General features: G+C 32.1%; 3 protein-coding genes across 5 annotated transcripts in view; 1 reads left to right on the forward strand and 2 right to left on the reverse strand.

Moving 5' to 3' along the window:
- LOC124363023 (testis-expressed protein 10 homolog) overlaps positions 1–14,488 on the reverse strand; it is a 28,305-nt gene extending 13,817 nt beyond the window's left edge. The window contains exons 1-6 of the mRNA XM_046818083.1: positions 14,379–14,488; positions 10,388–10,610; positions 6,075–6,281; positions 3,702–4,029; positions 2,454–2,578; positions 1,935–2,019 (exon numbers count right to left, since the gene is read on the reverse strand). Of these exons, the coding sequence (XP_046674039.1) occupies positions 1,935–2,019; positions 2,454–2,578; positions 3,702–4,029; positions 6,075–6,281; positions 10,388–10,582 (940 nt within the window). The 5' untranslated portion in view covers positions 10,583–10,610; positions 14,379–14,488. The remainder of the gene's footprint in view (positions 1–1,934; positions 2,020–2,453; positions 2,579–3,701; positions 4,030–6,074; positions 6,282–10,387; positions 10,611–14,378) is intronic.
- A 24,728-nt stretch (positions 14,489–39,216) lies between these two features.
- LOC124363028 (sorting nexin-17) lies at positions 39,217–72,481 on the reverse strand. The gene is made up of 10 exons (XM_046818087.1): positions 72,273–72,481; positions 66,583–66,775; positions 62,171–62,346; positions 61,926–62,016; positions 55,464–55,548; positions 54,143–54,305; positions 53,205–53,411; positions 46,130–46,324; positions 42,790–42,900; positions 39,217–39,588 (listed from the first exon to the last, which is right to left on the reverse strand). The coding sequence occupies exons 1-10, from the start codon at positions 72,330–72,332 to the stop codon at positions 39,436–39,438; spliced, it is 1,434 nt and encodes a 477-aa protein (XP_046674043.1). The 5' UTR covers positions 72,333–72,481; the 3' UTR covers positions 39,217–39,435.
- A 328-nt stretch (positions 72,482–72,809) lies between these two features.
- On the forward strand, positions 72,810–121,241 carry LOC124363024 (ATP-binding cassette sub-family B member 6). Of its 3 annotated transcripts, none has more exons than XM_046818085.1 (15): positions 72,810–73,022; positions 73,196–73,244; positions 82,873–83,169; positions 88,595–88,794; positions 92,166–92,316; positions 98,263–98,437; positions 100,483–100,649; positions 107,783–108,020; positions 111,209–111,384; positions 113,262–113,467; positions 114,478–114,685; positions 116,405–116,583; positions 117,770–117,884; positions 120,346–120,608; positions 121,057–121,241. In XM_046818085.1, exons 3-15 carry the CDS (start codon positions 82,873–82,875, stop codon positions 121,178–121,180), a joined length of 2,499 nt encoding a protein of 832 aa, XP_046674041.1. In that variant the 5' UTR covers positions 72,810–73,022; positions 73,196–73,244; the 3' UTR covers positions 121,181–121,241. The 3 variants fall into 3 exon arrangements, with proteins under 3 accessions (XP_046674041.1, XP_046674040.1, XP_046674042.1); XM_046818086.1 differs by having other exon boundaries at positions 72,811–72,964; XM_046818084.1 differs by having other exon boundaries at positions 72,810–73,244.
- The last annotated feature ends 655 nt before the right edge of the window (positions 121,242–121,896 follow it).

Below are 121,896 nucleotides of genomic sequence, written 5' to 3' on the forward strand. Positions count from 1 at the left end.
TGGGGAGGAACATCAGCTGCTAATGTCAACCGAATACTTATCCTTCAAAAAAAAGCAATAAGGGCCCTTGCAGACCTTGGGCCGCGGGAGTCCTGCCGAAAAGCATTCGAAACACTAGGAATAATGACTGTGGTGGCTCTCTACATACAGGAAGCCATACTGCACGTCGACAGAACAAATGTCCCTACAGGAAGAGACCTCCACTCCTATGATACCCGGCATGCGTCACAATGCATCCTGCCAATACATCGCACATCCCTTGGAGAAAACACCAACATATGCTGGCCAAAGACTGAAAAACCTGCTCCCGCCAACCCTGGGAAGCCTGACAGGACTGGAGCTGAAGAAGGAACTTAAGAGGTGGCTGCTTGAGAGACCTGTCTACACTCTTCAAGAATTTATAGAAAACACCAACTGCATCAGGACAACATGAACATTTGAAGCAGAATATTAAGCCTTTAGTTTAAATCGCTAATTTTGTACCTTGACTCTATCACATGTCTTGATGATATTGTAATAAAGAATGATTGATTGATTGATTGAATATTTTTGGAACTGTGAGAAAAGATGTATCACAGCATTAAGCAGTTTTTAGAAACGTCAAAGACAGGCTAGTAGCAAGTAGCATGTTTAGTTTTGGTTTACAACCAAACAAAACTTTATTACTTAGTTTCATATGTTCCTACAAAAATGTGATTTTGCAGTCAACTCTACACGACAATGACCCAAACAGGTGATCCTTGCAAACCGGAGGTTATCACTTTTAATAACCTAACCAAAGGAGGCGTAGATGTAGTTGACAGGAAGAAAAAGGAATGCAGTGTTAAAAGAATAACAGATGGGTGGCCTTTAACAATTTTTAATGGTTTCCTGAATTTGACAACCATAAACAGCCAAATTATCTATACAATAAATACAAACATAAAAATGGAGAGACGTCATTTTATCGTTCATATAGCTAAAGGAACAAGTAAATATTCCAGTTCTTGCTCTTAGGTAACGAGAATACCAAAGGATCTTTGAAAAGATGCCACTCTTCCCTACCCGCCTAACAGTCGGCAGACCGGACCACGCTCGCTGATCCCTAGGCCCATCTGTAATGTTTTGGGTTAACCCCCTTCAAGTGCAAAACACCAGCAGGTATAGTTTTATTTTTAAAGAAAACAACTACAAATGGTAAAACTATAAACGGTTTATTCAGTATTATTTAGAAATATAACAAAATATTGTAATCTCTAGATTTTCATTAAAATTTTAGAGTTGAAATGAAACATTGGTACTGAATTCTATATATACCAATTTTCCTTACAAAAAGCTTAGAGCCAATTTTAAAATTGCAGCCAAATATCTTTTAATATGTGTAAAAATGGTAGGTTAAAATAGCTTGCATAGCGAAAGGTTCTAATATAAATAATTTGTTAGCTGATGGGGGACATCAACCATGGTGTAGCTTTTATCCAACATGGAAAATCAAGTTCACCCCTGTTATGTGCAGTGTTTGTTAGCGAAGGATTTGCAAAGAGCACATAAGTGTAACAAAGAATTCCTGCCAAGATTGTCGAGCAGCAGAGGAAAATGTGTTACATTGAGATAAACATGTAGAGACTTATTGTTTATACCATTTACTATTAAAATATGTAATAACTAAATTAACATATAATTCTTAATTAATTAATGACACAAAAGTGTTGTTTTGTCATTTCATTCCAAAATGTCAACCATTATTTTTGAGTAAATATATTTTTATTTTTAATTTGCTTGCATCAATAAAGTAAATTTAGTTGTTCTTATCATGTGTTTAGCAACACTTAAGTGCAATTTGACATTGTATTAGATGCTAGCTATACGGGTGACCATTCATGCAAATCTGACAAAGTGACCTGCCCCGGGAAATCTGCTTGGTTAATTATTAATTTTAGATGTTGTAAACTTACCAGTTTGAGAATCTTCCTGATCACGTTTAGGCACTGCTTCAATGAATGTATCCAACAAAAGTGGCATCAACGTGTTAGCATATTCCTGCACAGTAATTATTAGTTACTTCAGTGCTTGCTGATTCCAAAAAGACAAAGCAATAATACAGAATACTCAAAACATTTACTTTTGATTGTCTGATATTAGAATGGGTCATTCAACAAGGGCCAGCCACTCTTGGAATAACTATCGTTTGGAATATAATTTTTCCATAGCTATCTCAATGTTCGCAGGGGCCACATTTACAAACCATTAAAAACCAAACTTAATTGTTTTCTAAAACAAATGAACACATTCTGTTTTTTTACATATTGTACTTAAGTTTAATATTTATAAATAAAAACTTGGATCCATGGTGTTACTATTACCTAGGAAAACACTCTTTAGTTATTCAGCACTATACTAACTATTGATAAATGTACAATAACTAATGTTTTGTGTCAATGAAGACTTCACTTAATTTCATTGCAGTGAATTACCTGTATTGGTAGGTTAGTAAGATCAACTGCAGTGTTGCGTTTGGTGAAAATCGGGTAGTAGAGATTTAGGTAAATGCGTTTGTTTGGGTCCCATTCAACAGCGCGAGGAGGAGTTGGAGCCATTACTGAAAAAGTAATTTATCATTATGACAATAACTAATTCGTTGGAAATTATACACCATTTTGTACTTTTAGACCACACAAAAAGTTGCTTGAATAAAATAACAGAAAACTTATTGTATTACAATATATTATAGACAAGTGTTACCATTTCTCAAATCTTGGTTATAAGCTAGCTGCACAAATAACCAGATACAATAAAGGCCTTAGAACCATAGTAGATGTGTCAGTCAAATCAACTCAATGTACTAAAATCACTGTAAATGAAAGTGAAATATTAAAATTGGTGTGAATTTCAGTAATATTCTGGAGACCAGATAGCCGATCGTTCTATGAGGTTGGACCTTGCGTCTGAGTCAGAGATAGTCCAGGTTCAGATCCTGTCTGTGACAATTGCACTTTTTATCAGTATCACCGACCTCTAGTGTACTGAATCTCCCCCTTATTCAGTTTGATAAGATCCTCGCACATTCAGTGGTCCATGCCATGAAGAATATAGATTGAAAAGGGTTTGGCATCTCCCTTAAAAAGAATCAGGTAAAAATTATCTAATGCATACGGTATAATATATTTATTTATGGGTAGACGGCACACTCAATAGCAAAAGTGATACAGATTGGGAAGTAATTGGTGTACAAATTTCACAAACAAATCAGTAACCAAACATTTTTACAAAAATTATATTCATAATAGGAACATCTAACCTGGATTGTTCGATAACTGTTATAATTCTTACTTTAAACATAAATAATTTTAAACATTGGAATTGACAAAAGAAATTGCAGTGATTGACCAATTTGGAAACTTTTCACTAATTGGTCTCAAATATACACAACTGCAGATTCGAAAACTGTAGCAATTTCTATGAGTGTTCGTCATGACTTTTTTTTTTCGATTCAAGTCAATAAAAAAATGTATTAAATTTTAGTAAAAAATGGCAGAATGTATAGATTTTGCTTGTATGTTTTAAAGTATAGAAAAACTTGTGATTCCTAGTAAAATTTATAAGAATAATTCCTTAGGTTAAATACTCTTACAAAATAATCATTGAGGTTATGACACTTGGATAATTTATCTTAGTACTATGAAGAAATTGGGGCATAAAAGAAGTAATATCCTCTAAACTACCTTTCCTAACATGTTCCAGAATAGCAGCAAACAGTCTATTGAGCCGTCCAATAACTCTGCCGCGCCACTTCTCGGAGGTGATTTGCCCATCAAGGTGGAGAGAAAGAGCGCGCCCCCAACCATCACCGTCACCCCTCCGAGAGATTAGATTCAGGAAGTGAGGCATCAGGGCGGCTGTGTACACTGCTGTGAGGGACGGCTCCGCTTCTAACATCACATCTATGAGTCGTAGAGAGTCAGCTCGTACACTGGGATCTATGTGAGTCATTGCACATGTCAGGTGCAGGACTATGGTACGGAACAGGGGAGTGAGTTGCTCTTCTGTCATCTGCAGTCAAAACATGCTTGATGCAAGGATATTGTGCACGTATGAATTTTAACAAAGGATGATTGTTACACAAATAGCCAATTTAAAATCGAAATTATACGAACAAAATATTGTGTACATGACCACACACATACCAAAAAGAACTATTAGAAGTAACACTATATTTTTATTCAACTTCACTCATACAGGAGCATCACCAACAGACAAAATTTGCTCGAATTATAACGGATCCTAGGGGTTGAAAAACACAAAGCAGGTTCTCTGGCTTAGCTTAATTTTCTACAACCATTCTAAGGTTTAGTAGGCAATTCGGTTCAATACTCATGGATTAAAAACAGAATTCATACTTTGATAGCCACCTATGTTATTATCCTTGTGCATTCATGCTAAACTCATTATTGTATACAAAGACTACTTTTTTATTTTATTGAATTTAACAAACTAAGGACTAATGAACTGATTTTGTCCTAGTTCATTGTTTTAATGCCAATATTCTGAACACTGTTGTTTGTTTTTTGACAAATGGTATTTGCCTACTACTACTACTGTAGGTATCCCAAATTGAATAAATTTAATTCTTTCAGACTTGACAATTCAATAAACTTTTTTCATATATAGCTGTATGCTTTTCTCTCAAGTCACTTGAAAAAGCAGTATTTCGTTAAATTAAAATAGTTTTGTTGCTTTACACAGGTTCAAATTTATTACAAATTCATTGGTTGAAAACCAAACAAATTTTACAACTTTAACTTCGGTTATAAAAAGTTATGACAATTCACTTCAACTAAATCCTTAAAACATTGCTTATGTTAATTAATTGATGCCAATGAAAAAATTGTATGACCAAAAATCATTGCTACTTCACTAATACCACCAACATATGAGCTAAATAGATCACACTATGGTTGTTTTACTAATCACAATTCATAGTAATTTAGTTAAAGTTAAAAGAAAAATAGTTTAATTCTGTTTTAGCAATGTTTATTATATTTATATATTTTTTCGTATAATGACCAACAGTCTAAATGAATATTCGTTTTTAAGCAATTCATTTAATGTAAATTCCCTCCCCCACCCCACTACAATTTTTCAACTAAACATTAAACAGTATTCCGTATCTTGTGTTTATAATATTAATCTAACTAATTGAAAGATTTATTTTTATGCTCCTCTTATACAATAAAAAAAAATGAAGAAACGCTTTCTTAAATTGAAACATAAGCTAAATTGAAACATATATTTAAGTTAAATATATTTATAATGACATAAAATACCTATTTATACCATAGAAAATGCTTTGAAAGTCATTTGACTATAATTCCCTTACAGTGAACATTGACAAAACTAAGTATCTGTCAATAATTCCTAAAAACTTGATTGATCCAGGTATGAGAAATTTAAAGCTCCATTTCCGTGATTGTGGTTGTGACAATAGTGAGTGTTTGGACCGGTATAAGTACTTAGGAATCGTAATTGACCATAAAATGCTCTCTTTTTGATCATCTGAAGACACTTGTGACAAGAATTACTCAAATTTCAAATCAATAGATTTTATCAACACTCCTTCTACACTGTGAAAGAGTTCTAGAGCTGCAGAAATAACACTCTTCACACAAATTAACAAGTCAAATATAGACACATAAATAAAAAAATATATAAAAAATCTAAATAATAACTGGATGAGACAGAACTAACAGCCTGACAACGGATCTTAAGGGATAAAAACACCAAGTGAGAAAAACGGCCAAACGAATTAAGAATGCTCTACATGGATATCACCATTCCTCAAACTGTATTTCAGCTGTTCATGAAATATCCAAAGAGAAGCTTTTTTACAGGAAGAATGAATTATCTAATCTAATTCATGGCATTTTGTTTGTAATTGACACCTCTTGTTATACATATGCCACAAAAACCCACATTTACTGTCTTTTACCTTATATTAGTCCATTTCTAAATTTTAAAAATAATTCGTTTGTCTTGTAAAAAAAGCTGAACAACATACCAGAGAGAAATTTTGTAAAGACATGCTACTAGGTACTAACCCTTTCAAATATGACAGAGAGTAATTTGATGACATCTTTCCGCACATCAGACTCCAGATCAAGAGAGAGTGGCATGGCTGCTTGCAGCAGAGATGTGAAATTCGATTGGATGGATTGCGGTCCGTGGGTGATAATCAGCTCCCGTAGACCAGACAATGCTTCCTGCCGCATTTTCATGTTATGGTGACTCAGTCGAGAGATCAGCTCCTACAACAAAGGTTACCAATGAACACAGACCATTCTTAATATCTGCAACTTACAAGTTAAAAAAAGGTGGTGCAGAATAAAGTAGTGTCAATTTCTTCAATTGTACATTTATTTTACTTTTTTTACTACAATTTCAATTACGATCTTGTTGTAATCAATTAACTATTATCCGTTGAGATAATTGTGTGCTAATTGAAGACCAGAATGTATTCATCTGAATACTCAGTTGCTTAATGAAATTGACATACTTAAGATTAATATTAAATGTTCTGATAGGTAAATTTTTCTGATAAGAAAAGAGATAATACGCAATCATATGACAGGCAATAGAACTGGATACAATTTTATTGACTTCTAGCACTTTAATTTTATACCAATAATTTACCTAATTTTTAATCAAAAAAAAAATGGAATTATAATACTGTATGTCTAAATTTTCCAATGGTGGCAATATTAATACAAAACATTGTGAACTCTGATACTATGAAGTCAAATTCATTCACCAGAGTACAAGTTCCTTCCTTACCCTCCAAAATTCTTATAAGATTCTTTGGACAAGCTTAGAAAAAGACACAAATATGTGCTATTTCAACCAGCGAGATTCAAATAAAATATTACTTTGTGGATATAGTAAGGGGCAACATCAACAAAGCACAAAATTCCTATAAAGCTGTAGGGTTTTTTAAGCCAGGAGAATGTCCTAAACAAGTTTTATATAGTAACATTTTAGTGGGGGAAAATCTTGAAAAAATTATCTTTTGGTGATTATGTATGCTTCAAACGATGTTGCAAGAAATGAAGCTATTGAAAATATAGAACTAACTTTGGGCATTATTACACTGCCAAACATTATTCTTCCAAATATGTTGAGAAAAAATTACTTTGAAGACTGGTCGTGTGTTAGTCAGAAATAAAGAAGACCAACATACAACTGAAAACCTTATATGAGAAATATTCCAATGTTACTTTAGTAGAGACCAGGTAGGTAAGCCAAAAGAAATCTCTTTACATATCATGGACAACATTTTAGTAGAGCAGGATAGAGGTGGGTTGCAAAAATTATTTTGGAAGTATCTACATCAGGAAAGGTGCAATCGCATCACCGGAGTAAGAGGGATGATCAAACCCAACTGTGGCTTTGAAACTCCATCGGCAAACTCCAGCCATATATCTCTATGTAAAAAATTATGAGAGAACTTTCAGCAGAACATTTTAGTTAGTGTTATTTTATATTTAAATAACAATTGATTTAAAAATCAACTAATTAGAAAAAAGTTTAATTAATTAAATGTATTAGTAAATAATATATAGATATTGCTATTTTAACACTTAATGAGCACTGGTTAAACGAACAAGAAATTTCATTTTATGTTCTATCTGATTTTAGTTTGGGTAGTAGATTTAAGAAAAGATTTGCCAGGGTATGGAGTTTAGAATTATAGACAGAAGAATTATTGTGACATGTAGTGAGATTTATTGTGAATTTTGTAATAAAGTTGTTAAGAAAATTGTCAATGAAATTAGTAGAGACATTATCGTTTCTGTTTAGAATGATGATGGAGATAGGTGTATTTCCTAATGTACTTAAGGTTACAAAGGCAACACCAGTATACAAAAAGGATTCAAAAAAATTCGTCAGTCAAGATTTCTTTGTTAAGACTCCTACCTAATCGTATTTTTAGTAAAATCTTTGAGGTATGCATAAAACAGCAAACAAATATCTTTATTTAAGAATAGTCCCTTTTGTCATGAACAGTTTGGATTCATTAAAAATATAAATACGATTAATGTTGTATAAAATATTGTAAAAAAAATTTTTATAAATTTTGAGAGAAGAATACCGAATTTTTATGAATTTTGTTTGGGAGTGCCGATGGCCAAGCTGTCTAAGTCGTTGGACTTTGAGCCTGAGTTAGAGATAGCGCAGGTTCAAATCCTCTCTGCGACCGTTGCACTTTTTATCAGTACAATCAACCTCCTCGTACTGTATCGACTCTCGACTCTCTCCTTTATTCTGTTTGATAAGATCCTCGCACAGGCCAGTGGCCCATGAGGACGGACAGAATAAGGCTTAAAAGGGGATCAGCCTCTCCTTTAAAAAAAAAAGGTTTATCATCTGCTACATTAATTGACCTGACATTGCTCCCTGCAACTTCTGGCTATATTTCCTAAGTTGAAAATGCCCCTGAAAGGATGTAGATTTCAAGAAAGAGAAGACGTTAAACAGAATATGACAGCCAAGCTTAACAGCATTCCAAAACATAACTTCCAGAAATGTTTTGAACAGTAGCAGAAGCGCTGGGAGAAGTGTGTGCATCACCAAGGAGACTACTTTGAAGGGAATTAGAAGTTTGTAGCTCTAGTTCAATAAATAAAGTATTAATTAACAAAAGTCCGATACGTTTTGAACAGCCCTCGTATATCAAAAACCGATGCTCTTTTTCAACCACCCAGACATAAATGAAAAACATTTGCATTATATATCTAAATTTGTATTGCAAACAAAAATTCCCTGAATTCTTATTTTTCTAACATATTTTCCCTGACATTTCACATCTTTTAAGAGTTACCTGACTTTCCAGTCTGTGTGAACCCTATTATATTATACACAGCTGCAATATCGTAGTATGTGGTATATCATTTTTGTGATAGCCAATACACTGTGCAATTTATTAGGTGTTATTTAAAATACTTGGAGATCTATTAATCTAGTTGGGACTACTACGTACAATATGTGTAAACCTTTTACTATATGAGTAAGTTTCAAAGACTTTATATAAACAAGGACATGTTTCAATAAATTCTGAATGTCGAATAACAGCTCAGACGTCTTGATTTTCACCAATTATTACTCATGAAACTTCAATAACTATGAAGGAGGAGGAGCTCTTCTTATTGGAATATCAATTTTCTACTATTTTACAAAAGAAAACTCACAATTCTTCAATAATTTGTGTATTTTACCACGAGGCCTTTCGACATCGAAGATGCCATCATCAGGTGTGAATCAACAATTTAAAAACAAATATCAGCTGAGTAAAACTAACAAGATTTATATGGTTAAAAGTAAAATAAAACTTTACATTATTAAAACAAGTCCATAAACAAGAAGAACTCGACGCATATATGAAACATTATACATAACAAAACATAAAGATAAAATATTAAACAATGATTTTGGACCGATTCAAAATTCACCATTCCTTTAAAATATAACTAAATTCTTTTTTTTACCAAAACTTTTATAGATATACTAATATTTATTTTATTTTATTTTACTTGTAACCATATAAATCTTGTTAGTTTTACTCAGCTGATATTTGTTTTTAAATTGTCGATTCACACCTGATGATGGCATCTTCGATGTCGAAAGGCCTCGTGGGAAAATACACAAATTATTGGAGAATTGTGAGTTTTCTTTTGTAAAATAATAGAAAATTCAATAACTATGTTCCATTTTCTATTCCATGTTCTTTCCATTCTACATTTAATTATCAAAACTAAACTTGTATTTATATGTCCAGTTACTTCAATTTTATCTCTAATATTAGTGAACAACTTACAAGAAGGGGAGTCACTCTCAATTCCAATATATAGATAAACATTATTACTAGGTCGTTTACTGTTCAGGCTTACTGTCTTTGGAACGCTCTCCATGACAATATTAGAAGTATTGAGGGTCAAGCGTGCTTCAGGGTGAGTGACAGGGACTCGTTACTGGGGGACTGTGGGGGTGACTGCGGTGGTGTTTGAGGTCAGACAGATTCTTAGAGTGGTTGAATGTGTTTTTGTTCTTTTTAATTTCTCTTTCACACTGTTAGAATTTTTTTCTTTATATTTCATTAAGAACTATATTATAAAGTTCATGAGTTATTTTAGTAAGTTTTAAGTAGTTTATTTAGGTAAATTAAGCAATTTTGCTCACATTTTACTGTAGAGCTTTTTTAATTATGTTAAAATTTTACAGTTTCTGTATTCAAATATTGTTAATTTACTGTATATGATATGAGGTTGAGTGGCAGATAAAGCCTGACAGCCCTAACTCTGCCTCTTTAATAACATTTGTTTTATTTCATTTCAATTAAAGATCAATTTTATCAACTTACCTTGATGTTGAGATGTTTTTTAGAGAGTAATTCATGTTCGCCGTGATCTTTCAACTGCTCTTTAACAATAATTTTCTTCACTTTAAAGGTTGTATTTGTCACATTCTGACCTTTAGGGAGCAATGTTTTCTTTCCTTTCAGCTTCACCTTTGCCTTTTCTTGCTTCTTAAATCTCTTATAGCCTGATTTCCCCATTTCAAAAACTGGAAATAGTCTACTTTACCTGAAAGCAAAAAGTAGGTCATAAAACGATTAAAAGAACAAGTAATGATTATTATAAGATAATTTATCAAATATTCGCCTTTGGAATAATGTTTACATTAATTCCAGAACAGTAAGCTTTATAAAAATCAAACCATAAGTTACAAGCATTCGTACATTTTACACAGATTATATTTCATTTTATTTTTTTAGTAATGGTTTTGTAAAAAAATGTGGCCACCACTACTACAATTAAATCAGGGAACCAAATTATTGATTAGATATATCTTAACTATTAGCTTAATTAACTTAAAAATTATTAAGTTAACTTAAAGCTTAATTATTATTATCTTAACTTAAAAATAAAAAAAAAATAATCATCAAATTCCTAATGATTCTAATTATATTTATAAAATTTTAATTATTGCCAGCTCTTTTTAATCTAGTTAAAAAGGGCTGCTGTATAGTAAGCGGCCACCACCATAATCGAATTAAGGTATCAAACTATTGATAAGTATACCTAAGCTATCAAATACAAAAACATTCTAATTATAGCAATTTACAATTAATTATTACCAGCTCTTTTTAATGTATTGAATACTAAGTAATATTGTTCCAAAATAATTCAAACTAAGTGCAGTAAAATAATTTGTATAGTATTTGTGTAATGACTGCAAGTACAATGATTTGAAATGTGTGGGGAGATTTTAATAAGCGGCCTACACTCGTTATTCCATTGCTATCATCGAACAATTTGATATATTATCCTACTTAAAAATCGTACACAATAAGAGTTATAATAAATTACCGTAACAAGAATCTCGTACATAACAATTTTAAAAATATAAATTTTACAATAACATTACAAAACAACATAACCAACTATGGCATAGACTTAGATATCAAAGAAACCTTACAATATTTATAAATTGCCCAGCTTGATATCAATAAGTAACCGCTTTTGTGAAATGGAGGAAAGAATTCTCCCCATGTGTTACCAGAATCCAAACCCACATGTTGAAGCTACTTAAACAAATCTTTGTCACTTGAGAGAAATATCTTACATATTTTTTTCCCATATTCATCACCAGTTACTATAGCTAATAAGTTGAAATCATATGCTAAGTTAAATAAATTGTAATATCGAATTACCTTACGTATAAAAACAATCGAACCATTCAATAATAGCAATTGAATAACGTGTGTACACCGCTTATTCAAGTCTACCCAAATATACATGTGTTATTTGTGTCACAAGCTGTCAGACAAGTCCTAGGTGCAAGATCTCTGACGTGATGCTATTGAAGAAGGTTATTACTGCTTCAGTGGACTCAACTGAATTATTAAGAAAACTGAGTTCCGGTGCCTTCAGCTGTCCAAAATTACTTATCATTTTGAAAGAGGATACTACACAACCCAACACTCATACCAAAGTCACAGTCCCACGCCTGCATCGCTTGGCTAGTTTACCTGATCACTTTGACGTTATTGCTATCTCTGAGATGGTTTTTAAGATAAATCTTATCAAACTCTTTTCATAGTAGAACTTGCTTGTGTTACTGAATGAATGTATTGTGGAGTAAAACACCTACAAGCACGCATTCACCTGCACACAAACTCACACACTTCAATAAAACACACAAAAACTTTGACATACCTATTACTTCAATTGCTATTCTTGGCCATAATTATTGTTTTTTATCTTACTTCTAGATTTTATAGTTGCTATTTATTTTTACTACTTGTGGGTAGGGTACGATAAGCGGACCCGGTTTTTTATATCGAAGAATGTAGTCTTCGATACCTAATATTCGCATTCCAAATCCTAGACTATCAATCGATATAAAAGTATCTATAGTCCTCAATAACAACCATATGTTTTTAAATTAAAATATGAATTTAATATTTAATTTAATATTTACAGTGATCAAACAAATTATTATAACAAAAATTAGGAAAGCTGAAGACGACCATATTTGCTCATCTCACAGTTACAGTTGTTTCTTTCCCACAAATTTCACATAATGGGGTTTTCGGTACGAGTCCAACACGTTGAAGCCACAGAAACAATATATTTTATTTATGTCTTATCATCTTTCAAAGCAATGTCTTGTAGTTTTCTAAAATTGACTGCCATTTTTAATAATTAAAATTACTTATGTAAAATTGAAATATTACCCTAAGTGTATTATTTTTAAGTGCTTACAGCTGTTGATATAGACTATTTACGTTAATAATTCAAAATAATTAATCAGTATCGATGGATTATATCGATGGTTATGATTAAGTAATATCGTTTGCTAATTTTGAAAAAACCGGGTCCGCTTATCGTACTCTACCCCTACTTGTTATATTGTTTGTTTCAAAGTTATTTATAATTTCACGTGTTGAGTTTATTATTATACTGTTTCGGTCAATGCTTGTAAAACAGTGTTTACTGTGGAATGAAATAAATAGTAAAAAATAATGGTAATTGTGAGCTTAATGGCTGGAGTGGCAAAAGACAAATTTCATGTTATTAACCTTGTATGTATTGCTAACTTTCTCCTATATAAAACTTTAATGTTCCAAGGGCTCAAATGACAAGTAACAAAGATTGAACATTAAAAGTGGGACTACTTTTCTCATGCATAGTAATATTCCATTGGTCTAGTTGAGTGAATAGTTGTTATTTGATAGGTACTTTGGGATTATACCGACCACAGCCAGACATGAATCGTTATTTGACATTTTGCTTCTAAGTTACTGATTACTAGATTAGCGTAAAACAATATTTCGGCAATATGAAACAGGAATTGTCTTATCGCAAACCCCTCCCCATCCTCAGACAGAGGTCAAAGTCGAGCGGTCTAGTAGATAACGTGATTGCAGAGTCGCGTCGCTTTGTTGTACTTCCGTGTTTTACCTCTACATTACTCCAAACACAAAAATTCAACAAAAACAAACATTACCAAACTAAAACTAAACTCTTTATTGAAAAAACACGCAAAACTTGTTTTTATTCTTGATCACATTCTGCCACCCAAAATGCGAGTGCCTCTGGCCATGCTGCCGAAGCCCGCGCTGATGTCAACAAAAGAAAAACATCCCTCGAGATATTACCTATCAGTAAAATATCAAATTCTAGAGGGGCTGATCAGAAATATAAATTGAATTGTAATGGAAAGGCAATTATGTACCGTGCAAACCATGTGATGCCGTGCGGCCTGCCGTAATCGGGATTCTCGAGAAAGATAAGATAACAGCGACAACAATACTGATCACAATACCTGGAAATGCTTGTAAGTTTGTAATTTTGTAAATACAGAGTTGTTTTTTCGTTCTATCATGTTTGTTTCTAAAAATTTATATTTTTGTGTTCTTCATACTGGTGTGGTCGGTATAATCCCAAAGTACCATTTGATATATAAAGTATCGATGAATGTAATAATCTATATAAAAACCGGATCCGCTTATCACACTCTCCCCAAGGATTCTTCACAAACAAGCACATTTCTCTGCGGTAAAAAAAAAATCACAAAGTTGGTCTGTTAGGCAGTATTCTACTCCTCAACCTCTCTAAAACAATATTATATTTCTCACTATTTTTGAAAATTCCAGAAATTAGTTAGGCTACTTTTTGTTTTCATTAAATATTGTTATAAGTAATAATAAGTTTAAGTCATAGGCTAGGCTATTTGAAGTGAAATAATTTAAATATCAAATTATTCATTTTATAAAAACAATTAAAACATTATATAAGACAACCTAATAGGCGTTTATTAATGTCCAGCCCTATACGAATACGTACCAATTTTTTCTGCAACAGTATATACAGAAAAGAGGAACTACATAACCTAAAACGAACACCCATAACCTACTGGTACGTCTATATACTTATAACTAAATGACCCATATTTCATCGCCTAAAAAGATTAAAGATCAGAGTATATCAGACCAAGGCAAGGACTATCAATAACAATAACATTACCTTTGACATAAAATGTAAAGCCGCACCACAAAAAACTTAGCAGTGTGAAACTGGCCATAGATTCCATCCATAAAAAGAACTAATCCGCTGACTTGAATCCTAACCTGGTTCATGAACTACTCCTGACCTAGTTCCTGAACTACAACTAACCTAGTTCCTGAACCAGTTCAATCACTTCAGGATTAAATTATATTATTAAAAATTAAAATTTTATAATTTAAAAAAAGAACAAATACAAAAATAATCTATAGATTATACTTAATACATTACTTTGAATACATGGTCTACTGTATTATATTACTACCCTCATTTTAGACCTCTTCTATTTTTGGACAAATACCAATCTATGGACGGCCATATCTCAAAAACGTACGAGCCAATTTTGATAAACTTTCTGTACACATTCACTACATGGTCTAGTATACTAAAATATAAGCCTCATTCTTAGGCCACGCCTATTTCCGGAGCTACATCGATTTTACAGGCAAAGTGCTGACAAAAACCAATCTATGGACAGCCATATCTCAAAAACGTACGAGCCAATTTTGATAAAACTTTCTGTACACATTCACTACATGGTCTAGTATACTAAAATACAAGCCTCATTCTTAGGGCCACGCCTATTTCCGGAGCTACATCAATTTTTACAGGCAAAGTGCTGACAAAAACCAATCTATGGACGGCCATATCTCAAAAATGTACGAGCCAATTTTGATAAAACTTTCTGTACACATTCACTACATGGTCTATAGTATACTAAAATATAAGCCTCATTCTTAGGCCACGCCTATTTCCGGAGCCACAATAACTTTATAGGCCAAGTGCTGACAAAAACCAATCTATGGAACGGCCATATCTCAAAAATGTACGAGCCAATTTTGATAAAACTTTCTGTACACATTCACTACATAGTCTAGTATACGAAAATATAAGCCTCATTCTTAGGCCACGCCTATTTCCGGAGCTACATCTCGATTTTACAGGCAAAGTGCTGACAAAAACCAATCTGATGGACAGCCATATCTCAAAAACGTACGAGCCAATTTTGATAAAACTTTCTGTACACATTCACTACATGGTCTAGTATACTAAAATACAAGCCTCATTCTTAGGCCACGCCTATTTCCGGAGCCACAATAACTTTATAGGCCAAGTGCTGACCAAAACCAATATATGGACGGCCATATCTCAAAAATGTACGAGCCAATTTGATAAAACTTTCTGTACACATTCACTACATGGTCTAGTATACTAAAATATAAGCCTCATTCTTAGGCCACGCCTATTTCCGGAGCCACAATAACTTTATAGGCCAAGTGCTGACAAAAACCAATCTATGGACGGCCATATCTCAAAAATGTACGAGCCAATTTTGATAAAACTTTCTGTACACATTCACTACATGGTCTAGGTATACTAAAAATATAAGCTTCATTCTTAGGCCACGCCTATTTCCGGAGCTACATCGATTTTACGGGCCAAGTGCTGACAAAAACCAATCTATGGACGGCCATATCTCAAAAATGTACGAGCAATTTTGATAAAACTTTCTGTACACATTCACTACATGGTTTAGTATACTAAAATATAAGCCTCATTCTTAGGCCACGCCTATTTCCGGAGCCACAATAAACTTTATAGGCCAAGTGCTGACAAAAACCAATCTATGGACGGCCATATCTCAAAAACGTACGAGCCAATTTTGATAAAAACTTTCTGTACACATTCACTACATGGTCTAGTATACTAAAATACAAGCCTCATTCTTAGGCCACGCCTATTTCCGGAGCTACATTGATTTTATAGGCCAAGTGCTGACAAAAACCAATCTATGGACAGCCATATCTAAAAAAATGTACAAAGCCAATTTTGATAAAACTTTCTGTACACATTCACTACATGGTCTAGTATACTAAAATACAAGCCTCATTCTTAGGCCACGCCTATTTCCGGAGCTACATCGATTTTACGGGCCAAGTGCTGACAAAAACCAATCTATGGACGGCCATATCTCAAAAACGTACGAGCCAATTTTGATAAAACTTTCTGTACACATTTCACTACATCGGTCTAGTAAACTAAAATATAAGCCTCATTCTTAGGCCACGCCTATTTCCGGAGCTACATCGATTTTACAGGCAAAGTGCTGACAAAAACCAACCTATGGACAGCCATATCTCAAAAACGTACGAGCCAATTTGATAAAACTTTCTGTACACATTCACTACATGGTCTAGTATACTAAAATACAAGCCTCATTCTTAGGCCACGCCTATTTCCGGAGCTACATTGATTTTACAGGCCAAGTGCTGACCAAAAAACCAATCTATGGACAGCCATATCTCAAAAACGTACGAGCCAATTTTGATAAAACTTTCTGTACACATTCACTACATGGTCTACTATAATGAAATACAAGCCTCATCTTTAGGCCACGCCTATTTCCGGAGCCACACCTATTTTACAGGCCAAGTGGTGACAAAAACCAATCTATCTAGGTTATGTGCTAAAAAAATCTAATCTATTAAATCAACTCACCTGGAAAATCGTAGAGTAGAGCATATTTAGGTTAATCCTCGCATACATATTGTAGCCACTTTATACATTCTTACATTCATACTTTACATGTATTTGAAGTAACTGTAAGATAAACTTACTTGTAGGTAAACACTTTTTAACACTACTTTAACACACTAACTTTTACTTTTACTTTAACACACTACTTTTACACTTTTTAAACACTACACTAAACAACTAATAACAACTATTCCATACGGTTTCTTCTGCCAGTTTTCATTATAATATATTGAATGTGCAGAATAAATTGCATTTAACCTACGCCAGGGACTGTTCACTGCTAAATGCCGGAGCTACCGAACCACTGTCCACTAGCGGTGAGACGGTATTTCAGTAATCAGTACATTGTAACGGTTACTTTTCTACAGTATCTGTAACGGTTACTGAGAACTAAAAATACAGACAACAGGTACTTTGTATCTAGTACTCTGTTACAAGGTACAAATATTTTCTCGTACGGATTACTTTACTAGTCCTGAAGTATAGAATAGAATTTATTTTTGAAAATATTACAATAACACGTTATATGCATTGGTATACACAATGTACAAACCTAATGAGCAAACTTAAATAAAAATGTAACATTCTTGTAAATAAAATTAAAACAAAAACACTCGTAAATTAAAAGAAATATTTTCAAAAATAACTAGGGCCTCTAGAGGCAAGTGCCTGTGGAGAGGTTCCTTTTATTACAAAAATATTTTTTAGCTCAAAGAAAATTTCAATAAAACTTTGATTTTTTTATAAGCTCCTAAAAAATTTATTAAAAGTGTGCTGCTGCAGTTACAAAGCAAATGAAAATCCACTTAAATAAATTCAAACTAAAATTTACTGTTACTTTCTTTAATTAACTAGGAATCTATGCAGAGAAGAAAATCTAATTTATCAAAACCCAATAACCACTTCTTTAATGTTTTTGAAAATAACTTTATATTCTCACAACTAATAATTGAAGAAATTATACTAAACATTTTAGGTCCCAAAAAACAATAACTATTTGAAAAAAATGCTAAGTTAGGCTTTGGAACTGGTATTGGTTCTTGCTTTCTTAATTTGTTTTTGTAACTATTTTTTAATTTTGGTAAATTGCCACTTATGACATAAAATATTTTTAAAACTTTATAAACAAACATATATTTAAGGGGAAGAATATTTAAATCAACAAAAAGAGGAAAAGATTTCTCCATTCTTCGTTTTCGTTTAATCAACCTTATGAATTTCTTTTGTTGAGTTAGAAGTGGCTTTAGATTTGTTTCATAGGCTCCACCCCAACAAAATATTCCATAGTCAAGCCTACTATTGACCAAAGAGAAGTACAGCATTCTTAACACTTCTTCAGTGCAAATGTATTGTAAAAAATAAAAAAAATCTTAAAATATTGTTTAGTTTGCGTTTTAAAATTTCAATATGTGTCTTCCAGTTGATTTCTCTATCTAGCATGACTCCTAAATATTTTAAATTTTCGCACTGGGATACTACAGCACAGTTCTGTTGGTACTGAATGTTACTACACAAACAATTGACACATCGATACAAAATTGAATTACTAAAAATTTGCTGATCTGTTTTTAAACTAAAATTGATGTACTTAGTTTTCTCTGGGCTTAATAACATGTTATTTTTTGAAAACCACCACTGCAGTGCTTTAAGGTCTGAATTCATCTCTTGCTCTATATCATCCCAATTATTTTTCACATACGATAAAGCTGTATCGTCTGCAAAAGATGTAATATTTCCATTTAAATTTGAATCACAAAGATCATTTATGTAGATTATAAAAAGTACTGGGCCTAAAACTGACCCTTGAGGTACGCCACATTGTATAAACCCGAAGTCACTAAAAGAATTATTAATTTTGACACATTGTTTTCTCTTTGTTAAATAGCTAACAAACCAATAATAAATATTCCCCCGAATACCACATCCGTATAACTTTTGTAAAAGAATTGTGTGATCTACAGTATCAAACGCTTTTTTAATATCTAAAAATAAACCACTAACTTTCTGCCCTGAATTTATTCCTGTATACACATTATCTATGAAGCTTCTTAATGCTGCTTCAGTATTTAAACCTTTCCTAAAACCAAATTGATTGTTGCTGAAAAAATTAGTTTTTTCTAGAAATTTAATTAGCTTTTTCTTCATTAACTTTTCAAACACTTTAGCAAAGGTAGAAAGTAAAGAGATTGGTCTGTAGTTATTACAGTCGGTAATTAGGCCACTCTTATGTAAAGGAATCACTACAGCTGTTTACAGAAGTACTCATAAACTGTGTTTAATTAAATAAACAGTGTTTATTAGGGAATATACTCAGTATTTTCAGCGTTAAAAATACTGATTTAAAGTATTCTAGTATTTAAAACGTTACAAATATGAAATACTGATTTAGAGTTCTAGTATTTAAAACGTGAACAGTAAGGAAATAATGCTGGTTTCAAGTATCCAGTGTTTGTACTCAGTATCGCCGAGTAACTTGATTTGTTATGTAATACATTAAATGATAAATTCAAGAATATTATCATAGCCGGAGATTTTAACATCAATGTTTTGAACAAAGACAGTACATATAGGAATTGTTTTAGTATTTTAAATTCTTATAACTTAGTTTATAAAGTAAATTTTCCTACTAGAGTTACCTCCGAGTCAGAAACCAGCATAGATAACTTCCTCACTAATATTACAACTGAGAAATTAAAAACATCTGGCCTTATAACATGTATATCAGACCATGATGGGCAATTATTTGAAATTCTTGGTGTACAAAATACTCTTTATTATGTGAATTTAAGGTATTGTAGAAAGTTTTCAAAAACTAACACAGATTTATTTTTAAGGCTATTGGCTAGTGAAAATTGGTTAGAAGTTTACCAGGCTAGCGTAGAAACCAAGTATGATTTTTTTACTCAATATTTGTTCATGTTTTTTAAATTAGCGTTCCTAAATTAATATCTGTTGAAAAAGAGAAAAACCTAAATAGTTTGATTTCAGATTATGTAAAAATTAAAAAGGAAAAAATTGCACAATTGGAGAAAACATATAGGGTTTGGAAAACTAATGATTTAAAACAATTAATTAAGCAACTGAAAATTGAAAAATAAAATTCAAATAAACAACGACAAAAAAAAAAGGTTTTTTTGACAGTAAAATTAAGAAATCTACAAATAAGTCAAAATCAACTTGGAAAGTTATAAAATCTGAAATCAACAATGGCACCAAGATCACTCATAACATACAATTACTCCGGGATGGCACATCCATATCAGACCAAATTCTTGTTGGAAATATATTTAATGATTTTTTTATGATATTTTTAAGTGTTGTTGATAGAGTTGTGCTTCCAAATATTCAGAAAGATTTTGTTAATCAATCGGGTCATGAAAAACCGCCTCAAGCCTCATTTTTTTCAAATTTAAAGAGGTCGATGAAAGAATTTTAAAACGATTGTAATGGCTTTTGAAAACAAATTCTCAACAGGAATTGATGATATACCAATTACCCTCATTAAACAGTCTTTTCCGCTAATCTCCAAACCATTATTACCGCTTACCAACAGCATTTTTCTAAATTAAGAATCCTTACCGTATATGGTCTATATATTTTTCAAACTATCATGCTTGTGAAATCAAATGAAGATAGTATACATCACTTAGAACTTTTTAATAAACAAACCCACAGCTATAGGATCCAAATTCTTGTTATTTCTTAATTTTCACAAATTTGCATATTTAACAAAGTTAAAATCATTTTTAATTGAAAAATCAGTATACCCATTTAAAGAATATTTTGAGGTAACTTAACTCATCCAACAATATATTAATTAATATGACATATTATAAATAGTAGCAAAATTGTAAAATCAGTGTTGTCATTTACATAACATTTTGAGGCAAACTTCTTTATTTAATTATTTATGTAGTCACTAAATGGATATTGTAATGTAATAGTTGACGCTATTCTGTATTTATACTATATATAAAATTCCTATATGTACTGTCTATGTTCAAAACATTGATGTTAAAATCTCCGGCTATGATAATATTCTTGAATTTATCATTTAATGTATTACATAACAAATCAAGTTACTCGGCGATACTGAGTAAAAACACTGGATACTTGAAACCAGCATTATTTCCTTACTGTTCACGTTTTAAATACTAGAACTCTAAATCAGTATTTCATATTTGTAACGTTTTAAATACTAGAAGACTTTTAATCAGTATTTTTAACGCTGAAAATACTGAGTATATTCCCTAATAAACACTGTTTATTTAATTAAACACAGTTTATGAGTACTTCAGGACTAGTAAAGTAATCCGTACGAGAACATATTTGTACCTTGTAACAGAGTACTAGATACAAAGTACCTGTTGTCTGTATTTTTAGTTCTCAGTAACCGTTACAGATACTGTAGAAAAGTAACCGTTACAAAGTACTGATTACTGAAATACCGTCTCTCCGCTAGTGGACAGTGGTTCGGTAGCTCCGGCATTTAGCAGTGAACCGTCCCTGGCGTAGGTTAAATGCAATTTATTCTGCACATTCAATATATTATAATGAAAACTGGCAGAAGAAACCGTATGGAATAGTTGTTATTAGTTGTTTAGTGTAGTGTTTAAAAAGTGTAAAAGTGGTGTGTTAAAGTAAAAGGAAAAGTTAGTGTGTTAAAATAGTGTTAAAAAGTGTTTACCTACAAGTAAGTTTATCTTACAGTTACTTCAAATGAATGTAAAGTATGAATGTAAGAATGTATAAAATGGCTACAATATGTATGCGAGGATTAACCTAAATATGCTCTACGATTTTCCAGGTGTGTTGATTTAATAGATTAGATTTTTTAGCACATAACTAGATAGATTGGTTTATGTCAGCACTTGGCCTGTAAAATCAATGTGTCTCCGGAAATAGGCGTGGCCTAAGAATGAGGCTTGTATTTTAGTATAGTAGACCATGTAGTGAATGTGTACAGAAAGTTTTATCAAAATTGGCTGATACGTTTTTGAGATATGGCTGTCCATAGATTGGTTTTTGTTAGCACTTGGCCTATAAAGTTATTGTGGCTCCGGAAATAGGCGTGGCCTAAGAATGAGGCTTGTATTTTAGTATACTAGACCATGTAGTGAATGTGTACAGAAAGTTTTATCAAAATTGGCTCGTACGTTTTTGAGATATGGCTGTCCATAGACTGGTTTTTGTCAGCACTAGGCTTGTAAAATCGATGTGGCTCCGGAAATAGGCGTGGCCTAAGAATGAGGCTTGTCTTTTAGTATACTAGACCATGTAGTGAATGTGTACAGAAAGTTTTATCAAAATTGGCTCGTACGTTTTTGAGATATGGCAGTCCATAGATTGGTTTTTGTTAGCACTTGGCCTATAAAGTTATTGTGGCTCCGGAAATAAGCGTAGCCTAAGAATGAGGCTTGTATTTTAGTATAGTAGACCATGTAGTGAATTTGTACAGAAAGTTTAATCAAAATTGGCTCGTACATTTTTGAGATATGGCTGTCCATAGATTGGTTTTTGTCAGCACTTGGCCTGTAAAATCGATGTGGCTCCGGAAATAGGCGTGGCATAAGAATGAGGCTTGTCTTTTAGTATACTAGACCATGTAGTGAATTTGTACAGAAAGTTTAATCAAAATTGGCTCGTACATTTTTGAGATATGGCTGTCCATAGATTGGTTTTTGTCAGCACTTGGCCTGTAAAGTTATTGTGGCTCCGGAAATAAGCGTAGCCTAAGAATGAGGCTTGTATTTTAGTATAGTAGACCATGTAGTGAATGTGTACAGAAAGTTTTATCAAAATTGGCTGATACGTTTTTGAGATATGGCTGTCCATAGATTGGTTTTTGTTAGCACTTGGCCTATAAAGTTATTGTGGCTCCGGAAATAGGCGTGGCCTAAGAATGAGGCTTGTATTTTAGTATACTAGACCATGTAGTGAATGTGTACAGAAAGTTTTATCAAAATTGGCTCGTACGTTTTTGAGATATGGCTGTCCATAGATTGGTTTTTGTGAGCACTTGGCCTGTAAAATCGATGTGTCTCCGGAAATAGGCGCGGCCTAAGAATGAGGCTTGTATTTTAGTATAGTAGACCATGTAGTGAATGTGTACAGAAAGTTTTATCAAAATTGGCTCTCGTAAGTTTTTGAGATATGGCTGTCCATAGATTGGTTTTTGCCAGCACTAGGCTTGTAAAATCGATGTGGCTCCGGAAATAGGCGTGGCCTAAGAATGAGGCTTGTCTTTTAGTATACTAGACCATGTAGTGAATGTGTACAGAAAGTTTTATCAAAATTGGCTCGTACGTTTTTGAGATATGGCAGTCCATAGATTGGTTTTGTTTAGCACTTGGCCTATAAAAGTTATTGTGGCTCCGGAAATAAGCGTAGCCTAAGAATGAGGCTTGTCTTTTTAGTATACTAGACCATGTAGTGAATGTGTACAGAAAGTTTTTATCAAAATTGGCTCGTACGTTTTTGAGATATGGCGTGTCCATAGATTGGTTTTTGTCAGCACTAGGCTTGTAAAATCGATATGGCTCCGGAAATAGGCAGTGGCCTAAGAATGAGGCTTGTCTTTTAGTATACTAGACCATGTAGTGAATTTTGTACAGAAAGTTTAATCAAAATTGGCTCGTACATTTTTGAGATATGGCTGTCCATAGATTGGTTTTTGTCAGTACTTGGCCTGTAAAATCGATGTGTCTCCGGAAATAGGCGCGGCCTAAGAATGAGGCTTGTATTTTAGTATAGTAGACCATGTAGTGAATGTGTGTACAGAAAAGTTTTATCAAAATTGGCTCGTACGTTTTTGAGATATGGCTTGTCCATAGATTGGTTTTTGTTAGCACTTGGCCTATAAAGTTATTGTAGCTCCGGAAATAGGCTTGGCCTAAGAATGAGGCTTGTATTTTAGTATACTAGACCATGTAGTGAATGTGTACAGAAAGTTTTATCAAAATTGGCTCGTACGTTTTGAGATATGGCTGTCCATAGATTGGTTTTTGTTAGCACTTGGCCTATAAAGTTATTGTGGCTCCGGAAATAGGGCGTGGCCTAAGAATGAGGCTTGTATTTTAGTATACTAGACCATGTAGTGAATGTGTACAGAAAGTTTTATCAAAATTGGCTCGTACGTTTTTGAGATATGGCTGTCCATAGACTGGTTTTTGTCAGCACTAGGCTTGTAAAATCGATGTGGCTCCGGAAATAGGCGTGGCCTAAGAATGAGGCTTGTCTTTTAGTATACTAGACCATGTAGTGAATGTGTACAGAAAGTTTTATCAAAATTGGCTCGTACGTTTTTGAGATATGGCAAGTCCATAGATTGGTTTTTGTTAGCACTTGGCCTATAAAGTTATTGTGGCTCCGGAAATAAGCGTAGCCTAAGAATGAGGCTTGTATTTTAGTATAGTAGACCATGTAGTGAATTTGTACAGAAAGTTTAATCAAAATTGGCTCGTACATTTTTGAGATATGGCTGTCCATAGATTGGTTTTTGTCAGCACTTGGCCTGTAAAATCGATGTGGCTCCGGAAATAGGCGTGGCATAAGAATGAGGCTTGTCTTTTAGTATACTAGACCATGTAGTGAATTTGTACAGAAAGTTTAATCAAAATTGGCTCGTACATTTTTGAGATATGGCTGTCCATAGATTGGTTTTTGTCAGCACTTGGCCTGTAAAATCGATGTGTCTCCGAAAAATAGGCGCGGCCTAAGAATGAGGCTTGTATTTTAGTATAGTAGACCATGTAGTGAATGTGTACAGAAAGTTTTATCAAAATTGGCTCGTACGTTTTTGAGATATGGCTGTCCATAGATTGGTTTTTGTTAGCACTTGGCCTATAAAGTTATTGTGGCTCCGGAAATAGGCGTGGCCTAAGAATGAGGCTTGTATTTTAGTATACTAGACCATGTAGTGAATGTGTACAGAAAGTTTTATCAAAAATTGGCTCGTACGTTTTTGAGATATTGCTGTCCATAGATTGGTTTTTGTCAGCACTAGGCTTGTAAAATCGATGTGGCTCCGGAAATAGGCTTGGCCTAAGAATGAGGTTTGTATTTTGTATACTAGACCATGTAGTGAATTTGTACAGAAAGTTTTATCAAAATTGGCTCGTACGTTTTTGAGATATGGCTGTCCATAGATTGGTTTTTGTTAGCACTAGGCCTGTAAAATCGATGTGGCTCCGGAAATAGGCGTGGCCTAAGAATGAGGCTTGTATTTTAGTATACTAGGACCTTGTAGTGAATGTGTACAGAAAGTTTTATCAAAATTGGTTCGTACGTTTTTAAGGTATGGACCCTTTTATAGGGTTTCTCAAAACTTGCCTTTTAATTGAGTATAGTCTTGAAAATTGCTGCTATAAAAGGGGATTATTATCATAAAAGTACTGTTTGTTCATTTAAAAATCTTTATTTGTAGTATTTATCTTCACGTTATTAATTAAATATATATTTTGTATGGTTTGAGTTGATGAAACTAGGTTAGGATTCATTTAGGAACTAGTTCCCCGTACTCGTTCTTTTTATGGATGGAATCTATGGCCAGTTTCACGTCGGTAAAAACTTTTGAAAACTCAGCTGAGTCGTACCACTCGTACCCTTAGTAGAGCACCATGCGCCGAGCAGAAGGAAGGTTGTAAACATTTCAAATATAACCTATTTTTTCTGATTTGCCACAGGTCTGGCTTTAAATGATATCTATAAGGTTTTAAGTTACACTGTATATTAATATACAGTGTACACTTTGTAGCTACAATATATTTAGAATTTCCTAATAAAAATTCTACGTCGATGGCTAAGTTCTAACAACGTGTATCTCAAATGTTAATGTTTTGATTTATTTATTGTAGTTGGCAGATTCTTCACTTTTTTCGGACCAGTAACATAGGATTATAAGATTTGTTGTAATAGTTTAGGTTGATTATGTTTCAAGTCCAAAAGATGTTTGAGGAAGAACTTTTCTGAGTAATGTTATAATTTCAACTGTTGCAACAGTCATGGATGACCCAAAAGGTGAAGATAGCGACTTCATTGAAGATTGAGGTTGTTCTAAGGGTTCTTGAATACCAATATTTTATAATTTTCTAGATTAATATCAGATTCTACGATTGTCAGTCGTAGTTTCACTTCATAAGCTGTTTGTAATTTTTCTGTTTAATTATCAAAATTGTTCTTACAAGGAACAGATGAAATTGGGTTTAAACACTAAGTGGGAGGAAAATAGAAAATTCTAAAATATGCTCAAATAAAACTATATTTGTCCATTTAACAAAAAACCTGGCACCAAGGCGTATTATTTTTAAGGTAACACATTGAACAGTTATGGGTTAAGCATTGACTTACTGACACTAATTAATGCTATGTTTCAGAAGTACTTCATGAATCTACTCGTACATTATGGACTAAGTATTTATTTACTAACACTAATTAATGTTATTTTTCAGAAGTACATCATGAAGGTTCAGATGGTTCTACTCGTAAATTATGAGTGCTTGGCTAAATTATTCAACTCTCCTGTACGAAAAATTAATAAATAATTTGATGAAACGTTGGTGTTACTTTTTACTTCAGGAATTGAACTATGTAATTTAAAGGACATGAAAATAAAAGAAGAAAATGAACATTCAACTGTTACGTAAGATAATAGTACAGTAACACAATTGCCTTGTCAATTTTGAGCAATTAATAAATTAAGTACAAGTAATCCTGAAAGATGCGTTAACTGTCGCTGATGTTCTGAACGAGGAACTAGTTACTATGCATGAATTTGAATTTAATGTAGTTGATTCACGTTTTATTTATTTACTTATTTCAACGGGAAAAAACCCAATACATCAAAAAATGTACAATGAAAAATTTACAAGTGGTAGCTAACATACATAAACTGATGAATGACTAGGAGCTACGTACGAGGGTCAGTCAAATATAAACAGGACTTTTATTACTATACCCAACGTCCAGGTTGTAGCAGGTAGCCATGTTGCAGTAGTGGTAGGGGGCAGCCTGGGGGAGGGGGAAAGCTGCAACAATGCGTTCTCAGTGCTGTTTTGTTTGTCATTGTAGCCATGTCTGAACAAGAGGTTGTACCTGCAGTTGCGCAACGAATTATTATTAAGTTCTTGACAAACGAAGGTGTTAAACCAAGTGAAATTTTTGTTAGACTGACAAACTCAGTTTGGGGATAAGACTTTATCACGTTCTCAAGTGTACGATTGGGTTAAAAAGTTCAAAGGCGGACGTGAAACAGTTGAAAATGAAAGTCACAATAGGCGTCCAAGGACCAGTTTGACTAATGAGAACATTTGTGCTGTTCGTGAACTTCTTGAAAATGATCGACGCTTAACGATAAATGAAATTGCCAGTGAAGTGGAAATTAGTCATGGTAGTGTGCATTTCATCGTCACAGAGCATCTGGGTTTTCGGAAAATTTGTGCAAGATGGGTCCCTTGGCTTCTGACTCTCGATCAAAAACAAACCCGGAGAGACATTTGCCAAAGGCTTTTGAATCGGCTTGAGAGAGAGGGGAATGGTTTTTTAAATCGCATAATAACCTGTGATGAAACGTGGGTCCATCACTACACTCCTGAATCCAAAATGGCGTCAATGGAGTGGCGAAGGAAAGACGAAACTCGCCCTGTGAAAGCCAAAACACGGTTGTCTGCTGGGAAAGTTCTTGCCACCATCTTTTTTTGACTGCAAAGGCGTTTTGCTTATTGACTTTTTACACGAACGTCGTACTGTGAACGCTGCTTATTACTGTCAACTTCTTGAGCAAGCAAAAGCAGCCTTTCGGAACAAAAGGCGTAATCAGCCAATCAGAGATGTCATTTTGCTTCATGACAATGCTAGGCCTCACACAGCTGTCTTGACCCAAGAGAAATTACGCCAAATTCATTGGGAAACATTGGAACATCCTCCCTACAGCCCAGATTTGTCTCCATGTGACTTTCACCTCTTTGGTCCTCTCAAAGAAGCACTTGGTGGAAACAGTTTTGAAAGTGATTAGGAAGTACAGGAATTTGTGTGCAATTGGTTCAAGACACAACCTCAAATCTTTTATGAAGAAGGGATCCATAAGCTATCCTCACGCTGGGAAAAGTGTGTGAGAATTGAGGGAGACTATGTAGAAAAGCAGTAACATGTAATCATTGTATTGTTTAGCTTTAATAAACGTATAAGTTAAAAGTCTTGTTTATATTTGACTGACCCTCGTATCACTTACAAACAAGCACATAATTAATTGATATCAAAACAAACATCAGTAAGTTACCAGTCAACAACAAAGAAAAATAAAATATTTAGAAGAAAAAAAGATAACAGAATTAATATCTATGAAAGGATAACAATTTATATAAATATCTGAAAAGTTAGAAAACGAATAATAAATACATTTCCAAAGAATCAAAGCAGTGCACACACACACACACACACACACACACACACACACACACACACACACACACACACACACACACACACACACACACACACACACACACACACACACACACACACAACACATATATAATAAATAATAAAGACAATAATAATATTTATAACAAATGTCGCTAATAATACATAATTAAAACAAAAATTAATAACCATAAATGACGCTTGCAATTTGTATAATACCAAGGCATTTACAGTTTTCTTCTTGACCACAGTGACACTATCAGCGAAGAAGTCCACGTGAGGAGATACTATGTTTCCTAGACGTTGGTTACGTATGAGGGTACTATTGGCTTCATAGTTCGAACCAACGTGACGTCTGCCGAATAGTTCTGAAGATCTCGTACCCATTGGACAGCGAAAGAAAACTCCTCCTAAGATCTCTGGACAAACAATGCCGCCAGTGATAAGTTTGTGCAGAAACGTAACGTTGTCAGGTCAATCCAATGGAAAAAATGAAGAATCAACGAATGGTTTACTGAGAAAGATAAAGGTATAGTTGGTAAAAACATCAATAATTCCATAGATGAACCTAACACTTTTGAAGATAGATGATCTCAATGATCTGGAATTTTTGCTGTCAGATAGTAATATACTTGATGCATAAAGAATGGTCATAACCAATCATATACGCCTATCGAACTTGTAAATATAGCTTATAATGATAGTACGATTGGAGATAACAATAATAAAGATAATCTCCGTAAACTTTGAGCAACTAATGATAACATCGTTAAAAATCAGAGGAACAAGCGCGCAAATGAATCTATGCAGAATGTTGTTAAGCATAAAAACAAAAAATACTGGCAAGAAGTATTTCGGATATAAAAGAGTAAAAATACTTGGCAAGGTTACAGTGAAAAGAATTGAACACGAATATGAAGAGAGAAAAATGGGTGCTGCCTGCAGTTCAAAATATCCAATCAAATTGAACAAAAGAAATGCTCAGAAGTAACAAAAGAAGACAGAAAAACTCTGTTAAAGTATTTTGGTCATTGAAAGAAAAGACAGGAATTGTAAAAATTTAACAGGAATGTAGTCAGCATATTAAGGTATAATAATACCTTAATATGCACAATATAAAGATATATATATTATGCTTGTGTTGATTATGAAAATTCTGTATTGTATTGTCAGGGTTAAATTTCTGCAATTACTTACCAAATGAAATGGGTGATTGTTTATATTTAACTAGGGGGTTTTAATATAACGAATGAGCAAACATTCGTGAGAGCATCTTTTTAGATTATTGTTTTTCACGAAATAACTTCAAGATAGTTGTCTTCAACTTGCTCAACAACTTCACCATCATCGTCCTCTTCTAGTATTTCTTCTTTATTTCAATTTTGGTTTTCCCCCACTTGGTAGTAAAATTGGATACAGCTGCTTTGAAGCAAATCATTAGTTAAATTCATTTTAAGTTTTGAAACCCGCCACATACTTAAATGAGTATCAAAACTTGCCACATTGAAATGTCCAAAACCCCAAATATTAAACCCCCCCCCCTCATAATAAACTGATTTGTTGTTATATTTTCATAATTTGTCACTAATCAGTGTTAAAATTTAGGTATCTTTTGGTAAAAAAAGTATGTTTGTACTGTGACGGATCTATATGTTAAAGTTTTTGCCACTTTGCCACAAAAAGTATCCAAGTGGATGTGGCGGGGTTTGATTTTAGGCGACTTATGTATAGAAATAAAATAACCTACTCCACAACTTTTTAAAAGTAAAAGTAGAGTATTGAAATTCAAATTTAATTAAATTTTAGGAAAGTGATTGTAAAATTAATGTAAAATGTTGTAATGCTGCACAAGCTGGAAGCGCCAAACGTGTCACAGTTGAAAGGGAACAGTGTTGTTTGTTGCTCCTGGCTTGTTGTGCAAGCGTATCTCTAAGGTGGTCGTGCTCAATTATGCGTTGAGGGATTTCGTTGCAAAAGTACCGTTGGAATTGTTATGAAAATTTCAAAATAGTTGGCATCTTGTAAAATTGTTATAACCTATGCAAAACAGCTGATGCCTACCAAAATACAAGATGACTGCTGTTTCCGCCTTGTACAAGCGTGTAATAAAGTGGTCGTGCTTGCCTATACATTGGCGAATTTAGTTGAAACAAGTACCGTTGGATTTGTAATAAAATTGCTCAAATAGTTGGTGTCATGTAAAGTTTTTATAACTATACTGGTTGTTTTTATTTTACTTTAAAATTTTTAACAGACATCATTTTATTAATATTAACGAAAATAACACAATTATTTTTAAAAATTTTGCAATTATGATCTATTCAAACCTATGTGCCAAATTTGGTTTCTTTAGCTTAACAAGTTCTATAGATATTATTTCAAAAAAATACAAAATGGCGGCTAGCGGCTAAGCAATACATTTCTCTACTTATATTCATAGGACACGTTTTGATTGAAATGATGAATACTATCATCCACAGACGTTTGTGACACCCTGTATATATCTCTAACTTTTCCATACAGATGTAATATAGATTATTACAAGCAATAAAAAAAACAAAGAATAGCCAACTCAGACTAGCCATTTTCAAGAGATGTGATAACTAACAAACCCCATTTTATTTTTATTTGTATGGATAGGTTAAATTTGATAATGATTGTAAGGAATTGATCATGATTTTTTATTAAAAAGAAATGTTCATAAAAGTATCCAAAGTTCAGATGTGTATTTAAAATTTAACATTCAAATAAAACGTTTCCCTTCATATTATCTTATTCATTCAAAGTGATTACCCTTTCTAAAATGAAAGTATTTAATGTGGCAGGGAATATTATTGGTCAAGCAAATGTTGGTTAAAACTTGCTATCCATTTTTGGCATGTTCTGACTCATAGCTCCTTCTTAAACCAATGTTCATTTGATTGCATGTTAGTATTTGTTTTTTCCAAAATACCTGTTACAGTAGAAACAGACTAATACAAATTCTGTACATATTATAAAATAAAAAAAAAACTTATTAATTAAACATATTACTTATTATAGTCAGACATGAAAGAACAGGTTGTCATTGACGAAAAATTGTGTATAGCTTTTAAAGTGTCAAGAAGTTTAGGATAAAAATATCAGATAATTTTTAGTATGTAAGTAATGTTTCACTATAAATTTATTTTTTTATCAAGACTAAATAAAATGAACCAATTACCAACCCATTTAAAATTGTACAATATGCTTTCAAAAAAATTATGATGAATAAAATATTTTTTTCTATTTCACCCTTTTGAGTATACAATTATTTTGAAGAATATAACTGATTTGCTGATGTCTTATTCATGTAGTAAATATAAATTAGTAGAAAAAAAACCAAAATAAATAAAATATTGTAAAATATAAAAAAAGTTACAGGCAGTTTAATACAACAGTTGTTTTAAAGGGATCTGACACTTCTGGGCAATGAACTGAAATGATGGTATGGCACTAAAAGTGCTAATTTTCATTTGATATAATGCAATTGATGTCTTTGAGCTATATTTTAAAAGTGTGCACAAAATCTTAACTTTCAATGTGTCAAAATGCATAAGTTTTTGGAATTTTTTCAATAACAAGAAGAAAACAAAATAAAGATTTATGTTTAAGTGACAAAAACATTGAAGTATCATTATTTTACAATATACTAATACATTGTAATAATATTCTACACTTAAAATCACTCAGTGGCATTTTATTTTACGACTGAGATCAGTTTGTTACATTTTCAAGATCAGTATCAGCATTATTTGGTCACGTACTTGAAACCAGGGCTTAATTTCAGTCTTGATACTATAGAAGAGTAATATATTATATCAAGTGCGCTCAGGGCATTACTATAATTAAGTCAGTACACCAAGACTCCATGACCACTCACTGGATCGCCTCTTTCAGATTAGAAAAATTTTAAACTTTACAACTTTTGTGGAACTAATCCATATAACCAGCGATTCTTAACCTTTTTGGTTGTGTGGACCACCTGTAATGTAACTGTATAACAATATCATGAGGTCCACCAACAAATTATATTTCTAACTTACAACTTAAGTTACGTATATCTAATACTTACCACAAAACACATACATTCACGTGAGTGCACACATACATACTTTATGTGTGTGAAGGGAACAGGATTTTTTGGGACATTTGCCATCGTTCAGTGATACAAAAATTCACAGTAACACTATATAAGTGTGTGCATTCAAGTATGTATGGTGTTTATAAATATAAACCAATTAATTGTTGTATTTAGTAGTAAAATTGTAAAAGTTTCTGGAAACATAACAAAAATACTTTTCTAATGACACAAACTGTTTTTATTTAAACTTGTCTTGTAAAATACACTTTGTAAAATATACAAACAATAGAAAAAACACAGAAATGCGTTTTAATCAATTTGATTTTTGACATAGTTTCTTTAAAGAGAGTCAATATCTGGATGGAAACTACAGTTTCAGTTTCAAGTCACTTGAAACGTCCAGATTGTACCTGCACTTATTTTTCAAAATACTGAAGTTGAAAAAGCATATTCACACAAGTGGAAGAAAACCCAATCAAATATCTCAATACAAGATTGGCAACTGCTGGATAGTATTGTCATTCAATTATCCGGAATAGTATCAATGAAATTTGTTTGAAGATGAATTTAAGAGTCTGGTCACATCAGTTCAATCAGTGGTCTTCTTCATCCGATGAAAATTTTACTTTCTTTAAGAACTTTTCATTAAAAAAGTTTCTGATCCACTTGATTACATCTCCAATCTTCGGAGAATAGCACTTAAAACAAATATAAAAATGGATACTAACTGCTTAAGAGTGAATAGTGGCAACAATTTACAACTCACACTAAGTAAATAATAAAATAAATTTGGTTATTCCATTTTAATTTTGTATTATTAAAATTTCATATGTAATAATAAGATTAATGTAGCATGTTAAATTACCTTAGATGTGATCTAAGAATGAAGTTGATCTGTTATAATCGTTGCTAATGCCTCATCAATTTTGACTTCATTGGTTTCTAGAAAGGAGTGGAAATGTTCAAAGCAGTTTTGTTCCACCTATGAAATTTCAATATCATTACTTTTATCTTGTTTTATAGAAAGAACTTGTGTATGTCTTTTCCCTGCATGGTTAGGTTCAGAACATTTAGGCCACTAATATCTGCCACACATGCCAACCTTTTAAACCAGTTTTCATCGGTCACATAGTCGAAGTAGACACTTGAAGTTTTTTAATCACAATCTCAATTTATAAGGAAACCCAAAGTTCATGTCACAGTTCAAACAATCTTGACAACACTTTACCTCGTGATAACCAATGAGTTTCACATTGAAGTAAAAGTTGTTGTAGTCACTGCCCACCTTCATCGCATAAAAGACCAAAGAGTCTGGAATTTTTAGGCCTTACCTTTATAAAGTTGACAACTTTCACTGCCATGTCAACAAGTTCAGAGACTGATCCAAACATTTAAATACAAAAGCTTCGCAAGTATGCTACAATTAGACCATTGAACCAAAAGTTCAACTGACTTCACTTTTGCGACTAAACCAATATGAATTCTAGACAATTTGGACACCATCAGTTGTCAGGTCTACACAAGTAGTCCCGTCTACTTCATTTTCGGTTATAAATTTTTCAAAACATTTGTAAATCTCATCACCAGTCATTGTTGTGGAAAAAGGCTTACAAAACATTTCTTGCTCAATAATTATCATTGAACTCAAACAACCAAAATTTAATAACTTGACCTAACCAACCAGGTCCATGTTTTCATCAATCTGCAGAGAAAAATATGCCTTTGTTTCAAAACAATAATGAAAGCCTCTTTCACACTTTCTGAAAATTCATCAATTCTCCGCTTTACAGTTGTGTTTGATAAAGGAATCTCGTTAATTTTGTTTGAACATTTTTCGTCAATTAAACCATTACTTATTATTTTCACTATATGGAAACCACTGCACTAAGCCCTTAAAAACCTTGAAACTTGTTACTTGTAGTTTGAAAATACACACTTGAATAATGGTACCATTCTCTTAATAAATACAAAGGTTTGGGGAATACATAATATAATACACAAATTATAAACAATAATTTTTTATACACTTTAATGATTTTTCTTTATATAAAAGATAGACTCGCTCCACTATAATCATCCCAGTACATATTATCAGAGTTTGGCACAGTTACTGACAATACTTAGAACAGTGTTTTGCACCTTTTAAGTGAAAAATTTAAACTTTCAGCACCATTGTACAATGTTTTAGTTGTATAGATAAACTAATATACATAGACTTTACATAACATAATCAACAACAAATTGTATATTAAACAATACATAGCGCACATTACATTTTTAAAATGTCACACTCTTATCATATAATTATTTTTTTAATACTGTAGGCCAAACAGAAATATTGTCACCTTCAAATCTAGTTATGCTCAGCACAATTTTGATGATAATTTATTAATCAAAGAATACTTAATAGATTAGAATTAATTAAATTAAAATTCTATTCATCTGTTTATTGACAGAATATCTAATTTCAAGAGGATGCCAATTTTGAACAATTTATACAACAGGTAAGCACAACTACCATAAAACATTAAGTTAAATAATGCAGATGAAAATGAATTATTATCTTGCTCGTTCTGAATGTTTGTGAACTGGGCATGTTTAGTGTTGCGCAGTAAAATTTTGCTATTTCTTGGAGCAAATTAGGAGAAAGATTGGCTCTAACCCTAAAAATAGTAATAGTAAATATAATAATATTGTTGAGTATTGTTTGGAATATTTCCTTAACCCTAGACTTGTGGGGAAGGTGTCTGAGACATTTTTAGACTAATTATTTAATTACATTGTTATTTTATACAATATCACAATGATATTGGTACACATTTATTTTCAGGAAATTCTAATGTATATATTTTAATATATTTTGTGTCTGTAGATGCTTTATAATGACCATAGTCTTAGCTTCCCAAATTTATTTTAAAAGCCATGATTTTCTTTTTATTACTTTTCTAATTATTTTATTTTTTAGTATTATTACAAAAATAAATTTGTTTCAAAGGCGGAACCCACAAAATATGTCATTTCATCAATCACAGCTATTCCCCCATTTGAAGTTAAAGAGGTTGGTGTAATGTATAATTTGCAGTAGGAAATAATCTTTCTTTCAGTATGTATGCCATTATAATTGGTGATCTGGCTTGTTTACAATGAATGTTTGTGTAAACCCTTACAAGCAGTAATTTAGAAAGTGGTGTAAAGGTATGACACGTCTTTGAAAAACATTTATTTTAGCAGTTGTTTATTGCAAAAATTAGAAAGAAAAAATATTTTGTTGTAGCGGAATAAACGTTCTATCAGTTAGAATAAGATTTCATACTACAGATTGTCACTTCTAAGTGATTTCCTAAACGGATAAATGTCTCTCTCTCTCTCTCTCTCTCTCTCTCACACAAATTACAGAGTTTGTTTAGGCCATTTTTACATTATAGCCTAGTTGAGATTGTGCCGAGTGTTGTGTGAGTTTTTTGTTCTCTTAGGACAAGAAGCTTATAAATTGCACTTAGTTCTATAAGAACCTCTTCCGGAGTGGCAGGATATTCTGGATGGGTAAGGTTAGGAGGTAGGGGTTGCCTCCTATCGAGATCCATGAGAAAGAGTTAGGGCACTAATCTCAAAGTCATGTCTCCCCGGAAGAAGAGGAGGCCAGCTCTGAACCAGCCTCTCCAGTCAAAGTAGGCAGGGGGTGGCAACCCTTGTTGAGGGCAGCAAGAACCTCTGAGGTTAGGGAATAAACCCCACCAACTCCCAACAGTCATCTCCCGCAGTAGACTAGACCTATCAAATTGCCCTTAAACCTCAGAATCTCGACATTTGCGGTTAGTGATGTGCCCAGATTTAATTGACACATCGGTTTTTTCTGTGCCCAGTGGTAGGTTCAGCCAGAAGTGATCCCTGCTGGGTGTTGTATGAGTTATTATAATAATCTTGTGTAAGTGTATGTTATAAATAACAATAATAAAGTGTTATGGTAATGACTTTAGTTTGTGTAGATAGTCTACAAATAAAGCTATTTGTTATAAATAGATTTATTGTCTGGAAAACCAATGTTCTGTTGAAACAATTGTTAACCCTAGTTTGTCTGAAACTTCAACATTCATTTAGCTTCAGAATAATCACGATAATTCATTGTTTGCAATTCATAATTATTTATATTCACAGTGTAATGTATTTCCATAAATAGTATTTACTAATCTGATATTCTGTAGGCTTAGGGCTACTTCAAAACTTTACCAATAAAGTGGTATAATATTTTGTAGTAAATCATGAACCATAATTATAATTTATCATGCTTCATAGTGATTCATAAATTATAAATAACTTTTATAAAAACTACCGCATTTGCCAATAAAATATTTTGTAGACTACTTCAAAATTTTATCAAAATGTAGGTCTTAGACTTGGAATCAGATATCAGTTGGGATATTATATTTTATGGCACATGTGCAACATTATCTCATGAGATTTATGAGATAATGATTGATTTCCTAAAATGGTATGGAAATAATAACATTTTATTAATTATAATATTAGAAATAAACAATCTTAAAATGTTTTCATATTGAGTAAACACTTATAAGGGATATTTTTATATAAAAAATGGATTGTGAAACGGTTTGCATTAACTCTTTATATGTATTTTTTAAACTCAATATCAATGAATATTAAATGTACTCCTTCATAACTTACGGTCTAACATAATATTAGACCTAAAAATATTATTATAATTTATTTTTATGTTACAAGTTAGATGTATTTTCAAGCAAGATTTATTGAATTATCGGGGTTACTAAAGTTACTTTTTGAAGTATTACATTTATTGCATTTTTTCTAGCCAAAGTGTTGTAGATAGAAAATAAGTATTGAAAAATACTATAAAATAAAGAGTAAGAACACATTTTAGATTAATTTTTAAAGATTGTAACATTTTATAGCAACATTTTTTGTCTATACAAATTTTTTTCCATGTTTTGGAGTGGAAAAATAATATTTCCTGACAGTGTACTCTTTTTTACTTGAATGAAAGCCTACAACAAGAAAGCAGCTGCCTCATCTTGGGGATATTTGTTAATTATAATTGGCTTTCTCTTGGGAATCAGCTTCAAATATGTAACTAAAATGTTATATTTACCATATTTTATGTCATAAATCGTAAATTACTTGATGCCATACACTTTAGAAATAGCCATGAGAGTTTCACTATGGCCATTCTTCTTAATAATTTCCCATTTTCCAGGAACAGTTATCATTTAATGCCTACGTTTATTGGTGTCATTTGTGCTCACCATTGTAGAACATTTTATTTTGCCTGTATTTAGTTTAGATGGACTAGATTTGAAGTAGTTACAAACAGGTATAAATAAAACATACAATAAATATTCATTATTTTAAAAATATAAAATGTTTTTAATAACAAAAAATACGATATCCTATATCTACTAATTAAAGCTAGATTTGAGATAGAGCATATTATGAATAAAAAATTAATTTTATAATAAATTGTTGCCCAAGGCCATATACTTAAGTTTAGCACATGACACTTGATCCAATTAGTAATCTTATTTCTTTAATTAACTCGTAATTAATATTACAACTAATTTAATACAGTACTTACTTTTTTAAAGGAAATAGTAATTTGTATATCACATAATTTTAAGAGTATTTGTTTTTACAAAATATTAGAGTATACAATTCCTTCTCTGTATTTCAGGAGTTACAGCAAACACATGCAATTAATTATATAATTATAAAGGCTACACAAATAAACTAAATTTGTACTAATTTTAAAATAGCTTAAATGTTTCAAGAAGTAAAATATACATGCAATTGAACACAATTCTCATTCTAAACCAACAAATGAAGTTAAAAGAGATCAAGTATATAAAACATAAAAAAATGTTGTAAAACACGGTTTAAATATTGAAAAATATTTTTATTGATGCATATTATTTATTATAGGTAGAGTAATATTAATTACTTCTTGCTTTTAGTAACACAAGCAAAACACTGGTTTGTAAAAATTAACTTTTTAAATTAAAATATACATTTTGAAATTATAAAGTTTTATTGCATAAAAGGGCAGTGAAAAATTTGTGAGTATTTTACACTTGAATATTATAACAAATTTGTATTTCAATGATTCTAATAAATTATTATTTTGAATAGGCCTTACTTCTTTCTTTAACAGGGTATAATTTAATATATTAAATTCAGCCTTTGTGGAATTTAGCATCTCTAACATCCACCCTACCATCTCAAACAATTTCATCCATCTTACCATCACAATTAAAAATAAGAGATCTACTTGGGTTTATTATTCTCTTTGAAGTCAATATTGTGTCAAATATACCACAAATTGTAAAAAATGTGACTGATATGTCTGTAGCTACAATTATTACGTATTGATGAGCGAGTGATAAAATTATTGTTACAGTTTATTATTCTTATATTGTAGAGTTGTTTTTTTTTAAGATTTATCACTTTTCATAATAATTCACAAGCAGTACAGTTATAATTGATTATTTGTTTCATATAAATAATAAGGATGTTTAAATCAATAATTATAAATAGACGTGTAACAAAAATATAGTCTCATCATAAGTTTAAAAGATTGAAGGAAGATATTATGTACAATAAAATTGACCCTGTAAACAGTCAAATTACAAACTAAAAAGAAGTCTTCATGGAATATCAATAGTGTCACAGTCAGAAGATTTGAATAACATGTGCTTCCCTAAAGAGTGAAGTAAATGCAACAAAATGAGCAAAAGTATGGCATCGGAAAGTTTACAAGTCATCGTCTCCGATCCCCTCGAAAGCATCGTTCTCCACCAGAGGTTGGGTTTTATTTTTCAGACTGACAGCAGACAGTTTTTCCGACAGCTTTTTCATTGAAAGAGTAGGTTCACTGTTTTTGGTAGGAGAATTCGCATGACCATTCTGAAAAAGAGTAAAATAACTAATGAAAAACTGTTTAAAGTTTTTAAACTCATTGTTACTTTCAATGATTATTATACAAGGCGTTAACTTTATTAAGGAAAATATCAAAAGTGCCAAGAATATAAAAAGCTTTAAAATTACTTATTCTATATATATATATATATATATAAAACAGTCTTCCATAAGAAAACAACCTTGACCGCCCATATTAGAAAATCAATCAGGTAAAAATTTAACAAAGTGTAAAAGACAATGCAGATAGTGCTAATGGCAATGAATTGGTGACTAAGTTGAAAGAATCATTCTAAAATGGATTTTAGTTCAGAGACGAGCCAATACAAATTCTTTATACACATTTATTTTGAAATTATGACGGTGTATCAAATATAAACAATACCGATTAAAAAAAAATATTAACACTTTATTTGACTAAACTTACAAATATACATTTTCTCCCACCCTCGAAATACATTTTCCCTACTGGATTGGAAGCTTTTTTATTCAATCATTGTCAAAACTCCTTGGATGTTCTCTTAGCCATTAGAGCACTTCTTAAATGGGCCCAACAAGATGAAAGGGCAAGGTGACAAGTCTACCCTATAGAGTGGATGTTCCAGAGTTTCCAAACCTAATGCAAGCAATTTTTGTCTCATGGCATTAGCTGCATGTGGCCTGGGTGTTGTTGTGCAGAAGAATGGCACTTGATATATTGTAGCATCCAGTACTTCACAATAATATTGTGCACTGATCATGGAGAAAATCAATATGAAAAGTATTTTGCCGATAAAAACAATTGATGTAGTTATTTTTCCACCAGATAACCGCGTCTTTGCTTTCACCACTGTTCTCTAGCCACTCATCTCCACTCCATACTCCCATTTTTTTACTCACAGTGTGTGATGGTGCAGCCAAGTTTCATTACAGGCAACAATGACATTCAAACAGGCCTCACCTTCTTGCTGGAACCAATTGAAGAGCTGCTGCTCTTTTGCTAAACCTTCAATCGATATCACATGTGAGCCTCCAATAACAGATATGAAACCGATCTAGCGCTATTGATTGAGTTCTCAACAATTTCAATGAGAGTTATGTACCGATTTTCTTCAATAAGTTTTGGACTACCTTAATGTGATGCTGATCTTGGTTACACTCGTCTTTGAGCAAAGATCATAGCTCTCGTTCTCAACATTTACACGTCCTTCAGAAAACTCTTTGTGCTAAGCAAACACCCAGGTTCTTGAGAGGGTATTGTCCTCGATCTATGGCCATAATCGTCGCAAAATTTCAGTTAGGGTCACCCCTTCTTCATTAGGACAAAAACATTGATCATAATCTGCTGCTCTGCAATGACAGGCACTTCTTGTTCCTGTTTTGATAGTAAAGGGTTCTGATAGAGTTATGGTAAGTCCTCACTCCCCGTAACAGTACTGGCTACCTGTGCATCAATCGATTATAGGTCAATGAATCCTTCGGAATTTTTTAGATTACCAGTCCAGTTTATATTTTATACACCCTCATATTTACTTGTCTTTTTTTCCTTGTATCATTTTAAATTTGTATCATATATAATTCAATTGTCGTAATCTGCTAAAAACTATCATTTGTATTTTCTCTATGTATTTGGTTGTCTTCTATCCACCAATCCCCTATGACATTTTAAAATTTCGTGCAACACAACTTACTTGCCAAAGATTGGTAATTTAAGTGGCAACACTTACAGTAATAATGTCTAGCCAGGTGAGAGTCTGGTGACTCCTGCTTCCACTACTAACACTAGATGTGGCACTGAACGGGTTTTACAACATGAGTTTAAATGAAAATACACTTCAAGGGTTCATCTGTCTGTGCGATAATTCCTAATAGAAAGATCCTACATACTTGGGACTTGGCACATGAGTTCCTTTTGGTACAAGGAAGAATGCTATTTGATTTTGGGGTCAGGAGGTCAAAGGCAGTCCGTCTGACTGTCTGTCTGCCTGTATTATAGCTCATGATAGAGAGATAGATTTGAAACTTAGGATATAGGTTTCTTATGGTCCCTACAGTTTTTGTTGTAAAAAAGTAAAAGTTCAGCACAACTGTCTGTATGCTACTTCTTTCATTAATTTCTATCTGATCCTCTGTTTTATTGGTTTATTTTTTATTTTCAACCCATAAATTTAATATACCTTATTATGATAACTTCCCTGAGGGCAGAAAAAGTAGAAAATGAGTATTTCATCACTCCATGAGGAGGAGTTATAGAGCAATGTTGTAAAAGGGCTCAAGGAAATATGGCTGAAGATATGGACATGTATCTTTCACAGTACGGTATGTATATAAACTATGAATTTATGAAAAGCCATATTTTTTAATGACATAAAACTTAAGGAAAAACAGTTTTGAACAAAATATACATGAACAATTTTGTTGATCTTGAGTTTAGCTTCCTCTTAGTAGAGCGACTGGAATCTGACGCTATCACAGACTTACCTCCTGAAATCTGGAGGATGATGCACTAAGAGGAAGGTGAACTGGAGCTAAACTCATTAAGTCAACCCTTCCCATCATAGCAACGTTACGTATAGAAAACCCGGTTGCTCCACTGTGTTGAAAACATCATAGTGTATTCAATTTGTCCCCCCGATGAGGCAATGAGAATGCCTCTTTACCTAGATTAGACTATATTTTGTAGTCTAGGTATCTCTGATGTTGAAACAATGTAAAGAGTGTTTGACCTTCTTCAGCTGCAAATTTTTTTGGATCTCTTCAGATGAACATGACTCCAGATTCCAGGAGTCGAGTCTGTGATTCTAAATGCTGCACTAAGACAACGGTGAACTGGAGCTGAACCCACCATTCGCATTGAATAAACCCTTCACATCATAGCCCACAGCTATGTTATGTGAAGGTAATTTATAATTTTAACAAATCTATTTATTCCCATGTTGTGTTTTATACTAAATACATACCTTCAGCTGTTTTCCATGGGCCAGATTTCAAGATAGCCATACAACTTAAAATGTCTATTATTATCCTTGGAACTATAAAAAACATACTGTTTTCAGGGAACATATCTTAAAGGGTTGTGACTGAAGTATTAAACATTATCTAACTGATAATATAAAACCACATTCAATGCTATAAAGATTTAGCCAATCCTAACTTCTGTTTATATCATATTACTTAACCACTTAATATAAACATCAGTAAAGAACTTACAGTAGAACCGGTCAAACAGTCGAAGGAGCTGGACTGGCTGACTGTGATCTGGTGATTGCTCCCGTCTCGCTTCATGTAGTTGTAGCACCCATTCTTCACTGAGTCACTTGGCTGAAATAGTACATCATAGTGTTACCAAAGGCTTCTTTTTTGTGCTCTTCAAGTATCTTTCTCAAAGGAGAACACACTAAAGTCTCAGGAACGGTAGTACACTAGGTGAAACTTGCATGATGTGCATTTCTCTAAGTAGTTAACTAATTTCGAGTTCTATGCAGTTAGTGGCGTCACCTGGAAAGTTTGTGGCTGGCCACGATAAATATGTTTCTGAAACTAGCATTACTTTATCCTTGTTTTCGTGGAGTAACAAAATTGTTTACCTCTTCTGCATCAAAAAGTACTTTGTAATATAACCAAACTCATTCATTAAAAAGTTTCTTATTATTAGTTTAATATAATCCACTAAATATCTCTAACCTCAACATTTGTCTAACTGTCAAAACTATGTACATATTTACTAGATGTTACACTCCCCAGGTAACAACTAGTCCACCTTATTTATTAGGCCACATGTTTGAAATTACTTTTCTAAATTAACCATACATTGGTGTGCCCATTTTAGATAGTTTGCAGCCCTTTACAGTATAAAATAATAAAGATGAATGAACTATATTATTATATGTATCATTTTTTCAGTAACAAATGCTCTTTGATGAGTAGTACTTATCACTAAGATATTTTTCTGAAAGATTTATTTTTTTATGTTAAAAATGGAAAACAGCATAAAGTTTTTGAGAAACATTCTAACTTTGGACACTTATAAGAAGTAAAAAAAGATTTGTAATAAAATCCAAAATAGCACAATTTTAGATGGATGAAAAAGATTATGATGTACCTGGTCATTTTTTCTTACGATTACAATTCTTAAGAAGCCAAGTATTGTTGGAATGATTTATGTAATTATAACATCAGCCACATTATCTTTCCGCTTACATGTGCAAGTGTAAGATTATCCCTCACCTTGAGATGCTTACTGTTCCTAAACAGATTATTTAAGAGTGTTAAAGTAATGTAACACAGGAAGCATAGTCAGTGTTAATTTTTTTTTTTTTTTTTTAAAAAAAAAAGGAGAGACTGATCCCCTTTTAAACCTTATTCTGTCCATCCTCATGGGCCACTGGACTGTGCGAGGATCTTATCAAACAGAATAAGGGGGAGAGTCGATACAGTACGAGGTTGATGGTACTGATAAAAAGTGCAACGGTCACAGACAGGATTTGAACCTGCGCTATCTCCAACTCAGATCCAAAGTCCAACGACTTAGACCGCTCGGCCATCGCACTCTCTGGCCTAATGTAACATATTTAGTAATTCATTTAATATATAGCTTATCAAGTTTAAGATCATCCCTCACAGGTTATAACCTTGTGATGCTTACTGTCCCGTAACAGATTATTTAAGAGTTTTAAATTAATCTAACACAAGAAGCTTACTCAGCGTTAATGTAACATATTCAGTAATACATTTAATATATAGTTTATCGAGCATAAGATCATCCCTCACAGGTTATAACCTTGGGATGCTTACTGTTCCTTAACAAATTATTTAAGAGTGTTAAAGTAATCTAACACAGGAAGCTATTTTTTTGTTGTTGTTCTCTTAAGACAAGAAGCTTATAAATTGCACTTAGTCCTGTAAGAACCTTTGCGCTGCTTCCTGAGTGATAGGATATTCAGGATGGGTAAGGTTAGGGAGTAGGGGCCGCCTCCTATCGAGATCCATGAGGAAGAATTAGGGCACTACATCTTAAAGTCATCCCGGAAGAAGGGGAGGCCAGCTCTGAACCAGCCTCTCCAGTCAAAGCAGGCAGGGGGTGGCACACCCTTGTTGAGGTTAACAAGAACCTCTGAGGTAAGGGAACAAACCCCACCAACTCCCACAGTCATCTTCCACAGTAGACTAGACCTATCGAATTGCCCATGAACCCCAGAATCTCAACATTTGCGGTTAGTGATGTGCCGCTACTGGACATCCATAAGGTTGCCCAGATTGAAGTGGCACATCAGTTTTTGCTGTGCCCAGTGGTGGGTTCAACAGGTAGGTATAAACCAGCCAGAAGTGATCCCTGCTGGGTACACAGGAAGCTTACTCAGCGTTTAGTTAATAATACATTTAATATATAGTACCTTGGGATGCGTACTGTTCCTAAACAGGTGATAAAGTAATTTAATACACAAAGCTTACTCAGCGTTAATGTAACATAGTAATACATTTAATATATAGTATACAGGGTGATTCGGTTAGTGTTAACGGCACTTTCTGAGCTGATTGTACTATAAAAAATAAAGAAAAAAGTTCATATAAACATGGGTCCGGAAATGCTTCCTTACTGGGTTATGGCCAATTGAAGATTTCACCAAAAATTGTGTGCAGGAGGTCAAATGATGATTTGCCGCGTGTTTATGAAGAGATATTTATAGGTGAATGCAACTTTTTCTAACGGATTTTTAGATGAGAAATTGAATAAAGTTCATCTCATAGCTGTATCTCATTTAGTTTTTTTGTTATACTACAAAAAACAGAAATAAAATAATTTTGAAAACACTTTTTTAAGGTTTAACGAAACTAATACTTCGCTGTTAATAGCCGTGTGGCACATAATTTTATTCAGAATTAAATTTTCTGCAAGTTTCTTTGTAAAAATGTGGGTCTTCAATGCCTATTTAACAAAATAATTGTCCGTTAAACCTTAAAAAAGTGTTTTCAAAATTATTTTATTTCTGTTTTTTGTAGTATAACAAAAAAACTAAATGAGATACAGCTATGAGATGAACTTTTATTCAATTTCTCATCTAAAAATCCGTTAGAAAAAGTTGCATTCACCTATAAATATCTCTTCATAAACACGCGGCAAATCATCATTTGACCTCCTGCACACAATTTTTGGTGAAATCTTCAATTGGCCATAACCCAGTAAGGAAGCATTTCCGGACCCATGTTTATATGAACTTTTTTCTTTATTTTTTATAGTACAATCAGCTCAGAAAGTGCCGTTAACACTAACCGAATCACCCTGTATAAATCAATACATTTAATATAAAGTATATAAATCTTTAAAGTTAAATTTATAACTGTTATTTTTTGAATGTACAGAAATTTTTGCTTGAGTTGACTTAAGTAAACTATTTACTTCAAATTTTAAATAATCTACACATATTTATAATTTGAATATCATATAAAAAATGTATAATGTATGAGAAATAACGGAGTAATACGGATTCATTTAATAATTTGGGGATTTTCACCTACTAAACCAACAGACAGAAATCACACTTGGACTCACCTGTTTGATCTTCGCACCCACTTTCTTCAGCAGCAGCTCATCAACCATTGCCTGCAGACACACAGACATTAGGATCGCCTGATCACTGAAGATGCTGATCCACTGCAGCCTGTCCCTGGCCATCAGGTACTCGAAGGACAGCTCCAGGCTCGGCTCACCCTTGTGTCTCTCACCTTCCGTCTGATCTCCTGTGTCCTGGCCAACACGAGAAACAATGACACGGTAAGTTCATGTTGTAAACACATTTTTGTTTTGAAACGGTCCTGACAAAATTATAATTCCGTTCATGTTAATGGTAGATATTCAGAGGTTTTTATCTGTATTTAAATCAAAATATCGTCTAGACTTACCAAAAATATATGCAATACAATTTAAGTACGATGCTTAGTTGAAAAATTGAGGTATTTACAAAATTGGATGGAAGGTATAGTTGGAACAATTGATTTATTAATAAAGAAAACTCAATGTATGGTTGACAATGTACAGGATTCACATGAACTTGGATTTGATTCAAACATGGAGAATTCCAAATCAGCGTACTAACAATAATGCAATAATGAATGTATATTCGAGTATGTTATAAATAAAAACTTTTATGTTAATAGTTGAAGACCATTAAATTAACCCTCAGAGTGTCAGTTGGTGATACAGTGTATGAGGTGTACAGCATGCATACTGTACAATTAGCATCTGAATTTTGTTTAAGTAATTCTATTTTAATATTGTAGAACTTCAAAAATATTTTACTTCCAACCAATCAAGTAGATTTGTACAATCAAACAATACTAATAAGTAAATATATAATAATATATAACATAAACATGAGATGGCCAACCTTTATACTATATTTATCAGTACTTTACGAATAGTAAGGCACAAACTCAATTACTTTCTGGTGGTTGAATAATATTTTTGGATTAGAGTAGTTCAACTGGTTTTTAGTTGGGCAAATTAAAAAAAAATCACACCCCTTTTATATTTTCTGCAGACAGAAAAATTCTTTCTGTTCCTTTACATGTGATCTTTAAATTTAATTGATGAAATGTTGAACAGTGATTACTGACTGTGTTTGAATGCATCTGGTGTGATTGAATAATAAGCGAGTGAAATCAGTTCTATGAAATTCAACTGGTATAATGGAATAAATCTACTTTTATTAAACAGAATATTTACATAAGGGGCCATTTTTTAGTGTTTTGTAGTTTTTAAGCTCTGTGGTTTTAATGAAAATTTATTAAGTTAAAGTATAAGTTGTTATAGTGTAGTGATTTAATTTTAAAAAAGTACAGTATTTTACTAGTGAAAAAAATTCCATAAGTTTATGTCTTTAACAAATCTTTTCAGTGATTATTTACAATTAAAAGTGTACTTACATTCAGGCTCCTGTAACATATGTTTGTCTGAGCACATATATTGAACTTGCTGAGAGTAGATGTTTTGTATAGAGCAACTGTTATTAAGCGTTATTCCTTTTGAGAACTGTTTACTCACTATAAATAAATTAAATAAGTACAATTGAATAAATAAAATAGAAAACTACTTTTATTCAGCTTTTTTTAAATAACTGGTTATTTCTGCCAACATCAAGCTAAAACTTGCCAAAACAGCTGATTGCCAATGTTATTCAGTTAGTGATTTAATCCATTTGACAACTATCACTCTGACTCATCTGGCCATTAAGACTGGTGACAAACAATTAAAACCCTATATGACATTGACTTTGAACATATAAACAGGTTCATTCTTTAAACTACTATTCTGACAAGATTATCACAGTTACATTTTTACTAATTGACATTTTACTGATTAACTTTGCTTTGTACATATATTTTATAAATTTGTAATTTGTATATAATATTCCTGTCTATATATTTAGTTTATAATTTTATTGTTTGTAACTTGGCACAAATTAAACACTGGGTAAAGTATATATTAAAAAAAAACGTGGGGGGATATAGAGATACAAAGCAAAATTAGCTAATGCAAAATAGGTGACTTGGGGCGTGTACAGAAACTCTTTACGTCAAGGATTGTTGTCACAATGCTCCAAAATAAGAATTTATAAAACAATCATTCAACCAGTCCTAATGTGATGGAAGTTGAAACATGGACATTAACGAAGAAAAATGAAGGGGCCGGTTGATTGTTTTTGAGAATAAAGTTCTCCGAAAAATATTTGGACCAATATGTTGATGAAGGGGTGTGAGTGAATAAGAAAAAATAGAGAATTACGCAACGTATTACCCAAGATCTTGATATTGTGGCTTTGGTGAAGGCAAAGAGAATTAGCTGGCTAGGACATGTACATCGGAGACAGGAGGGCACAAGGTTTATAAAAGAGGTCTACCAGGCCGTGGTGGGGGTACCCCAGGCAGGAAGGCGCCCTTTGGGTAGGCCAAAGATAAGATGGTGTGATCAAGTGGGTCGAAGATGTGGACCGGTGTGGAGGGTCTGTGGATCTGGCGGGGAAGACAGGGTGGCGTGGAAGGAAGAGGCTCCATTAGACGATGGCAAAGAATCGACTGAGATTTGTTACTCCCCGGCAGTAAGATAAAGTAGCTAAAGTATATATTAATTGACTTTAACTGTGAAATTTAACTTCTACAATGGCTACTCCAATGAGAAATATGTCTAAAACTGATATTAAAAATCAATGACTTAGTATTTGCAAAGTGAAAGGTTTCCCCCATTGGCCTGCAAAAGTAACTGGCCATTGATGATGAAAACTTACAAAAAATATAACCAAGTATGAAATTACCTTTTTTCAACAAATGAAACTGTGATTTCGTTATATAAAACTGATATTGTTAATTATGACGAATGTAAAATGAAATATACTCTCGACTCTGTAGCAAGAAAAAACTATTAAAGAAAGTTACAAACTATAAACTGGCTCTGTCTCAGATAGAAAAAATTGGAGGATAAAACACAAAGTGTCAATCGTCCTCGTCTCTACTTCATCAGAAAACCCCCTCAAATAAACTAAAAAAAGAATGTTCCAGGAATTAATAAAAAACAACCCCCCCCCCCCCCCCCCCCCCCCCCCCCCCCCCCCCCCCCCCCCCCCCCCCCCCCCCCCCCCCCCCTCCCCCCCCCCCCTCCCCCCCCCCCCCCCCCCCCCCCCCCCTCTTCAAGTGCCTCATTACTCTATCAAAAACCCATTAAATAAAACTCCAAATACTGAATCAAGGTGCAGACAGAGACTAATACAAGTTAATTTTGATGTGGACAAAAGTAAAAAAACCTCAAAGTACAAAGAGCATCAATACGAATGAGAAAAGTTCTATTAGTCTCTCTTTATTAGAAAATAAGTGGGGTAACTGATGATACTATCCAGTTGTATTATGATACGCGACCATCCTTAATCACAAAGTCGGATAAAACAATCTTACTTATGAATACTGGTAGTAACCCATGCTAACAAATGCCTTCAAGACTATGACCTTTTTACTTGAGCCTTTACAATTATTTAATAAAAAAACTATGTTATCTTCCCAATTCATGACTTGAAGCAAGATGTGCAAGGACAATTATCCAGAGAAACACACGCAATGCTCATACAAAAACAGAAAGGATCTCATTGGAGGATCTTCTTTAATCTTATCTAGTTAAAAACGCAAAACTTAATCACAACACCAATTATATTAAAACAAGCAACAATATAAAAATAAAGCTGCATGGGAAATAATTAAAAAGCAAGAGTAAAAGTACACCCCCATAGGCTTCAAACTGATATTACTTCAGAAGATTTTAGTAATTTTTTTTTTATTGACTCAATAAAAAAAATTAAAGTGAAAAACCGGGTACAGTTATTAATAGTAGTTTAAATTCATTAAAAAAGCTAATTGTATTAATCCAGCATTTTTATCATTTAAAAATCAATCAAGCCATGTGACTACAATTGATGCAGAATTAAAGACTAAAAAATTCAGATAGTAATGACATCTACAATATATCTAATAATTGTTAAAGAGATTGATTTATACTTTTGTTGAGCCACTACCAGCTTTGCTTCAATATGTGTATGAGTCAGGGTATTTTTTCCGGAGCAACTGAGGGTGTCCAGAATTTGTCCAGGTCTTTAAAAAAAGGTCCCCTATAATGATCCAAGGTAGCTACCCGCCCAATTTCGGTCATCCCAGTCTTGTCTAAAATTACTAGAACTACTGGTCTATGACCAAATAAGTGACTATTTAGAAGAAAAAAAAAATTTTAAGTCCATCACAATTTGGGTTTCAGAAGAGGTACGTTAAATCCACTATTGATGTCATTGACAAACTAATACGAAATAATACTGTCAACTTTTGAAAAAATAAGGGCCTTTGCTCAGGCCACTTTATGTGACCTGAGTAAGGCCTTTGATTGTGTAGAACACAGTACTCTTTTAGCCAAATTAAAGCATTATGGGAATTCATGGAAGTGCCTCTTGATTTTATAAAATTCATACCTCATCAATAGAACACAAAAAGTATATATCAAAGGAAATTGGTCACAGGAAGTCAAATAGAGTACGGTGTCCCTCAGGGATCTGTACTTGGACGTTTACTTTATTTATCCTTTATATAAATGATATAACATTGGCTGTTGATGCTTCGATACGCTCCTCTACGCTGTTGACACAACTGTTTTTTTCAATAGTAGTAATAACCTGAATGAAACTAAAGAAATTAACCGACACCACAATAAACGAGGCATTCAATATGGTTTAAAGAAAACGGTTTTTTAATGAATGAAACTAAAACTCAAAATATATTTGTTTACTTTAAAATCATTTCCTGAAAATAGTTTTTAATTTTGAATCAAGTAGTGTAATCAAAATTTTAGGAATTCATATTGATAATAATCTTTCATGGGGACCTCACACCCTTGATTTTTCTGTCTACTAAAATTATCTAGAATTATTTTTTTATTGAGACGTCTATCTTGCTGCATAAGTGGAAAATTATGTTCGGACTGCAATATTTTGGCCCCCCCCCCCCCCCATATACTTTCAGTCAATTTTGAGATACGGATTAATACTGTGTGGGGTAAATAGTGCTAGAGTTTTTCAGGAAATTCTGGTGCTTCAAAAGAAAGCTATTAGGAAAAAAAAAATTGTTGGGTAAAGCTGAATATCTTGATCATTGTAAAACCTGTTTTCATTAACCAAGGAATACTTACAATAGTTAATTTATATTTGTAGGTTGTTTGACTTATCTGTTTACAATTTAAATAATAAGGACTTAATAAACCATACACAAACACATAATTATTAACACACGAAAACAAAAATAACAATTTTAATTGAATATTGTCGACTGAGCAAATCTTTGAATAGTCATGTTATAATTGGCCTTTGTGGGGGAATAGGTGTATAAACAAATTAAAACATTTGATAGAAAAAATACCCTCTCTTAAAAATGTATAAAAATAAACTTTATGAATGGCTGTTAAAAAACCCTTTATATAATATTGATGAGTTTTTTTTCTATTAACAAAATAGACTTTTAATGATTGTTTTAAGATAAACTCATGATATAACTAGTATAATTTTCACTAGAACAATTAATGTCTTATATTGTTTATATAGTTATATATATAATATTTTATGTATTATACTTATTAACATATTATTTAGAGACAATGCTATTTAGTCTGTAGCTGAATTAGACTTTGTCAATGCAATGTAAACATGTTTTTACGACAAATAAACGAATTTATTATTATTATTATTATTATTATTACAAGAGTTGAAAACTACAGAATCCACACTGATCTATCACATAATGACGCAACAACAAGGGGCAATTAACAAAGAATTAGAAACGGATTTTCTACAAGCACTTTACTAAACACACTCAAATTTCAATCCAAAATATACAAAATAAAGACAAATTTAGTAGCGTATACACACACACACACACACACACACACACACAACATGCACTTATACTTTTTAGAAAAAAAAAACCATAGAAACAAAAAGTGTGTTGTTTTTGAGCACTGAAAAGTTCTAAAAAACTGGCAAATTCAAAACAGTTTCTTCACAGATGAGCTTTAACCCTTCAACGCGTTTTGCCGTACTAGGTAAGTCATGACACTTTTTACTTGAGATCGCGTTTTGCCGTACTGAGTACGTCATGGAGTAGTCGGTTATTTTTGTAGCTGTAACAGACGACTATCGAATGTTTTCAATGAAAAATGTATACCAATCGAAAGGAGAAGATTCAAACTTTCGATTAATTGAGTCGATATCTCGAAAAATCGATCTTTAGAAAAAATATCTGAGAAATCAGCTGCATTCAAGACGACGTCATTGCCGTGCAGCGATCGTTTGTCAGCTTACGTTTGTTGTTGTTTACAGTCATTGTTAGTGTGATGGTTATGTTCAACTGACATATTTTTGTGTGTTTTACGTTCCTTTGTTTAGTTATTATTATTAGTTTTACAAGCTAACTATATTGTTTTGAAGAAGGAAATCCCGTTTTGACAGGAACAATTTGTTGTGTTTTATAAACATGAGTTGGGGATGGTTTGTAGGTTAGCTAGCTTTTAGGGAAATTAACCTAAAGTAGGTTAATTTTGTTTAATTTGGCTAATTTTAAACACTAACAACATAGAAGTATAATAAAATAATTATAAACTTGGGTAATTTGCTTATATTATTTATAAAACACAAAATCTCTAAAAAAACCGCCAGAAAAATCAACGCAGGAGGGAGTATGACCATGAAAAAAAAAATAACGCGTTGAAGGGTTAAGACAGAAAAAAATAAAGTCGGGATCTGGATAAATTAATAATGTTATTTTTCTAGTTTATTGCTCTATACATAGAGAAGATTTTCTAACTTCCTGCAGACCATCCTAATGTGGTATATTAAATAAAAAGCGATACTGAAAATTGATACATTTTCTTAGATTACTGTACACAATTTTTTGACAGTGTATTATAATTTTTTAATGATATATTTTTTGTAAAACAATAAAATGTTTTGTTTTGAAATCTAATTTGGGTACACTCGGAATATAGACAGAAAAACGAGTTAAGAAATAAAAGGAAGAATGCTTCATTGTATGATGAATATTTTTCAACTCACATTGTGCGTTGTGATGCGCCAACAACGCATGCGTGTGACCTTGAAGGAGCCCTCACGTATGTCCCCGCCGGCCAGTGTCACTCGAAGATTGAGCTCCTTGAACCCTGCGCTGACTACACACCGAGTGTCTGGTACTGGATAGTCACAGGTGCATGTTTTAAACTGTGTGTATCCGTAATACTTGAGTGTTCGTGCTACCTCCAAGTACTGGAAATAATACATTTACAATGAATCCAGCAACTAAAACTATCAACTAAACTAAAATAAACTATCTAGATATTATACAATCCACTAAATGATAGGAATTATAGCAAAATGCAGTTCTTTTAACAGATTTACACAACTACTAAACTGACAGGAATTTCAGAAGAAATATGTGAAAATAACTTACATGACTATTACATAAACTTTGTGTTCAAAATTAAATACATTTGTTAATAGTATTTTCCAAATTTAAAATCTGATGTATATATTCTTTGGAAAGATTTTACGTTACTGTTTGAAAACAAAGAAACTTCAGTTAATTCATATAGAGAACATTACATTTCACGATTTTTTAGTAAACATATCTATTCTGAGGTAATCTTGAAACAAATATACAAAGTTGTTATGGACTCATTTTTTGAATATGTTTTCCTAACTCTTTTAGTGTAATGCACAAAATTTTAAGTGCTTTCAGTTTAACTTCGTATCTTAGTAAACACAAGTTATTTGGTCTGGTAATGAAGAAACACCCATGGTACATGTTCGGAAGAGATAAACATGAAAATATTCTATAGGGAGAGAAACAGGTAAAGACTAATAAGCAATGTAAATAACAACTATGTCTAACAGGCTGCTGTCAAGGCCATGGGATTTTTTAATTTTTAATTTTTTAACACAGTGAATTTTCCAACATCTTTCCTTTACTGTACGACAAATATTGCAAATTACAGTACCTCTTTCTTGGCCCCTCTTGCCTGCAGTGATGCCAGCTGCGCTTGGGTCTCTTGGTTGCACAATATCCAGCCACGCTCCAAGTCCGACACAGTCTGCAGATACATAAGGTTCAGTGCAACTCTGTCCCCGGCCAGCTCATCATCGTACGCTGGGTCCCAATAACTGTACACCAGAAACATTAGCAGATCGTAATAAAAGTTTGCTAAGTGCTTTTAAATCCACACAAAAAAGTTCATGTTCCCTAACTCCATTAAGGAACTATAATTTCAGATTTTTTAAGGTTTCTGAGGACAAAGGATAAAAGGCAAAGTTAAAAGCAGGAAGTATTTTCATAGATTATTAATGAAGGAAGGAACTCTTCAATATGCGTCACCCCATGAAAGAAGAATAAAGGCATCTGATGATCTCTTTCAGCATGATTTGGTGTCATCTACACGTAGAGATTGGAACTGAAAGCACATTCAATTTAACCTACTTTCTGCCCATTTTGGGTCCAATTGCAAAAAGAGTTTGGTGGTGTTGGGATAACACATACAACAAAAAAGTTCAATTAGCTATTCTGAATCACTTAAAACTTAATGATCACTTAAAAAGTTGTGACATAGAATTTTTACACTCATTTTATTGTCATCCTTTGAGCAAAACATACGATTAAAAAAAAGAAGAATATTGCAAGTTGTGTGAAACTCAATCTAAGAACAGTTAAGACCAGTGGATTGTTACTTTCATTAATTTTTATTTGGCAGGATATTCTTTCTATACAAAAGAGATTGGTTATAAAACAAGGTCTAATAATAACGACTAAGAACTAAGAACTTCTCTAAATTTTTTATATTTATGTTGGTTGTAGAATAATAGTTTTTACTTCCAGTATATATTGCTTTGTATTTTTTATTCAATTTATTTGGATCAATTGGATTTGATATATTTTCTTGGCAACAATAAATAATTAGCAATGTACATTATTCATTTATAATTTAGTGTTAGGCTAGTATATAGTATAATGGATAGTACATCATGATATCATCCTTCAAAGTTCTGGTTACTCCTACTCAAGGAGGGTTAATCTAATTAATTTGATTTATTATTAACAAAGCTATACCTGTATTGAGAGTATGAACCACGAAATATCATCTTCACTTACATTTTACACGTGTCTATGTCACGTAATTCATTCAACTACCCTAAAAAACTACCTACTTATAAAAACTTTAACCCAAAGCTATCGTTTTTCAAAATCTTTATATAGAATTTATTAGTATTTCTTTTTATATTTGCATTTCATTCTGCCGTCATATTGAACTAAATCACAATATTTACCTTTTCCTTAATACAAGCCTATTGGAACCTTGGATGGATTTTTGTGATATGTATGGTGATTCAAAGTCTTGAAGTTTTCGAACAACTGAAACAAAAACAATTTGTATTAAAACAACCTAAAGATTGTTTTCTAATTTATTTAATTAATTCCTACACTACATTTTTTCATTTTTTATAAGCACTATGGTTAGGATTTTTTATATTTTATTGATTGAACATGTTTTTACTAAAAAAATGTGAACTACAAATCAAAACATTTTAAGCACTAAATTCAAGTATACCAGGCTGAAGCACAAAATCAAGCACTAAATGTAAATCTACATACCTTGTACTTGTTAACTATTTAACAATGTCTTGTTTACATTAATCAATTCTACTATACAGTATGAGTTATAAATCCAACTCAAATAATCACCAGTATGGCTGTTAAGTATTTTCTATAATTTCATTATCAAGTGAGAATTTATAAATGCCTTTAAAACTTCCTTAACCCTTTGAGGTCTCAATAAAAATTGCTTCGACTGTCCTCAGGTCGTATTTAATTTCTGTTAGTTTACAGTTCTTTGACAATACACAAATGCAAGTTTTAAATCCCTTTTTCTGCAACTTTTTTATTTTTTCTCTTTATATATCAATGTAAATAACCTAAAAAGAATGTTTACATTATTTTATAGTATTTTTTTATAACTTTAAGTAACATTTAAAAAATATAAAAAAGAAGTATATAAATATAAAAACATAATTTTTATTTTTTTATACATATGTAATAAACCAAAATGACATGAATACAGGTGAAAAGGCACTAGGATCTCATCAGATACATGTTATTCATTATATAATATTATATATAATACATTATATATATTATAATTTTGCCTTAGTCCAGCCCTAGGCCTACTTTGGGTAACATGTCTAGCTCTTCCTCTTAGTCTACTAGTTTGTAGCCTAGGCCTAACTCTATTGTTTGCATCTCATTGTCCTACTTCTATCACATTATCCACGAATTGATCAAATTCTTCCCCATCATTACCTAAAGTTTCCAATCTAAACACATCACTTTCGTCGTCTAGGTTACCGGCGACTAGGTTACCGTCATTTACCACAATGTTTTCAGAAGAATTTTCACTATGATTCAACTAACAATCACTATCACGGTCTTCTTCAATAATCTATTTTTCATTTTGGATACTAATTTCACTGAAAATACTATCACAATCATCTAATATTTCGTCATCGTCAGTAAAACTTGTACTTGGACCAGCCATATTTGTAAACATGGCGCAAGTGCAGACGTCAGTTGTATTGGTCTTCTATTTTCACTTCCAATGCCTCCTATATCGTGAATAAAGATCGACGTAGCATTCACGTAACCAAAATAGAAGTCCAAAGTACCGAATAACTCAAATACCGAACAGCAATAGGTTAAAAATGGACAAACAAGCAGTGACATTATCCGGTCGACCTATTGTCGACATGCGAGCGTTCAGCGAAACTGCCGCGGTCGACCTATAGTCGACGACCGACGACCGCAAAGGGTTAAAATGGTACCTCATTAATCGGGCATACTATTCACTTGATCAATATTTATTATTGAACTTTTAAACTAAGCTCACTAAGCTTTACGTAATAACTTAATTACTTTTTTGTACGTTTAGTTTAGTTTAAACTATTGATAACTCACATGTTTATATTTATAAAAATGTTATAACCTATGTAAATCTATGACAATAAATAAATAGACCACAGTAAGTTTATTAAGGTAGCTAAATGTTGAAATGTAAAAGTTTATATCAATGTTTACATAATGGTTAGAAGTAAGTTCAATGACATCTACAATGAAGTAACTTCTGCTATAAAGCTACAATTTTACTACTGGATATTAGTATTTTTGAATTTACATAGTGGAGTAAAAATAAAACTTGCATAAAAACTTTTTAATAATGAGTACTAAATACGAGATCCTCATTTCCCATTATTGACAACGTATACGGTGGATAAAGATGATAAAATGTTGCCATCAAACTATTTTACTAAATTAAGTTACACTAAAATGTCTCTAACTTATTGAATCCCGTTTTTTGCAAGGCGAAAGAGGAGAGATTGGTACTTAGCAAAAAGTATGTTTAATGTTCTATTTTAATTTAAAACAGCTGTTAATTATACTAACACCAATTTTTTTAAACAATAAAAAATCAGATTTTTAGCAAAGAGTACCCTTACAACTTGTAAATACCACATCGCTATTATTTACCAAAAACAAAAAAAACTATAAAAAACATAACTGTGCAGCTGTTTTGCACGTTTCATGAATAACAGCTGTCTATTCATGTACACAGATGCAGAGGTGTAGCAGAGATGCATCTCCCGTGAGCACAAAACAAAATACACCATATGAAAGAACAGTTTATTCTGAACAAAATTGTATCAAATACGTAAATCAATTTTTTTCTTCAATAAATTTAGAAAACACTAAAATGTGAATACGCGCCAGTGGGATGCAATAGGTTAATGATTGTCAGAGTAAATTTATTTTGAGAAAGACGAAGGAGTCACACAAATGTTGATTGGGAAACCTGACAACAGGCTAATTGTTTCTGACCCCCCTCACCCTATATTCAATTACCACAAAAAACCTGCAATTAGCTATGAAGGGTTCTTTATTGTTGATAAATCAGACTCCTTGAAGAAGTAATTGTTGAAAGTTAGTTTGACTGCACATGACATACTAGTTTTACATTTAATTGTATTTTATTTGGCTCCTCTCAAATAGTAACACAAGTACAAAATAAGTATATTGATTTTGAATCATATAATAAATCACTATTTACATTTTATGTCAAATTTTTAATATTCATATATTACAAATTAAGCTTATCACCCCTCCTTTCCACGTTGTTCATAAGAGCTGGTCAGTTTGATTCAGATAAGAGTGGTATCTCAACTGTCTAAAATCCTTTACTAAACACCATACCACCATGACCAATAATGAAGTCTAAACAAAGAATCCATAACCTGATCAGTTATACTTTGTACTTCACTGTTTGCTTAATATTTCAACATTTAACGTACCAATTTGTGTGGATATTCTACATAACTGGTTGGCAGGTAAAAACATGATGCAGCCCAGTTTTTGCCTTGATATAACGAGTAGCAGAGATAACCTTATTTTCTTAGTTTATTTCTTACCATAGGATCAATACATTATTATACATGCATAAATAATGAATAGTTCTATTATATGAAGTGTTTTTTTTTACTTTCTAGGATTTGTTATTTACAGATACACTAATAAACAATGATTTAATGATTGTAAACAATCAAATTTATCCCCACAAAAAATTTACAAACTTTCAAACTAAGTTAAAAAAAAACCTAGAAATGTGACAATTAGGCTATGTAGTGAAAATTGAAGTTTATTTCATTGTTTTATATAATATGAGTTTAAGAGTGTGTGTGTGTGCCTACGATAGTCCTTAGGGCAAAAGGTTGGTGAGTATAGACACATTTTCAAATATCCTGACTTTAACACAGTCGAAAGATCAAATTGCAGCAGAGGTGTTCAATCAAACAAGGCATTTGGACCTGGGATGCAGATGATTTTCTGAACGGAGGAACCTGTACTGAAGTGGTTGGCTACATGAATGATATAATTTTCTGAATGTGACTATATTTTATAAAATGGTATTATGATGGTATTAAATGCCGACTTATTTTGGATTTCTTCAGACGAACATGATTCCAGATTCCAGGAGTCAAGTTTCAGATACAGAGTCAGATACCAGATGCTGCTATAAGAGGAAGATGAACTGGAGCTAAACTCAACATTCAAATTGAATCGCCCCTTTCTACATTAGCTACGTTATGTTTAGAATATTTGGTTGCTTCGCCTTGCTTAGAGATTGTGTCAGAAACAGCAGAGTTCACTCAATATTGTGCACCTGATGAGACAATGAGACTGCCACTTCCATCTAGACTACACTATACAGGGTCATCGAAAAATAATGCCTAGATTTTAAATAACTGTCATAAAAAAAACTATTAAAGGTAATTTAAAGGTTGTAGTCTTAAAATGTGCGGAAAGAAATACATTTTTTTTTTCATACCTTAGTATGTTTCAATGTGAGCACCGTTCGTTGCCCTGCAGATATCAAGTCTGTAGTCAACTTCCTGCCACGTGCGTCCAATCATATCTGGCGTAACAGTTAAGATTGCGGAAGAAATTCGCTCCTGAAGATGGTCCAAATCCCGAATCTTTTCTGCGTAAACTTTTTTATGTACCCCCAGAAAGAAAAAGAAATCCAAAGGGGTAAGATCAGGACTTCTAGGAGGCCATGAAATGGGGGCTGCTCTACCAATCCAACCGTTTGGGAAGCGTGCGTTTAGTGCAGTGGTACTATGGTAGTGAGGTGGAGCCCCATCTTGCATAAAAATGATTCGCTGTCCAGTCTGTTGTTCGATATCGTCTAATTGAGGGAAAACACAAACAGTTCAAGCATGTCCAGGTAAACTAGGCCTGTAATGGTTTTTTCTACAAAAAAAGAAAGGTCCAATAACTTTGTCATGAAATAACGCGCACCACACATTGAGTTTGGGAGAATCACGCACATACTCGTGGATTTCGTTTGGCTGTTGCGATCCCCATACACAGCAATTGTGACGATTTACACATCCATTTATGTGAAACTTTTTGTTGCACGGTCAACATCGTACTGAGCGGCGGCGCGTCTGTGGTCGGCTGACCTTGACGATTGCGCAGCTTGTCTGCGCATCACAAAGACAGGAAAACACAATCAGACGAACTAAAAACAAAACTTGCGTTCACCAGTTATCGTCCAGTGAAAGAATTACTCATTTAACATAAGAAGGTTTTGATGTTATAATTTTATTAAATCTAGGCATTATTTTTCGATGACACTGTATTATTGTATTTTGTAGTGTAGGTGTCTCTGATGTGGAAAAAAGTAAAGGTTCCTTTTGAGCTTCTTCATCACAGACTCTTTTTGGTTCTGTTTAACCCTCCATCAGGCGCTTAAAATTAGAAACACCATCAGGCGCTCACGGAGGTTTCCTCCAGGTTAGCGAATAATGGATATCATAGTCGTTTAAACTGTTTTTATTTGTTTAAATATTCATACTGATTTAATTACAATGTCATATATTCATTTTTAGAAATTAAATAAAAATTACTCTCTTATGTAATGAATTTTCCAAATAAGAAATTCAAAATCTTAAAAAATGTTATTGTATAATAACAACATGATTAATTTTAAGATATAATGCAATTAATTGTAAAAATGTTTAACCTACTGTAATAATATATGGAAATTAACTTAGTTTTTAACTTCTTACAAAAACAACTTACTTCAATTCTTGAGATATTATACAATTGTAATGTCAATTATTACTCTGAAATCAAAATTTATTCTTTACTAAAGATTTTTTTACACACTACACAAAGTTTCAAAACATTTTCCTTCTGGTTCTTATAACGACAATGTTCACTCCATAAAGAGTACTGAAATGTTCCCTAGCACACTGGTACTGTACTGACAAGTCTCTCGTCTTCATTCTCATTTCACAAAATTCAAATAAAATATATCGTAAAACTTAAAAAAAAACCATCACAGGTCACACATTTAGGCGCACACAGATTATTACTCCATAAAAACTAAACACAATAAGGCGCTCACGGAGATTTTGTCCAAGAACTACAAACACACCATCGGGCGCTCACGGAGGAATCGTCCAGTCTCGCACGGAAGTAGACCTCACACTGACAGATTTTGAAAGATAAGCGGGAGGCTATTGTTTCGCTTCCTCGAAAGATGCTCGTGAAGTACACTGCGGGAAACGACTGCCAACATCAGAAAAGTAATACTATTTTTAATAATAAAAAATACACGGAGGAAAACTCCGTTTAGCGCCCGATGTAGAGTTAAACATGACTCCAGATTCCAGGAGTCAAATGTGAAACAGTGTCAGATACCAGATGCTGCTATAAGCGGATGGTGAACTGAAGCTTAACTCAACATTCAAATAGAATGACCCCTTCCTACCATAGCTACGTTATGTGGAATATGGACATACCACGGCTTATGGGTTAACTTTGTATAACGCTAATTTGAAAAATGATCTATTGCCCGTGAATTGCTTTTTAAATTCTGTAAATACTTATATTTATAACTAATAAATAATGGTATTTTTATTAAATCTGTATGCTCAATAGCAGTGTAAGACTGCCTAATGGTAAAAAAATCCTGAGACACTGAAGCATTGTGCAAATCTAAAATTACAAGTTTCAGTTTTGAGTTGTTCAAAATGTCGAATAAAAAAAGGTTATTTGTTTGCAAGTTATCAACTTGGCAGTATTGCACCTCACACTATCTTTCTGGGAAGTAGCTATCTTATCCATCAAAGCTATCAACTATCATTCATGCAATAGGAGTTGCACATCAAACTTACTTATTATGTCACCATCATCTTCTCGACCAACTAGGAACAATGCAAAGTAGTACATGTACATCAGGGGCAGGTTTATTTGACGGCACACTTTCTAAAAACAAAAGATTAATTGATTATGATAATTATCTAATTTTTAAACATTATAAGACTTTTGCAACAAAAAAATTGTATAACCAAGGTTTAAAATGAGTCTTTTCTGTTAGTAGTCACCTAACGGTACAAAATTCAACAAATTTTAAGCTCACCTCAAGAACCTGATTGGAACTTTCACTGACATTGCCGGTTATGGAGATTCTGTATCCATTCATCAGAAAAACATCTAAAGGAATCTCTTTATTCTTTTCTCCGCTGGACTCAAGTTGTGCAGAGAGCAGAAATCCGGTAAAGACATCAGTGTTCATCAGGAGAGGAGTCTGGCCAACTGTTGAGGCAGATGCATAAGATTAAAAAGGAAAAGAGCAGTGTTAGTTTTATTTTTACAGCACATTCAATGCAGCATTCACAGAATTCTATAACTTGTTTCAAGCTGGGACTATTCTCAGATTTTCAAACCTGACATTTTTTATGATTTGAATTTGAAAACTCACAAAATAATAACACAAAAATTAATCATCAACAAAACTCAAAATGCAAAAGATATTTATAGTGACAAAATATTTTTGTATAAATGGCATTGCTATACAAGTTAACAAGATACTTGAAATTTAGTACATGTGTTCCTCTCAATTTAAGGAAGAACACTTTTAATTTTAGGGTCAAAAATTAATTATTATTTCAGGGAATTATATGTTTTTAATCATTTATGACATTAGCAAAATATATTTTTGTATTGATATATAATTTAAGAAAATTATGAGTGTTTTAATAAAATATTACTGAAAAAATGTTTTTTAACAAATAATTCCCTAGCTTATAACAAAAATTGTGTTTGTATTTACATCTGTCTTCAGAAAAGATATTTTCAAAGTAAAAATAACGTAGCCAATTGAACATGAACACCGATTTCACTAACTTAATGTATTAAATATTTCCAGGCTTTTCACTGGACAAATATTTAGTAAAACACTCGAAATACTAATACTATACAGAAAAAATTTATAAACAATAATGTCTAATAAAATTTAATGTTGAGAATCATCGTTTACCAAATCAGATAACAGTTTGCAATCTATACTTAAACTATCCTGCTATGTTTATCTTCAGTCAGAATATTTACAATTGCAACAGTAGATCATAGGAAAATGCTGCAGTTAGTCCAAAAACTAGATTAAATAAGCCCACAAATAATCATTTAATATATTTCATTAAGATAAAAAAATCCTATCTATTTCTTTTATAACATGTTTACATTGGTTTAAAATATTCCTTGTTTTCTTAGATTTGTTACTTAGGAAAATATAACTTTTTAGAACATTAAAATGGAGATAATGTATTTTTATTTAAATATAACCTTTGATAATGCTATTAATTAAATACTGATATGTTTTGAAATTTTATTATTTTGTTGATTTATACAGCCTATATTTATTATTATTTTTACAATATAGGCCCATTTGGACAACACAAAGTAAATATTTTTTTGTGATTTAACTTTTCTCTGTGTCCTTACTATACTTATTATTAGTATTGTTAATTAGAATAATAATTTATTCATATGCTATCTGTTGGTAACATAATACACAAGTGCAATATTTGTCAATTGTAAACTATAAATTGTACTGGTATAGTAAATAATGGCTTTAACTACAGTACTTGTAATTTATTTTTAAGTTTTCATTTATTATAATTTAGTTTTAAGTGCCATTCCTCTATGTAAAAGATGTTGAACAGTATCCCTCCCATGTGATGCCTCATTCTTGACAAAAGAAGAAGAATGGTAAAAATCAGAAATTTCTAAGTCAAGGCTATCCAATAGCAGCCCACTGAAATTAGAATTTTACCTTTGATCAAATTGTTATGATTTTGGACAGAGTGATCAGATATTGGTAGTTTTCCTAGCTGCATTCCTTTTATCTTATCAAGATGTTTTACTTAAGGAATCACTTATTATTGGGTCACCCTATTTAAAATTTTGTAGTTAGCCCCCCCCCCCCCAATTATTTAGGAGAGGTGAATTATTATGAAATCCATAAAAGGTCTTCAAATAGGTTTGAAAATTATGGGGCATGAGACTTTTGAGAGACCCAGTAAATACATGTATGGGGAGCTTATGCAGTATAATGCAGGCTTGTGAATATGATAACTGCTGCAAATTTTTAATCAATCAAACTTAAACTTGATAAGATAGCATAAATACCTGTGATAAGTTCATTAGCCAGTAATACCAACTAGTAAAAAGTTTTAAAATATCAGCTGTTTACATTTATGTAAACGTAAATTCAAACTAAAAAGATAGAACCTACATGCTAGGATAAGTGTTTCTTGCCAACATCAATCTAAATAAACAATATAAAATCTGGTAAAGGTATGTCGATGGCGTTTTTTGTGAATGGGAATTAGTTATCATTCAATTTTTAAAACACATTAATACAATTCAATCAATAACATTTACCATTGAAAACAAGATTAATGATTAAATTCCATTTCTTGACACTTTAATTATAAAAATAAAAGAAAACACAATTAAAACCATTTATTTACAAAAGGACTTTCAGTAGATAATATCTTAAAAATTCGTCCTCAATATGTTAAAATTAGTTTTAACATAGTTTTACCAAGAAAGTGATAACTTGGTGTTAGATGACAAAGATACGATTTTAAAAGGAAAATGTATTACATAATTTTTGACTCAAAATAACTATCCTAAACTAATTACTGGGTGAGCTAAAATTAAAAGTTACAGGTAAATGGAAGTTACAGGCAAATTAACAAAGGATACAATCCAAATTCTCTCACTACAATAATATTCCAAATGTAAATGCAACTTTAGGGAATAAAATAAATTATAAATTAAAAATCTGTACTGTTTTTAACCCACTCAATAATATGCAAGTTACTTAACTAAATTCAAACCTAAAAACAAATAATAAGAATGTGATATATAAAAACAACTGAGCATGAAAAACACTTTTATTGGACACACATTAAGTAAAACCTGTACTGACCAGAATAAAAGAACATTTATAATTATGAAAAGGAGAACACTGAAAAATATAAATTAGTGGAAATACTATAAAGGAAAATATCAAATAAATTTTGAATCATCAAGAGTGTAGTTTTTAAAGTATCTTCATTGACTAAAAGAAACCAAATTGAATGTGCATGTATTATAGTTTTAAAAGATGAATGTATTTCTCAACCATTTAATAAATGTTACTAATAATTTTCTACTTTTGGAAAAAGAAGAAATTCTGTCAAAAATTATGAATTACTATACACTATATTTTTTCACATATAATACTTTTATAATATATTAGTTTTCGGTCTTTACCATTTAGTCCTAAAGTTTATTTTAATTGCTTTATCATATGTTTTATTTTCTATTTATGTTTTATAACTGATTATTCCCCTAATGGGCATAAGTGCTTTTAGCTTTTATATTAACATTTTGTGGAAGTATAAAACTTGTCTTCAGTTCTCAAACCATACTACTTCCATCAAAACGGCAATGCAGAAGATGACGGTTTTTTTAAAAATTTTTTTTGTACAGTTATGATAATGACAATTTCACAACAAGTTTTAAAAGTTTCTTTTAAAATTTTGAGCAATTTTAAACATGTTAAAAATTTTGAGAAGAGTTATAGCTTAAATTATGTATCACAGACCAGTTATTTCTTTCCAATTTCTTGATTCTTCATACGGTTCCCATTAAAGTGTGAAATACCATACAATAACATAGCGACACTACGAATGAACAAGATAATTGCCGCAATTTGTTAAATTAAATTTTATAAGGAGACATTACTGACACTTACCTTGGACTACTTAGCCAGAAGCTATCAATAAAAGGTTTTAAGATGGTGGACGTTCAAAGTTTGAAAAAGGAACAGCTATTCCTCAACTATTAAATAATTTAGAGCGAAATGATAAATCACTAATTTTGTTTCAATTAATAAACATATTTCATAAGTTCCCAGATGATTGCTACACAAAGTTTTGAGAATTATAGATAAAAATCATAACAATACTTAGTGAATATGTTTTGTACAAGTGATTGTGACCAACCTAAACCAGTTTAAAAAACTATCAATACGCTTAAAGCTATTAAGGTTTTAACATTGATGAAGTTTATACTTTTTAGACAATATAATATTAACATTTCAACTGGTAAATAACTAGTAATAATTAACCTTCTAAAATAGTATTGTATCTCTAATGTAATATTCCGAGATGAATCTACTTTTCTTTCTACTGTGCCGGAAGGATTATTTTTATTTGGACCTCCTTTTCGATAGACCTAGTACTTTTCACTTATCTCTGGAAAAAGAAAGGTTTCTGTGATGTTCACTAGAGTGAATGTGTTAATGTATTGTTTTTGCAATAAACAAATGTTATTAAGAACAATATTTATATAAAAATCCTTATTTATAACAAACAAAAATAGGTTCTGAATAATACAAATAACATTCTAATTCATTCAGAAATAATAGTTAAGACTAAATTAAAATTCACCATAAACCATTATCACCAATATACCAATATTATTCTGAGAACAAACCTGTTTGGATGTATTTTTCTAAGAGTGACCGCCTTTCCTCCAACTGACCGGAGGAGAGGGGAAGAAACTTCTTGGGAGGGAACGCAGGCACATTGTTACAGCCGTGGATCTTTTTCAGCTGCTCGTTGAGGTTATGTAATTGTTTATACCGGACTGTGCAGTGATAAATGCCATTGATGTGTATATTGTACCCCTGGAAAATGCAGTAAATTTCAATTAAAATTTCTATACCTACAGCGATTATTTCATGCATTGAATATTATGTCTTAGCAACTATACACTTGCATAGTTCTTAAAAGTAAACTAAAAGTAATGTCCATAAGACTCATTAATTTATAATTATTAATATGCATAAAATGATCATCACCAATGTAATAATCAACTACTATTCCTTTAACCCTTAAGTACTGTTGTAGGGTGTTTTCAGACCCCCACTTTGGTAAATAAAGAGACGACTGGAAGGGATTAGCTGCAATGCTTGCGTTTCTCAGTAGTTCCAAGTTGACTCATGTGTGATCTGTTAAAGTGGTTTTCATCAGTTCACGTCACTCTGCTGCAGTGAAAAGAGGGTTTAACATGCCCTGGGGTGTTGTTATGAGTTTTTGTTGCTGTTGGAATTTCTCCATGTAACTAATTATCATTGTAAAGAGATTTTCGTATTATATTTCCTTTTTTCTTTAGACTTTACAGTTTTGATAAAGGAACAGAAGAAAAGGAATTAAGCTAGAATTAGGTAATAGCTCTAAAGATCTAGAATGAATTTGATTAAATCAAATCAAAATTGTGCTTTATTTTACAATGACATCATAATTACATCAATGGGTGCAACAGAGTGCACCAGGCTGAAAAAACACATTTCAGTTTTGGTCGACAAGACAGTGAAACTAGACTGGCAACCCCACAAATTTTATACACTTTTGGGTACAAAACATATGTATAGAACACACACTTATACATTTTGCCTAAATACTAATTACATTGTAAAATAAGTCTATCTTAGTAAATAAATAGATAGAAACTTTAGCAACTTAATATTTTTTTATGTCAAAACAAAAAAACATGCTCGGCAATTGCAAAACTTAAATAAAACCGAATCAAAGTATATAAACTAAGAACTTCAAATTTGTCAAAAAAGAATTAATATCAATCTTATCCCTCGTTAAACAATTGATTAAAATTACCACTAAAGTAGAACATTTCTCAATTGAACGAAACAATGTGCATGTTCTGGGCGTCTCTACATAAACTAAACAAATTAAAAACTGTTAGAAAGCACAAATACAAAATGTTCCTTTCCTTTTAACTGTTATGCTAACAAACATTTATAAATACATATTATGATTCCCAAGACTGATTAAGGATTATAATATTAAATTATATTATTTTCCCTTATATTTGAGTTTATTTCTTGTAATTGTGTCATGTTTCCTATTTTTATATTCTCCAGGTATAGTTCTTGACTTTCCATTGTTTTTTTAAGACAAATCTTGCTTTATTTTTTATCTAATTATTATAAATTTTATTTGTTTATTTTTGTTACACATTTCTTGACTGGCACTTTTTCAAATATTGTTTGTTTAATTGTATTATGAGGTCAGAAATTGTTTCTCAGTTCATTACACAACCACTTTTGCTATTACACAACTATATAAATAACAATTTTGGAAATTTCATATTAAAGTAATAATTCATTAATCCTAGAACCTGTTTATATTTTTCCTCAAGGTGTGCAAATATTACACACTCTCCCACTTTAAAAATGTAAACATATGTAATGATTAATAATTTTAAAGGTTTTAAACTAAATACAGAAACGAGTATTGATTAACTTTTTTTAAATTTTACACTAGTGGTTGAAACACAATTAAAGTAAGGCTACATATCACACCATAATGAATGTAGTTATGAAGATAAAATAATGTTTCCGTATTTATTTTCACAATAACTCTTGAATCATTTTAGTACGCAATGTGATTATTTCTCAAATAATTCTTCTTGTAGTTTAAACCTAAATTTTGAAAAATTCAAATGATCATATTTCAAAAATTTTAAAAGGCACATTGCACATCATATTGTTTATCTTTGTGAACCAAACAACTTTTGTATTTGAACATTTTTTGTAAACTTGGAAAACTATAAATTCATAAGAATAATAACTTTTTTTATAAACCAAAATCAGTACTATCTTTGAACCAAGAGGTCCACTTGTGTTTAGATATATAAATGTCTAGCATTAAACATTTCATTCATATAGAGGAAAATTGTACTCACAATCTTACCATTGCTATCTGTTATGTTAGAATAAATGGAGTAAAATAATTACTAATCAGTGAAGTAAAGCTGATAAACAGCAATAACAGATATAATGTTGTGAAGCAGAAACTGTGTCAACAAATACCAACAATACGGGATCAAAGTGTAGTATTACATCATTTAAAAATTTGTCCATTGCAATATCTAAATGATTACAACGTATAGTATAACAAATACAAGTAAATTATTGCATTAAATGACTGCAAAGTGATTTTAAATAATCAAATTTCACTGATTTAAACAATATTAACAATGAATTCATTATGTAAGACAACCCCTTAATAAATTCATGTCAACATCTTTTCTTGATAAAAACTTTCCATTCTTGCAGACTACAGAAAACACGTGCTATCTCATCTTACCCTTCTTAGCAGCCTAATCTTCGATCATGCACTTCCCACATTACTTAAATATATCAACCCTGAAATTATCAAGTTTAAGACTCTTTATTCTGGTACATTTACATAATCCTTACAAAGCATAACAGAATTATTGTAATTATCCAACCTTCTAAAGTCATCTCAGACATTCATATCGACCAATCAAATTGATAATTATATAAACCACCATTTACGAGTACTATACATGGTTCTGGTGGCGAAGACGTGGTCAATGAATCTTCAAGAGGATGCTATGATGGAAAATCTAGTGGAAAGTTTTTTTAAATATAATATAATATTTTTAAATCGTGAGTCGCATGCGAAAGGGCACTGCCACAACCGTCCAAGCAGTACAATGTAATATAATTCAGGAGTGGATACAAATTTAGGTATTAATCACCTTTAAATTATGTGTTTAAGAACAAAACAATTAATTATTAGTTAATGTTATCCTCTGTTTAAAAAATATGTAATTGACAATTCACATTTTATTCAATTTATCTTTCTTGAAATTAAACTAAACCAGTTACAATTTAGTACTTAATCATGAATATATTTCTAAATTATTAAAATATGGAATGGCAGCTAAGTGATGATTTAAAGCCTTTAATATAATATTGTATAATATTGCTAATTCTTTACTTATTTCTAATTTAGTCTAAATAATTCTTCTAAGCAAAAGTTCTCTAAAGAAATTCACAAATTAAACATTAAATTGTAATACTGTAAAATTAAATTGTGATACATTTTGTCTGGTCTAAACAAGTTTCTTGTTAGTATCAATTAATAAGAAAAACAAATAAAAAGTTTTAATGTCTTATACAACTTAGATTGTGAATCTTTTTATTAAAGGTCTAACAGTATGTTATAACGTAGAAGGAACAAAAATAAATTTGTAATTAAATTAACCCAAGATGAATTCAGTATTATCATTGTAATTAAAATTTCAAAAAGACAAAATTATCAAGTAGAGACCTTTGGCACTGTGTTACACCCTCACCTACTTTAAGGCATTATGTTTAAAATTCAATAGCCCTCATTGTCATATCTTACAGATAGGTCTCAACTTGTGTATTATAAAAATGACTACTCTAGTGTTAGGTTAGTAAATCATGGTGTACCTCAGGGATCTATTCTGGGGCCATAAGTTTTTAACGCATATGTTGATTTACCTTCTACTTTAAAAGACGATATAGTTAAGTGTCACATGCCGATGATCAATGTTAAAGTGTACGATCTAGTCCTTTAATTGATAACGTCATGACAGCTTAAGTTAATTTAGTTAATGATGATCAGAGTTCGTTCCAAGGAGAACAACTGTGAACTCTTGAGTTTTATAAGGGCATACTGCAGCGTTTGCGAAACAACATACGAAGAAAGAGACCAGAAAAATAGGTGCTTGGCTTTCTCCATTATCATGACAATGCGCCATGTCACACCTTGCTTCTAATTTGCAAGCTTTTAGCCTAAAAGTGTTCCTGTCTGTCCATATCCGATAAACTAACCCGAATTTAGCACCAGGCAATTTCTGGCTCTTCCCAAAAATCAAAACTGTGATTAAAAGAAAACGTTTTGACACCATTCTTGACATTGAGAGGGCCACAACCAAGCAGCTAAAAGCCCTTCCAAAAGAAGCCATTTTCTTTTTTTGCCAGAATTGCAGGGTGTGAAGCCTGCACTGATAGCCACAGACATTTTTGATCGGTACTTTCCTGACCTCAGATCACATTGCCGATCGTCGAATGTGATGACATAGGAAAATATGGAAGATATGGGAGCATATTTTAATTCTGTATATTAAAAACAGCTGGCTATTATTAATCATGAATATCTACAGGTCAAAAATATTTGAATTCAATAGTTTGGATATTTGTAATCAATAGGTGATTCAATTGTAGTGGCCGCTTATTATACTGCAGCTGATTGTTTTTATAAAGTAATTTAAAAAATTTGTACTGAAATATTAGACAATGTACCAGATTATACTATTTACATTATAGCATCAACAATTAGAAGAATACAACCATTTGTTCATAAAAAATGCTTTTAAAATCAGACAACAATTAGATTCCTGGAGAAGCCTATGAAAAACTGAGATGCAGACGTGGTAAGACCTTGTACCATGACCAGTGACAGCTATGTTATTCTTCTGCCTCGTGCCATAGTGATTGTATAAATCACTTGTAATAAACTGTTGTTTGTATTGTTCCTCATGTACAGACATGCCTCATACCCCACTATCATGATTTCATACACGCAAAACAGGAGTAAACACAACCAGCATTTTGCCTACAAGCCCAAAGTCATGATTTTATTTATTTAAATAAAAAAGTTATGAATTGTTTACTTGTATCAATTGATATTTGTATCAATTGTATTACAAAATTGATAAAAAAGGCCTTGGAGTAGGCTATTTCATTATTACTTGCAATACGTGCTGGAGTTTTTGGCAGTGGCAAAAACTTTGGTAAATCTTAAGATCAGCGACTACCGCTCCGATCGCTGTAATTTTTTGCATACTAACACAGGTTAACGTAATTTCACAAAAAAAAATAGTCCCGATTATCGCCGTAGCCGTTTACTCCCCCCCCCCAAATATTTTTAGATGGTTATGTATATTGATAATCATGATTCCAATGTGTTGGTGGCCACTTATTATACTGCAGCCAAAACCAATTTACTCTTCATTGGAATTTGTTTAATTTAAAATTATTGTTTTTATTTTCTATAGATATTATTTGCAAATCAGTAGCAATCTGAGTGTAAGGTGCTGCTTTTAAGGACAAGATTACTTGTCATCCCAGTTTAGCCTTTCTAGGCTATACCCAGAAAGTATATTATGGGAATAATAATAGAGTGTTATTGTATTTATACTAGAAAGTAAATATTGCGTTAATCAGTGAACAATTTTTCATTGGGTAACTAAGACCTCGGCTAATTCAATTTTTCATACAACTTTTGCTACACGAAGTAGATTGGTTACTATTTGACACTCACCATGTATGATGAACCATTCTCATCATTGAATTCTTGCGTATCCGGAATAGAAAAATGCATTTTGTTTTAAACTATTAAAAATTTAATTCTAGGAACGAGTCAAACACAAGAGATATGTTAAACTATTGCCAACAGACTACACTAAACTACAAAGAAATGTGCATGTTTACAAAGTTCATTGCTTCCATCCAAAGTGACAAGTTGCAGGTACACCAACATCTACATTACAGTCACGATACAGTACGGTACAGTAACACGAACTTAATTAATTAGTGATGTGGGACTATGTCGTCGCTTTGTCATAGATGTATTTTCATTGATATTTTATCATCTCCATTTTAAACCTGAAAACAAATCCATCCCTGCTTGAGTTAATTAGAGCTATTTTCACTTAAAGCAACAAAAGACTTATTTAATTTGGTTTGGCAACACTGATCAATCTCAGCATCAGCTGTTAGTGGTTTTGTTCGTCAATAACCAGCTGATACTATTAAAAAATCAACATCAGCATGGGGACTGGGATTGGAATAGGAATACAGGAATTGAATCGTGTGAGTGTTTGAGTTATCGTCTGAGAGTCTGCTGTGAACAAGTGAAGTAAATAATACTGCCTCTTCCTGTAGTGGTGTGTAACCTTGTTATTGTGTTTCGTTTCTATCCATTCGGCGTTTTGCGCAGTCATGCTGTTAACAGTAAGATATATTTTTAATCGTGATGATTAAATAGAAGAAACAACCCGAATTATAAAAGGTCAATGTCAAGGCTATTAAACATTATTACCAGTGAAAGTAAATTTGATTTGAAAAAATAATAACAAAAACAACTTGCTAATACATGAAAATGTAACTGATAGGTCTAGTTAAAATTCTAGAAATGTGGTAAAACTATATTATTTATAATTTAATTGTCATTCACCTCTGTAGGACCGAGGCCAAGTGTTCTGAGAAAAGAGTATCCTCTGTAACAGCCAAGGTATGGTTTTATCAATTATTACTGTTTAACACTAACTTAGTTTATTTAATTAGTTAATAATGTGCTGAATATATGTACGGTACCAATAAATTATCATTCGTAATTGTAATTTGGTGTAAAAACAAACCATAAAGCAGTGTACAATTTACACTTGTTAGTGCAATAATACCAAAATTGTATGTTGTCATTATTTGATAGTAGGCTATTAGGCTAGATATATTTAATTGATTATTGTTATTTTTTAACTTTAACCCTTAAGTTATGGTGTTTATTTTTTTAAATGTCGTCTTTGCGTTTCTGTAGTGTTAACCAACATAATATTGTCAGTAAAACATTCCCTCACGTAATCACTTCTTATAAAATACTACAGTAACATATCAATTTGATTCATGCACCATTGGATTCAGGAAGAAAAATGCTAACGAAAACTAAAGTTTTATTCTTTTTAGTATTATGGTTGTGACGTAACAAGTTGATTAGCCTATTCCAAACGTAAATGAAAAAGTCAGCTGTTTCTTGTGAATGCCGTTTTGCCGGCGTTGTTTACTTTTACGTTAGCAATTTTATTCGTGTTTAGTGTTGTATTAAATAGTATGTAGTGTGTTGTTGGATATTGTAATAATCCAAATAAATATATTTTAGAATAAAGAAATATCTTTTTACTGAAATATGATAAATTATCGGCTCTGAGCAGGATATTGGAATTTGTTTGACTAAAATTTATTTCACATAGTAGTTTTTTTATTGTTTTTACTATTATAATATCCATGATTATGTTATTATTCATTCTAACTTAATTCAGCAATATTCAGTCTGATGTTATTAAAGATTAGCTAATTTAGTAGCACAGTGTATGGTGTGGATTTGAATTTTTTATAACAGGTGCGCATTATTGCATTTTTCATTTGTAAATTTGGTAATATTTCATATTTAGATATAGTTTAGAGTTTTCTAAAACTATAAAACATTAGTTATAAACCATAAATTTTGATATAGTTCAAACTTTCTAAAATATGCTTTGCCATATGTACATTTTTTGTACAATTTATAAATGCTGAAAAAGAGTAACATTTTTATACTTTTCAAAAAATGACTAATGGAACTTATTTTATTGTTTCTGTATAGTTCATCTTATATTGAGTAAGAAAATAAGCATATGGCATATATTCATGTAGAATTGTATTAGCAAAACTTGTATTACCAAACTCTTACATATAGACTCGATTTTCATAATTAATACACATAACCACTTTTTGTTTTATAGCTTTACAACGGTTTCATATATGTGTATAAAGTTTAAATGTTTTCTGAAACTAGATGAAGTTGCCACAAAATGGCTATTTCACATTTACATTTTTCTCACAATAACATGATTTGATTGGCATGTTTTCCCCCAAATTAAAAAAATTCTTTTTGCAAAATGTACATTTCATTAAAAAAAGGGTTTAAATAAAATATTTGTATGGGCAAATTTAAATGCAAATATTATTCTTTGTTTAATTCAGAAACAAACAAAAAATATATATTAATTTATATTTACCATACATTAAAAAAAGAAACCTTACGTGAAGCTCTAAAACAGCCTGACACTACAGGAAGAAATGACCACCAGTTGTAGGGTTAATAAACTTTATTGATTTCATCCTGTTTTCCAAGCACTTGAAATTTGATAGAATTGCTTTTTGTAGTAATGTTTTATAAATTTTTTCATGTTTTTTTTTTATTCAGACAAAACTTTTTATGCATGGAATTTCTGTAGAATTTCGTGGCCTTTTACATAGATTAGCTAAAACAAAATATATAAGGACAATTTTGATAAAAACTCAAGTTTATATAAAAAGTAAAAATAAATTACTAACAGAGTACTAATTTAAACTACTAATTAATAAGGTAGGCCTTATTAATTGTTATTGGATTACCATTACTCATGATTAACGGATACAACATTTAACTTATAAATACTCATAATTAATCATTGCCAGCTGTTTTTATTTCATTTATGTAGTGAATAGACTAATGACGCCGGCAAGAACAATCGTTATGAACATGCAGTTATTGTCTGGACAATGTTTGAAATGGTTGTAAGATAATTGACTTTACTCTTTTAAATCACATAAATACAGTACAAGTACAAGTACACATAATATTGCGATCGTTCTGTGAAAGCAGTAATATTTCATTTACAGTTTCAGATTGATGGCAGTTGAGAATTGCGTTTTTACCAATACATATTTAATGAATAAAACATGCCATAATTATAATAAATCAGCCAAAGATTGAGAGAATTATTACAATTTTTATAAATATTCTTATTACTGTATTGAAATGTAATCAAACAACTTTCAAATTTTGACAGCAATCTAATACAATGGCACTATCGTGTGATATGATGGGTTATTTTATATGATTGTATTATTATTATTTTTAATTGAAAAGTAAACAATATGAATGTTTTATTTCACAAGAGAATTCAAGCAATGTTGTTTAAACCAAAATACATCATAATTTACTGATCATATTACAGCATACTGTCATATTGCAGGATTTACTGCATTACATAATTGCTACCTAACATTTTAGAGATATTTAAATCTGAGGATATTTCAATACAGTGATAAGATTATTTCTAAAAAAGGTAATAACTCAATCAATCCTTGACATGTTTGTGTCATAGTTTTTGTGATTACATTCCACATCTTTCTTTAATTTACTATTTCTTGGTGAAAACATTCCATTTCTATTAAATAATGGTATTGATAGTTGTAGACTTTCACAAATATGAAACTGTAAACAGCATAATATTATTTTTCACTATAATTTGTCGAGCGTCAGCAAAGCCTATCACTTGAGGAACTGAAAAAATTTCATTTTTGTCTGTCTGTCCTTCTGCGTGTCCACACAATATCTTGAAATCAAACTGACCTAATGATTTGGAATATTGTATGAAGCTTCATTTCTATATAGGCAACACTGATTTCAATGATGGTGCATGTCATTCCATGGGATTTGGCTGAGTGTTAGCCGTTATTTTTTACATAAGTCTTATGGGTAACCATTATGGCAATGAGATATAGCAGAATAAATAAATTTATAAACAAACTGAGTATAATCATTAGAGATTTTAACATGTGACATTTTTATTCGTTGATTAAAAATAAAAAATAATAGAGTGGAAAGTCATTGTTAAAAGTTATTGACAAGATCTGATTTTAGTGTATTCTTGCATTTTAATACCCTTCCTATTAACCGAAACTTTTATTATTTGAATATTGCTTTAAAATCCAACTTAATGCACAAACCTGAATGTATAATGTAGCAAGATATTTTGAGAAAGATTTCATCTGTACACTTTCAATTCTGCATGAAACTTCATTTCTACAAAGACAAGATTGAGTCTTGGATGGTGCATGTCCAACCATGGAAATTGGCTTAGCAGCATTGAAGCTTATTAGGCTAACACAATTCCCTGTGTCTGCTTGGGGGATGTAAAAAAGTATTTTCTGTAAAACATTTAAAGACGAACAGAACAAAAATGTTATTTTCAAACATATATTCCATTTCTTTTTTTGATGCCTTGAAACAATATCTTCAATACTGATCTTCCATTATGCGATATCCAATTAAAATAATTGGTTTCACTTAAAAATGTAATGATGTACACCACAGTTCCATAATATTCACCCCTTGTTAGAATAAAAAAAAAGGAATAATTTAGAGAAAAAACATACAATTAAAAACTGAGTAAATTGTAGAATTACCTTTTTATATACCATGCTCTGTCTTGGATGAACATGCACTCTTAAGTTGAGAACCCTTTTTTTATATCATATTAATCAAAGACAAAATCAGTCACAGAAGTCTTACAAAAGCAAATTGTTCACAGCACGATCCTACTGCTAGATCTAGTAATTTCATTGACAGGACCTAGCGAAACACTAGCGAATTCTGTAGGCTGGTCCTAGTTACAACCTCAGTGAGACATTGGGGTTTGGATTGTCTGTGGTATTAAGATTTTAATTTGATTGAAACATTTGTAACAGATTTGTATGGGATAGGCAAAAATCGTAGAGAAAAAAAATGTTTTTTTTTCAGTGGTAGTATGTTTCACCACTTTAAGAAATGTTGTATGACTTTATCCTTGAGTAACTCAATGTTGTGATGTATGGCTCTTACGTCAGTTTTTATAAGCTACTCCTCATATTTGTTGCATTAGATTCTTTGAATGAATTAAAAATTTTTAAAAATAACAATGGTATTCTAAGTTTTGTCCTATTTTTCAACTTCTTTAAAATATTTGAAAAGGCTAGCCTGTGTTTATTGTAGTAATAGTTACTGTATGAGAATTCATACATAATGGTCCAATTTAAGCTTTTTTAAATAAATGTTTTAAATTCCTCTGGCATTGATAGAAAAGAAGTAGAATAATATTGTAAATCTCCATGTCTTGTAGTAGAACAAATTTCTGTAATGTTCCTATTTTATTTATCTGCTATCTGAAATGTTGAAAGGTGTTTGTTATTGGCCAATCAACCTCATTGGCTCAAATCTCATCATGAGTGGGGAAACTGTACAAGAGATAGCCTATTACTATCTCACTTGCCAGTAATCCAAAATCTTTCAATAGAAAAGATAAAATTGTTGATTGAACATAGAAAAAATACTCCAGTTTCTCCAGTTTTTTGTAAAAGACAAAATACACAACCATTGCCAGGTTGTTGACTAGCAATTGATGGGGTTTTATAATCATGGGTATACTGTGAATGGACAAGTCATTTGAATTCTTCTTAACATAAACAAGACAGGTGTATATATAAAGATTTATTACTGTAAGAATGGATTCTTGTATAAATAAAGGTCTACAACTAGCACTTCTGTCTGAGTTTGTTAAAATCCTAATTGTTCTTTTGTATTAGAAGAACTCTATCAATTCCAACTCCGTTTTCCCCAAAAAAGTAAGCCGTATAAGAGTATGCTGTTAAAAAAGGCAAAATAAGAGTTTTTTTAAGTATTCTTTAGGTACAAAGTGTTTCAGCTGTCTTAACAAAAATACAACTCTAGATAATCTATGTAACAAAATTGTATCAAAGGCAAGGGAACAATATGGCATGTATAACTCCTGCATGCTTAGTATTCTATTTCTACAAATCAGGCAACAAGGACTTAGTTTAAAATTAAATAAGTAAAGGAAAACAGGTTTATCAAGGCTAAGAATATTCTTGTTAAATGGTCAATTTATAATTTCAAAACTTGGTATGAGGCTCGCTCATTTTTAATTATTTTGTAATTGAACTGAGATACTCATTGGCCTTGAGACATGAGGATGGCTCACTACAATTACGCAAGGCTGAATTAGCATAGTATTGAAACCTCTTCCTTTGGAGAATCAGGCTTTGAGGTTGATCAGCATGGCCGGATATCGAAAGTGGCATGGTTTCTAGAAAGAAGTTCTAGTTTGCTAGTGTAAGTCATATGTAAGTATGGCTAAGTTCACTTACTGCAATCTCACCTATCCTATCAGTCTGCCTCAGGTGGTGACAAATGGTTTACTAGTGTAAACACTTTCACTGCAATACAAAACATGTATCGACTTTAGCATAACCGGAATATTAGTAAGCTGCATCCACCGCAGTCAATATGTTAAACTTTAATACATCTATAACTACAGAATATATTGTTAATATCTTCACTGTGACATGAAACTGCCCGACTTTAAGACGGCCAGGATAGTAATAAGATGAGTCCAGGGCTGCCAAGAGGCGGCGGCCTGCCTCAGACTCCCAACTTCTTGGGAGTCCCAAAAACATTAAAAAAGTCTTCTCAAGTGTGTTTGTTCACCCCATGAGTTTTCTCAACATAACAATAGTACTAATAGACTGTTAGTGATATTGTAGTATTGATATGTTAACAGGATTTCAGACATTTGATATCGTTATATGTTACAAAGGTATTACACAATGTTTCATGGATTGGAATCTATCCTCTTCGTCAGGTAGGGGAGGTAATTAATATGTACAAAAATAAAGAACAGAAATAAGATAAGGAGAGAAAGAAAAGGGTTCTTATATACCCAAAAGCTGCTTGGAGTCCAGTCCAGGCGTTGTCACTGCACAGGATGCAAGTCCTGAGCACAGTTCACGAGTACGAGAATCACAATCACACATACCACCAGCACAGACTACAGTGGGATACTAACAATAATGTCAATGTCAGCTCTTTCATCGGTACCACATAGTGTCATCTGAAACAATGAGGCAGGAAGGCGATGGTTAGTAGAGGGAAAGGGGTAAAAGCAAGCCGCTTCCGGTCCTATGTTTTGGTCCTAGACCTAGTGTCATGGGTGTATATGAATTTTGTTGGTTGAGGATTGTTTAATAGGTATAATCTTTTTAAGTTTCCTAGTTAGTTCTTTTTGTAATATTGTACCCCAAGTGGTATAACCTCAACCGAAGGTTGACAGCGGTTGACCTGCTAATTTCATGTATGAAGCTTCAATAAGTTTTAAAAAAATTCTCCTTGCGATGTATTATGTTGGCTTTATCATCCCATTTGATGTCTTTATATATTTTTCCACTAGTCCTTTTTATATATTTTCTTTATGTTCTTTAATTCTCACATTTAGTGGTCTTTTTGTCTCACCTATGTATTCCCTATTACAAGAACATGTTATACTGTAAACACAGATTTTTGAATCCTGTGTACCATTTTTTGGTTTGGTTTTTACAAGATTTTGTCTAAGAGTGTTTTGTGTTCTGAAAGCGGTCCTAATATTATATTTTCTGCCTTCTCTTCTAATTTTTTCTGATAATCCCAGCACATAAGGGATCAACATGTATATACATTTTTCTCTGTTTTCATTTATTTATTTATTCTTCCTACGGAATTACACCAATAGTGCACATAAATAAGTTAAAAATAGTATAAAAATCATTCTCTGACTCTTGGATTTTTCTGTTTCTTTTGCACTTATTTATGACAGACTGAGGGTATCCGTGTTTTAAAAGACCCAATTCAATATTTTTGATTTCTTCTATTAACCCATCTTTGCTCTGTCAAACAATGAGTATGCTACTCTTTCTTTGAGATACTTTTGATGGTTTGATTGATAATTTACATATTGGCCAGTGTGTGTTTTCTTATGACAAACTGTTATCTTTTAAGGACGTCCCTATCTGTTACAACACACACACATTCAAAAAGGAGAGTTTGTTTTGGGTCTCCATGGTAAGAAGAATGGAGGGAGAAATGCTGTTAATATGGGATAAAAACTTTCAAGTTCAGTGCAAGTGGGACTTGCATCCTGTGCAGTGAAGCGGCAAATAAAGAAATTAAATTCCTTTAATGTTCTCTTTAATGATCAATAGAGATATCGCTGTAATTCAATTTTATGTTTGTTATGTTAAAATTTTTCAAGTTTTTTACTGAATATAAAACACTTGAACAATAGGTTATCAATACCAGATAGCTTTAAAGCCTTGAAAATAAAATCACCAAGTAAATTGCAGTTATTTACATTCCTCAGTATTCTTCAATTGAATGATGTTCTCTTTCATAATGGCATTCCAAAATTAAATTCTGATCTAATTGTTCCAAATTTTAATATATATTTTAGTCCCAATATAATAGTGTAAGGGAAAATTCAACAATTTCTTGTAAATATTATAGATGTATGTATAATTATATTATGAAATTCTTGTACTGTTGTTGTGGGTTATATTGCCTGCTCTTAATTAAAATTTTCAATTTTAGATCTGGTTCCACAGTTCAGTTCCAAATTATAGTACTGTATGATATGAGAGTTTTGATTTCCTTGCACAACGTGTGTGGTGAGAGTGAGACCTATGCAAACATTCTGAATTTTAAGTTTTTTTACTTCAGTTTTCACAATGCAAAGATGTCATAATATAAGACTAAATCAAAATAAATATAATGAACAATTTATTTTGTTTTATAAACAACTTTTTAAGTGTAACCAGTTGTAAGTACAAATTACTTTGTAATTTTAATCCATAAATTAGTTTTTATAAGTTCCTATTACAATAATAATTAATATGATTTACCCAGTAAATATATTTTTCCTTGTCAAGTTAGATTTTATTTCCTAGTAAAATTAATAATACATAGTAATACTATTTTTATAATAATAATAATATTATTATTATAACATAATATCATAATGAACTATCATAATAATAGTTTATTAATAATGCTATTTTGACGAACATTTTTTTAAAAACTTGTTATACATATGAAAAACACAATAGATTGAAAGTGAGATACATCCGGCTTTGATTAAAACACTGATATATAACAAGGTTTGTTCCAGAAAAATCACAAAGTTCTGATACAAAACCAGAAAGATTACAAGATTCTGCTGCAAAACCAGAAAAATTACAAAGTTATGTTGCTAAACAAGAAAGATCACAAAGTTCTGTTGCTAAACCAGAAAGGTAAAAGGTTCTGTTGCAAAACAAGAGAGATCACAAAGTGTTTTTCCAAATCAAGATAGATCCAAAATTAAAAAAATCATTTTCTTTAAAAGTTTTACACATATAGAGTTGAAACTTAGCCTAATCATGTACCTACCCTATTTAAGCTTACATAAAAAATTTTATGTTAACAACAAATAATAATTTATTTTGTATTGAAAATTTTATAAAAATTTAACTATCTGATTTGGAAACTAGATGACTGTATTTACTGGCCATGTTGGACCAAGTATAACAAAAACTTGTCTTATGACTGAATGAAGCAATCACATTGGTTACCTCCAGTCACATTACTTTCAGCTGTCCTTCCCACCTTTTCTTCTAATCATTGTCCTGATCTTCCCCCTGCTCCTGATCAACTCCCATAATTTGGGGAACCATTATACTATTAAATCATTTGTGATTTAGTGCTTTAATCCTTAGATATTTCAGCTAGATAACAAGAAAAACTGCACTTACGGTGCAAACTAAAAATGTAATAAAACCCAGATCAGGGAAACTTTAATTAGCAACACAAAAGATGAAAACACTTACAAGTATTATGGGTTCATGAAGTATTGTAGTAAAATTCTCAGTATTTTTATTCACCTTCTGACTGCCCAGATTGTTACTAAGATCCCACTTTTTCTTCTGTCTCACCAACTTAAACTCTTACTGTATAACAGCATTACGTTATGATAACAGTGTTGATACATACTCTTATCATTTGGTACAAAAACGAGATGTGGCAATTTCACTAGTACAATATTATCTCACCTAACATGTTCGTCATAACTAACATGATCTTATGAGAAATGCTGTAATTGTTTCTAAATATATTATAACAAAACTATTATTGCGGGAGGGACTGTGCTGTTGTAAATTAATAAGCAACTAATACTCATCAATATTTTGAATTTAAATAAAGATTTTCCTCAACCATATTAAATGCCTTAAAGGCTTACATAAAATTCTTAATTAAGGTTTATTATTGAGAGTTTTGATTAAAATAATTATAGGAATGCAGATATTTACCTTTTATTTGTATATGTTAAAAACCTCTGTAACATTTCAAATTGTTGTTTCAGTTTGTAATAAATACGAACCTGTATGGAAAATATCCGTAATCTAGTTACCCCTAGATGTTTCTTTTTCTGTTTCAGATGTTGTACTGTCCCCCAAACATTACAATCTCCACAATATGGCTGGATCATGGCATCTCCGAGTGTTTCATGGCCACCATATCCTCCGTTTTTACAGGAGTATTTATCCTCGTATTTGGAACCATACAGTTGTGGATGTACCGCAAGTATGGTACACCTGTGTCCCGTGACTTGCTGCCCACCTCGCCTCTCTACTACCTTCAGATATTCATTACGTTTCTGATCTGTGCTGTCGCCTTGCTCAGGTTCCTTCTCCAAGTCATAGTTCTCGATCCTGGCATCATATATGGCTACATGGTAATTGTTTTTTTGGCTAATTTCAATAGACAATATCTTTTAAGTACATATGTGTGGTGTGCATGCAGGCATGTTAGTATGTTCAGTCTACAGGTCCAATTTTTTATCAATTTAAACCCAGTTTGTGGCACAAACCTTTAGTGTCAGATTAGATTATGAACTGATTAAGGTTACATGGTTTTAAGGATTTTTACTAACAAATGTTACAGCTTTACAGATTTTTGTCGTCCAAAAAAAAATTTAATTTTAAAGAACTTTTATGAGTTGAAGCAAAATGTTTCTTGCAAATTAAAAGAAATAATGTTTAATCCATCAAACGTTTATTAAGTAAAACTACTATTAAACATTTTATCTTACACTGGAAAACAATTTGGTTGACTATTACAAAATAAAACTTACAAAAATAAATGACTGTTGTAGAGGTTGAAGTTTCATTGTTTTAGTCTCAAACAACTCATCTTGATTCTGCATAAACTGAGAATGAACAAGAAATCCAATATTTTTTTATACCTATTAGTTATGTTTAGATATTCACTCTAATCACAAAACACTCCGCTTTATCCAAACAATATTACAATCATATTCCCACTGTTCAAGATAAATAATAAAGCTTAATTGAATCAATAAAATATACTGTTCATATTATTTTTGAATGTTTATATTTGTTATAGCTGATTTGTCATTATTACTGTAGTTTATATTTGTAGCTGTATTATTAAATAGTAGTTTATAAATTTTATAAATAATAGTAACCGGTTTATACATAATTATCAATGATGATCTTGGAAATCAATAGTGTTGCACGCAAAGAAAAACATTTGACCTTGTGAGTGAATGAACTATAAGTAATATTAATTTTCATTTTTATTATGTTTAAAGAAAATTAACGTAAGCAAAATAGAGAATGCAAATGTTGAGAAGTTATGTGTTGAATTAAAATGATTCAATGTTTTGATGATGAAAGTTTTATTATATCAGTGACTCCCTCAGTCTGATTCTGATTAGGCATATGGCAGACGGCCCAAAGGAGGTATTGTGCAAGAGTCGGGTCAGAACGCCAGTAATCCACTGTGATGATAAGTGCAGTGTCATTCTTAACGCCTTAAAATTCACGTTAAGGCAATTTTTCTATGGATAGAGAGAAAGATGTAAATAAATTTGAGTCACCAAAATATTTACTAAGACTTATTTAAAAATGTATTGTAATTCTTGTACATATTGATTTATATTTCTGTATACACATATGTCAAACAACAAGTATGGAGGTATCTTTAAAGATGATCTCATTGGCATTGGTAGAGATCATGTATATAGTGTGCATTTCCCAAAAGTGATCTTAAAAATTTATTTCTTATCAACATCCAATGGCTCAACTACCTTCCCATACTACAATTTCAAGATCATGTGAAAGAAAAATAATTTAATTTAATTTTTGTTTAATTTGGTAAAAATCCATTATGTGTCTGAAAGCAAATATGAATTTCACAATCGTGATATTTTTAAGAATACACTTTCTCAATACTTTCATATGCACATTTGGTGCTTTTAAAATTATTTCAAATGTGCGTTGATGTTTATTTCAACATTACTATTCTAGATTGGCAATAATTCAATTTTCAAAATATTTAAAGAAACATTATTTTGATCAAACCATTTCTGTACCACCATAAGATTGTACAAATTTTTTCTCTTATTTCTATCCAAGCCTTTCCTTACAGGAATATAAGTGTATTTTCGTAAAAAAACTGTTTTAATATTCAACCTAAATATAATATTTAAATTACTGCCTTGATATAATATAATAAAATTAATGCCTTTGACCATCCCATAGTCCATCAGCATAACATCACTGCTTTACCACAAGTAAACACAGACTGGGATCTGTTAGAAAGATAAATATTTATCTCTGGTTTGTTTATTATTATTATTATTATATATATATATATATATATATATATATATATATATATATATATATATATAAAACAATGGGTATGTACATCCAAATATTAATTGCCATAATAAAGTGACAGAAGCCAAAACTTGATTTGTCCATGCTTTTATCTCAATGTTCTGTCAGTATTTAAATTTGTGATGTCAGCGTTCTAAGTAGACTGACAAACCTGGATGTAGTTGAATTTTAGAACAGCGAAAAAGTCTAATAAACTCAAAAATAATAGACAAAATTATTACTGAAACATCAGAATGTTTGAGTAATATCAACTGTAAGTCAAATTGATGATCAAGCACAAGGATGAACAAATCTTATAGAATCTTCAAATTCAACTAAATAAGGCATTTGTTTTATTTTAGTTTTGTCAATAAATTAGGAACAATATGTTCTGTTTAACATTGCAGTTCATTTTACTGTAAATAGTCGCAGGAAATGTTTACTACATTTTCCATATATTAGTGTTATATTCCAAAATAATTTTTATAATGGTTGTGTAGTGTTTCCCCTGAGTTGGTTGACATTAAACTGACCTTTAAGTGTCACTGCCCGCATTCTTAAAAATCAGCTAATTTATTCACAGTATCAGGCATATTGTTACGCATAGTTTGATAAACTTTGCACTTAGACTTTGATGAAATTACCGCTTTAAACAGAGTCTTTCATCATCCATTAAATAAAAAAAAAAAAAATAGTATGTAGTGAAAGATAATTTCTTTAAACGTTAAAGATTTGTATACTACATATTAAAAAACAAACAGAAAATTTAGGATTATATCCGCTTTATTAAGGTTTTATTGGTGGGTTCTATCATTGATGGGGAACTAAACATTCCATTGAAAGACTACTAATATAATTTTATGTAGTTACTGATGTCTTTATGGTGTTTATAGCCTTATTTATTTTTTATTGGTTTTTACTTTAATTATTATGCTTTTGTAAATATTACTGAAAATTGAGGAAATATTAAGCTATGTAATAATAATACATCAAAACATTGATTTTGATTTTACATAAAACCCAGCATTTTCTACAAATTAAAAAATTAAACATTGAAACCAGAAAATTCTTAATCTATAATAAATTTCCTTTAAAACAGAACATTTATGGCCATTTTATCACATTTAGAACATTTATCACATGAACATTTGTGGCCAAACCCCAAAAAATAAATATTTTTACGAAGTTAAATGTGAATAACTTCGAAAATTAAATAGAAGGATACCTCATTTTAAATTTCTTTGATAATTAAATGCTTTTCACATCTATACCATGTGTCTATCTCTTTACAGTTTTGAGTCAGCACTAAAAATTGTTTTATTAATGTTGAAAATCAAAATATATCCAGTATTATTTCTATGAATTAAAATTATCTCATTAATATGATTGTTATTCTTGAAAGGCTAGATTTTTAAAACTAATTTTAAGTTCCAAAAAACAATTCAAGTTCAGCTTGATTTGTTTTTTTTTTTTAATTCTATTTTGTGTAAAAACTTTAGGATGAAGTCATTGATAATATTAGACTTCACAGTCACAGTTATCTATTGCTCTGGGAATAGGAGTATGAGAGTGGTGAGATACATCAGATGAAAACAAATGATTCATTCGGTTATAGAATACCAACCGATCCATTGATGTGTTGTTTCTGCTGTCATTTAGATAAAGCATCCGAAGAAAAAAACTACCTATATCTATATTTTAAGAGTTAAACACAATTAATGGATTGTTTTGATTTCACAGAGTAAATTTCTTATTCTTCCAGTAGTTGTTTCCAATATTTTACAATGCCTTTTAAACTTTCTTTTGTATGAAAATTTAAAAACTAATAAAACTGTGATATGTATGTTTTGTGGAAAGAGATACATTTTTACAGATCCACTGAAAATATAATAGACTATTTAAATGGAAACATGAACAATATCTAAAAATGTACAACATGATAGTTGTTTTAGAAGCGTACGCCCACCACAGCTAACTTTACCCACTTGTCAACTATCAACGTCAACCAGCAAAACTCCTCTTCCCTTGATTTTATCACTAAAGTCTCCTCTTTGTCTTGTATGTTATGAAGCTGATGTTTCAAATTCATAACTTTGTAATTTAATGACAAAATAATATGGGAAAGTTCAAGTTCAAAACTCTTTATTCAAGTCAACATTTTTAGTACATAAATCTCACAAATCCCAATGCGCCTCACAGGGCGCGTGCGGGAAAAGTAGTTGACAGTTAACATGTTACAAGCTTTGAAACATTTTGCAGTCGTCCATTTTTATCTCCCACCACCATTAACTTTTAATCCAATAGAAAATAGAGACAATTAAAAAATTACACTTTTTTTAGCTTAATCATTATATCAAAAAAATTTTGAGCAGAAAGCGACAATAAATAACAAACTGCTAACAAATAAAAACCTGTTTGCCATGGTAAGTAAAAACAATTCTGGAACTATGCACTAGGATGATCTATAGATTTTTAAGCGGAAACAATAATATGAACTATAAATAATTAACAGTAAAAACAACAATAACATTGAAATAATAATAACAATTTCATTAACTGTATAAACTATGAAGTAGAAAAGGCCTATAACAAGAAATAAACTATAAAGTAGAAAAGACCTATAACAATAAATAAACTATGAAGAATTAACAATAAAATAATATAACTAAGCAATGTAACAAATAAACCTTATAATCTAAAAAACAGTATAAATTTAAATATTAAACCATAGACAATGACAATGACTTCCCATCAGTTATATCAATATCAAAGTATATGTTCTCATAACATATTTAAAATTTAAAAACCTTAGGAGGAGTTGGGAAGGGATTAAGGAGATGAGGACTTTTGAAATTTTTCCTTGCTTTGGGTAAATAAAATCTTAGTTCAAATTCTGTATAAAAAGATCATTCAAATAAGTGCCAATGTAATTTAAGGGGTTTTCCCCCAATTTGGCGGCAAATCAGAGAACTATGTGTACCTATTTATTGCAATTTTACCAATACTTGACCTACTGTTCAAGTGTTGCATAATGTGCATACCTCACCCTATAGTTATATAAGTTTGTATAGGCAAACATCTTCATACTGTATTATTACGGACATGACAAGTCCTTACAACCTTGGTTGGGTGTCCGTCCATCTGTCTGTCTGTCTGTAAAATAACTCTTGATATAAAGGTTCTAGATGCTTGAAACTTCAAACATGGGTTCCTTTTGATCCAAGGTCCAAGGAAGAATTTTGATTTTGGGGTCAAAAGGTTAAATGGCAAAATCTGTCCATTCGTGCTGGAATTCTTTCGCTATGTTATATGGAGTCCTTTTGATACTGTTTTATCAGTTTAGTAGTTAATACAATTTATATTATGCCATTACAATTCTAATGTAATACGTAAATATCTGTTCATATTATTATTTTAAAACCTGTTTCAGAACCTATTGCTTCTAGAATTTTACCTTTGTGAATTTTTTCACAGCTGGTATGGACGTCTTTGAGCATGGTATCGTTCATGTTCTCTGCCCTCCTTGTGTGGGTGGAGAGACACTTCCAGCTGCCCACTGTACCGGCACGGGGACACGGTCTTGTGTTGCTGCTCTTCTGGACTTTTCTCTTCTCCTCGGAAAACCTCACATTTGTCAACCTGGGTCGTAACGACTGGTGGTTCCATCCCACTACGTGAGTCAGTGTATATAATTACACAATAATTTGTAACTTGTAATCTGTAATGAAAATGTTCAAGAATTAGTAAAAGTCATGATTTACATAATTATAACAGTAATGAAATCAGATTTAATGATGATAGTGCAAGTTTATATAAATACACTACATTATTTTAATTGAATTGTTGAATATCAAAAATCAATTTACTAAAAACTCTTCCTCTCTCTTAATGGCAAGCATAAATTACCAACATTCTCTGCTAAAACTGTTAGGAGTGTATATATCTCAGTGACCTAACAAAAACATTTTTTTGAGATTATTCAATTAATCAATATATGGTGATAAACTCGGCAAAGTTAGCAACAGAATAAGTGTACAAAAAAAACTCAAGCATGTATCTGGGGGTGTAGAGTGATTAGAACAAGTACCAACCATGTCACTGTACAAAACAGGCACCTGAACAACACATCCAGACACACCAGAGAAGGTGAGTAACTAAGGAAAAATCAGTATGGGCACTTCCTGTGGCAATGCAGCATGTCCTCTTAAACAGGAACACTGAACAACACATCCAGACACACCAGAGAAGGTGAGAGACTAAGGAAAAATCAGTATGTGTACTTCCTGTGGCAATGCAGCATGTCCTCTGAAACAGGCACACCGAACAACACATCCAGACACACCAGAGAAGGTGAGAGACTAAGGAAAATCAGTATGGGCACTTCCTGTGCCAATTGCGGCATGTCCTCCTTTTAAACAGGCACACCGAACAACACATCCAGACACACCAGAGAAGGTGAGAGACTAAGGAAAATCAGTATGTGTACTTCCTGTGGCAATGCGGCATGTCCTCTTGAAACAGGCACACTGAACATCACATCCAGACACACCAGAGAAGGTGAGAGACAAAGGAAAATCAGTATGGGCACTTCCTGTGCCAATTCGGCATGTCCTCTGAAACAGGAACACTGAACAACACATCCAGACACACCAGACACACACCAGAGAAGGTGAGAGACTAAGGAAAAATCAGTATGGGCACTTCCTGTGCAATGCGGCATGTCCTCTTAAACAGGAACACTGAACAACACATCCAGACACACCAGAGAAGGTGAGAGACAAAGGAAAATCAGTATGGGCACTTCCTGTGCCAATTCGGCATGTCCTCTTAAACAGGAACACTGAACAACACATCCAGACACACCAGAGAAGGTGAGAGACAAAGGAAAATCAGTATGGGCACTTCCTGTGCCAATTCGGCATGTCCTCTTAAACAGGAACACTGAACAACACATCCAGACACACCAGAGAAGGTGAGAGACTAAGGAAAAATCAGTATGTGGCACTTCCTGTGCCAATTCGGCATGTCCTCTGAAACAGGCACACCGAACAACACATCCAGACACACCAGAGAAGGTGAGAGACTAAGGAAAAATCAGTATGGGCACTTCCTGTGCCAATTCGGCATGTCCTCTGAAACAGGAACACTGAACAACACATCCAGACACACCAGAGAAGGTGAGAGACTAAGGAAAATCAGTATGGGCACTTCTTGTGCCAATTTGGCATGTCCTCTGAAACAGGCACACCGAACAACACATCCAGACACACCAGAGAAGGTGAGAGACAAAAGGAAAATCAACACATGTCCTTTTAAACAGGAACACTGAACAACACATCCAGACACACCAGAGAAGGTGAGAGACTAAGGAAAAATCAGTATGTGTACTTCCTGTGGCAATGCGGCATGTCCTCTGAAACAGGCACACCGAACATCACATCCAGACACACCAGAGAAGGTGAGAGACAAAGGAAAATCAGTATGGGCACTTCCTGTGCCAATTCGGCATGTCCTCTGAAACAGGACAGGCACACCGAACAACACATCCAGACACACCAGAGAAGGTGAGAGACAAAGGAAAATCAGTATGGGCACTTCCTGTGCCAATTCGGCATGTCCTCTTAAACAGGAACACTGAACAACACATCCAGACACACCAGAGAAGGTGAGAGACAAAGGAAAATCAGTATGCGTACTTCCTGTGGCAATGCAGCATGTCCTCTTAAACAAATAGGATGGTGATGTTTGGGAGAGGAGCTAGAAGCAGCCACCTCCAGCGTTACGTTTTAGTTTATAATTTCAAAGAATTTTATTGGATGAGGTTTATTTGAATGTCACAATTTGTTTAGGTTTCCTAAATAATTATTTTTTATATTCATGTCTAAAGTGGTCTAACTTTTAACCAAAAGGTAATTAGCGGTTGATTTATATTACATAAAGCATAAAGCCTCAATTAGTTGACGTTTGAAAAAAAAAAAAACCTTTCACAGTAAATTATTTCCACTTCATCTCATTTCATGTGATGATTTTTGAAACAATCAGTGTTAAGCAATTTTAGACTTTACCACAAGCCCTTTTGTTGTACTGTCTTTTTGGTTTTTAACTCTCAAATGTTGTAGTCTTTTTGTTATTCCTATTTATTCTGTATCACAAGAACATCATATACTGTAAATACAGTTTTTGAGTCCTGTGTCGCAATTTTTGATTTTACTAGAATTGATCTAAAATTGTTTTTGGTTCAGCAGTTCTTCTGTTGTATTTTCTATATACTCTTCTAATTTTCTCTCTGATTATCCCAGCATATGAGGGATTGACAAGAACACAAATTTTTCATGTCTTCATTTTCTAACTCAGGATGTCTCCTATTATTTCTTTTGCACTTATTCATGACTGGCGGTATTCATTTTGTATAAGACCCGATTCAAATTTTCTGATTTCTCTTTTTATTTTTTAGTTATTTAATGTAAAACTTGTTCTGTAGTCACTGCGACTGGGACAGGGTAATCACCATATATTGATTAGTTTTTAATTTCTGTGTTCTAATTTTCTAATGTAGTTTTCCGTTTTAGTAACATATATATCGATGTCAAATGTTTGAAGACTTGTTATACTTTCAAATTATCCTTTGTCAGTTATAAACTTAAATAGAACAAAGGTGTTGTTTTCGATTGTAGCAAGATTTGTAATTCAGTAACCACCACCAGCCAAAACTTTCGTAGACTGTTCAGAGTGTTAGTGGCAAACTCCAAATTCAAGGCAATATATAATCTTAAGATTAAGACATTGGAACAATATTTTTTTATGCCATCCAAATAATTACTGAAGAGTTGATTTAAGATGAGAATGGATTTTTAAATATTGTTAAATCTAATTTGCCATAAAGCTTTCCATCAGTATTTATGTTCCAATCTTTTCTTTCTATGAAAAATAGGAACCATCAAAATCCCATACTGAAGACTCCAGTCAGTATTTCCAGTATTATGTAATCTAAAAAATCTTTTCTTCATTTCACAGCCCAGTCAGTAAAACCAGTTCGTGCTTGCAGGTTCTCAGACAAGGTGGAGATGGGGCTGTTTGTGAGCCGATATGTCTTGTCAATGTTGCTTTTCGGATTGGGACTCAGGGCTCCAGGAGTTGTAACCACACAGGACTACCTGAACCTGAATGACAGCTATCGCGTACCTCTTCGAGATGAGGTCAGTTGGTGCCAGTGGTACTCAAATACCAGTTATTGTTCTCGGAGGATTATTACCAAAAATGGTTTCAAAATGGAATTTTTGTTCAACATCAATATGAAGTCAAATTTAGTTATATTAAATTGTATTTGAGGCATTATTTTGTCGGACATATTTCTCTGGTGTAAGTACTAGGAGAAGATGTTAATTATTACCTGAAAAATTTTAACTACCCTAAATAACACATAATATATAACTGTTCATTTGCTACATTTTGACATTACTACTTCATTTTCTTATGAAGAATAAACAAACAAAAAATCATTTACAAACAACAATCACAATCCGCCTCTTAAATAAAGGCATATTTCATTTAATTTATTTTTCATTTCATTTCATTACAATCATGAGCTAAAATAGTGACAAATGACTTCTTTAATGGGTTTCACTTTTTGTATTCTGAGAAATATAAAATTCATCATACCAAAACTGGTATAGTAGTCTTTATTGGTTTTATTGTCAACACCAATACAACTGTTGTTTTATTATCAATTATTGAATGTTGTCTACATTCATGTGTTAGCTAGGGTTAAAGAAGCAACAAAGAAGGATCAAAATGAAATATAGAAAGGTGACAAATATATTGTTAACTTCACAGACAATTATTGTGAAGGCCAAAATCTACACAATTATTAGCCTACTCATAGTTTTTGCTTTACTTCATCTGTTAGAAAATAGAAGTTGTTATGATAAAAGAAATCCTCTAATCTGAAGTGGCATAAAAGAGAAATAGCAGATTGCTATTCCAGTTAATTTAACAATTGTAATCATTAAAAATAAACTCATAAGTAACTCCTCGCATGACCTTGTATAACCAAATATATTCTACGCCATATTTTGTTTTCTCTTCAGTTAACGTAAGGTAATGACCGACTGTTATCTTACTGTATAAGTGGTAAATTTTATGTTAATTGTTGCAAAGAACATATGCACTTACCTGTTTGGAAGGGAAAAATATGCTGCCATTCTTGGTCCATCTACGTTATTGAATACTTTACCTTTATTAATTGAGTTTGTAATTTTCATAATGGATGATTTATATTCATACTATCTCTCTGTGCTAGTCAGCTCTTGAAAGTTTCTCACCTGTAATAATAAATTTATAATTATTGAATATTTAATTAGTAGTAATGTATATTTTATTCAAGTTACAATTACTTAGCTGAGGTTTAAGAGTATTATTATTACTATTCAATGTTTTCTAATATCTGTTTAGTAAATATAAATATTTTACATGGTCTAATTCATTTTTGCTGTATTTTATTAAATAATATTGCTGCTTTATTAATTATCAGTAAACTACAAATACTAATGGCCAAGAGCTGTAACATAGTCATTTGTTTTAATCATTTGATCTTGGATTTTATCTAGATAAGAATTTGTCATTATCTTATCTTGAACTGGTGATAGTATTACCCACAAGTGTTTTGTGAGATTACTGGATATAATCAGCTTTAAACTCTGGACTAACATCTAATAATTGGTTCACTTCACTTTGATACAATTGGAGGACATGACACATTTCACAATGGTAAGAGGAATATTACACCTTGATCATTTTAAACTGATAAATTTCAAACAACTATAAACTACTAAATTTAAATTAGTACTTGGTTCTTGTGACTAGCCCATTTAAACATTTAACCAATAAATGTATAAGCTACGGGAGTACGCATAACTAAAAATATAAGTTTGTGAAAATAGAAGAATGTATAAACTCGCAAGAGCTTGCAATTTTATTGTTATATTTGCACTACCCACTTATGGATGGAGCAAGACAGAAACAATCACACAGTAATAAAACTCAAGCAATGGTGTGAGACTTGTATAGCATTTTACAACTAAAGTTCAATCTTGGATACAACCATGATCAATAAAACTCACCATTTATTTAACCGTAGGACAAATGTTACCCTGTAAATGTTTTCTTTCACAGATTTTATATTTTGTGATTATTTTCATCATGGAAAGTTTGTGTGTAAAGAAGTAGCAGTCAAATAATCTCAGCTGGTTTTGTGGTGTTATTGTTTGGAGTAACCTTTTGGAACTCAAAATTTTCAAGTCATACCTGATTCGATGCATCGCTCTTCTAAATTAATATGTTTGCCTACTACATAGAAAAACAAATCCCTCCCAAAAAGGTACTGCTTTACACAATTTGTAGTTTGATACAGTTTTTGGAATTATTTATTTACAGTAAATAACAAGAGTAAACACAAAGTTGTTGTTTACTTATGTCCACTGAATTCCATGTTTTGACAGCTGAATCTGGCTGCCTCAATCATTTGGTTGTTGTTGCTGCATGTTTATGAGAATAGACATCAAACTCTCTTTGACTGTGTTCTACACATCTGCAGCTACAATTGTCTGTTTCTCCTTGTCTTGTGGTGCTATCCCTAGACTTGATTAAAATGAGTACAAACTGATTTTATGCAACAAAATTCAGCCTTAAAATTGAAATAGAAAATTAACCTGATAACTAATTTGAAATAATTTGTTCTCCTTTACAAGAAATATGTAAATTAATTATATATTGTACAATATTTTGTTTATACAATTTTTTAACAAACATATCACTGTAATTATTCATGTTGAAAGTTTTTGTGCCGCACTTTTGCATGTAGTGAATTTTTAATGGAAAATTGTTTTAATTATTTTAAAAAATAGTTAAAATTAAAATTATAGGCTCTATTTTCAGTTCTACCCATGATAGACCCTGAAAAAACTTTACAATTAATTGCTATCATACAAGTTCAAATTTTTTTGAAGGAAACAATATATACCCTAAATCGTATAAGTCTCAGATTCTGAGGGCGTAAACTGAAAGTAAGGGAGGCGCAAAGGTTCTTGTAGGACTACTTGCAGAGACTCTTGACAAAAAAAGAAAAAAAAACAAAAAAAAAAAAAGTAAATTGCATATAAAATAGTTTTTTATTTATTTGTTAAAGCTGCTTGAGAAACAAAAAATATTTCACCAATATAGAAGTGTATAACTGCCAGTTCTAAGGTTAAAATTGGAAATGAGAAAACACAGTGAGATTTTACTAGATAATTTCCTAATCATAATGATTTAAATTTATAATAATCTAATATACATTCATCGTTAAATCTATAAATGTATTGTGAATCTGAGTATTACATGACAGTGGCATTCAATCCTATTTTCTGCAATCTTATTTATGTAGGAAATATTATCGAAAAAATGAATTAACCCTTTGGTACTATACGGAGGCCACTCTGTCCATATCTACTTCTTGTTATTATATGATATAAGTAGGTTTAGATTGTGTTATTATAAATATGTTACTAGTAGGACCAAAGTTAAAGTTAACTTTTACAAAGCTTGGGTATGAATTTCTAGAATTACTATAACAATGAAAAAATTGAACTTAAAATAATTGTAGTATTTATTTGTAAATAAATTTTCATATCCAAAGATTAAAACCAAATCGTTATCTACCATGTTATCTCTCAAGTTCTGTTGTTTATATGAACCATTCTTGTTTCTAATCATAATCTATGCTTGAGATAACGAATCTAAAACCTGTTACATCGTCAATTGCCTTTTTAATAAAGGCACACTAATCTGCTGCATACTGACTGCAAAGTTTCTGTGGCAATGATGAAATCCTGATATTCTGAAGTGCTGCAATAATGGCTGTATCTGGTTAAGGGAATGAACTGTGGCTTGGGGTGAAAAGTAAATCACACAAAGAGTTGAAATTAAAGAGAAAGTTTGAACAGTTGTAGGTCTAGGCTGTCCAACTGATTTCCTCTTTGAGGCCCTAATGTCATAAATTGCAGTAGATCTGTATATTATTTATAAACATTAACATTGTGTAAAACATGTTAAAAGCCTGTAGTAAATTTAATGATTTCCATTTAAATAGATTTTGTATACAAAATTGGGGCTTATTGTAGTGTTGCCCTCATGGTAGCATAGCTCTAAAGGAGAACATATATAACTTCATTGAACGTAACCTCTAAAGCCCAAATCCACCCTCCCCCCATATTCTTATAGCCTTGTTACAATATATATATGTTTGTGTGTGTGTGTGTGTGTGTAATTTGTGTATATATATATATATATATATATATATATATATATATATGCATAAATAAGTATTTAATGTATCCTTAGCAATTAATATTTATCTTGCTTGAAATATTATTTACGTAATCAGCCCAGAATTACTGGTTTATTTTCATGTTAACTTGTTCCAGAAACAAAATGAACTGATTACGATTTTTGCTGTGTATATATCTGAAGCAATTCAAAATCTGTTGTATGATACTTGCTATTACCCGCAGCATCACACACAAATTTCTAAATCAGTACTTATTCCACTTAATAAAAGTAGTTATGATGGAAACTTATTAAATTTTTCAATATATCAGGTACCTATTATTTCAGTGTTCCTGGTTAAGAGGATCAGAGTTTAAGAGACTGATTTTTGTATCAGGTTTTGCGTTTGTATGATCATTTCTTGTTGGAATTAATTATACTTCCGACACCACATCTGAGTTTGTGTTGTTGCCCCAATTAAGAAAATGCAAATACATAGGTCTGTAAAACCTACTACAATCAAAAGGCGTTTTCTTCCAGCCCACTTCCAGAATAAGATATTTTAAGTGCCATAGTTGAATTTTCTTCAGTCCCGATAAGAAAGTATATATATATATATATATATATATATACATGTAGGACTTTACTACGATCAAAATTTTGTCTACTACTGGCTGTTAAATTCACTTACGTTGCCACAGTTGTATTCTTGCCATGATCAATAAAATATACATATTTAGGTCTTGGAAACCTACTCCAGCCAAAAGGCGTCGACTTCCAGTTCTAATATATTTTCAGTGCCATAATAGGGTTTGCTTTGTTCTCCCGATGAAGAAAAGATACGTACTGGTACATACGTAGGACTGAGAAACCTTCTCTCAAAAAGTGTCTACTTCTGGCTATTTGAATTCACTTGCAGTGCCAAAGTTGGGTTTGCCTTATTGTCCTATTCAAAATATATATATACGAATGTAGCTCTTAGAAACGTACTTTGGTCAAAAGTTTACTTCCGGCTTTTGTAATGAACTTTCGTTCTAAGATATTTTCAGTGCCGTAGTTCAGTTTGTCTTGTCCCTTTGTAAAAGGTAGATCATTATTGTTCAATTCTGAATGTTAGTTTACTACTTCTTGCATAATTTGTTTACACATCTACAGTCAGGCCAATTTCATTTAAATTTATTGGTAAGTGCCTGTTATGGTTTAAAATGACAAAAACATAGATTCTCAAATATATATGCTAAATCCTAACATGACTAACTAGGTGTTTGACAGGTACATGTTTTGATTTTAACTATAAAATTGAGTCATTTGATGGATTTATTTTTATACTGTAGTCTGACGATGGATTGTCATCTACAAAACATGTAATGGGCATACACCTCCTTGATGGAGATAAGAAAACCTAACTGATTGCCAATTTTATTACTTCCACTTTCAGTCGAAACCGGTTTGCAACCTTACTGAAAGCTCAATTGCTAGAAACGATGTCAGCGATGGGGTAGGTCTTGTAGGACAGACGAGGTGCTAATGAATGTGTCTATGAATGTACTGTATGCATGTATATGTATTTCGAATTCGTATTAAATTCTTAAAGAGACCTTAGTTATGTAATTTTGTTTTATTTAGTAGTTTTATTTGACTTATCAAGTATAATTGTATTAGGGTTAATTGTAAGACAGGGCCTTATGGCCCTACATTCGCCCTTTTGTACATTATGTATACAATACAAATAAAGTAATTTGATTTTCTGCTTTACTTTTTCACTGCACAATGAGTAGTGTTAAATAATTCCCATGTTGTCTAATCTGTGACAGATAACGTAACTTTGCTTGTTCCTCCAGAATGAGAACTCTGGCTCGACATGGCGCACGGCGTGGCGGCGCACCAAGACTCTGATGCCGTTCCTCTGGCCCAAGAAGTCCTTTATGCTGCAGCTGCAAGTGATCATCTGTATTCTGCTGCTGCTCGCCGGTCGAGTTATCAACTTGTTTGTGCCCATCTACAATAAACTCATTGGTGAGTCGATTAGAACACCCACAACCACCGTTTTAGTGGCAGTTAGCGTATTCACTGGGAGGTGGGAGATCTAGGTTTGAGTCCTGATAAAGCTAGTATGTAGTTTTGGTTTAATCTTTAAATTTGGTGCATAATACTAGTTCTTGTATGGTTTATAACAGGTGGAGGAAAGAAGCGAGAATGGGGGAGGAGAACTTTGTCAATAGTCAACTTAACTACCCTCTCATAGTTCTCTGAAACACTGGAATAAGTTGAAGCAGTTTTATGCAAAATCACTCTCTTAAACCAGTGCTCTCAACTATTTTTACAGTTCCCCCTTGTTTAATTAGTCTATTTAAATATTTTGAGTTGCTTACTAATAAATAATTAATTAATTAGTTACGTTTCTCTTTTCTTTTGATTCTTGTAAACAAGTAGTTTATGTGTAAATAAACTCTACAAACCTCTACGGCATTCATGTCAAGGACTAAACTCCTGCACCTGACCCTTGTGAACTCTGTCTTGTTCTGCCAATTATCCATAGCAGCAATGAGCACCTTTTTCAACCTTACAAATGTTCTTATTGAATGACAACAACTGGTGGATAACGCTGCAGCTTGCCCATTTCTGGCCACTTGTATTTATTTGCCTTCATATGTCCTTTCCTATTCATAACTTTACAGTTGTTTAGAATTAAATAAGGGGCTTTGAACTTGCTTCTCTTAAAGTAGTGTCACAAAATGAAAGATTCTGGTTAATCCTTCGAAATGATAATATTTTTATTGAATTTTATGGAATAATACCTAGTATCTCTCCATAATTTGCATGGAGGATGTGTTGACTTCTTACATTTACCAAATTGTGTATCTATCTTTATTCAATATTAAAAATCACCTCTTTTCTTTAAAAACCAAAACAGTTATTGTACAATTTATGCAGACAGCCCGTCATGAAATGTAGTATTTATCTTTAATATATTCAAAATGTTACATGAAAATAAGATTAGTTTCAAGTCTAAAAAATTTTAGTTTTAAACCATTTTAAGTATTAGGAAAGTAATGGTAAAAGTATAAGCTCGAGTAGTGATTATTTAATCTTCATATCACAGTGCTTAATGTTATTTCAACCTCAAAAAAATTTATTGAAAACTTGAATTGAATATATAGGTCTTTTGTAATGATCCTTCAAACTTACAAAAATAACAAGCGAAGCTGTACTGGTCATCAACCATTCTATATAACACTTTTACAATATTTACTTATGATTACAACTGATGCCTTAAAAAGTGTAATAAAACAGTATTTGAAACATCTAAAATTAGAAACTGAATACTTTATTTAGAACTTATTACTTTAAGGGAGACCAAAATTTTACTGTCTCATTCACAAGTATAATAAGTATTGTGGCAGTCCAGAAACAACATTATACAACTTTTAATGGAAATATGTTTTCGTTTTTACCAGAATAAGAAAAAAACTGAATTTTGCAAAAGGATCCATCCACCCATACAAAATGTATTTTATGCAAATATTATTTGTAACCAGATGAATAAACCAATATTGACCAAGTTTGACATGCAGATATAAATATTCAGGTACCTTTTTACAAAACATTTTTATTTTTAAAGGTTAATTACATAAAAACAGCTTTAATTATTTTTTTTTAATTTTAGTCCATTTATATACTTAAAAAATGACACAAACTTCAATTCTATAAAAGTTTTCATTTAAAATGTAACTAATACAATGGAATTTTTCCTCAAATGTACTAGAAACAATGACAGAAACATAAATGGAGTAGATATTATGAGATTTGCCATTTTATATTTTAAAACTTTTTAACCTCATTAAATCATGATTTTTATATGTGATAACCCAAACAAGTTTCCAGCGTAGATTTTTCAAAAGTCTTGGATTTTGAAAACAAAATGTTTAGTGTGTAAAGGGAATACAAACTTTGGACTGTTTGCGTATTGCAATGTTCTTACATTCTCAGAAGCCTTCTAATGTTAGTTTGATCAATAAAATAGACTAATATACCATGACCACTTTATTGTTTATTTGTAGTGGACAGTATGACAACAACACCTCTGTACTTTCGATGGGATCTGATCGTGACTTACGTTGGCTTCAAGTTCCTCCAGGGTGGTGGTACAGGGGGCATGGGTGCCCTCAACAATCTCAGGTCCTTCCTCTGGGTCCGCATCCAGCAGTACACCACACGGGAAGTTGAGGTAGGGCTTTAAAAATTATTAAAACGTGGGTGTGAAAAAAGAAGCCTACCAAACATAGGATATACCGCCATAAATTGATTTCAGGAGTTTGAATTTTTAATAACAAAAACAGTTTTAATGAACCAACTAATACTTATATTTCTTAACACTATTTGCATCACTCATAAGAAACAGACAATTAATTTGATATTCTTACCACCATCAAATCTTAAAACAACAGTGAGGTGATAACATTTAACTTGTGACAACACCTCATGGTTGTTTTTAAATTTAGGGGTGGTAAGAATACGTAATTAATTGTTTGTCAATTTAATCTAAAAGAGGCGTTACCAATTAATTCAAATCACAATAAACAGCTAACAATCTTTGTACGTAATGAATGAATATGGCAGAATAAGTATGATTATCTTGTTAACATCCACAATAAACTTATATTTTTTTGTAGAGCTTTCTTCTCTAACTTATGTGTGCTGTTTTATGAAGCATGTATTATTACGTACTATATTGATTACTGGTATGACTTGTGTTACATTAATTAATTGTCATTGAGATTTAAGAGACTATTCAGTTCAGTTTCATTTCACCTTTCACTTAGTGCAGCATCTGAAATGTGATGCTATCACAGGCTTGACTCCTGGAATCGAGTCCAATTTTTTTCTGAAGAGATCCAAAAATGTTGCATTAACTCGACCCTTCCCAACATAACTGTTTTGTGTGTAGAGTTCTAGGCTTGTTTGATTTGAACAGGCTACAGAGATAAAGAAATTTTGCTAAATTTTGGGCTTAACATAATGATTTCAGTAGGTGTCACACAGTCATGGCTGAATGAATAAACCAGTTTTGATAAAATTTAACACATTTGTGAATACCAAGATTCCTTTTACAATTAAAGATATTTCGTCTTCAAAGATGTTTACAAACAAAAATACTGTAAAGATTTTTGCTGATTTTTATTCACGACTATCTTTAATTCTTGTCTTGTATGTTACCACAGCTTTTTTGTTAATGCCAAAATTTATTCTTTAAACTAAGCTATTTTGTAAATTTTACACATCCTTCTTCAGATAGAACTAAAACATATCTTCAGGGATGCTATAGGTCAGGGAAAATCAGGGAAGTCAGGGAAAAAACATATTCAAACATGTTCTTGTGTTGGTTAATGGTAACTTCAGTCAATGTAATCAGTGCCATCACTATTATTATATTTTTTTACTCTTATCTTCACCAACTACCAAGGTCCTTCAGCAAGCCATTTCATCACCTCAAGCAAAATTCTCTTATTGCCATGTTGTAGAAAATAAATATTCTTTTCTCACATATTGTTTTGTCTCCTTTGATAAGGATTCAGATTGTTGTTTTATTTTTATATTTAAATATTTCTTGCTTTTGAGAAGCATCATTTTATTTTAATTTTATGCATTGTCTTTCTGATTCAAATAATTCATTTCCGTTTTAAAGCTTAGAAGAAAAACTTGATGTTTATTTTGGTGTAACAGAATAATAATTTAATTAGAAAAATTTGTTTGTATTCTTGATTTATATTGTGTCAGACAATGTTTCTTAAATGTAAATGTAGCTGTTACTATATGCACATATTACAATTGCAAGTAAGTAATTTTTTCTGTATATTTATTTGTATGTGTGTATGAAATCATTGTGGTTAAGTTACTAGTGTTTTATGTCTACTGTTGTATAACTGATTATGTTCTTGTGTTTAATGTAAAAAATGTTGTAAATTGTAAATAATGTCTAGTTCAAACACTTTTTAGAGAGCATTAATGATGTAAATCAATTTTATAGTGAGAAAAAGGGTTTATTATTGTGGCACACAAATATTAGGAGTGTAAACAAAAATTTTGATTCATTTATTGCTTATTTAAATTGCTTGCAGGTAAAGCCTCAAGTAATTGTATTGTCTGAGGCTTGGTTGGTAAGTGAGAAAGAAGCTGTTTTATATAATATTAATAGTTTATCAAAATATTTTTCATCTTGCAACTCTGCTGTGAGAAGTAGTGGTGTCATTGTCTATATACATCAGTCTATAACATCGGTTCTGTGTGAATGTGATATACCTGGTTGTGATGTGGTTTTGGTCTCATGTCGTTTAAATAATATTTCTTTTTATGTTCTTGGTTTATATCGTTGGCATATATCATTGGCAAGGGATGTCATTCATGATTTGTCGTGCTCGTTATCAAAAATTAATTGTGATAATATCATATGTTTGGGTGACTTTAATATTAACATTAAGTTGGAAAATAGCCTTAGTGATGAATTTTTGGATTCAATGGCTAGTCTTGGGTTTCAACAACTTGTTGACTTAGATACGAGAGTGCAGGGTATTTCCTCCTCATGTATAGAATTCAACATATGGTTTAGTTCCAAGGTTTATGAAGCTCACAAAGTATCGGTGATTGAAACAAATGTAACTGACCACAGATCAGTGGCGTGCATAGTGGATTTCACTCACTTTGGAATTGCAGAAAGAAGAGTTCATTGTGGATGTTTCATTGATTATAAAGGACTTGGCATGATATTTTGGAGAGTGATTGGTCGGATATTTTGGAGATCACTGATGTTAATTTGGCATTTAATTTGTTTTATGATAAATTGTCTACTTTGATCGATAACAATAATATACTAATACTGCAGAAAAAACTAATGTTAAATTTTAAATGTTAAAACCATGGATGAGTGTTGGATTGTCTAAGGCTTTTTGCTATTAGAGATAAGTTATATAAATCATTTAAAAAAATATCACTGTACAAAAAAATAAGGAAAATTTTGATAAATTTCAATATAAATTATCAACATGGGTGAGACAAGCTAAAGAAAGATATTACATTAATAAGTTCCAAGAATACAGAAACAATTCAAAACAACTGTGGCATCTAGTCAATGGTATTATAAAAGGAAATTCATCAAGTAGTAGTAAAATAACATTACAGAACAATAATAATCTAATGACTGATAGTTGTGAAATTGCTAACTGTTTTAACAATTATTTTGTTAATGTTCCTAATAACCTAGATGGATTCATTTCAATATATCACCGATGATATTAAGCACCTTTGTTTAACAAATTTTAAACCTTTTATTAACGAAAGTTCCTTATTTTTTATTTCCCATTACACTGACAGAACTAAAAATACAAATTAAGTCTCTCTCGCTGAGTAAAAGTACTGGTGATGAATTGTTATCATCAAGGTTAATATTTAAAATGTCAGAAGAATTGTCTCCTGTACTTCTTAATCTATTTAATAAAAGTATTAGTTCAGGATGCTTTCCGGATGTGCTTAAGATTGCTACAGTAATACCTATATTTAAAAAAGGAGACAGGCTTTTCGTAGAAAATTATCGTCCAATTTCTTTACTTCCAGTTTTGTCAAAATTATTAGAAAAATTAGTTAAAGTTAGACTCATAAAGTTTTTAGAAATAAATAAATTTTTTTCTAAAGTTCAATTTGGTTTTAGAGAGGGACTCAGTACAGAGCTGGCTTTGCAGCATTTTTTGAAAGGTATATATAATGGTTTGAATAATATTTCTTGTAACAAAGTGGCTGGTTTATTTTTAGATGTAAGTAAAGCCTTTGATACCGTTAATCATGGGTTGCTGCTAAATAAATTGGAATCTGCTGTTATTCGAGGTGTCCCTTTGAATTGGTTTAAGACATACCTAACTGGTCGACAGCAATTCGTCAAAATAAACAGTAGCACCAGCTGCTTGGAAAGTCTACATTTTGGAGTCCCCCAGGGATCAGTTCTTGGGCCTATTTTGTTTTTTAATCTTTGTTAATGACTTTTACTCTGGAAATTTCAATGGTAAGGTGACAGCATTTGCTGATGACACAGCATTTTCCTATAGTGCGTCAACAGTTGATGAATTATATTCAAGGATGCAGGATGACCTAAATAAAATATCTATATGGTTTGCTTGTAATAAATTATCCTTGAATGTATCAAAAACATTATATATGATTTTTTCTTTGTCCCAATCGGCAACTTTGGCACAGCCTTAAGAATACATTCAATAAATTGCAGCAAGGATCTGTGTGATTGTGGCGTAATTAATAAATGTAGTCAGATTAAGTATCTGGGTTTGACTCTAGATGAAAACTTATCGTGGAAACCTCATATAGGTTCTCTGAAAAAGTCTCTACGGTCATCACTTAGGACATTTTTTCATTTGAAATCAGTTTGTCCTCCCTCAGTTATGAGACTGGCTTATTTTTCATTGATTAATTCTAGGCTGGAGTATGGATTGTCATTGTGGGGTAGTTCATAATGTTTCAAATTTATCTAGTCTAATAGTCCTTCAGAAAAAATTTATAAGATTGATATGTAAATTCTAATATTAGAGAACATTCGTTTCCGCTTTTTGTTAGAAAATTTTTATTTTACCATTAAGATATTTATATGTTTTTAAAGTTTTAGTAATTTTTTTCATACTAAGTGGTTAACAGTGGACCTGTTATTGACAACTCTGGTTATTCTACTAGACTCAGTAATCAACAGTATTTGCGATTGCCTAAACCAAAACTGTTCTTTGTTTCAAAAAATGTTTTGTGTTTTTAAGTTATAAGTTTTTTTAATTTAATTCCAAGTGAAAATTAAAATTAATAGATCTATATTTATTTTTAAAAAGAGGCTGAAGGTTTGGTTATTGAGTAGAAGTGTTAAAGATATTGAAAATTTATATTTAGTTGTTCAGTAAAAATATTTTATTCTTATTTTATAAATTGTAAATGTATGTTTTTATATTGAAGGTGAGTTGGATTTCTCTAATTAATGTGTGTTAATTTGATGGTTAAGAGTAATTTTAGTTTGTTTATTATTATTTGTTGTATTTTCATATTGTTTTTATAGAACTTAAATTAAATTAAGAAGCTGATGATGGCTCCCACCCAAGTGCAAGATTATTTTCTTTTTGGGTTGGTATAATTTTTCTCTGTATATTGTTGTATACTGTATTTACATGTATTTAAAAAAAAAGAGAAAAATAAACGCATTTTATTATTATTATTATTATAAAAAAAACAGGACTGGAAATCAAGGAAAAGTCAGGGAATCTGGTCTCAAGTCAGAAGTCAGGGAATTTTGACGTTGGTCAGGGAAAAATATAAAATCCCTTTACTACCAAATAAACTTACTGCCGCCGCGCCGAGTCCAAGCCTGCAGACGACGCGGCGCATGACAACAAATTGCAGATTTAAAGGCAAAGAGAGCAAAAGTTCTTTCTGAGAAAACTTAGTGAGATTACTAGCGTAGATGACGAAATTACGTCTCTTATGTCCAAACTTAAGTAGCAATTGATGACAATGTTTGACAATAATTTTCATTTTTTATAGTTTTAAAATCGTACTAACAGTTATGCAACTGTGAAAGGTGCTTTTTAGTATGTTAAGTTAATAAAAAGTTCCTGCAATAAAGCAAATACATGCTTTTACTTACCTGACAATTTTTGTGATTTTAAAAGTTGATGTTTAAGTTATGCACTTCTTTAGCTCTGTAATTTCTATGTGCTACTAATTACTTATGGTGGTGCAGTGTTCTAAAGTATTTTACTTCTGTGTTGTAAAAGATCATTTAAGTCAATCTTTTTGTATGTATTAAACTGTGTTCACTTTATTTTTTGCTTTTTATATTTGCCAGCCTGTTAGCCTCAACACACCTTTTTTTCCACCCATTAATTGCCAAAAACCCTGGGGATTGCGTCGAAAAAAAGTCAGGGAAAAATGAAAAAATTTGGTCTGGAAAATCAGGAAAAGTCAGGGAAATTTCATTATTGGACTCCTGTAGCAACCCTGATCTTTCAATCTTGCTTACTTTTCAAGTGGTTTTTTTAACATCGGTAAAGATTGAAATTTCATTGTAAATGGTTTTTGGTAATGTATAATTACTGCATTCTAATATTATAGCAAGACTGCAACAACTGCTCAAAAATGTAATATTCATTATTATATTGAACATCATATAACACTGAACTTCAGACCTTGGCTCAGGACACGTTATTCATTGATATTAATGAGCCATCTGGACAGATTTTTAATCAGTTATGAAGGTCATCAACCGATTTCCTGGTATTGTTGTCTTGATTTCACTCATTTGACTTGATACCTTATGAATATAGGTTGATATTTTAGAATGGGAAGATCTTCTATATAGTATTAAAACTTCAGATTATCCTAAACTGGCTGGTACACTTTATTTAATTTTTTTTTAAATATTTTAACTGTGAAATTATTATGATTACTTCATGAATAAAAATACATGGCTAGTGACTTTAGTTAGTCTTAAAATGTTTTTAATTGTTAATAACTTTTAGTTTTGTGTAGAACTTAGTTTAAAATTATTATTTTAAAAGAAAGGGTTTTTTTAGAATACTCGAACTTGAGTACAATTACCCAGTATGCAAATATCATTAGTTGTATAATAATATAATGTATAATTTCAATTACCAGTAATCAATATCATTTCTGATTTTGAATATTGCTTCAGTATCCTACATCTAGAATTTAACAGATTATTTCAGCTCAAACGGGCATTTAGAAGCAAGTTTTTAAATCTTGTTGATTTTAAATAATTTTTCCCCTTAAACTAAAGACCATGTGAACAAACACTAAGAGAAAGTAAACATTTATTCTTAAACGTCTTTTTATTGTTTTCTTTTTTTACAGAAAAAATATTCATATTTATTAATTTAGTAGAGTGGAACATAGGTAGTTTAAAACCTAATGGGAATTATTAAACAAATTTAAACCATCCTTAAATTTGAATTACACAAGTGTCTTAACATAAGTGTCTTAAGAGCTCTAAACAAGTTATTTAAACTCTGCAGAATGTATAAAACCAAAACCTTTTTGTTAGAAACATATTTTAATACTACATATTTGATGTACTATTAATATAAGACTACAGTATAAGACAATTTATTCTAACATATTCTCATCCATTTTTAGAAATCTCTAGCTCAGAAATAATCTACAATGAACTAAACAACTTCGAAATAACCATGTCTTCTTTGACATTGTATACAATGGTCAAGGGACCGCCAGAGAAGTTGACCATTAACTATGAATTTAAAACTTAGGAATCTTCCACATTCTACCTTGTAAGTTTGCATGTTTGTCCAGGTGACGTTGTTCCGCCACCTCCATGGGCTGAGTCTGCGTTGGCACCTCTCTCGCAAGACTGGAGAGGTGCTGAGGGTCATGGACCGTGGAACAGATAGTATCACCAACCTGCTCAACTATATTCTGTTCAGTATAATGCCCACCCTGGTGGACATTGCCATCGCCGTCATCTACTTCGTCACACTCTTCAATGCCTGGTTCGGCCTCATCGTTTTTACAACCATGGCCCTCTATATTGGTGAGTTGTCTGTAGTCTTCACAACAACTACTAGCAACAGTAAATCGGAAACATGTTTGGGAAATCATATTATTAAATAAATTTAATTAACAATAACAAACAAAGTTTTTGGAAGGAAAATTATATAAAAAGAATTAGAGAGGATTGGTAACTATATTTTTTTTACCATTAAGAAATAAAAATTGCAAAGTATTGCAGATAAAATAGGAAAAGCTCTGGTATCCATAATATTGACTCCTTTTAATTTCACAAACGTGCTCATATGAGATGTGAAGGGATCTCTTGAATCTTCACAGATCTCGCAAGGTTTGTGTTCATCACATTCTGCCATAAGGTTCATATGGCTTTCTCTTAGTTGTAATTCAACAAAGCAGTAAATCCAAAATTAGAGAAATTACACAACGACCAGACTCCATATTGAACAATCATGAACAAGAGGACAATCTACTATCTTCACATTTCACTTTGAAACAAAGATTATTTTAATTGTTGGTGACTTTGGTATTTGGTCACATTTGCCTAAAGTAAATCTGTGACATAGGTATCCACCCTGGGATCATATTTTTTCTAATCAGTACTAAACGATTCTACTGTGCTGTACGTCAAGTCGATGAATCTGTTGTCACCAAGTCTCCTGCAACATCATGATGCCTAATGGATCCACTATGGATTGTGTGGCTGATCTGAATGACATTGATGGTAGACACCAATATGTGAACATTTGTCCAGCTGCCTTCCAATTGTCCTGTATATTCATTTCTTGTTAAGTATGATTACTTATGAATTACGAGGGTCAGTCAAATATAAACAAGACTTTTAACTTATACGTTTATTAAAGCTAAACAATACAATGATTACATGTTACTGCTTTTCTACATAGTCTCCCTCAACTCTCACACACTTTTCCCAGCGTGAGGATAGCTTATGGATCCCTTCTTCATAAAAGATTTGAGGTTGTGTCTTGAACCAATTGCACACAAATTCCTGTACTTCCTCATCACTTTCAAAACGGTTTCCACCAAGTGCTTCTTTGAGAGGACCAAAGAGGTGAAAGTCACATGGAGACAAATCTGGGCTGTAGGGAGGATGTTCCAATGTTTCCCAATGAATTTGGCGTAATTTCTCTTGGGTCAAGGCAGCTGTGTGAGGCCTAGCATTGTCATGAAGCAAAATGACATCTCTGATTGGCTGATTACGCCTTTTGTTCCGAAAGGCTGCTTTTGCTTGCTCAAGAAGTTGACAGTAATAAGCAGCGTTCACAGTACGACGTTCGTGTAAAAAGTCAATAAGCAAAACGCCTTTGCAGTCAAAAAAGATGGTGGCAAGAACTTTCCCAGCAGACAACCGTGTTTTGGCTTTCACAGGGCGAGTTTCGTCTTTCCTTCGCCACTCCATTGACGCCATTTTGGATTCAGGAGTGTAGTGATGGACCCACGTTTCATCACAGGTTATTATGCGATTTAAAAAACCATTCCCCCTCTCTCTCAAGCCGATTCAAAAGCCTTTGGCAAATGTCTCTCCGGGTTTGTTTTTGATCGAGAGTCAGAAGCCGAGGACCCATCTTGCACAAATTTTCCGAAAACCCAGATGCTCTGTGACGATGGAATGCACACTACCATGACTAATTTCCACTTCACTGGCAATTTCATCTATCGTTAAGCGTCAATTATTTTCAAGAAGTTCACGAACAGCACAAATGTTCTCATTAGTCAAACTGGTCCTTGGACGCCTATTGTGACTTTCATTTTCAAACTGTTTCACGTCCGCCTTTGAACTTTTTAACCCAATCGTACACTTGAGAACGTGATAAAGTCTTATCCCCAAACTGAGTTGTCAGTCTAACAAAAATTTCACTTGGTTTAACACCTTCGTTTGTCAAGAACTTAATAATAATTCGTTGCGCAACTGCAGGTACAACCTCTTGTTCAGACATGGCTACAATGACAAACAAAACAGCACTGAGAACGCATTGTTGCAGCTTTCCCCCTGCCCCCTACCACTACTGCAACATGGCTACCTGCTACAACCTGGACGTTGGGTATAGTAATAAAAGTCCTGTTTATATTTGACTGACCCTCGTAGAATGACTTGTCCAAACCAAATCCACGATCCTAAGGAAAGCAGTGACACTCATGTTTTTAAGACAGCATTAAACTTTATCTGAATGCAAAATTCCTGGTGAGAAGTAAAGTAATCACACCACCTCTTCACAGACAAGTACTTAGCTATTAATTATCCTCAATTGCTACAAGATTTGATTAGGTCCTCTGTAAAGACTGTGTGTATTTTGCTCCTAAGAAAGCGCATGCTTTCTTTCTTTCTTTCTTCTTCTTTCTAGAAGTCATGCAATTTAGCAAATTTCTCTCCAAATTACTCAATTGTTTGTGTGCAAATGTTTTTCTTATATCGCTTCTGTATTAATTTTAGTGATTTACAATTTTACCTACAAAATGAATAAATCAATGAAAAAAGCTTAACACATTCATTGCTGCCTGAATATTTGTAGACTTTCCCCTGTGCTACACCTTGATTTACTTCAAATATATTTGTGTAATATAATTTATATATACTACTTATGTCATTCTTACAATATGTATATTTATACATGATGGACACATAGTATAAATGAGTTCATAGCACATGGCTTAGACTTTTCATTGGCATGTGCTGAAAGCGCACTTGTGAGTCCATATTTATTTCACCATTACTACTAAAATACAACACTGGATATTATATTATTAGTCTGTTTAGGCTGCAATTAATTACAACTGATAACATTTTTGCTTAATCACATAATTTTGTTCTTATAAAATTTTTTACGGATTCCCGACACGGAGCGTAATTTGACCTGAATTATCACAACATATATTTTAGGAAATACACGACGTTTGGTTCATGGTAAATTAAGAAAACATTATATTTTACACAAATTTTTAAAATATATGTACAACAAATCCTAAAATCGAAATCTGGTACTTATTTGTGATCCTCTGTGAAACACGCCAAACATAGTTCAGGATAGCTGGGAAGCTAGGCAGAGGTAAATTCTATCCACTCTTTTACCCTTGGATTTGCAGTTTTTGCACTTCTTCCTCATTGTTTTTCTATTATTTCCTGAAATGAAAATAATAGCGAGCCACTAAGGCTCGCTCTGTTGATCCTCTGCTCAACATGTGTATTGTGTACAGCTGCTACCATCATTGTGACGGAGTGGAGGACCAAGTTCCAGCGCAGCATGAATCTCGCAGATAACGCCACCAAGGCTCGCTCTGTCGATTCTCTGCTCAACTTTGAGACTGTCAAGTATTACGGTGCTGAGAGCTATGAAGTGGAAGCATACAGGAATGCTGTCTTGGATTACCAGGTATTGTTGATGTTACATCGTAATACCTAATACCTAAAGCAAAGTGTAACACCAAACATGGGCAAGCACAATCCGTATTGATATAAGTACATAACACAACAACACTACCCAATGATTGAGGGCGATTGTACCTTGTACAAAGATAAGGAATTTTGGCTTTTCCTGTCTTGACTGCCTTGTCAGATTTCTTGAGAGACAGGGTTGTCATTTTGGTGCTGCTATTGGAAAGGTCACTAAGACAACATTAGGATCAACTATTAGGGACTGTGTTAGACCTCCAAAAACCTCAAGGCTGCCCCGATTCGTTGTTCTTTATGGTAATCTATAAGCATTTTTCGCACCCATCTTGCACAAAATTTGTGGCAACCTAGCTCCTGTGAAACAATTTCAAACAATAAAGTCTGTGAAACTTGTGGAAAATACAAAGAAAGCTCAGTTATTGTGAAATAGCGGTTTTCATGAATATTTTCGTCAACTTTGGCGACCAGATCGTCAGTCATAATTCTCGATTTCCCATTTTTAAACTGAATGGACCACTTCCTGACAGAATTTTTAGTCATTAAGTTATTCCCGTACACTTCACACGGTTTGCAGTGAATTGGTTTAAAGTATTTTCTTGCCAACAAAAAACAAATCACAGACTGCACTTCACAACTAACAGGATTTTTTAATGTAGCACACATTTCAAATTTGAATATTAAAATAAACGGACAGCGTGGAGATGTTCCCATTGTCACGTTTGGAATGAGGTTCCAAGCACGAGCACTCCAATATATATGCGATTAGCACTTGTCTGACGGCAGGTGGAAACATTTCTTGCTTCTGAATAGCCATTGTACTTTTTGTATTTAGTACCTCATTTACATTTTTTATTTTACTTTTCTTTGTAAACCAAAGGCATAGTTTTTCATAAGTTACAACCTTTCAATGATTTATAGCTGATATTGTGTGCATGTTTGTTTCTATCAGTGTCAACATATTTAGTCATATTTAGTATTAATATAGTTAGTCTCATCATTTCATGGATTTAGGAGTATTAGTTCACTTTTAAACTGCCAAACTCCATAATGCTGTATTCGTAGTGCCTGCCCTAAACAGCCCACAATAAATTTATAAATTAATATATAATCATACAATAATATTAATGTATGTTTACTATGCAAGTAAATTGACTTATGTATTTAACTCAAATGTTAAAAATGGACTCACGGACAAGTTTTGTTGAACTTGGTGAGGCCAAGACTTTGTAATAACATTCATTGTTTGATTAATAAATTAAATTATATATTCTATTTTTGTGAGAGAGAACTTTTATTAAATAAATTCGTCAACATGGTATAGGCCTGTTAGGTTTGAGAAAGTATTTATAGGTTGTAAAAGTACTTATTATTTGTAAATTAACATATTTTTAAATGTAACTTATGTTTATTCAGTTATTATTCTGTTCAGAAGTTATGTGTTGTAATTTAAAATGTACTTGTATGAAATGTTCTGTTTATCTCAAATTAAAATTAATAGCAAACCTTTTAAGGTTAAGACTTTACGTCATAATTGAAAATTGTTTTGTCATCTGACTAATGAGTTAAATTGTTTGAGCTAGTATGGAAAATAGTTTACCCAGGTGATCATTGAGTTTTGTTGCCAAATCAAGTGTTCAGACAAATATAAAACCGAACAAAATTGTCTCAGAGCTACACTCTTAGCTTGAATATGAGTATAGAAAAAGTTTGAAAGTTGTTGATTATCTTTACCCTCCCTGTCTTATGCATTTGAAATTACCATATTTTTATCTCACAGTTTTGTTTATAATACAACAGAAATTATTTATTCCGTTATTAAGTTCTACTGAAACTAACCTAACATCTGGTCTCCCGCAGAAAGAGGAGATCAAGAGTGTGCTGTCACTGACGTTCCTCAACTCCCTCCAGAACATAATCGTGTGCAGCGGACTCCTGATAGGCTCCCTCCTCTGTGTTAATATGGTGGTCAATGAGCAGACACTGTCCGTCGGTGACTACGTGCTGTTCGCCTCGTACATCATCCAGTTGTACGTTCCACTCAACTGGTTCGGGACGTACTACAGGTGAGTGAGAGAAACCGAGTGGCCACTGACCGAAGTTATTCTCATGTTCTGATTGCCATCGCCACATGAACTTAAGATGAAGATCAAGCTGATACTACAAGCATAGACTTAGAATGAAGACAAGGTCCCAGTTGATGGAAATTAAAGATTAGAACTGGCTGTATTGGTGGCCATCTTGATGTTAGCCCCAAAAGAACAATATTAAACTTCAAACTAACACCTTTCTTTTTAATTATTTAATTGTGGGAATGTCTCTTTTTAAAGATTTGTTTGTGCTAACTTAGAAGAAAAATCTTAGTGTTCTTATAACTGATGTCAGATTCAGTTTGCTTATGGAGTCCAAAAGGTTAATGTAAAGTTGCTAGAGCAACTTGAAATCCATAGCAAATATGCTAGAGCCATGATTAGATTTTACTAGAGTACAATATCAAAACTGTTACAATTTACACCAACAACAGGATATTTACAGGAAGTAATCAAATTACTTGAAATATATTATGTTGCTAAAGGTGTGTTAAAGTAATGTGGGTTTGTAGGAGTAAGTAAATTATATTTTGTACAGTAGCAACATTGTATGACACCTCATTATACACTTAATTAAAAAAATTAACAGCCAGATCTCTGTTTTGGGCTATGAGATACTTCCCACCCGACCTTCATCTCTATTTACATCCTTTTTCATTTGTTTCTGTTTATATTTTTGTTGATAAAAGGTAGGTATATTTTTATTCAGTGCTCTCATTAATGAGAATTCATGTGTTTTAACACATGTAAAACATGTAACATTCAGACAGAATATTCACCACCTACACCTTGTCTACTTAATAAAGTTGTTACTCATCACAACAAATCTTTACCTGAATCACAGAGTCTCTGAATCACATTTGAAGTTCAGGCTGGAAATACTTGTCTATTATAAGAATGAAATGAAAATTAAGAATAGAAGTAACATTAAGAACAGTAGTGTTAGTGACTGATCATTACGTTTACGTATATTTGTGTTACCTCAGAGCCATTCAGAAGAACTTTGTGGACATGGAGAACATGTTTGACCTGTTACAAGCAGAGCCAGAGGTGATTGATGCACCTGGAGCCCCACCACTGGCGGTCAATGGGGGTCAGGTGGAATTCCGCAACGTTGTGTTCTCATATGTGCCCGAGCGTGTCGTGCTACGCAACATTAGCTTCACAGTTCCACCAGGCAAGACTGTGGCTCTGGTAAGACCTTAATTTATATGGATTTTTTAGATGAAAGTAATTGAATCTTAGGCTAAAAATTCTTGTTGTATTTTTATATACGATTGTATAAAATTGTAAAAAAATCTTGTTTAAAAAACAGTAGTAAATGTTAGTTTTTAAATGAATTAATTAAAATAAAATCTTGCGTTGGACATACAGATACGATTTGCACTTAAGAACCTACCAGGTATTTGTAAATGCAATCAGATATCTCTTTAACCAGTTTTCAGGGGTTCAAAATATAATGATTGATAATGTTTTCAAACCATGCCCTTTGCAATCATTTTAGAAACATTTTTATCAGATCTACTCAAACTTTAATAAACATTCATTGTTCAGGGTTACAATGAAATAAGCAATATTTGTCTGATAAGCATTTATCTTTTAATTAAAAATTAATGTTGTGAGTTATGTAACCAAATAAAATAATAATAATGTTTATTTCCAAAATAACACATTGTCTGTACAAAAAAATAACACTGACTTACAAAAGGCAGCAATAAATCTTTAAAAATATACAAAACAAAGCAAGCATGTTTTAAATGTATGTCTTTAAATAAACTGTTGGAAAAATCAATTAGTAATAAAAACTCTGCTTTTTAAATGATTGCTTAAGATAAACCTTATAGGATAATTTTGTAAGTTGTAGCTAGTTATTTTGTTCTTTACTTGGCAGATCAGCCCACACCAAAATAGTTCTATAACATTTGAGGTGTTGTTGCCACATCACTACTGACTAACAACTGTTCCCATTATGTCGTGGCCACTACTATGTTTGATTCCCATGTCTGCAAAACATACGAGTGAAAACAAACAGTATATTTATGTATGGGATTAACTGATGTCTGTTTATTGTAACAGATTATGTGAGTATGAGACTGATCAGTATTTTTCGTGTACGTGGTGACAGTGTTAGATGTGGGTTGTCAAGGGGGGATTCAGACGCACCATCTACCGTTGGACTATTTTGGTGCGGGCTGCTCTAGTACACAAGTTGTAACAAAATACTCTATATAACGTAGCTATGGTGGAAAATTGTTGCTTCAATCTAAATGTTGAATTTAGCTCCAGTTCATGCAGGAATCTTCCTCTTAGTGGAGGAATCTGACGTTTTTACGAACTTGACTCATGGAATCTGGAGTCATGTTCGTATGAAGAGATCCAAAATAATCGGTGACAAAGAACGCCCCAACATGGTGAAATGAGGCAAAAAAATCAAATATAACCAATGGTCTATATCTTTCTGTCCATAGTCTGTCTGTTTTTAGTTTTGAAAACTAGTCAATCAAACTAATTTTAGTAAACTCTTTATTTTGTGAAGATTTATCAGTTAAAAAAAGTTAAGTCAGAATTATAAACTAAAATATCTTACAAAGTAATAATTAATACAAGAAAGTGACAAAAATAACTTATTGGTGGAAATCAGATAACAAATAACTGACTTATTGCAAGTTTAGTCAGACCAGGCATGTTCAGTCTCAAGTTTTTTCACAATACATGGTAGTAAAGGGCTAAAGGAATCGTTCTATGTGTTTGCCCAGACCATAACATTTTGAAGTAAGGAAATAATCCTTTTTAATTTCCCAAATAGCGTATATTGAACATAATAAACTGCAGAACATTTTGACTGGTAACAACAGTTCATAATAAGCTGTTCAGCTTTGGTCAAATCTAACAAAAAGTGGATTTTGTGTGCAGGTTGGACCCTCGGGCAGCGGGAAGAGCACCATTATCCGATTGCTGTTCCGTTTCTACGATACAGAGCAAGGTGCTATCCTCATTGACGGACAGAACGTGAAGACCGTGAGACAGGATTCCCTCCGGCGGGCTATAGGCGTTGTTCCCCAGGACACTGTGCTTTTCAACAACACAATCAAGTCAGTTGAACTGTGACATCTTAGAATGTTATACTGACTTATTCATGATTTCAGTTCAGTAAATTTTAGAAGTGTTAGTTGTTTCCTAGTTTGGCTTTGAGTGGTGTACTTTTTTCTTTTGAAATCAGAAACAAAAGAAAATAAGTCTTTGTATGGATCTTCTTAGCATCTCCTCTTTGTATAGATGAGCTAATATCCCCTTCTAACCTTTTTCTTGACTTTTGTTAACCAGTGTCTCTCTTACTAATGAACTTTAATTCTTTTTATAACTCTAGAAGTGAAGCTTTTTGTATATATATATATATATATATATATATATATATATATATATATATTTGCTTAATTTTGTTGTGAGTTTATTTTTGAATTTATAATTTTTTTGTCTAAAAGTATCTTTTGAATCACATTAATTTTAGAATTTCATAGAGTTAAAATTAATAGCATACCATATAGTGTTTCTTAAGTGTCAATATATAGAATAAACAATGTCAAAGATTATTCAATTCATTACTTGGACTGCAGTGGATTGGATCAGTAGTGTTAATGCAGAAGTTGGACTTTGTGAGTTCTCAGCAAACTTGGCTGCTACTTCACTCCACCCTGATCTTGTGGCTAACTCTCTGAACCTCTATTATGTGGTTATTGTTAAGCTAACTGTTCCTTGGGAGAAACATATCCCAAAACTACACCAAAACTGAATAAGTAAGAGTATCAACTGTTATTTTTATGCTGTGGAAGTGGGCATGAGGTTTTTTCATTTTTTAACTAATAATTTTCGACACATTCAAGAGTAGTGCCTTAAACCACACTGTCATTGTGACTTCATGTCTTGGGTGCAAATAGCTCACTTAGGATTTAGCTACAGCAGTGATTACTCACTTATCGCTTTGGCAGCACTCTAATGCATCACCATCGTGATTTGTAGTGCTTATAGGGTTAAACTGATTTTTTAGCATGGATGGAATCAAGTTTTGATCCATAATAGTTTTTTATCTGACAAAGTGATTACATTGTGGCCTTTTATGTGATTAATTAAGGTTTAAATGAAAAAATCATCCCAGTGTTAAAATTTGGATGGATTATTCAATGCATGGATCTTTTTCAAATTTATTAAAGATATAGTAAATTTGTGCAATATAATAGGTAAAGTCAGGTGGCTCACTTATTAATTGTATTATATTTGCAGGTACAATATCCAGTACGGTAGAGTGAATGCTTTGGATGCTGACATTGTTGCTGCCGCCAAGAGTGCAGACATACACACCAGAATCCTTTCCTTCCCTGAGGCTTACAATACACAGGTAAGATATTCACATATAATCATGTCTTTTTCGTAAATTTCTGTTTCTCCATTCAGTCCTTTTTACAATTATGAAAGAAACTGTGAACTTTTAAAATATTTAATATTTTCTGCTTAACGATTATTCATATCATTGTACACAATTAAGTTTTAAAGGAGATGTCTGTAAAAATCAATTTCTTTATGAATACAACCCATTCAGAATGAGAATTGGACTTAGTCTTCACTGGGAAAATGTTTAAATTTTATTAAACCCACTTATCTTTTCTGAGTTTCCTGGTTTACACTGCATCAACATGCTTAACATGATAAAATCATATTCTGGCTGCCTCTGAAGAGCCACTTCAGGCAACAGATACTAAACTAAAACAAGTTTACATTAATATTCAATGTCTACACAACGGACCTGTCCAACTGTCTGCAAAAAAGAAATATTTTGCAGCAAAAATTAGTTCAAGTAAAAGTCCATGTGACTGATGGGCTTGTTTAAAACAATGCATTTTTTAGTTACATTCTACAACTTTTAACCCTTAAATATAATATCGGTATTGTCTTAATTTAGTTTATCGTGTAAATTACAAGTTACAATCGTGCTGCGAATGTTTATGAGTACGTAACTATATTGATTAATATCATCCAGAAGCAAACTGGGGAATGTATGACAAAGCCAAAATAAATCAATGCTATTGTTATCATTGATATTTTTATTATTGTTTCATCTGACGATGCATGGCGTGGCAAGCAGATATAAGCGTCCTACGTGTGTGTGTGTAGAAAATATGTTTGTTTATTATTTCTTCTTCCAAAAAAATAAATTTAAAACATTACAAGTGATTAAATGGCATGCAAGTGTACAAGAGCTTTAAAAGATGGTGAAAATTTGTTTCTTTATGAGTAACAGAGTGGACAGCCCTCAATAATCACTGACGATTTGATACAGTAAGCGAATGAAAGTGTAAAAATTAACAGATGTTTCACTATTCTTAATTATCACAGGAGTTTCTTCAAGTTTCAAGAAGTTTGTCTATGAAAGTTTTGTTGAACATTCAAACTGTCGAATAGAAGGATTATTTTGCTGCATGACAATGCTTGTCCACATGCAGCAAGACGTAACACAGGAACAATTTAATAATCCTCTGTGCAGCCCTGAAGTAGCACCCAGTGGTTACCATGTTTTTTACAACTGACGAAGTGTCTTGAAGTCAGCAACAAAAGTGTAAAAACGATTGCGTTGCAATTGCTGTTAAATCAGGTGGCAAATATTTATGACAACGGTATACAAAAGTTTGTTTTTCCATATGATAGTGCTTCTGTGGTGTTAAGATATTGGTGGCAATTAAATAGAAAAGTAGATAAAAGTATGGCTTTCATATAAAAGTAAAATTGTTGAAAATATTTCACCTTTTATATATATTTAAATGGCAGTTAATTTAAAAAACATGCCTCGTAAGTGTTTTTCTAGAAATGGAAAATATATGTACAAGTTGACAAAACCATGATAAATCGTTTTCAAAAATGAAATGAGAAATGATTTTGTTAACTTTAGTTTTTTTTACCATTATCAGTGAATGATATACAGACAGCTATGAATTAAATTAAAAGTAGACGGTAAAAGCTGTGAGCCTGTATGCATTATCAGCTTTTACATATCTAGTGTAAGTCCACTAGAACTACTTGGTGTTCCAGTGGGAAATTTACAAAAAAGATGGAGAACTAGCATTGTTTGTGTGGACACTAAAGGTAGTGGTACTAAAGGTGACTTGACTAAAAGTTTCTATTAGTTGATACCCATATCAATATTACCATGCATATTAAAGATTTTTGTGATTAACTGCCTTGCGCCAAACTATACTTGTCACTTATTTATTACTAAAGTAAAACCTCTACATGTCACACTTTATGACGTTATATTTTCTAATCGCTTCATTCACACTATTCAGTGAGCTGTTGGCAGTCTGAATATCATATTACAGTTCATACAATCACTAGTTCTTTCAGTGTTCTATTATTATTGTTATCCTGTTTGTGGCAACAGCATGTCTCCAATGGTAGGACACTAATATAACTCAATATCTGAATTATTCATTTCACATGTTTTAAACATTTGCCCTCCTATAAGCAAAATGCTAATATGCTTCAAGTGCTAAGTACTTCTCAGCAGTACTTGTGCAAGAGTTCGCTTCCACATGAGGTTTCTCAGTATAGCATTTGCCATAATAAACAGCTTCACATCTGTAAAGTGAGACTGGAGGTAGACAGGAGAAGCTTTTTCTATTTCGGTCCCATCATTTAGAATGGCATTCCTGAAAGTTCAAGAAATCTTAAAATTTTAAAGCTATCTAAAATCATTATACGTTTCTAGCTAATTTAAGCATGATGTTAGACATTGAATTCTTTTTCAAACCAGAAATATGTCTGAGAAATGCTCACAATAAAAGGTATTTTTATTTATTTATTTACAGGTGGGAGAGAGGGGGTTGAAGTTGAGTGGTGGGGAGAAGCAGCGAGTGGCTATTGCCCGCACTATACTGAAGTCGCCCGCTGTTGTATTGCTTGATGAGGCAACAAGTGCGCTAGACACACAGACGGAGAGAAACATTCAGGCAGCATTAACGCAGGTGTGCAAGAACCGAACAACGATAATAGTAGCACATCGGCTGTCGACCATCATACATGCTGACGAGATACTAGTACTCAAGGATGGAGAGATCGTCGAGAGAGGAAGGTGAGCTATGGCTATTTGGCTAAAAACAGGTGACTTTAATCAGTGCAGACTGGGATATCTAAATATGTCTACAAAGATTATCTGAGCGTACATGTTTTACATTGATATATTTCATGTCTAAATACATTACATAATTACATATTTTTCTTTAGCTGTTTAAAGTAATTCCCTAATCTTTGATGTAAAATAATAGTACAACACTACAGTTGTACAGAGTTATGATGTTGTTACCTTTAGCAGCACTCAATCAAGGGAGGTTGAAATTTGTACCAATCCGAGCCTCTAGAACACACTTTGAACGATTTCATGAGACAAAATACTTATCTCCAAGGAACAAGACTTTCTGTGCTACATAATTATCTATGAAGAAAATTAATATTTTGTTTGTTAATGGAGACATTTTACAGTTTTTATTATATCTGCTAATGGTAACATGTGATGTGTGCAGACACGAGGAGCTGGTGGCGTCAGGAGGTGTGTACTCCAACATGTGGCATCAACAGTTGGAGAACGATTCTTCGGAAGTAGCAATCCGTGAACAGTCCGAGTCAGGGACAGGAGAAGCAAGCTAGTGCTACCCACTCATTGTACATAGTTGTTCTAGATTTAATAAATTTAAATTATGACAGCTCACTTTATTGTTTTTTTTTTTACACATGGTTTTATCCAAAAGAAAATGTACCTTTATTGTTATGACATAGGAATAGATCAGAGTGTCGATTAATTTTCTTAACCCAGTCAAGTTCACCTCAAATTGCCAGTTCGCACTAGTGTATGCTAATAGATTATTATAACTAGGTTGCATTTAAATAACTATCTATGCGATTTCAATTTTTGTCATTGCATGTGTCCTCTTGGTAAAAACCATACATTTTAGAAAATCAGTCAAACTAATAAATATTTAGATTTTGGAAAAAAATTTAATTAACAAGGGAAATATTTTCAAGAATGAAAATGAAATATAATTATTTCATGAATTGCATTATATAAATACGATGTGGGATCTAATAAACTTTACATAATTTGTTGTCAGAAATCAAATTGAATTACTTGTTGCATGAAAAATCATAAAAAAACCTGTGCTATTCGTTTTTGACATTTTGTTTTACGATGTGAGGCGTGGCATGTGGACGTACATGTAAGCCGGTAGAGCTTTCTTAACAAAAATTTGTTTTTTTAAACTACTTGGTCATATCTTGTACCTTCTACTTTAATTTGATAGATTATAATGGCGCAGTGTAGCGGGTCCAACGATTATTTATTATATAAGAGTCAGGCTACACTCTAA

Source organism: Homalodisca vitripennis, chromosome 5 (assembly GCF_021130785.1).
Source record: "Homalodisca vitripennis isolate AUS2020 chromosome 5, UT_GWSS_2.1, whole genome shotgun sequence".
Lineage (NCBI taxonomy): Eukaryota > Metazoa > Arthropoda > Insecta > Hemiptera > Cicadellidae > Homalodisca > Homalodisca vitripennis.

What these genes read in the sequence shown, in the direction of transcription:
- LOC124363028 (XM_046818087.1), bottom strand. Translation starts at nt 72,332, where the DNA reads ATGCATTTTTCTATTCCGGATACGCAAGAATTCAATGATGAGAATGGT. An exon ending in GGCGCATCACAACGCACAAT is followed by an intron (nt 46,325 to 53,204) that starts GTGAGTTGAAAA and finishes CGTGTTGGCCAG; the next exon opens with GACACAGGAGATCAGACGGA. An exon ending in TGGGTGCGAAGATCAAACAG is followed by an intron (nt 42,901 to 46,129) that starts GTGAGTCCAAGT and finishes GTACTATTTCAG; the next exon opens with CCAAGTGACTCAGTGAAGAA.
- LOC124363024 (XM_046818084.1), top strand. Translation starts at nt 82,873, where the DNA reads ATGTTGTACTGTCCCCCAAACATTACAATCTCCACAATATGGCTGGAT. An exon ending in CATCTACAATAAACTCATTG is followed by an intron (nt 98,438 to 100,482) that starts GTGAGTCGATTA and finishes GTTTATTTGTAG; the next exon opens with TGGACAGTATGACAACAACA. An exon ending in ATGCTGTCTTGGATTACCAG is followed by an intron (nt 111,385 to 113,261) that starts GTATTGTTGATG and finishes GGTCTCCCGCAG; the next exon opens with AAAGAGGAGATCAAGAGTGT.